Source organism: Mercurialis annua, linkage group LG6 (genome assembly GCF_937616625.2).
Source record: "Mercurialis annua linkage group LG6, ddMerAnnu1.2, whole genome shotgun sequence".
NCBI lineage: Eukaryota > Viridiplantae > Streptophyta > Magnoliopsida > Malpighiales > Euphorbiaceae > Mercurialis > Mercurialis annua.
The window spans coordinates 749,517-875,021 of NC_065575.1; the positions used below are offsets into that span (position 1 = coordinate 749,517).

Consider the following 125,505-nt stretch of genomic DNA (forward strand, 5'->3'; position numbering starts at 1 on the left):
TCATGTAATCTTTAATGGATTTGTTTTGTAGATTAAGTTAATCCTACTTTATTTTAGATTAAGGTGGCGTTTGATAAAACTGAAAATTAAATGCTGAAAATTAAGTGCTGAATTTTAAGTGCTGAATATAATAATTGCTGAATTTTTTAAGTGCTGAATGGATTAAGTCCGTTTGATAACTATGATTGTTAAAAAGTACAAAAAATATTAAATTTATCTATTTAACCTTTTAACATTAATTATCATAAATTTAAATTAAACATATGATATAAATGATTTTAACACATAAAAGTAGAACTAATAATATATGAACAATAATTATCATAAATAAAATTATAAATAAATATTATAAACTTGTCATAATATTATAAAGTACTAATGTTTAAAAAAAAGATACAACAAACTTTTTATTATTATAATAAATATCTAAACTCTCCTATTCATCAACTCATTTGCAATTTATTCTCTTAAATTCGTCATAAACATTTGATTTGCTTGTCGATGTGTGCCTTCTTACATAACATTTTTGTTCGATCCTTGAAAAATCATCTCCTCCGTATCAAAAAATTAATTTACAGAACATTGCACTAAAAAAGATGAGTTCATGATCATTATCAATTTGCTTAATCCAAAAAATAATCTAATAATTTTAATCACTAGTACTCCTTTAAACAGTACCCAAATCTCATATTTTGTCGCGAATCTAATAATTTCAGTTATAGAATGTTCTGCTATAGCTTTCCATTATTGATCTTAAAAACCCGGATGAAAGAAAAAGACAATTTAAAAGAACAAAAATACAGAAAATTTAATTAGATTAAAACATGATTATGAACATCAAGCATACCTTTCTGGGACCAAATAATTCCTACTCTGCTCCTAGATTCACCGATTTGTAATGTCTATGAAATTTAGAAATAAGGTTTAATGCGTGAAAGAGGAAGATGCAATATAGGTGAGTAATAATATGATAACAATAAGGACACAAAAGTCAATTTAATAAAATTCTTCCTACTTAGCGTGTTAAGTAGAAATAATAAGTCAAAAATTAGAACTTATTATTTTAAGCAGTTTTTGACTTAACTGAATAAGTTAAGTTGGCAAATTTTAGGTTATCAAACCAACTTAAAATAATTAAGTGCTGAAAAAATTAATTTAAGTAATAAGTTGGGTTATCAAACACCCTATCTAAAGTTGTCTATAATGATTTTTTTCCTAAATTAAACTTGTTTTGTATATTTTTTTACCATTGGATGAGATATTACCATTTTCATCTAACGGTAAAGTAAGCTAAAAATAAAAAAACCCTAGAAAAACCCTAAATTATTACTATAAATGACAGATCCATCACACTATAATTTTACTGTCAAAAGAAACATTAATTTTCAGCAACCTAATTGCCATGCAGTCCTCCATCAGAACATTTTCTAATTCCCTTTCGTTCACCGGAGAGTCCTCGACTGAGAAGAACAATATTCCTTCCCTTTCATTCGCCGGAGAGTCGCCGACTGAGAAGATGACTCCTCTCGTTTCATTCACCGGAGAGTTGACCACTGAGAAGAAGAAAACTCCGATGGTTATCTCTGTTAATCAAGAGCCTAATTCGTCCGAGCCAAGACCAAGACCTAAGTTCCGAATTCGATTTCGTTGCGGTTCAACCAAACCTGATCAGAACTTAACGAAAGAATTAGATGACTCTGACAAGAAATTTCAAGAAGACGAGAATAATCTGAACTATTTGAAACATAAACGAGTAATATCCAAGAAACTCTTTTATGATGAACTGGAAGAAGCTGATCAACATCTTCATCAACCTGCGGATCATAATAAGAAGAAACGGACGACGACGATGAAGGTGCCAAGTTTTAGCATTGCTCTTACCAAAGAAGAGATTGAACAGGATTTTGCTGCCGCCGGAATCAAAGTGTCGAGAGTTCATAAAAGGAAGAGGCCATTGAAGGTTCAAGAAAAGCTTGATGCGGTTTTTCCTGGTTTGGATTTGTGTAATATTAATTCAAGTACTTATACACTTGGTCGAACCATGACTTGATTAGGGTTTAATTAATTTCTTTAAATTGTTGTTGTTTATTAATTCTTTCAATTTCTTATGAACTTTATTCGTTCAGATTATTGTTTATGTATTTTGCTTAATAATTTCTAGAGTTGTTTTTGTTCCTGAATTGAAGATTGTAGTTGTTTTAGTTTGTTTAATTTGTAGTTTATTTTCAATCACATTATTCAATAGCACTGCATAACAATTTGTATTTTCTGAATTCTTGTTGATGACTTGCTCTTTTCGCTCCCGCTAACAAAATATTATTTCATTCTTATTTCAAAATACTTCAATTATTACGCGCCAAAAATAAAAAATATTTCCACTGCGTTTTTACTCAATCTTTCCAAGAAAACCCATGAACTCATGTCAATCAATGGATTGCTATGATTAATATCGGAATAATACATTTACTTTGAATGTAGATGATGGGTGACCCACACCTCTCCTGTGCAATTTTCTTTATTTTCCATTTGTCGAGTCGAGCTATACATCACTATGATTGGAATAGATATATACCTAGCCGATTTCAGTCAAATTTTCAGCGGTACGAGTCAAAAGAACAGGATTTTTCATTTTTATGATCCTCATATTTTGTGTTTAATTTTATGATTGGCAGTAAGAAAAATGGTGCAAACTCTAATAGGGTCTCAATCTATCTTCATCAGTTGAGCTTTATTTAAAAAACAGTATATATATATGTAGTTTATTTTTCAAAAATCAGAGAATGCACATGTAGCTGTGAATTGGTAGCAAGATGTTTTAACTATACCGAGGTAAGTAAGCAAAAGCATTGTAATGGAAAAATAAAGACTCATAGAGTAGCAAGATGTTTTAAACAGGAAGATCCCCTTCAGACAGTAAAAGACATAGGTAGATATAATAGGTTGGTAACTGAACTGTCTTAGTATGACCCGAACCACTTAGATCAATAAACGCTACTGTCTTGTTTTGTCAATTTACAGATGAATGTTTCAGTTAGATCAGCTTCAGAGGTAAATTTGCCGATAAAAGTTTCAGTAAGGAGATTAACAAGAATGATGTATAAACACGACTTATGTAACAATAGAAAGAGTGTCATTTGTTATTAGCTAGCAGCATACAATATGTGGGATGTTCAATTCATAGTATATATATAATAGGCTTTTGAATTATATCAAAGAACAATTTGATTTAGGACTAGAATGTAGATGGTGTTTCTTGTATGCACATATATAATCTAAACAGTTTTAAGAGAATTAGGCTACATTTGTACTGAAACACAAGCAAAAATGATATCCTAAAAGGCTGATGCTTATCAGGGAATATGCTGTGAAAGGTTTCAGAGCTTAACTAATAAATAAAATGTACCTCCTCGGTGCCCACATAAAAGGAGCGCTCCTCGACGTCATCCAATGGCACCTTCAATTTGCTTAAGGCAGATACTCCTGATACAGGGGACATGGGTGTCACAATAAGATCATCAGTTACTGTAAACATTGTTGGTTCCATCACAAATCCTCCACCAGTTTTAGTTATCATGTGAGATAATTTAGGATCCTTTACACTTAAGGTAATCATAGTACCACTTGTAGGTTTGTATGAAGACAAATTTACACAATCACTTGGCATATAGTAGTATTCTGGATGAACAGCTTCCTCTACCCTCGTCTCAAAACCGAATCTGGGAGAAACCTTGGGACTAAGTAGAATCACACGACTTGAAGTTAGGGGTGTTCAAATTCAGTTTGGGTTGGTTTATTAGCTTTTAATAGCCCAAACTGAATTTTAAATTTAAATTGGTTTACGATCTAAATGGTTTGGGTTATACTACTTTGACCATTCTACATTAATATGGGTTATACGGGTTACCTGGTCTAATTTCTGTGGGTTTTATTATTAGGGGTCTTTAATATTCAAATCAATGTGGGTTAATATCTCTGCAGGCACGTCAGTCCATCTAATATACGCTTTCAGTTTATGAGTTTGATTGTGTCAATTTCATTCACTGGATATAATAGCTTTTGTGAATTCAATGTTAACATGATTTACTATTTTTACTGTTTGCATAATTTTGTATTAAACGAAATTACAAAAAGAATAAATTTTAAACAAAGTAACAAAGACATATTTTGTTAATATGTGAATTTAATTAAAAAAACATAATAATTATGGTGTTATATTTATTATTATAGTTTTATTATTATTAGTATTATTATAATATTTAATTGTATATCATGTGCACTTAAAATTTAAAATAGTTCATTTTTGTATGACTAATAAAAGAGGGCTTATGTGCTGAAAAAATCCTGACTTTTATTTTGGTTTTTCAATTTTATCCTATTTCGCATTTTAAGTTTTCAATTGCACCCTGAGTTAAAAAAATTAATTAATTTTATCATTATAAAGATTAAAATATATAAAACAATTATATTTAAGGATCATTTCATATTTTTTTCTATTTGGAAAAATTTAAATATATCCTTAAACTTAAAAAAGTCTCAAATAAATCCATAATAAAACCTTAATTATAATTAATTATTAATTTTCAATAGATCTAACTCCGCTTTCATCGAACCCGCCATCACCGGACCAATCGACTGAACTCCGCTCATCACCTACCATCAGAAACCACCGATTTTTTATATATATATATATATATATTTGGCCGAAGCTCCTCCTCTTCCGAGGAGAAGCAGATTTTCGCCGTTGAGGAGCTGTCGGAGGAGGAGTAATTGCTCCTCCTCCGGAAAATTAAAAAGATTAATTTTGTTAATTAATTTAAATTTAATTAATTTGTTTTTAATTATATGGAGAAGATGGATTTTTTTGTTAATTTATAACATTAAAGAGTTTTTAGATTTTTTATAAATATAAAAGATCTATTTATAATATATCCAAATAAAAAGAGTTCAATTTAGTGTCTCAGGGTGCAATTGAAAATCAAAAATATAAAATAGAGTAAAATTGAAAAAAATGCAATGTCGGGGTGGAACTAAAAGCCAAAATAAAGGTTAGGGTTTTTTCAGCCTATTAGCCAATAAAAAAATATATCTATTTTTTAGTTAAAATATAAAATCATATTAGCATATATATAACAATATATAGTTATATCAAATTTAGTAATTAAAGTTATAATTGTTGTTTAAGTAAAATTTGAATTTAGTTTCGAATATAGTAATATGCAATTAGTGATTTTTGGATTAAAATCGAAGCATGCAAAAAAAGTTAAACAAACATTTCAAAATATTACTGGTATGTTTAGTTTTGGAAAAGATTATTAGATATACTAATTAATAATTATGTACAGGTGGAAATAACTACAATTCCTTTAGGCTAATGTAAAAACTGTCACGAGGTCATGCCTGTCTGTGCCTAAAGCAAAGAAACTCATCCAATCCAAACAGTGAAAACCATTCAAAACTCATGAATCAATACATGTGCATTTTTAATTTATAACCCGCAATAAACTGAGATATACAATTATTTGGGTTATAAAATTCTGATAACCCATTGGTTTACTTTTAAATTAATGATATCAGTTTGGGTTGGTTTTAATTTTCTGGTTTGGGTGGGTTATGTAAAATTTGTACAGCCCGCCCTACTTGAAGTATTGCTCAACATCGACGTTTAATGCTAAAAAGAAAAAGATGTGTATTTATGGGCACAACTTTTTGCTGTTTTGTTGGTCATTACTAATGTATACTGTTTTTTTATCAACTTAATAACCTACAATGTATGCATTATGTTATGGTTCTAATTTATTATCAACTTTCTTCAGATTGCGGGTTCATGCATCTTTTATGCATTCGGTTAAGATAAGAATTTTTCCTGTTTCATTAGGTTTCTTTTATGCATTTGACTTACAGTTCATTGGTGGTTTTTAAGTAGTTTAAACTAATTGAATCTTAAAAGACTTATGTAATTTTAAAAAAACCCTAGCCGTCTCTCTCTTTGAGAAACCTCTCAAACCCTAGTAAGTTTTCTTCTTTTTGTCATTTGGGAGGTGGTTTTTGGCCATTCTTGGCCTAAAATCACCTCCCTAATCTCTCATATTCAGTCTTTTTAGCTTTTTTCCATAGTTATTGTCTTTAATTTTGAATAAAATTTCTTTCTTGGCCATTTATGGTCTAGATCTAGAAATTATTTTCTATTCTAGTATCTTAATTTCATTAGATCTGATCTAATCAAAATTAAGAGTAGTTTTTTTTCATCGTTAGAGATGAAATTGTTTTTTGCGATGCAAGCGACTTGGATCTCTAAAACAGTTAGAGCCACCATCTTACGACGGATTTCACCAAATATCGGTATGTTTTGCGTCAATATCGATGATGTCTTTAATGTTCAAGAGAAGAGATATGTCACAGAAGATGTGATTAGGTACTTTAACGATGAAGTTATAGCTGCTAGCTGTAGCAGTCGTGCGATTAAAGTTAATATTATCATGGCAAGCGAAGCTAATCTAATTCCCTTTATTTTAAAGGTTGTAATGGATGCCTTCAACAACAACTCTTTGCTTTGTAATATTATCAGTTTGATAGCAAATGACTACTTTAGCTTAATTGAGATGCATAAATGTTGTTTTAATAGAAAATCTCATGTGGTAGCATATGACTATTTTAGTTTATCTAATTGGTTGGGGCATGTTCCTCCGATTATCAAATTCTATGTATTGGCTGATCAATCAGCTTTTGATTAATAGAACTTTTTATCTCAAAAAAAAAACTAATTGAATCTTTTATTTAATGAGTTTAACAGTAAATTGGAATTCAATAGATTCTCAATTCTTTATTACATGTTGCATGGAAACGGATACCGCAAAACGGCTTTTAAAAAAAATGAAAAAGAGACGATTTTTTTTTAAAGCAATAGGAACTTATAGTCAAATGAGGACAATATAAATAGAATTCTGCATAATTTGAGGAATTCATTCGTAACAACTTAAAAAAATAAACTGAAATAACCAACAGAATTCATATATTTATATTTATTCATTTAGTGATAATTTTTTGGTTGGATTTTGATTTTAAATTTCTATTTTGGTAAACAAAATTTACCTTTTTAAGCTTATGTTGATTCGCTCATTTACTTTTCCTTGAGTCACATGTAATCTCTAATAGATTTGTTTTGTGAATCAAGTAAAATCCTAGTTTAATTCGGATTAAATATGTGGACACTATTACTATAAATAACAAACCCATCACCTCATAATTTTACTTTCAGAAGAAATACTAATTTTCACCAACCTAATTGCCATGCAATCCTCCGTTAGAACATTCCCTAATTCCCTTTCATGCACCGGAGAATCGTCGGCTGCCGGAGATTCGCGGACTGAGAAGAAGACTCCGACAGTTAACTCTGTTGAACAAGAGCCTTCATCCAAGCCAAAACCTAAGTTCCGAATTCAATATTGCGGTTCAACCAGATTTGATCAGAAGAAACGGACGACGACGATGAAGGTCCCAAGTTTTACCATTGGGCTTACCAAAGAAGAGATTGAACAGGATTTTGCTGCTGCAGGAATTAAATTGTCGCGAGTTCATAAAAGGAAGAGGCCATTGAAGGTTCAAGAAAAACTTGATGAGGTTTTTCCTGGTTTGGACTTGTGTAATATTAATTCCACTACTTACACACTTGGTCGAACCATGACTTGATTAGGGTTTCAATTCTTTAAATTGTTGTTGTTTATTAATCCTTTCAATTTCTTCTGTAACTTTATTGATTGGGTTTTTCTTTCTTTTTCAATTTCTAGATTTTTTTTTCTTCTGAATTGAAGATTGTAGTTAATTAAATTTTAATCAACATTATTTACTAGCAGTACTGTGCATAGTTGAATATTTTTAGAATTCATAATTGAATTGGAGAAATTCTTATCTAGATTCGGTTCTTATAACAATCAAATGTTTTCTCCGAATAACTTATGCTTATCATAGAGCAAAAAGAAACCGAATAAAGCACCAAGTTCATGAAAAATGCATTAACACGCAATCTGGACAAGTTCAGCATAAATTAATACCATAATGAATATATTGTACTAGGTAAGTTGATAAAAGTAGTATCTATCAGTAACAATTACAAAACAGCAAAAATCTGCGCATAGACGAGCACATCCTTTTTGTTCTAGCACTTAATGACCGATGAAACGCTCACGATTCTTGCTTCGGAACTTTGAGTACTTGGGAGATGAAAGTATCGGTTAAAGCAGATTCTGAGATAAAAGAATTTACCATGAGATGCACAGCCTGCGACACGAAGCACATGGAAGAAGATTAACAAGAATGATGTATAAACCCAACTTATATAACAGTAGAAACAATTGCATTATCAATACTACCTAGCAGCATACAATATGTGGGATGTTCATAGTATATAGGCTTTTGAATTATTTCAAAGAACTACATGTACATATAACTAGAATAGTCATTTTGATCCAGAGTTGTCACTAAATAGAACAGGTTTTAAGGATATACTACAAAGTAACAAACATTCCTTTGTCCAATCAGATTTGAAACCCAGTCAAGTAAGTCTCACTTAGGTGCTACAAACAAATAATAAACATTGCTTTGTCCAATTGACGAGACTCGAATTGTTCAATAAGGTTTTTAACTTCAAGAAAAACATGAAATTGATTCATAGAGTTGCATCATGCTGCAATATTGGTCTTCAAAGTTCTCTAATGTAAAGAAAAGAATAAAATAATAGCTAATGAGAATAAATAGATGGCAATTTAACTGGTCTTCAAAGTTCTCTGATGTAAAGAAAAGAAAAAAATATAGCTAATGGGATGAACATATAATAATTTAATTTAAACATTTCAACTGAGACACAAACAAAACTGATCACCTAAATGGTTGATACTTGAAAAAAATCATGGGATGTGCTGTGAAAGGTTTCATAGATTGCTAATAAATAAAAGATACCTCCCCGCTGCCCACATAAACAGAGCGTTCCTCGACGTTATTCAATGGCACCTTCAATTTTCTTAAAATAGATACTCCTGATATTGGGGATATGGGTGTCACAATCAGATCATCAGTTACTGTAAACATTGCTGGTCCCATCACATATCCTCCACAAGTTTTAGCAATCTTGTTAGATAATTTAGGATCCTTTACACTTAAGGGAATCGCTATACCACTAGTAGGTTTGACTGCAGAAAAATAGTGATAAAAATCATCTGGCACATAATAATATTCCGGGTGAACGGTCTCTACCCTCAGTAGCTGATTCTCATAACCAAAGCTAGGAGCAATCTTGGGACTCATTAGAATCTCTTTGTGGTCATTTGACTCGAAGTATTTCTCGACATCAAGACACTTAATACTATTGTATAGATGATGGATGCATCCTTTTGAAGCAGCACCATTCATTTCTTTCAATATATAACCAAGTGGCACGGTAAGGAAGCTGAAGAATAGGTCAACAAAATCTTCACCAACCTCTGCAAAACAAACCTTTTTGTTCGATTTGCTCAGCATGAGCTTAATAAGGATCTTGTCTTTTCCTTTAGATGTGTATTCCCCTGATTTAGTTTTAAGAGAGAAACTGTGTTGCTTCGAGGTTTCCTTGCTTAATTCAGGTATTTCTTTTGGCTTCAATAAGATATCTGTCAAGGGTGTCTTGGATACCAGTGAGCTTTTCAGCAAATTCAGAACCTGAGGGAAAAAAAAGACACGTGCAGGTTAGGTTATGAACTTGCGAAATACAAATATCCAGTTTTCTACAAAAGGAAAGTTGGTAGCTACCTGATCTACTCCAATGTCAAATGTTCTCTCCTCAGTGGCAGTCACATCGATAACTCCAAGCTTGGAAAGCAAAGAAAAGCTCAATGTAGTTGAAGGCGGCATCACTTGCAATATATCACTTATCATAACTCTAGCGAGTCGCTTAACAAAAACACCACCCTGAGAATCAGAAACTTCATCCTTTTTCCGACTCTCGACAAAAGTCGCAAGATAGTTCATTCCTTCTCCGCAGTCACAAATAGTACCTTCGTATTGACTCAACAATTTGCACTTAGAACCATAATTAGGGAACCCACAACAAAAGAGCCAGGGAGATTCTGTATCATGAATTTGAAGTTTTAGTTCCTTGCACAGAGTTGCGGCTCCATTCCGAGGATGTAGCAACATTGTTCTACATGCCTCGGTCCTCAGATGTCTAACATCAAGTTTTTCTATGCTCGCATACAAATTGTTCATGCAGCCTACTCTAGTTGCTTGTTGGTCAATATTCATGAGCTTAACAATTGCTCCCATAGGCATTGTGAGAAAACTAAAGAGAACATCAACAAAATCCTCATCAGATTCAACAAACAGTACTCTATTCTTTTCCTTGTCGACTACCCCCTTCAATTGCATTCTTCTTTAGATAATTAAATAAACCTACACAATTATGACAGCCAAAGATAACAATACTCCTTGGTAATCAAATCAAAAAGCGCTACAGAAGTTCAAATAGTAAGAATATATAAAAAAAAATGTAAGAAAATCATCAAACTTTACACAGTATAAGAGAAGTCCAAAATTGTAAGAATCCATTTCACCTTATTTCTATATAAACAGATGGCTAAAACACAGAATATAGAAAAATATTCAAAGTATGATCTCCGTACGTACCTGATGAAGATTAAGTTCTTCTTGTAAAACCACCAAAATGAATGGCGAAACAAAGTTGAGTGAATGCAATATATAATCAACTTTTCAAATGACCAGTTAGAAGAAATGTACAGTTTGTCAACATTCTGAATCCATTGTGTTGGCACTTGGTACCGGTCGTTTGGTCTACTCCAATATTTATTATAAAAAATCAATGCTGCATTAAATATTACTAGTAAAATTTAAAATAAATTCACATTTCTATGTCAAAATATTTATGTAAAAGCAGAGCAGATGCTCACCATAATCATCAATTTTCAATTTGAGAGCTATGCAATGAGTTGCAGCAGCATTTGGAGGGTGCAATAGCATGAGAAGCCTAGCATCAAGATTTTTAACACTTTGATACAAGTTGTATAAACAGCCTTGCTCAATTTGGGTTCCGTATTAGAAGCAAGATTGATGATTGTTAAGAAACTGAAGAGAACATCAACAGAATTTTCTTCCTATTCTTCTTCTTGTCAACCAATGCCTTTAACTCAATACATTGCATTTGCATTCTTGTTTAGCTAACAACCAAAAATTGTGATGATTTATGATGTGGGTTTGAGTGGAAGATCACTGAATGTTAAGAAAGACCCTAACTTTATAGTGTCAGCACAGGAGTATTTAGCAAAGGCGAGAGCTTGCACCAGAGTAAGTATGAACCAAATGAAAAAAGAAACAAAAAGTAAACAATAAAATGATCAAGTTTATTTTTTTGATATACTTATTTCCAAACCAAACAACGCGGAAAGAATAAATACTACTCCTGGTAATTTTTTTAATTGTCTTGTCATTTTATTTTAAAACAAATTGCGCAGAGGTTATTTAGATATAATATAATTAACTGTTTCATGTCTCTTGTTTGTTTTTTTTTTATCGCGATGTCTCTTGTTTTAAAATGCTACTTAAAGGTCTATCGGTTTTAATTTCGTTAATTGTTAGACTCTTTCATTAATTTCAACACTTATTTTTAAATGATATGGTACTTTATTTTTAATTTCGTAAACGATTTGATCTCTAATTTTAATTTTATTAAATGATTTGGTTCTTCCTCCATTGTTCTAGTTTGATATTCCAGTTTGATATTAAAATCAAAAATATTAAACTATTAATTATAGCGTACCTCATGAATTTTAGTATAATTTTCTCTTTATTTTACGAATGCATAAATGAATAAATATATTTTCTTCATACCTAAAAGGAAACTTTTTTAATTAAACATTCAAATTATAATATTTTCAAAATTTTGAAATACAATTTTTTTAAAATGTGAACATATTTTAAATTTAGTTTTTTTTTATCATGTTTACATTTTAATTTTTTTTAAACTTTTCTCTTTATTGGAATATGAACTTTTGATATTTTTCCATGAGATTAGATGGTATTACTATTTTTTCCATGTCTTGTAAAAAATCAATTGTTTTCTTAATTTAATACTCCAGTTAACTTAGTCAAAAAACCTAATTATTAAATAAAATACAAATTAAATCATAAACTTATTTTTTTATAAAAATCTATAAATATTTCTCTCTATGTTTTAAAATAATAGTCCATTTTTTTATTTTTTTGTTCCAAATAGTTACCCATATTTCTTATAAATCACAATTTAAAATGTTAACTTTTTATTATTTTCTTATTTAAAACTTATCATTTATTATCATGAGTCTAAAAAGTAAATTAGTCATAATATTTAATAAAGGTGTGATCGGAAAAATTAAAATAAAATTATAAAAAATTAAAAAATTAAATATATTTTTTAAATTATGTGAAGAAAAAAAAGCCGACTATCATTTTAGTACGGCAAGCACCAACACCAACATTTCTTCTTAATATTGGCCTTTGAAATTCTTCAAAAAAAAAAAGTCCTTTGAAATTCTTCACAAAGAAACAAAAATTCCTTTGAAAAGTTGATTATATATTGACTGGCGTTCATTTGGTGAGATTTCAAGAAGAACTCCATGTTCATCGATTCATCAGGTACAAACCTCATACATACTTACTTTTGATCTTTTTTCTACGCAAAGCAAGATTTTAATTAATCATCTGTTTATATTCTTAAACACTTTCAGAGTTTACACAGAAGAAACCGAACCATGCAACTTCATAATTTGTTACTGCTGATCATGCATTTTTCTTTTCTTTCTTTGATTTTCTATTTATATTCTGAAGGTAATGTTAAAAGCTTTTATGTTTTTAGTTTTCAATGGCTTTCCAAAACCTGGGTGAAATGTGCAGAACTTGTATATATTTTAGCTCTTCATCAAATGTTGTGTTAAAGATTGATACTTTTTGAACTTCTGTCTGCTTTTGATTAGATTATCAAGGATAGTTGTGATTTTGGACTGTCTAATTTTGTGGGTTGATTTGATTATCTAAAAGAAGAATGCAAAGCGAGGTTATCACGTTAAAGGGGTTAGTAGACAAGGAAAACAATAGAGTACTATTTGTAGAATCTGATAAGGATTTTATTGATATGCTCTTTAGTTTTCTCACAATGCCTATGGGAGCAATTATTATGCTCACAAATAATGACCAACCGGCAATTAGAGTAGGTTGCATGAACAATTTGTATGCGAGCATAGAAAAACTTGATGTCTGGCGATTAAGGACTGAGGCATGTAGATCAATGTTACTACATCCTCGGAATGGAGCTGAAGATCAGTGCAGGGAACTAAAACTTCAACTTATTGATAGAGAAACTGTCAAGTTCTTTTACTGTGACAATGCATCTAAGTGCAAATTGGTGAGTCAATATGAAGGTACTATTTGTGACTGTGGAATTAGAATGGACTCTTTTGGGTACGTATGGAAGGGTCAGTTAAAGGAAAAAGTTTCTGATTCTCAAGATGGTGTCTTTGTTAAGCAACTGGCTAGAGTTACGATAAGTGATGAACTACAAGTGATGCCTCCTTCAGCTGCATCAAGCTGTTCTTTGCTTTCAAAGATTGGAGTTATCGATGCAAATGCCATTGAGGAGAGAACATTTGACATTGGAGTAGATCAGGTAACTACCAACTTTCTATTTGTGCAAAATTGGATTATGTATTTCACATGTTACACAACCTAACGTGCACGGGCTCTTCTTTTTTTTCCTCAGGCTGTGAATTTGTTGAAAAGCTCATTGGTATCCAAGACACCATTGACAGAAACCTTATTGAAGCCAAAAGAAATACCTGAATTAAGCAAGGAAGCGTCCAATCAACAAACTTTCTCTCTTAAAACTAAATCAGGGGAATACACATCTAAAGGAAAAGACAAGATCCTTGTTAAGCTCATGCTGAGCAAATCGAACAAAAAGGTTTGTTTTGCAGAGGTTGGTGAAGATTTTGTTGACCTACTCTTCAGCTTCCTTACTGTGCCACTTGGTTATATATTGAAAGAAATGAACGGTGCTGCTTCAAATGGATGCATCCATCATCTATACAATAGTATTGAGTGTCTTGATGTTGAGAAATACTTCAAGTCAAATGACCACAAAGAGATTCTACTGAGTCCCAAGATTGCTCCTAACTTGGGTTATGCGAATCAGCTACTGAGGGTTGAGGAAGCTGTGACAAGTGTTTATAATCTACGTGATGAAGCGATTAACTTAAGTGTCAAGGATCCTAAATTATCTCACAAGATAACTAAAACCAGCGGAGGATTTGTGATGATGGGACCAGCATTGTTTACAGTAACTGATAATCTGATTGTGACTCCCATATCCCCCATATCAGGAGTATCTATTTTAAGCAAATTGAATGTGCCATTTAATGAGGTCGAGGAGCGCTCTGTTTATGTGGGCACTGAGGAGGTACACTCTATTTATCAGCAAGCATTCCAAGTATTATTTCAAGTATCAACCTTTTAGGAGACCTTTGTATTTGTTTTAGAGTAAAAATGTAGCCTAATTCTGTTAAAATTGCTTAAATGAATGACTAACTATTCCTATTATCTTTAGTTATTAGACTTGCAGTCATGTGTGCATATAAGAAACACCATTTACATTCTAGTCCAATAACAAATGTTATTTGATATAATGTAGTTTAAAAAGCCTATACTATGAGCATCCCACATACTTGTACTGTCAGTTAGTAGTAATGTTGTAAATCCTTGGTGTTGATAATGCAACTATTTCTACTGTTATAAGCCGTAATTATACTTAATTCATGCTAATCTCCTATTCCGTGCTTGGTGTTGCAGGCTGTGCATCTCATGGTAGCTTCTTTTATGTCGGAATCTGCTTTAACCGATACTTTTATCTCCCAAGTACCCTATGTTCCGAAACAAGAACCGTGAACATTTCATTGGTCTTTTAATGTTACAACAAAAAGATGTGTATTTTCTGTGCAAAAGGTTTTGCTGTTTTGTTAGTCTTTACTAATGTATACTATTCTTGTCAACTTACCTTCAATATATGCATTGTGGTTGTGATAAATTATGAACTTTGTTCTGATTGCGGGTTCATGCATTTTTTATGCACTTGGTTTAGATAAGAATTTTTCCTGCTTGATTAGGCAAGTAGTTTTTCCTGCACTATCCAAAAATCATTTTAGCATCTCTAGAAGACTTTTTGAAATAGTTTAATTTTTTATTTAACGAGTTTAACTGTAAATTGGAATTCAATAGATTTTTAAGTCTTTATTATACCAATAATCTATGTTGCATGGAAACGGATGTCACAAAACAGCCTTTAGAAAAGAAAAGAGAGTACGGAAAAAAAGTGAAAACAATAGGAACTTAGGGGTCGTTTGGTTCAAGGCTGGGAATCGGAATCGGAATGAGAAGGAATGGGAATGGGAATGATTGTTTTCATTTTTTGTTTGGTTCAAAATTAGTGTGGGAATGGAAATGGGTAAAGTTTAATAAAAAAATTATTTATTATTTATTAAAAATACTTTTTTTTATTTTTTTAAATATTGTTTATATAAAAAAACCTTTTTAAAAAATTTTAAAATTTTAAAAATTATTTTAAAAAAATAAAAAAAATTATTTTGGAAAAAATTAAAAAATTATTTTGGAAAAAATAAAAAAATTATTTTGGAAAAAATAAAAAAAAATATTTTAAAAAAATTAAAAAATTATTTTAAAAAAATAATAAAAAAGTTTTTTTATTATTTTAAGTATATTTTTTAAAATAAATATTTAAAAATAATTTTTTTAATAATTATATATTTATTATTTATTATTAAAATATTTGTTAAATTTTGATTCTCATTCCCAAAAGTCCATTCCCATGGGGTAGGGAGAATGAGTGATTCCCATTGAAAGGGTAATCACATTCCCATTCCCTTTTATAATTTGACAAAACAAACACAAACAATGGGAATCATTTCGATTCCCATTCCGATTTCCCCCTTTTTGTGGCGAACCAAACGGCCCCTAAGTTTATATCGGTTCAGTCACTTTATTTTTCTTGCGTCTCATGTAATTTCTCCTAATAGATATGTTTTGTGGATTAAAAGTAAATAATCCTAGTTTAATTTAGATTAAACATGCCATCACTTTATTACTATAAATAACAAACCCATCACTTTATAATTATACTTTCGGAAGAAATATTAGTTTTCCCTGACCTTGCCATGCAATCCTCCGTCAGAAGAACGTTCCCTAATTCCCTTTCATGCACCGGAGAATCGTCGACTGCCGGAGAGTCGTTGACTGAGAAGAAGACTCCAACAGTTAACTCTGTTGAACAGGAGCCTTCGTCCAAGCCAAAACCTAAGTTCCGAATTCGATATTGCAGCTCAACCAAATCTGATCAGAACTTAACGAAAGAATCAGATGACTGTGACAAGAAATCTCAACCCGACGAGAATAATCTGAACTATTTGAAGCATAAGAGAGTAGTTTCGAAGAAACTATTTTTTTATGAACTTGAAGAAGGTGATCATCATTATCTTATTCATCAACCTGCGGATCATCAGGTGGTGATTAAGAAGAAACGGACGACTGCGATGAAGGTGCCGAGTTTTACTATTGCCCTTACAAAAGAAGAGATTGAAAAGGATTTCGCAGCTGCCGGAATCAAATTGTCAAGAGTTCATAAAAGGAGGAGGCCACTGAAGGTTCAAGAGAAGCTTGATGAGGTTTTTCCTGGTCTGAACTTGTGTAATATTAATTCGAGTACTTATACTGTTGGTCGATCCATGACTTGATCAGGGTTTGAATTCTTTAACCGCTAATCGGATAGTTGTTGTTTATTAATCCTTTCAGTTTCTAGAGTTTTTTTGAATTGAAGATTGTAGTTAATTAATTTTTAATGGGGTAATGTCATAAAAATTCACGAACTTTACACGTTTTCTCATTTTAATCATACACTTTAAATTTTCTCATTTTCATACATGAACTACCACTTTTTCTCAAATTCATGCACGGTGCTGAGATGTCACGGCTCCATTGGTGTAATTCGCTGAGGTGGAGGTCATTTTGCACCAATGAATGAGTGTCACCTCAGCACCGTGTATGAATTTGGTAAAAAGTGGTAGTTCGTGTATGAAAATGAGAAAATTTAAACTTCGTGATTAAAATGAGAAAACGTGTAAAGTTTGTGAATTGTTTTGACATTAACCCATTTTTAATCTACATTATTTAGTAGCACTATGAATAATTTCGGAATTCATTATCGTATTGGAGAAAGGCTTACCTATTATCGTATTGGAGAAAGGCTTACCTATATCTGGTTCATATAAAATTCATGGATCTAACCAATCAGATATTCTCTTGAGATAAGAAAATATTCATTTTTTGGCTTATTTCAAAATACATTACTCCACGCAAAAATAAAAATTAAATATCAATTCCGCTATTTTGGCTTAATTTCAGTGAAATTTTCAGCGATACGAGTCAAAAGAATAGACAATCGGCCAATTATTTTCATATAGAGGACGCATGGAGCATATAAACTTTTTTTTAATGTCTATCATGGAATTGTATGTTTTCAACAGAAAAATCCCCTTCAAACAATACTAATTGTCTTAATATATAACCCGAACTAGATCACTTTGCTTCAGTATGCTTTACTGTTTCGCCAATCCGAATCTACTTATGAAACTCCGGAACTCTTGCATATAACATAATCATGAAAAAAAATATTGTTTCGCCATTTTCTGTTTTTTGGCAGTTTTCGCTTTAGAGTTAACGCTTCCATTTCCGTACCCGATATCACTGTTCATTTATGCTAAATGCTAAACCAATATAAACAAATCAAAGCTTGGTCAACAAAATGAAATAAAACAATAGGTTAAAAATACTAATAAAATGATTATTTGATAGAGAAGAAAAAACTACTTGAGAAACTCATTTCCTATTAACTTATGCTTATCAGTTATCATAGAGCAAATGAAACCTAATAAAGCACCGAGTTAATGAAAAATGTATTACCACGCAATCTGGACAAGTTCAACATAAATTTATACCATAATGCATATATTGTGCTAGGTTAGCTGATAAAAGTAGTATCCACCAGTAACAGCAAAAATCTGTGCACAGATAAGCACGTCCTTTTATTTCTAGCACTAAATGACCGTTGAAATGCTCAAGATTCTTGCTTCGGCACTTTGAGTACTTGGGAGATGAAAGTATCAGTTAAAGCAGATTCCGAGATAAACGAATTTACCATGAGATGCACAGCCTGCAACATGAACGGCGTGTAAGAAGATTAACAAGAATGATATATAAACCCAACTTATATGACAGTAGAAACAGTTGCATTATCAATACTAGCAAGCAGCATACAATATGTGGGATGTTCATTGTACATGTAACAACAATAGTCATTTTGATCCAGAGTTGTTACTAAATAGAACAGGTTCTAATAAGGATATACTACTAACTAACAAACATTCCTTTGTCCTATCAGATTTGAAACCTAGTCGAGTATGTCTCACTCCAGTTCTTAGGTGCTACAAACAAATAACAAACATTGCTTTGTCCAATTGACGAGACTCGAGTTGTTCAAAAAGGTTTTTAACTTCAAGAAAAACACGAAATTGATTTATAGAGGTGCATCATGCTGCAATACAGGTCTTCAAAGTTCCCTGATGTAAAGAAAAGAAAAGAATAGCTAATGGAAATGAATATGTAGTAATTTAATTTAAACAGTTTCAAAAGAATCAGGCTACATTTCTACTGAAAAACAAACAAAAAAGATCTCCAAAATGGTTGATACTTGAAAAACAATCGTGGGATGTGCTTTGAAAAGGTTTCCGAGCTTAGCTAATGTATAAAACATACCTCCTTGGTGCCCACATAAACAGAGCGCTCCTCGACGTCATTCAATGGCACCTTCAATTTGCTTAAAGCAGATACTCCTGATACAGCGGATATGGGTGTCACAGTCAGATCATCAGTTACTGTAAACATTCCTGGTCCCATCACAAATCCTCCACTAGTTTTAGTTAACTTGTGAGATGATATAGGATCCTTCACACTTATGGCAGTCACTGTACCACTAGTAGGTTTGTCTGCAGAAATATTTCGAGCATAAGGTCCATATAGCACAGAGTAGTATTCCGGGTGAACAGCTTCCTCTACCCTCAGTAGCTGATTCGCATAACCCAAGTTAGGAGCAATCTTGGGACTCAGTAGAATCTCTTTGTGGTCATTTGACTTGAAGTATTTCTCAACATCAAGACTCGCAATACTATCATATAGATGATTGATGCATCCTTTTGAAGCAGCACCATCCATTTCTTTCAATATATAACCAAGTGGCACAGTAAGGAAGCTGAAGAGTAAATTAACAAAATCTTCTCTGACTTCTGCATAACAAACCATTTTTTTTGATTTGCTGAGCATGAGCTTAATACGGATCTTGTCATTTCCTTTGGATGTGCAATCCCCTGATTTTGTTTTAAGTGAGAAACCGTGTCTCTTCGATATTTTCTTGACTATATCAGGTATTTCTTTTGGCTTCAATAAGATTTCTGTCAAGGCTGTCTCGGATACCAATGAGCTTTTCAGCAAATCCACAACCTGAGGAAGAAAAAAGACACGTGCCGGATAGGTTATGAACTTGCAAAATACAAATATGTACTTAGTTTTCTACAAAAGGAAAATCGGAAGTTACCGTATCTACTCCAATGTCAAATGTTCTCTCCTCAACGGAATTCACATCTATAACTCCAAGCATGGAAAGCAAAGAAAAGCTTGATTCACTTGAAGGAGGCATCACTTGTAAATTATCACTTATCATTACTCTAGTCAGTCGCTTAACGAAGACACCATCTTGAGAATCAGAAACTTTATCCTTCGACCGACTCTTGACCAAGCTCACATAACAATGCATTCCTTCTCCACAATCACAAATAGTACCGTCATATTGACTCACCAATTTGCACTTAGAATAATTGTCACAAGAAAAGAACATGAAAGTTCCTCTATGAATTTGAAGTTTTAGTTCCCTGCACTGATCTTCAGCTCCATTCCGAGGTTGTAGCAACATTGTTCTACATGTTTTAGTCCTGAGACGCCTAACATCAAGTTTCTCAACGCTCACATACAAATTGTTCATGCATCCAACTTTAGTTGTTGGTTGGTTATTATGGATGAGCTTAACAATTGCTCCCATAGGCATTGTGAGAAAACTAAAGAGAGTCCTCATCAGATTCTACAAAGAGTACTCTATTCTTTTCCTTGTCGACTACCCCTTTCAATTGCATTCTTCTTTAGATAATCAAATCAAACCACAAAATTAATTATGGCAGCCCAAGATCCGTCAGGTAATCTAATAGTAAGAATATACTATAAACAAAATGTAAGAAAATCATCAAACTTTACACAGCATAAGCTAAGTCTAAAACTGTAAGAATCTATATAAACAGATGGCTAACATACAGATCAATATAGAAAAATGAGACAGTATGAGCTTTGTACCTGATGAAGATGGATTTGTTCTTAAAAATCCCACCAAAATGAATGCAAACACAAAGTTTAGTCTATATAATATATTCAAGCAAACCAAAGCACTTTATATACTTTTTTTAAAGTTGATTACTTTACTTTTTTAAAAGTAATAATTACTTGTAGTTGTAAGCAACTCAAGAATATAATATACATAATGCAGTGCTAAAAAAATTTAATGTATAAATTACATATATTTTAAAGTGAATTATTACTACTTTACTTTAGTTAAAGTGAATTACTTTACTTTTTAAAGTGGAAAATTACTGTTATTCAGAACAATAATGCTACCAAAATTAATGTTTTAATTATATATTTAAACTTTTTGCCCCTTTATGATTGATGAAAAGAAGACAGGAATAACAAATTAAATGATTGACAAACACTTTGCATAGGACAGATTTATTGCTAGGTTTCTTTTTTCAGACGTTGAATATTGATGTCAAAGAAAGGTTTAAAGAACAGTCTAATGACCTTATCAAAATTTAATTTTTGCCACTTTTATCAAGGCCTAATTACTTAAAAAAAACCACGAAATATAAGGAACTTTAAAAAAAATTGCTATAAAACTATAGAAAAAATTCAAAAATATTGAGAGAATTTTATAATTAGTTTTAAAAGTGAAATGCTGGAAATTACGACAAATTAAAAATATATATCCAAACATCTCAATTTATTTTATTTTTGTCAACAATTTAATCTTTTCGTCCATTTTTGGTATTAGTCAATTGATTCAAAAAATCAAATTAAAAAAAAAACATTTTAGTTCATAAACTTATATTTTTGATATATATATATATATATATATATATATATATATATATATATATATATATATATATATATATATATATATATATATATATATAATAAGAATTGTATTATTATTGGATTTGGTGAGTTAACGGCTTCAATTTAATTTTAATATTTAATTTTTTTTGAAAAAAAATGTTTTCTTTATTTTTAGAATTTCTTATTTTTAAAAACTAAATGAAGCAAAAAATTCAAAAAAATAAAATTCAAAAATAAGAGAAATAAAAAATCAATAATTAAAATGTATTAAGCCGTTGAATTTCCTAAAATAATAATTTTCATTTATATTTGTATCAAAAAATAAGTTGAAGGACTAAATTAAAATTTAAGTTCTTTAGTTAAGTATTATGATTCAGTTGAGTAATATTAAAAAAATGACGAAAGGACTAAACTGTTAACAGTAATAAAAGTGAGGGGTTATATCGTTTGAATTTTAAATAAGAAAGATCAAAGTGTGAATCATGATATTTATAGAGGGCTTTATAAAAAATTTCTTTTAAAAGTTAATTATAATTTTTTTTAAAGTTTCTGTTTTTTTTACTATCTTATAGACTTTTGAAAAATTAAGAAAATAAAGCAATTGGAGTCTTTCCTTAAAAAAGTGATTGAATTTTTCAAGTGACAAGGAAACAAAATTATAGTAAGGGGGCCAAATGTCGTAAAAAGATCAAATCTTTCATAAAAGTTTCACAAAAATTCTGACCTTTTAATTTTGTCGATTTTGACCAAAAACTGATTATTTGGTATCACAAAAGTCCTGACCTTTCAATTTTGTCGATTTTGGCCAAAAATGGATTATTTGGTTTCACAAAAGTCATGACCTTTCAATATATGTGCATGCCACGTAGGCGCCACATAGGCAAATTGAAATCAAATTGAGAGTTGGCTACAATTGAAACCAAATAATCTGTTTTTGGCCAAAATTGATAAAATTAAAAGGCCGGACTTTTGTGAAACTTTTATAAAAGGTTTGACATTTTTACGATATTTGGCCTAGTAAGAGTTAAGATCATTGACTTTTTATATATAGCAGCAGACCAAAGCTGATTAGTGCTCTACTCAACAACTTTACCTTCTCAAGTCTCAACTTCTTCATTGCAGAGCAACTGTTAATTAATCTTTCAGGTAAAAAAGTTAAAATCTTTGCTTTTTGTTTTTCATTTGGTTCTTCCTTAGTTGCATTTACTTGTTATATATTTGCTTCCTGGCCTATATAAAGTTAGTTTTTTTTTTACATTAAGTGATCATAAATCAACTGAAATTTTGATATTTGTTGTTATTTGTGATGGGTTATTAGTTAGACAATCTAAGCAAGAATTGAAATGGAATCTATTGAGTTGAAGGCCTTGGTTGATAGGAAGAACAATAGGGTAATTCTTGTTGAATCTGAAGAAGATTTTGTTGATGTTCTCTTCAGTTTCTTGACTATGCCTCTGGGTAAAATTATCTACCTTGCTTGTCATACTGACCCCGCGGTCGAGCAAGGCTGTCTAAACAATTTGTATAAAAGTGTTATAAGTCTTGATCGTAGGCTTCTTAGAAAAGGAGTAAGTAAGTCCGTGTTGATTGGCCCTCCAAATGGTGCTGCAACTCATTGGATAGACCTTAAATTGAAAATTGATGGTCTTGGTGATCGTTTGTTTTGCTTTGGCTGCGGCGACCGAAATTGCTTAGCAACTGAAAATATGCCATTTAGTCATTACATAGGAACAATTTGCGCTTGTGGGAATCCCATGAATCACGCGATGATTGTGATTCATGACGAACTGAAGAATGCGGGTTCTGATCCTCAAGAGGGAGGGGTTTTTGTTAGAGGAATGTCTCGATTTGTAACAAGTGATGAATTAAGAGTTTGCCCCCCTTCAACTACAGCTAGCTTTCCCTTCTTCTCCAAGTTTGGAGTTGAAGATGCAAGCTCTGTCGAGGAGATGACGTTTAAAGTTGGCTTACCTGAGGTAACTATCAAAATTGTCAAGTTGTTGTAGACTGCTAGATGCTCTACTTTTATAGATGTTATTAGGCTGTTATTCTCGAATTCACACCCAAGTTTGATCTTTTAAAGAGCTTGAGTGAGTGGTTTACGGACACGGATAAGAGAAAATGGACAGACATGGTAAAACGGTGTTACTTTAAGTTCCCTATGTTAAAAATGAAGTGTCGTATCCAAAACGTCAAGTTCCCGACACACTGCAAAACATTGTTGATTGAATGAAGTGTCTTTTCTACTTTGGTTCTGTGTTATTAAGGTTTTGAGTTTTGACTTATGCCTTCTCTTAAAATATAAATTTGAGGCTAGATATGGGGAATTTGTGTGTTAATCCATGCTTCAAGGCTTTGGCATTAGATAATTGTGTTAAGAGCTCATAGATGTTAAACTTGTTTTTGAGCTTTTAACTCTAAAACTGAGCTTATTGATTTACTGATGCTTTCAAAGCTACTTATAAATATTTGTGGCCCAATTTCTTGTTCCAGGTTTTGAATCTGCTGAAGAACTCGCTAATATCAAAAACACCTTTGACGGACACTTTGTTGGAGAAGCCAAAAGAAATACCTGAATTAAGCGATGAATCATTGGATCAAGAGAGCTCCTTGGACAAACTTCTATGTATGACAGATTCATTGCTAGGTTTCTTTTTCCAGACTTTGAATTTGATGAAGAGCTCATTGATACCAAAGAAAGCTTTAAAGGAAGTACCAGAAAAGAAAATGCCAGAATCAGGTCTAAACGTTTTTGGTGAAGAGATCTCCCTTAAGCGTGACATTGGAGAACTTGCTTCAAAGATAACGGGAAAGATCCCTATCAGGCTCATGCTCTGCAAATCCAAGAGGATAGTGTGTTATGCAGAAGCCGGTAAAGATTTTGTTGATTTACTCTTTAGCTTTCTCGCACTTCCACTCGGATATATAGCAAAAGAAGCCCGTGGTACTCCGTCAAAAGGATGCATAAATCATTTATATGAGAGTGTTGAGGATCTCGACGTTGAGAAATACTTTAAGTCGCATTACCATAAGGAGATTCTACTAACTCCCAAGATAGCACCCGGTTTTGTTTACGAGAACCAACTCCTAGAGGTGGAGGAAGCTCGAGCTGTTGACCATTACTACTATCTTGGAGGCTATAAGATACATGCTGGTATACATTCTGGCAGTGTAGACAATGCTGTAACTGTAGAGTCACGTTCAAGTAGTGGAGGATTTGTAATTAAACCTGCATTATTCACAATAACTGATGATCTGGTTGTAACTCCCATATCCACTATCTCATGTGTGTCTGCTATGAACAAATTGGAGATACCTTTCAGTGACATTGAAGAGAGAATTGTGTACATGGGCAAGGATGAGGTAATTGATATTAAAATCTTCAATTCTTGTTAATTTAGGCACTTGATCTCCTAATATTGCTGCCTGCTTGAATTTTCTGAAGTTGTTGATTTACAAGTATCCAGTTCAATGTGACTACATTTTTTACATGAGTTTGAAACTTTCTGATTCAATTAACATGCTATATCACATTAGCATTTAGCATAAATGAACAGTCTGGTAATCGATATTGATTTTAAAAAAGAGAATGGTATGCATAATGTCTGATATAATAGCGTTTGTGTTACTATGTAGTAGGGAAATGGAAGCGGAAACTCTCAAATGAAAAATGCCAAAATGGAAAATGGCGAAATAATTTCTTTTACCCGAATAAGCTGTATATATAATATAAGAGTTTCTGAAATTCATAAGTATTTCCGGGAACAAGAGGACATGCAGAAGTTGTAGGAGCCGAAAAGTTTTCGTGCAACATATGTGTTATCGATACTTGTGATGTAAATTTCTTCATTTTTTTTATGTGGCAGGCTTCACGACTCATGGTAGCTTCTTTTACCTCTGAAGCTGCTCTTACTGAAACTTTCATCCGCAAATGCACCTCTGAAGCTGCTCCTACTGAAAATTCCATCGTAAATTGACAAAACAAGACAGTGTGCATACTGAAGCAAAGTGATCGGTTTCAGGTCATACTAAGACGGTCAGTCCAGTTACCAACCCTTTATATCTAGCTATGTATTCCTGAGTGAATTGTCTTGTACTGTTTGAAGAGGATCTTTCTGTTCAAAACATCTTACTACTCTTTAAGTCATTTTCTTTCCATTACAATATTTTTGCTTGCTTACTTCAGTAGATCTAACAAAAATTTGGTTCAGTTTGATATTATAACAAAAATTCAGTTTTTCGGTTCGGTTGTGGAGATTAAAAAAAAGTTAAATTTTAACATAAACCGATCGAAAATAACCGAACCAAAATCAACTGAATTGGCCTGTTTGGTTGAGTTTGAAATTGTTGATGGACACTATGCTTAAACCAAAATTGGAATCTTGTATTTAAATTAATATTTTTTTCATTCTTAGAAACTTCAAAATTTAAATGAGAATATTATTCACATGAATTAAAATAAAATAGACTTCTTCAGATTTTTAAAGCATGAAGAATCAAGTTATTTAATAAATTATAATTTTAAAATATAGTCAATGTATATTTAACCAGTAATACAAGTAGTTTTAATTAATAATCAAGACAAATAAATAAGTTAGTTTTGATTATGTACATAAAATAATAGACTTTATCTTATATATTTAAACCTAATTATATATGTTAAAAAATAATAATGTAATTTGAAATTGAAGTGATTGACTTACATATTGAGAGCTCATTTACTTTTAATGTATTTGGATTGATTTGCTGAAAACTAAATTGTATATACAAGTTGAAGCTGATCTACTCATACAAAAATAAAAAATACAATAAAACTAAATTGTATAACAAGTGTTTATTTTATGTTCACGAGCCCTCAAGATCGATTAGAGTTTTGATACCTTGTTAGAAAAATGAAGAGAATATTACAGTAGATGAATAAAAGAGATAAAAAGAAACTTTGACATATAATATTTCAGCTAGAGAAATATACTTTTATAGGCTTATAATAAAATTAAAACAACATGACATGCAATCTCAACTACTGCTAAGTATTTAATCATTTAAAAACCCCATTATTGTTCCACTAAAAATAAAGAAATAAAAATTAATAAAATACTCAATGACTTGGTCTTGAATTATTCTCATTACTCTATTGTTCCAAGGAAAGGGTTGCTTGCTTGATTCAGGTATTCCTTTTGGCTTCTTCAACAAACTCTGTCAATTATATAATTTGTTATTCTTTCTTTACAGAGCAAAAAAAAAGGTTTAAATATGTAATTAATACATTCGTTCTTTTAAATATGTATATTATTTTCTTGAGTTGCTTAAAAGTAATTATTATTTTAAAAAAAGTAAAGTAATTTACTTTTAAAAAAGTAAAGTAATTTGCTTTACTTGAATATATATATACTATATATATAGACTAAACTTTATTTTGGCATTCATTTTGGTGGGATTTCTGAGAACTAGTCCATCTTCATCAGGTACAAAGCTTATACTTTGATCATTTTTCTGTGATGGGTTTTAGTCATCCATTTATGTTCTTAGAGTAATCTTTACCCAGAAGAGACCAAATCATGCATCTGCATGCATGATCTGTTTTTGTTCTTTGTTTAGTTTTTTATTTATATACTACAGCCACAGGTACAGTTGACAATCAAAGTTTTTAGTTTTCATTGACTTCCCAAAATCAATGTTTAATCGCCAGAACTTGTATATATGCATAATAAATGGAGTAATAGATAATTCATGCATGTATCTTTTTAATGTATGTATCTCTATCTTTTTATTGGATTGAAAACATGAAAAAAAATGGTATGAAGTATGAACTATTGTTGGGGTTTGCATGATTTCATTTATTGTAAAATGCCTTTGGGTTCCGGCAACTATAACCTCTCCAAACGAGAAATGACTCTACAGATTGATACTTATCTTAAAATTTTAGTCTTGTCAAATTCTTCGTAAAGATTGATACTTTTCTTACGTTTTTATATATATTCTTACTATTTAAACTTGTGTGTTGCAAATGTTTTGTCAGATTATCCGGATTGTTGTAATTTTTGACTGTCTAATTTGTGGGCTGATTTGATTATCAAAAGAAGAATGCAATTGAAAGGGTTAGTCGACAAGGAAACGAATAGGGTACTATTTGTTGAATCTGATGAGGATTTTGTTGATGTTCTCTTTAGTTTTCTCACAATGCCTATGGGAGCAATCGTTAAGCTCACGCTTAGTGACCAACCAACAATTAGATTAGGTTGCATGAACAATTTGTATTCAAGCATTGAAAAACTTGATGTTAGGCATCTAAGGACTGAGGCATGTAAAAAAATGTTACTACATCCTCGAAATGGAGCTGAAACTCAGTGCAGGGAACTGAAACTCAGTGCAAATCGACTGTTTTCTAGTAGTGAACAATGCTTATGGTACTTGCAAAGTAGTGAGTCAATATAAAGATATTATTTGCGACTGTGGAAGAAGAATGGAGTCTTATGCCAAGCGTCACAAGAGTCAGTCAAAGGATAAAGTTTATGATTCTCAAGATGGTGTCTTTGTTAAGCGACTAACTAGAGTTATGATAAGTGATGAATTACAAGTGATGCCTCTATCAACTGCATCGAGCTTTTCGTTGCTTTCCAAGCTTGGAGTTATTGATGGGAATGCCATTGAGGAGAGAATATTTGACATTGGAGTAGATAAGGTAACTATCAATTTCCTTTTTTGGAAAATTTGATATTTGTATTTGGCAAGTTTACATGAGAATGTGAATGCCATTGAGGAGAAAACGTTTGACATGTGAATGCTCTTTATTATCCCTCAGGTTGTGAATTTGCTGAAAAGCTCATTGGTATCCAATACATCCTTGACAGAAACCTTATTGAAGCCAAAAGAAATACCTGAATTAAGCAAGGAAACCTTGAATCAGCATAGTTTCTCTTTTAAAACTAATTTAGGTGATTACACATCCAAAGAAAATGACAAGATCCTTATTAAGTTGATACTCAACAAATCAAACCAAAAGGTTTGTTATGCGGAAGTTGGTGAAGATTTTGTTAATCTACTCTTCAGCTTCCTTACAGTGCCACTTGGTTATATATTGAAAGAAATGAATGGTGCTGCTTCAAAAGGATGCATTCATCATCTATACAATAGTGTTGAGTGTCTTGACGTTGAAAAATACTTCAACTCATATGACCACAGAGAGATTCTACTAAGTCCCAAGATTGCTCCTAGCTTCGGTTATGAGAATCAGCCTCTAAGGGTAGAGGAAGCTGTTCACCCGAAATACTACCGTTTGTCAACCAGTGTTGTAATGTTTTCTGTAGACAAACCTGCTGATTGTACAGAAATTGTGTTAAGTGTAAAGGATCCTAAATTATCTCACAGGTTAGCTAAAACTGGCGGAGGATTTGTGATGGGACCAGCAATGTTTACAGTAACTGATGATCTGAGTGTGACACCCATATCCCCTATATCAGGAATGTCTATTTTGAGCAAATTGAAGGTGCCATTCAATGAGGTCGAGGAGCGCTCTGTTTATGTGGGAACTGAGGAGGTACATTTTTTTTGTCAGCTAACATTCCATGAGTTTTTTTCAAGTATCAGTCTTTTAGGAGACTTTTTGTTTGTGTATAGTAAAAATGTAGCCCGATTCAGTTAAAAAAGTAAATGTTCATTCTCTTTAGTTATTAGACTTGAGGAGTGATGCATCTCTATAAATCAATTTCATGATTTTCTTAGAGTTAAAACCCATCTTGAGCAAATTTAGTTTCGTCAAGGGGACAAAGCAATATTTGTTATTTTGTTGTAGCACCTAAGAACTAGAGTAAGATTTACTTGACTAGGTTTCACGATAAGTTTTTCTCGGATTTTTAATTTCCTCACAACCCAAATGTGTTTCGAAAGAAAAGAAAAACAATTCGTCGAAACTTTCTGTTTTTGGACTAGAATACTAACTGGCAATATTAACTTTTTGTTCATAGTATGTAGTTTAAAAAGCCTATACTATGAACATCCCACATACATATACTGCTAGTTAGTATTGCTGTAAATCCTTGGTGTTGATAATGCAACTATTTCTACTGTTAAAAGGCGTGTGTATAGACATCATTCTTCTTAATCTCCGCAAACGTGTTTGGTGTTGCAGGCTGTGCATCTCATGGTGGCTTCTTTTATGTCGGAATCTGCGTTAACTGATACTTTTGTCTCCCAAGTATCCAAAGTTCCGAAACAAGAATCCTGAACATTTCATCGGTCTTTTTGTGATAGAATAAAAAAGATGTGTTTGTCTTGAAAAAATTTTGAAAAATAAAAATATTGTGATGTGATAATCAAAAAAAGTGTCAAAAGGAAAATAAGACAGAAACGTTATCATCCAGCCCTTTGTTCATTAAGTAGGATAAAAAGAAAGATAACAAGAAACGTTGAGAAAGGAAAGGTGCGCAACTTTTTGCTGTTTTGTAATTCATTATTGATGAATGCTACTTTTATTATCAGCTTACCTACTATATATGCATTGTGGTTCTAATTTATGATGAACTTGTTCAGATTGCTGTGTCCATGCATCTTTCATGAACTCGGCCTAGATAAGAATTTCCATACTTCATTAATTCTTTTGGTTCATGACAAGCATAAATTAACAAGAAATGAGTTTCTCTAGTATTTTGTTTTTATTTTCTATTTCCAATTGTCATTTATTATCATCTTTGATTAACTCTTCAAAAAAAGTCAAATTCTTTTATTTAAAAAGTTTAGTAATAAATCAAGAATCCTCAATGGACTATTGATTTTATTAATTTAGGACTTTATTTTGCTAATGTAGTGTAGAAATGGGTTTAACTATCTACAAGTAGATAATAAAATCTAATTCTCTATCTACTATTTTTTTTTTAAATCAAGATGTTTTTTTTGTTTGAAAATACAATTTTTTTGTAATATTAAAAATAAACTAAAAAAGAAGAGGAGAAAAAAATAAAGGAATATTTTATAATATTTATAGAAAGTTAAAGAGCTAATTATGCTGAAATTCCTAAAATATATCATAATTAACAGTTTGATATCCCTTATTTTAAAAGTCTGTTTAATTGTCTCTCAGTTTTAATTATGTTAACTGAGAGATCAATCTGTTAATTTGGTAGACCAAATCGTTTAACGGAATTGAAATTGAGTTACCAAATCGTTTAAAAGTGAGGTAGCAAACCGTTTAACAAAATTAAAAGCGATGGACCAAATCGTTCACGAAATTAAATGTGGGGTACCAAATCGTTTGAAAGTAAGTGTCGAAATTAACGGAGGGGCCTAATAGTTAATAGAATTAAAACTGAGGGACCATTAAGTAGACTTTTGAAATAAGGAGTTCCAAACTGATAATTATAATATATATCAGGAATCTCAGCATAAAATACTCAAAGTTAAACTAAAGAGTTGTAAATCAAAGTCTTCGTTAGATTCAAACTAATTTATTTTATTCTTTATACATAAGATGTTTTTTGAGATTATTTTAAAACTAGTTTACTTTTGAAAAATAATTACACCAATTACACCAATTTCACCCATTTTTCCTTGATTTTCCGAGTTATCCTGTTTTGAAAAATAATTTCAAAAATACCATTTTTCTTAGATAAAAAAACAAAAATATTTCAAAATAGACCAAATATTACTCAAATAGCCCAAACCCAAAATCTTTACATTTATAACCAAATAAGTTAAAAGTTTACATTTACTAGCCAACCACTAAATAATAGACACATGTCACACTTAAAGTGAAAAAAAAAGTCAAAAAAAACGTGTTGCAGCTGTAAAAACGTGTGACAACGTGACAGTAACGCGTCTGACACGCGTGTCAGAAAAGCGTGCCAGTCATCCATCAACGCGTGTCAGCGTGTCAGAATTATTTAAACAGGTATCATTATGTATCATTGATGTATCAAAGCATATTTGCAACTCAATTTCAGTTTTTATGATTTTATTTGGTCAATTAATCAACCAATTTCACTAATTAGGCAATTGTACTAAATTTTTATTATTGGATGAATCTGTTTCAAGTATTCAAGAACCCAGAAACTTAGATTAGTTAAGGATGTAATTTTTTCATAATGAGTTCTTTAAATAGGGATATTCGAATTACTTTTGTTCATTGAAAATAATGTATCGACGATGTATCTACAATGTACCAGTCTCTCAAAAATTTATTCGTTAAAAATAATTATAATGAGTTGTAGACTGTCTAGAAGTTATAATAAATGATATATCTATAATGTATTAGCGATGTATCAATGTTGTATATATAATGTATCGTTGATGTATCTAATATATATATATAATAACATATACTTAAAACCTGAACCTACTTAAATTTTTGTTAGTGATAGCTAAAAGTTTATGGCAGATCAAGCAATATGTTGTTAATAAGAGCATATAATTTTAAATTTTATAATCTATGGTGTATCTATAAAATTTATTTCGTTAAAATAATCCAAAAAATGAAAAAATGGATCTACGATGTATCAGTTGTGTATCTATAAAGTATCGGCAATTTATCTACAATGTATCATTTATGTATCATTAATGTATCATAACATATATGTAACTCAATTTCAGTTCTTATAGTTTTATTTGGTTAATTAATCAACCAATTTGGCAATTGTACTAAATTTTTTACTATTGGATGAATTTGTTTCAGGTTTCTAAGAATCCAGAAATTTGAATTAGTTAAGGATGTGGTTTTGTCATAATGGGTTCTTTAAATAGGGTTTATAAAAAATAATGCATCGGCGATGTATCTACAATGTCTCATTTTCTCCAAAATTTATTCGTTGAAAATAATTATTATAAATTTGAGACTGATTCTAGAAGATATAATAAATGATGTATCTATGATGTATCAACGATGTACCAATGTTGTATGTATAATGTATCGTTTCTGTATCTAATATGTATAAATAACTGCAAATTATACAAGTAAAATTAAATTATTGTTCAACAAAGTAACACTAGTCTAGAAGTTTAAGAATTCACACCATCAAATGTAACTTTTACAAATCCTATCTTGAAATAGGCAGACTTTAATCTAAATTCGAACCAACAATACAAATCGGTACTAATTATATTCAATTGTAAAGTACATCTCATAAATAGCACAGATATGTCTCAGAACTAGCTCAACTACATTCTTCAAAATAAAAGAAGTAGACTAAACTTCTAGCAAAACATATTGATGAAACCATTAAACTGCAAAACTAGAGAAAAACAGTAAGTAAAAACAGGTTAATAAATATCACTTAATACATATAAAAATTTAAAAATAATATTGTCACGACCCAAAATTATTGAGCCGCAACCGGCGCTAGGGAACGGGAGTGGTAGCTCCGGAACCCGTAGCAAGCCTAAACTCACAATTTATTTTTCGCAAATATAATATAAACAAATAACAACAAACAACGGAAGCAATTACACATATATATAATATATAACCAAATATATACACTAACTGTTTCAAAACCTCGCGGGCTCTAGTTACCGTACCCTGTACGAACTGGCCTCGCGGTACTATATACATCAGTTAGTGTTTCAAACATCTCACTGGCATCCGGGGCCGTGGATCAAATACAACGTACGTAGCCTATCAAAAAGCATATAGACAAATACAGCAGTTGATATATACAATCAAAATAAACTGCTGACTAGGCTACTATATTATTGACACAGGACCACTACTGCAGCACTCACAGAAGTCAGAAACTAACATATACAGCTGACTTCTGGACTTCAAAATTGGTCTCTAGCTAAGTCCGCAAGCTAAGCACCTGAAAGACATCAAAGGCGAGGGGTCAGTATTTGGGGAAATACTGAGTGAGTTTGCATTTACTAACGGTATTATTATAGATATATAGCATCGCATTTTAAATCAACATTAATACAAAAATACATATGAACAAGTACTCGATCCTTTCGAAACTAAAATCCTGAAACATAACGTAACTCACTATTATTCAAATCATACTGATTCCAATAGTCTGACCCGGGAGCGTTCACGTTCAACCACGTCAGTCAGAACATATCGCTTAATCCCAAAGAGGTGGGTCCAACCCACTGGTAGGTCCAACCTACTAGATACGGGGCTCAGGTTACACTGTAACCGAGTTCACTCTCGTATCGCATCCATATCATAGCTTTCATAATCAAACCATGCATGCATCTCAAATCATATCTTATAGTCAGACACGCTAGACTGACTCAATTACTGGTGATCACACAGCCTATTGACACCCAATAGGTAGCTAGTTTCGTTGGATCGTATACCAGATTCTCGTACATAAAACTTAATCAAAACATGTAGCATATCAACAATTCATATATATATATAGTGCGATGCATATAAACAATATATATATATATATATATATAATCTGATATCAAAATAATATTAAGCGATAATACACGAAAGTAAAGTGCAACTCACAGTGACCGCAATCCAAGAAATGATAAGATCAATCTGATAGTACGCTCTCGCTAGTCCGCCTCTACTGACTCCACTACTCGCTGACAAGTCTGATAAATCGTTAATAGTTAGACGTGATTCTCGTATTCTTGTACGTATAATACTTTTAAGTTTTATGATTTAGTTTCGTTTTATACTTATTTACGTATTCAATATCTCTAGTCGTATAAACGACTTAGCGAATACTATTTCTCATAATTGAGAATCGCTTAACGTCCTTGACGTTTTCCATTATTATTATTTATCTAAAACGTCGAGCTAATCTCGAGATTAATGATTCTCAAAGTCCGAAACCCGTCCTTTAGAGTCAAATTACTCAAAACGTCAAATACCTAGGTCAATTACAGTTTGTATACGCGTGGGGGCGAGTTGGGGTGCACGGGTGTGCGTTTTGGTGGGTGCACGATCGTGCAACTGAGTACACGTTCGTGCACCTCAGGGGTACACGTTCGTGTACTCATTGTACACGTTCGTGTACCATGAGAAGTACACGTTCGTGTACTTCAGTACACGATCGTGTACCTCGCTAGGTGCACGTTCGTGTACATCAGTACACGTTCGTGCACCCGTGGTACACGGTCGTGTACCACGTGCACAGCCCCGGAAATCAGATTTTCCGGGGTTTCGCCACAATCCCGATGTGCCAAACATACCCACGCTCAATACCCATATCTCGGTTTCTTCAAAAACGTCATAGTAAACCCGAAAACATCAATTTCAATCCAAAATCATAATCTCATGAAAACAGCCCACAAAATCATCTTTTTCATGCCAAAACCCGACCTCTTACCTTAATTCGATGGCCGGAGGTGATAGAGCTTTCCGTTCTGAAGAAATCACCGCTTGAATCGCTCGAATCGGACGTCGAACGAAGAAACGGCGGCGAAACGACGGAATCGGATGGATTTCTCTCGCTCTCTCTGGATACTTCTTCTCCTTTCTGATTCAAATTCTAAAACCTTATATGTTAAGGTTAACAGCTCACTTTGATCCTTTCTTTCTTTCCTTGTTACCATTTATTTTTCAAACTTTTCTTTCATACGATTTAGTCCATAGCTAAATCGTTAAATTCTTTTATTACGACTTATACGTATTATTTATATCCGATAAATAATACCAAGCTCGATATTAGTACTTTCCGTCAAATTCCAATATTTCTATTTTCGACACAAAGTGGCTAAATTACCACTTTGGTCCCTGTACTTCATTTTAGACTTTTCTTGACATTTTTCCTATTAATTTCAATTCTAACTTTAGAATTGAAATATAACCTTAATTTTCTCATAGCTAATTTCTCAAAACCGACCTACTTGAAACTTATTTATCGGAAAACTTTCCAATTTCACCACTTCCGCGACTCAAAACTGGACACGTGGTCCAATTAGCTAATTAATTATTTTGGGGTATTACATTCTTCCCCCCTTATAAAAATTCGTCCTCGAATTTTCATAAAACTTGTTGGGACCTTACAATTATTCTTATACCTTTCTTGATATTCATTACTATACGTCAGTCATGTCCTTTCTCTTACTTAGCTCTTAGCTCTCCACGTATAGCTGTGACTTCGTACTCATCATTAATCGATTATCTACCTTGCTCATAGTAATCTCCTGTTGTAGCATAGCTGAGAATCTTCTTACTGTTACCATTGTTCTATTCATCATCTTTCTAAAATAGTGTGGCTCAAGGCGTATCACCGATATTATAGTCCTGACGTCTTGTATTACTGGTTGCGATCTCTCTTTTGTCCTTATTAACGTCGATTAATCCCCGCTCGGTATCCTTCAAGTCTATTGTTTCATTCTTAATCATCATCGAGTCGCTATTTGTCTCTTTTATACGTGAATAATCATGACGTATCGGCTACCTCTTTAATGACGTACTTACTTCATTCATACTTCTATGAGTATTTTCTCTTATAAGCACAATCTATGGCTTTTAATCCTTACTACTTCTCAACGTAGTTGAGATTGATACTTCCTTTGCTTCTTTCAACTTTTCTTTGCTTTGCTTAAGTTATTGTGAATTTTATGTTGTTCTATTGGTCGTGATTTTTCGTACATTCTCCATTGCTAAATGTACTTTTCTTTGTGTTGACTTTAACCGTATAGCTTATACGATCGTCTTCGTTGATCGATACTATCCATATTTTTATCTTCTTGACTTTCTCTGATTAGTCCTTAAAGATCCCTTCGAGTCATTAATTGACTTGTCAGTCAAAAATGTCTCTCCTTTATAACACGATTCTCTATTTGTAATAACCTCATAAGAATCTCGCATGTTTCTTTTAAGTCTGACTATTTCGAGAATCCTTCTCGTTAGCTAACCCTCATTTAACTTCTTTCTTATTCTATCTCTTGTCTTCTTTTGAAGGGTTTTACGATTGATTCTAGTATTTGTACTCCATTTACTTTACAATTCCCAAAGTCAAGGAATAATTCCAACTCACCGTCGTCTTATACATTTTATGCTTCCTTAGCACTTATACCTTGATTTTAATTGTCTTCAAATATCTTGGTCTCTTTGTACTAGTATCAACTCTTGTCTTGTCTTTTACTTGTTATATTTGTTACGTCTTTCCTTCGTTTATAGCAGTTCTATTGCTGCTGCTCTATTCTGACAATCCTTTCGACGTATTTCTAGAACTTTCACTTCTCTAATCACCTTACTAAATTTTGAGGTATTTGCATTTTACCTTTACATTTTTCTTCATATCATCCACCATTCTTATAATTACTGACACGTACGTCTATACGTGTGTCTTTCTCCTTTCTGTTAACGCAACTTATAATTCTTGATACTGATATTAGTTACTTTACTTAATATCAGTCATATAGTACTACTATCTCTCTTGATCTATCTAATTTAAACTTTCATATCTTGTAAAATCGTATGTTTCGTCATTTCGTATCCTTTCTCTTTCTATTTCTGTATCCTTAAACACTGATATTGATAACGTTATATCTCCTTTAAATATCACTTGATATTCATCATTCGTATTACCATCTCTTTTGCCCTTCATACTTTTAATTTCTCCTTTTCAATTACAACTTACAATCGCTACTTCGTTTATCTCAATCATAAGAGTAATTATACATCATCCTTATGTATATATTACGTTTCTTTCGCTTTGCACGACTCCCTGTCATTTTATCCTTTGTTCAATCATAAGGATAAATATTGTATCCTTAAGTATTGCCAGTGCAGTGCAGCTTATCTGCGCATTTCCGGCGGTAATTTCTTATTCACATTCTTCTTTAGTTCTATTAGCCTTAGGGCAATGGTTATTAACATGGCTCTATTCTTTTATTGGAGTTTCTTTCACAATTTTTATTCTTATCTGTTAAGAATCTTTGATTATTTGTCGCAGGGCTTTACATCCGAGTTTACTTACTAAACAATACGATTTTAAAACTTCTTTTGGCTGCGCAGCTCTTTCTAAACCACTTTTCATAAATCATTTTAAATCGCTAGTACAATTGTTGCTCAGAGTGATGACATCTCTCATCACCAAGGAGTTGTTCAAAATTGCAGTTTGTTTTTCCATTACAAAGATATGATGCATGATCTAAAATTTTGAAAATCATTCTTTTATGCGTTTCTATCATGGTTATGCAATGTCACATGCGATGCCTGAGCACAATTGTACCTTGAAAATCATAAAAACTTTCAAAATCTTCATCAAATCGTAAGTCTTACTCTGGATTATACGCTCTGCGACTATTAACGGCTTTCTTTATACTTATTGAGTATAATTCAAATTTTTGTACTGCTGACAAATTTTCGTATTGCTGTTATTTTCTGTCATTTACAGACTGTTCGTCTGGCACATCACTTCTTTCTCCATATCTCCAATAACTCAATTAAATTCAAAATTTTCTATTGCTGTAATCATCATATCCATTTCTGCAACATTCTATTCTACGTCATATACAGACGCAGATACCGATGTTTCACATCGACTCCCGGTACACAATCTATTTCTTTCTTCAAATACTAAAACGTAATATAGGAATTACGTTTGCGATAATTATGTTGTGATGTTTATTGTATTATTGTTTTTGTGTGGTATGTTTATATGTTCTCTTATTAAGCGCGTGTTTAACTACAACGCTCCCTATAGGTTCTCGCTTTCCGGGGTATTATCCTAAAGGCAAAACCTATTACTGACATTCTACTATGCAATGCAGCAAATATATAAACACAATAATGCAAACACATAAACACAATTACTCAAAGCATATAAATTACTAATACCTGGAGGTGCCTGACGCGGAACGTTAGGTTCCCTAATAACTATGCCTGTATGTCGGCCCCTAACTGTTCTACCTGAGTTTCGTCCACCTCTTTGCACGAAATAGGGGTTGGTTGTAGTTCTGGAGGACGTACTGACATAATCTGGGTGGTACTCACGTCTAAAGTAATAAGGTCGTATCGGATCACCCGACCATTCATGCTCTGTTTCAATCCTACGGGCCATTGTAGTAAGCGTGCTGAAATGTTCGTCCACGTGCTCATACAGCTCATCAAACTGAGGTCCTAAACCCCTGACATATCTACGATTAATGGTCCTATTGTCTTCGTTCAGATTAGGGACTCCCTCTGCCATCCGCAGAAAATCAGTAGAGTACGCTCCTACAGTTAACATCCCTCTAGAAAAAGAACGCATTTGCCTCCTAACCTGATTTAGGGCTATCTGCGCCTGACCATTAGCTATGTCCGCATCTTCCCTCAAATTGCGGTATCTCCGCACACTTGACCAGAAATAGTCACCTCTGTATTCCTCAATGTCTAACTCATCTAACTCTTCTTCTTCATACTCTTCATCCTGAGGATTTTCCTCTTCTGCTTCTTCTTCTAATTCTTCTTCTGGATCCTCTTCAGGATCCTCCTCAGGGTCTTCCTCAGGATCTTCTTCCGGATCTTCCTCCGGTTCCTCTTCCTCTTCTTCACTGTACTCTATCTCCGGTGAATGCACTCTAACTCGGTTTCTAGAAGAACTACCTATCTCCGATACAGACATGTAGCCATTTTGATATATTTCTGGCGATGCTCCATGATTTGCGTGGAATCCATTCTGATGGACCCCAGATGGTTCGCCCACTTCATTATGAAACCCGTTTTGAAATATAGGAGGCGCTTCCTCCCGTTCTTCATCAGCATGCGACTGAGCTCCGTTTTGCCCAGACATGCTGAAAAGAAACAATTTCGAACGTAAGCGACCATCTGAGCCCATTTCACACGCAATTCCAAAATCAGCTTATATAATGCTGTAAACATTTAGCATTTAATCCAACTGCACGTAATTCGCAAGCAGATAATCACTTAACAATCTCAGTGCGAATAACAAATACTTAACCCTCTCAATCAATCATAATTTGCAACATGTAACCACCTTCTATATCTTAGCACGAGCAACACATACTTAATTGCCTTAGTCGTCTGTATAAACAGATACTATTCACTTACTAACTTAATAGTCCTGATCCGCGCGCGTAGTGCCACGTACTACTAATGCACACATAACACAATTACAGACAACCACGGTATGACTCTTGATGCAGTAGTTCCTAGGTATACTTACTGACAAATACTCTCAGTCAAACAAACAATCTGACAACTCTAGCAGTGGTAACTGGACCAAACTGCTCTCAAACAAACATTGAAACAAACTTGCAGTGGTAACTGGACCAAACTGCTCTGATACCAACATTGTCACGACCCAAAATTATTGAGCCGCAACCGGCGCTAGGGAACGGGAGTGGTAGCTCCGGAACCCGTAGCAAGCCTAAACTCACAATTTATTTTTCGCAAATATAATATAAACAAATAACAACAAACAACGGAAGCAATTACACATATATATAATATATAACCAAATATATACACTAACTGTTTCAAAACCTCGCGGGCTCTAGTTACCGTACCCTGTACGAACTGGCCTCGCGGTACTATATACATCAGTTAGTGTTTCAAACATCTCACTGGCATCCGGGGCCGTGGATCAAATACAACGTACGTAGCCTATCAAAAAGCATATAGACAAATACAGCAGTTGATATATACAATCAAAATAAACTGCTGACTAGGCTACTATATTATTGACACAGGACCACTACTGCAGCACTCACAGAAGTCAGAAACTAACATATACAGCTGACTTCTGGACTTCAAAATTGGTCTCTAGCTAAGTCCGCAAGCTAAGCACCTGAAAGACATCAAAGGCGAGGGGTCAGTATTTGGGGAAATACTGAGTGAGTTTGCATTTACTAACGGTATTATTATAGATATATAGCATCGCATTTTAAATCAACATTAATACAAAAATACATATGAACAAGTACTCGATCCTTTCGAAACTAAAATCCTGAAACATAACGTAACTCACTATTATTCAAATCATACTGATTCCAATAGTCTGACCCGGGAGCGTTCACGTTCAACCACGTCAGTCAGAACATATCGCTTAATCCCAAAGAGGTGGGTCCAACCCACTGGTAGGTCCAACCTACTAGATACGGGGCTCAGGTTACACTGTAACCGAGTTCACTCTCGTATCGCATCCATATCATAGCTTTCATAATCAAACCATGCATGCATCTCAAATCATATCTTATAGTCAGACACGCTAGACTGACTCAATTACTGGTGATCACACAGCCTATTGACACCCAATAGGTAGCTAGTTTCGTTGGATCGTATACCAGATTCTCGTACATAAAACTTAATCAAAACATGTAGCATATCAACAATTCATATATATATATAGTGCGATGCATATAAACAATATATATATATATATATATATATATATATATATAATCTGATATCAAAATAATATTAAGCGATAATACACGAAAGTAAAGTGCAACTCACAGTGACCGCAATCCAAGAAATGATAAGATCAATCTGATAGTACGCTCTCGCTAGTCCGCCTCTACTGACTCCACTACTCGCTGACAAGTCTGATAAATCGTTAATAGTTAGACGTGATTCTCGTATTCTTGTACGTATAATACTTTTAAGTTTTATGATTTAGTTTCGTTTTATACTTATTTACGTATTCAATATCTCTAGTCGTATAAACGACTTAGCGAATACTATTTCTCATAATTGAGAATCGCTTAACGTCCTTGACGTTTTCCATTATTATTATTTATCTAAAACGTCGAGCTAATCTCGAGATTAATGATTCTCAAAGTCCGAAACCCGTCCTTTAGAGTCAAATTACTCAAAACGTCAAATACCTAGGTCAATTACAGTTTGTATACGCGTGGGGGCGAGTTGGGGTGCACGGGTGTGCGTTTTGGTGGGTGCACGATCGTGCAACTGAGTACACGTTCGTGCACCTCAGGGGTACACGTTCGTGTACTCATTGTACACGTTCGTGTACCATGAGAAGTACACGTTCGTGTACTTCAGTACACGATCGTGTACCTCGCTAGGTGCACGTTCGTGTACATCAGTACACGTTCGTGCACCCGTGGTACACGGTCGTGTACCACGTGCACAGCCCCGGAAATCAGATTTTCCGGGGTTTCGCCACAATCCCGATGTGCCAAACATACCCACGCTCAATACCCATATCTCGGTTTCTTCAAAAACGTCATAGTAAACCCGAAAACATCAATTTCAATCCAAAATCATAATCTCATGAAAACAGCCCACAAAATCATCTTTTTCATGCCAAAACCCGACCTCTTACCTTAATTCGATGGCCGGAGGTGATAGAGCTTTCCGTTCTGAAGAAATCACCGCTTGAATCGCTCGAATCGGACGTCGAACGAAGAAACGGCGGCGAAACGACGGAATCGGATGGATTTCTCTCGCTCTCTCTGGATACTTCTTCTCCTTTCTGATTCAAATTCTAAAACCTTATATGTTAAGGTTAACAGCTCACTTTGATCCTTTCTTTCTTTCCTTGTTACCATTTATTTTTCAAACTTTTCTTTCATACGATTTAGTCCATAGCTAAATCGTTAAATTCTTTTATTACGACTTATACGTATTATTTATATCCGATAAATAATACCAAGCTCGATATTAGTACTTTCCGTCAAATTCCAATATTTCTATTTTCGACACAAAGTGGCTAAATTACCACTTTGGTCCCTGTACTTCATTTTAGACTTTTCTTGACATTTTTCCTATTAATTCCAATTCTAACTTTAGAATTGAAATATAACCTTAATTTTCTCATAGCTAATTTCTCAAAACCGACCTACTTGAAACTTATTTATCGGAAAACTTTCCAATTTCACCACTTCCGCGACTCAAAACTGGACACGTGGTCCAATTAGCTAATTAATTATTTTGGGGTATTACAAATATATTTCATATACATCTAATAAACAACTAAAATACATCTAAAAGCAGTATAGATGTCTCACACAACCATCTCAAAAATCTACATTAACAACAAATTCAAACATCTTCCTATTAATAAAGTATTACAGTACTAGCTTTGACACTATTATTAGCTTCTGCATATTCTAAGTGCATTCTATCGAATATGATGTAGTCCATAAGCTAATCATCAACAGAACTAAAAAGATGAAATCTTTAAACCAAACAAGTCCAAAAAATAAGTTAAATTGTAGTTAGATCAGACTTACCAACGACCTTAACAGGGAATAACTAATACGTGGAAATGGTGGAAGTAAGTGGAGTCTTCCTACCATGCAAAGTAACAACTTTAAAGCCAACTCTTTCATTTTCTTTTCTAATCTCACCTCTAACACCAAACACCTTCCATTATCAAAAATTTATAACACCGCATAATAAAAAATGCCAATGTACATATAAATTATAATCCAAAACAAATTATTGAAATAGAGCATACTTTATTGGTGTAGAAGCCTAAACCATATGACATGTATGGAAATAATAATAATAAAAGAATACAGATATGAATTTAATTATATTCAAATCTGAAAATTTAGAGGTAATGATCAACAAATTCATGAATGGTGAATAGAAAAGAACCAAAAATATCCAAAAAATCAAAGTAAATTCAAAAAGGCATATATTCAACATTCCATCAATTAAAGACAAATGCAGTAAATAAATCTATAAACAAACTAAATTCCAAAACAAAAAACAAAAATTAAGAGAACCCATTTATATAAGAACCCTCATCTACCTTTAGGTATTAGGAGAAAAGAAGTTAAAAGTTTTGGATTTAATAGCTTCTGAATATACAACTGAATAACAAAATGGAATTGGAATTGAGGGTTTAATCCCTAATTCTTGATGACGAAGGTTCAGTAGCCATACGATTATAATGGTGAAGTCCGGAGTTAAGCGGTGACGGCGATAGTGACGAAGTTAAGGATTTGAACGAGAGGGTGAAAGTAAGTGAAAGCTAATGTAGGTGCAGGTGGAGGAGTAAAGAGAATTAATGAAAATGATGTTTTGTGCATGTTGGAAAAAAGAGAATAGTTTGTAAAATAAAAAAACCAAATTGGTCATTAATTGTAAAACATAAAGTGACAGAAAATGTAAAGATTTGAGTAAATGGCCATTTGAGAAATAAAGTTCTGTGTTTTTAATATTTCTGTAATTTTCTCTTTTTCTTACTCACAGAACACAATACAACCGTCAATCTCTCATTTCTCTCACTTCTCTCAAATCTCTCTCTTCCTCTCTTTCTCTCAAATCTCTCGTTTTTAATCTCTAGCGTCCATCATATTAGAGAACGCTCATCGTCGTTTCTCTTCCAATCTACAAGCACAATAAAATGGCGTTCTTCTCATTGTCATTTTTTTCCGGTGGTTTTTTCGACGTCGTCTTTCTTCCGGTGGTTTCCTCGACGTCGTCTTTCTTCCAGTGGTATCTATGCCGTCGTTTTCCTTTTGCTGGTTTTCTTGACGTCGTCTTTTAAATTAGTTGTGATGATTTTTAGGTTTTTTTGTGATTTTTTGAGATTTTTTGTATATTGTTCTAGATCTATTATTCTCTTGTTCATATAATTGTTCTCTTATTTTGATGTTACTGATTTCGTACACTTCAAATTGATATATATATATATATATATATGGCCTAATGCCTTAAAAACCCCGACCTTTTGACCCCTTTTCGATCCTGCCCTGACGTTGAAAAATCACTAATTTTACCATATTTCTCATTTTTGTGTTTCAATTGTAACCTGGAAAATTAAATTGACGTCTTTTTCATTTGGAAAGAATTCAAAAATGTTTTTCATGTCTAGCATATATTGAATGTATGTGTTTAAAATTTATTTAAATTTAGTTAAATTTATTAAAAATTTAAATTAGTTTTAATTTGAATATAGTTTTTAGTTATATTTTAAAAATAAAGGACTTATTTGTATTTTTTTGATTGAAAATGAATTTAATTTTATCTTTAAACTTAGTTAATTGAATGATTTCATCATTTAATTAAAAAATTGACCAAAATTGAAAAATTGGGGCACAATTGAAACGATAAAATGCAAAATAGATTAAAATTGACCAGTTTTCAACATCAGGATAGGATTAAAAAAGGATTAAAAGGTCGTGATTTTTTAATTTTTCAGTATCTAATGATACATTAAATGTCATATGCGAGTAATTATTCCATATAAATATTGTGTTATATAATTTTACAATATTTAGCCCTTTTTCAATCTCACCTTAATGTTGAAAACTGGTCAATTTTATCCTATTTTGCACTTTATCGTTTCAATTATACCCCAATTTTTCAATTATGGTCAATTTTTTTAATTAAATGATGAAATAATTCAATTAACTAAGTTTAAAGATAAAATTAAATTCTTTTCCAATCAAAAAAGTACAAATAAGTACTTTATTTTTAAAAACTAACTAAAAACTATAGTCAAATTAAAACTAATTTAAATTCTAATAAATTTAAATAAATTTTAAACACATACAATTAATATATGCTAGACATGGAGAACGTTTTTGAATTTTTTTCAAATAAAAAAGACGTCAATTTAATTTTTCAGTGTACAATTGGAACACAAAAATGTGAAATAGGGTAAAATTGGTGATTTTTCAATGTTAGTGTAGGATCGAAAAGGAATTAAAATGTCGGAATTTTATAAAGCATTAGACCTAAAGAGTATAAGGGTTAAAAAGTATATGAACTATTATTGACACTTTATTAATAAATTTTAGTTATAAATTTATAATTATAATAATATCTATTTAAAAGTATCATAAAAAATAAATATAGCGGTAGGCAGCAATCTGCTAAATCGTGGGTTCAATTTCTTCCACAAGCACTTCACTTCTTTGATTATCAAAAAGAAAAATATTAGTAAAATAGTTAAAGATGTTTTTTTATGAACTATTAATGTTTTATTAATAATTTAAAATTCTAAAGAAAATTTAATTAATAAATGAAAAATTAATATTTCATATAAAATTTAGATAGATAATTTTAATTCAATTGAATAAATTAGACTACATTTAATATGTATCATCAGATACCGAAAATTTTAAATTATGTGATAATTTTTTTTTTTTTGCCAAAGATAACAATATATAAATATATAATAAGAAAGGCCATCTCATGAAGATGATGAAACCCTCTTGAAATAAAAGAACTAAAAGTGGACTTCGCGGCTACTATTTGAGCCATCCAATTACACATTCATTTAACAAATTAAATACCAATATATGGATAATTTGTTAAACGAACGGTAGCAATAATGAATAATAAACATAAAATAATAAAAAATAAAGAAATTACTTACAGTTGGTAGCGGCTAATGTGTTATAAATATTACCTTCATTTTGTAGGAAAGTAAAAATTGAAATATCGAGATCATCCAGAGCAACAATCACCATAGTAGAATACCTGATTATTTAAATTAAGAACAATAATAAAAGTAATTTGATCTTACCTGACTGTAGCGGTGTCCAATGAGGTAGTCGAGGAAGGAAGTGAGCTAGAGGGGCCATTTGAGAAGCCCCTCTTGCATAAGTAAACGTGATAAAGAAAACTCGTCATATGTGATATAAACACCCATAAAGGGACAATAACACCCAATTGGGGATGAATTTTTTCTTAAAAATGACTAAAAAAAATTCATAAAGTATCACCATAATAATTGAAATTGTTAAAAAATGTACATAAAATAAATGAATAGAAACCTAATCCTAATGATAAGTGTTAGAAATCAAACCTGAAAAGGAAGAAAATAAGGCAGTAATCGTTATCACCATCGCCATCGCTGGAATTTAAAATCACACACTTCTCTTCTCCGATTTTTCCTTTCCATTTTAACTGGCCAACAATCACGGAAAAAGAGTTCCAAAGGTAGGGAACGCTTTTTTACCACCAAATTACAATTCTCCATTTCATTCACTTACTGTTTTTTATCAAAATAATTTTTTTAATTTTAGGCTTGAAAATAAATAAAATTGAGAGATTTTTATATCAATGTAAATAAAATATGAACTTTGTAAATTTGAGAATATAAACTTTATAAACAACAGACCAACAGATTGATTTGGGTTTTTCAAGGCATGAATACAGACGGACATCGCCATGGATTTGTTGCAGACATCACAAACTTTAAATTTCATATTGTTTGGTGTTTTCTGCAACTTTATGATGATAACATAATTGGGCTCTTTTTTTTTTTAATTATGTGATAAATTGATTTATCAAAAAGACAACCAGAGTCAAAAAGATTCTGATTATAGGACTTCATTGGGCTTGGACCAATGATAAGAGTCTCAAATCCAAACCTAACCCGGCCGAAACCCAACCTTTCTCCTACCCTTCTGCCTCCAAATTAACCGGTTAACGCCGTCAATTTCTACCGTCCATTACAGCTTACAGAAGAAAAAAAAATATACACAAGGTGCGATTCTCTGTCCAATATTTTGTTTCATTTTTCAAAATTCGCATTCTGTAATTTTTGATTTCAATTTACTCGCCAATTTAAGGGTTAGCTGTTCATCTTTGTTTTTATGATTAATCGTTCTTTTTTAATTTTGAGTACTTCAAGTTTCTGATTTTCTCTATTTACCGTGGTTTTTTATGATTGTTATTATGTGATTATTTATACATTTTGTTATACTGATTAAGTTTTTCTAGGTTTAATATTTTATTTTCTTGTTAGTCTTGCTCCTTTGTACTGTTAGGTTGATACGATTGATTCTATTATGTATATGTGTTTGCTTGCTGTTCTTGTTTTAGGGATTATAATTTACTATTTCTTGTACAGCTGAGCAATGGTTGCTAATAGTTTTGAACTTTATTTATGATTAGGTTTAACTGCTTTAAAAATTACAAACTTTAGCTTGTTTTGCAATTTTAACACGAACTTTCATTTTGACAATGTCGGGCGTCAACTTTTGATTTTTTTCAATTCGGAACGCCGAGCAATTTTCCGTAACAATGCTGATGTGGACATCAGAACGGTGTTTATATTAGTGTCCCCATCTCGGTGTTTGGATTGCAAAATTATAAGTCAAGAATTAAATTGTAAAAATTGAAAGTACGTGTTAAAATTGTAAAATTGCAAAACACATTTAAGCTTATGATTTTTCAAGCAATTAAACCTAATGATTATGTTTTTTATTTGTCGGTGAAAGAAATGTTGGAACTATTACAAATTCTTAATGTTTGTTTTAGTTGACTATGCATCTTGCTTTACAATGTGATTGAGTTGCACTTAATTAATTTTAGATTAATTGTATTTGATTAACTTTTTTTTACGATGGTTAAAATCGTACATTTTCTAATGAATCTTGTTATTTACTTTTTGTTAGGCTGTTACAGTTGATGTTTAATTTGGCTTGAGGCAAGACTCATACTGCACCATGGGTTTTGATAATGATTGCATTTTGAACATACAATCTCTTGCTGGAGAGTATTTTTGCCCAGTTTGTCGATTTTTAGTCTACCCAAATGAAGCATTGCAGTCACAGTGTACTCATCTATATTGTAAGCCATGTTTAACTTACGTTGTCAGCACTACCCGCGCCTGCCCTTATGATGGCTACTTGGTGACGGAAACAGATTCCAAGGTTCATGTCTTCCTTACTATACACGAGTGTTCATTAACTAATATGGTTCTTGGGGCGCATGCTGATGTTTTTGTTATCATTGCTAATTGCAGCCCCTTATTGAATCAAACAAACCACTTGCTGAAACTATTGGCAAGATAACGGTGCATTGTCTATACCATCGGAGTGGATGCTCATGGCAAGGTCCTTTATCTGAGTGTACTACTCATTGTTCTGAATGCGCCTTTGGCAATTCTCCTGTTGTATGCAATAGATGCGGAGTCCAAACTATGCATCGTCAAGTTCAGGAGCATGCACAAAATTGTCCTGTGAGTTTGAGGATTTTTTAATTTTTACTCGTTTGATGCTCGAACGGAAGCTTTTCATAATTGCATTGTCTCAATTATTTGTATATTTAATGGCAGGGTGTGCAACCTCTAGCTCATGCTGAAGGCGCTCAAGATGCTTCGGTCGCTACGGCAACTTCTGCTGGTAATCATAGCCAGCCTGCCACTCAGGCAGAAGCTACCACTATTCAGGCTCAAGCTTCTGAAACTACTAAACTCTCAGTGCCTGGGCAGGACTGCAATCAGCAAGCCAATGCAACTACACAGTCACAGGCTGCACCGCAGGCTGCAGTTCCAACAGCAGAACAATGGTATCAACAGCAACAACAATATCAACAGTATTATCAGCAATATCCTGGATACGACCCATATCAACAGCAATATCAACAACATTATCCTTATCAACAGAATGCAGTTCCCCAGTATGCACAAGCTCAGGCTAATCTGCAGTCACAACAGCAAGTTCAACCTCATCCTCAGCTGCAAACACAAGCTCAATCACATCCACAAATGCAGCTGCCTGCTGCTGCTCAACCTCAGAGCCAGCCCCAAACTCAAACAACGGCTCAGCCTCAGTTGCACACAAATTTAGCACCCCATGGCCATCCACCTCCTCAAGCTCAGCTGCACCAGCAAACCCGTCCTGTCCAGCATCATACACAACATGGACAGTATCAGCAGCTGCATTCCCAGGTTCAGGCACAGGTTGATGCTCACTCTCAGCATAATACTTTGCAATCCCAACTTCCTGCTCAAGGTCTTCCACAAACACATGCGCAAAATCCTACGCAACCTACTCAGCAACCCCTTCCCTCACAGCCAAGCCAGCCTTTGAATCCTCAGCTCCAACCTCAGCCACATCATTCATTTGACCATGCAGTGACAGGACATCACTTTTATCCACAACCACAGCCTCAAAATCAAATGTCAATGGGAGGGCTACACAATGCCATGCATTATCCTCAGGGTGGGCCTCAGCCACAGCTCCCTCAACAATCTCCTTTAGTGCGTGCACCACAATCTCATGTTCCAATTCAAAACCCTCAACAATCCTCTTTTCTGCCTTCATCTAGTCAGGTCCCTAATGTTTCGCCGGCACAGCCACAGCCAGTGCATGCTCAACAACCTGTCATGGAGTCAGTTCAACAACCAATTCATCCGCAGTATGTGCAGCAGCAGCAGCAGCCTTTTCCTGGACAATCACAGGGCCCAGTTCAGAATCAAGTGTCACAGCAAGGCGCTTATGTACCACAGCTGCATGGGCAGACTCATTTACATCCCCAGGGACCTCATTCGTACCCGCAGCCGATGCAGAATGTTGCATTGCAGCATGGCATACAACCCCATCAAACACAAAATCTTGGGGGAAGGCCTATGCTTCCTCCTTATGGTGGCCCGGCACATACCCATCCACACTCATCTGTCGGTATGCAGATAAGGCCTATGCATGTTGATGCAGACCAACATTCGGGAAATGCCCTTAGGACAAATAATCAACCGCAGTTTCCTTCTCAGCAACACTCTGGGCCTGCTTCAAGACAAATATGTGAGAGACAAGATGATCACATGACTGAGAAAGGTTCAGGAGCTGTCTTACGCTCCCAGGAAAATGTACGAAGGGATCCAAATAAATGGGATGTTGTATCTGGTCATGGGGTTGATGCAGGTGAGATGAGAACTGGAAAATATGAAAGCAATTTGAAGTTAGAGGATGAGGGCAAAAAATCCATAAATGATGCTAAGGATGTATCAAAATCACTCAGTGGAGAAAATATGCTTACGAATGTGAAGGAAGAGCCTAAAGAGGGCACTGATGACCAGAAGGGCGCGTCTAATACTGAATATGACCATAATGGAAAAGACAAAAGAATGAAGGATGGGACACTAATTAAATCGCGTGTACCTCCAGAAGGCGAACACCTTGAAGGCCAGGATATGGAATCTCAGGGCAGAAACGCGACTCAATATTCTGGAGGCTTTCCTATGCATGGTCAGGTGCAAGGTGAGGGCCTGGTACAGCCATCTCATGGGCCTTCTGCTCTTCAACAAAGGTCTGTTGGTTCCTTATTGTCCCCAGCACCTCCTCTTGGATCCTTGCATCAGATGCAGTTGCCCGGACATCCTTCTTCTGCACTTAGACCTTTGGGTCCGGGACATATGATTCATGGCCCTGAAGTATTACCAGCTGGCATTGCAAGCTTGGGTTCTACTCCAGCAAGTGGGAGAGGAGAGAGTCATTATGGTCCACATGGTACATATATTCAAAGTCACAGTCTACCTTCTCAAGGTGAAATGTTCCCCAACCAGAGGCCCAGTTTATCACATGGAAGAAGACTAGATTCAATCAAACAACAACCTGGCATGCACTCAAATGCAGTGAGAATGAATGGGGCCCCTGGGATGAATTCCTCATTAGCACATGGAATGCGTGATGACAGGCGCAGAACTCTCTTGGACGAGCATATGAATTCCTTTCCACTGGATCCAACCCGGCGGATTGTTGATCGGAGAGAGTTCGAAGATCACAAGCATCTTTCTAGGCCCTCTGATTTGGACGCTCAGTTTACTAATAAATTTGAGAGTAACTTCCCCTCAAGGCTCCTTGATAGGGGACCTCTTGACAAGGGACTGTATGGTTCAAAATATGATTCTGGGATGAAATCAGAAGCCCTAGGTGGTCCAGCCCCTTCTAGATTCTTTCCTCCTTATCATCATGATACTATGATGCATCCCAATGATATTGCAGAAAGACCAATTGTTTTTCATGACAATGCTGTGGGCAGGCAGCCAGATGCTGTGCGACCGCATCCAGAGTTTTTTGGACCAATTAGTGGATATGACCGCCGACATAGGGACAATATGGGTTCTAGAAGCCCTGGTAGAGATTACTATGGAATATCATCACATGGATTTGGTGTCGCTTCTAGGCCGGATGATTTTAATGGCAGGGAGTCGCGCCGATTGGGTGATTCGTTTCTTGATAACAGGTTTCCAGATTTGCCCAGCCATTTGCGCGTTGATGAGTTTGGTCAAGATGGATTTTCTAATGATTTCAGAAGGGAACATTTGGGTCATCATAATCTGCGTAATCGTTTGGGAGAGTCGATTCGTTTTGGTGGTTTTCCTGGAGCCTCAGGGATGGGGGAATTATTTAGGGCAGGGGATTTCTTTCATCCTCGACTTGGTGAGCCAGGATTCAGAAGTCGCTTTTCCAGTAAGGGATTCCATGGAGATGGTGGGAATTATACAGTTAAATGCTCTCACTGTAGTTTGCTTCGCTCCTTTCGTTAGGATTTGCCGAAGTGAATGTTTTTTGTTATTAGTTTGTGTTATTTTCTTTCCAATTTAAATCACAGCTCTTCATTCTGAACTCTCCTATTTTCGTTTTGTGTATTATCAGGGGGAATTGGAATCTTTTAATTATTCGAGGAGGAGGAAATCATCTAGCATGGGATGGTGTCGAATTTGTAAAGTAGATTGTGAAACAGTTGAGGGCTTGGACCTACATTCACAGACAAGGGCACATCAAAAGATGACAATGGATCTAGTTTTGACAATCAAGCAGAATGCTAAAAAACAGAAATTGTAAGTTGCCATGAGATTTCATCATAGATGCAGCACAACAAGTCATTTCTCAACAATATTTTAAGGAATATTCTATTAGTTTATTTGTTTGCTTTGTTTTGTAGAGCCACTAGCGATAACTCTTCACTTGATGATACAAACAAGTCAAAGAATGCTAGTATTGAGGGCAGTGGGAATAAGAATTAAATAGTGGCTGTGTTTTGCGTTGGTACCAGGCCCTTTGCAAACTCAGAGTTGGGTTTCTTGGTTTGGTCTTTTCCCACACTTGGATACATGGGGATCGTTTTCTGCCTTTTCTTATTGGGTGGTTTGCTAGGCTTTTCGTTTCTGGTTGCTGGGCTGTGGTGGAGATTGTTTTCAGACCTGAAGTTCAATGGCAGTTAAGTTTGTTGGTTTTTGATTTTGAAACTTTACTTATAGAGCATGAATTTTTTTATATCAATGTTGGCTAGCCATTTCAACTTCTCAGTTCGTTGTGCATGTGATGGTTACCTTACTTTCTCAGATTGCATTATGAATCTATGGTGTGATGTTTTAAGTACTGTCTTTTCCTTTTGAATATGAAATATTTCTATGGCAACCCTGGTGCTATACTGTTATGGAAAAACTTAAATATAGTAGTATCATCAAGCTATCAGTGTAGGGAGGTATTAGTGTAGGTTTCAGAGCTAGCTTCAAACATTATGGAGCATGCATCCCGGATTCTGTTGTTGTGTATTATTAAGCACATGCAAGCCATTTGCTATCTTTATATTTTAAGATGTGAATTAGTATATATTACTGCCATTTTAGGATTTTAGATTTTTGTCTGTGAGAATTACATTCAGTTGAGCTCCAACATTGTGGAACTGGTAGCTGTTGACATTAGGATATATAATACTGCACTTTTTTTTTCTTTGTGATGCAACACTTTTTTTATTAGTCTTTGAGACAGTTTTTGCAGTTACGATGGTTTGTAAATAATCGAACTTCAGTTTGAGTAGATGCTAAAGCATTTTATGTCAGTCAGAAGATTCTTTGTGCTGTTTGTATTTCTCAAGTTGCGGTACTGAATGGTGAATGCTCCAACATTGGTGTTTAAAACTTAATTTTGATGATTTTGTAAAATCAGACAGATGAATATCCATTAGTTTATTGTCTAGGGAGATCATTCATAAATGACAAATCGGAGCTGCATGATGTGATCCATAATAGCCTCCACTCAATTTATGCTCAGATTTGTCTCCTTCAGTTGCAATTGTATTGCTGTTTATTTTTAAGAAAAAAAACTTGAATCTATTGATGGCATTCTGAGGAGATTGCTGGTCTCTAATTCTTTGCCAATTGTTGGTACTGATGTTGGAATAACTATTTTAATTTTTTAAAGTTGAGGGGGTTAATGGTGGATTTTTCACTTTTGAAATTTCAGATATTTTAGTTAGTTTTTTAAGTTTATAGGCAATCGGTGAAGGATTGCTTTTAAATTTTAGTTGAGAAGACACGTGTTGAATCTTTATAAACTGACGAGGAATAAAATTAGAATTAGTTGACTGGCTTATGAGGTATATATGGATAGGTTTATATGTGTCGAAGGTTGTCAAATACTGGCTTGCTAGCACTGCCTTCTTCAAATAATATATCATCAGCCAACTTTTGAGCATCGGATATAGCCCACAGCTTTAATATAAATTAGTCGTCTCTCCATGCAATCAGAGGTTCCCATTTTCTTCTTGTTTCTAGCTATTGGCTTTTATTATCTGCTTTCATGTTAGATTCTGTGAAAGTGCTGCTTTTCAGTTGCATCATTAATAAACCTATTCTTCTGCCAATAATATTTTAATACGAGGCATTTCAATTAATTAAATCATTAGTGTTGATATCTTTTCTTTCTTTTCATCTTTGGTGAATTTTGTTATCATAGATTTTTTCAATTCGACCTGTCTTTTATGGCCGAAGCAGACTACAAAAAGAATGAAAAGTCAGCGGAGAGGTCACTTCAATCATCTTTTTTAGATGTGGTAAGATTGCGTACAATTTCCAGATGTAAGTAATGAATTTTTGCTCATTAGCACTGATATTCAAGAGTTTTTATTTTCCAACAATGTAATATTTTGATTAGGCCACTGTTTTGATGTTGACTTATGTTTAATACTTCAACTACATGAGGATGGTAGTTTGATTTTGGGAAATTTAAAAGGCTAAGAAGTCTTAGGCTTTACTTGGAAGCTTATGATAAGAGATCAATCTTTTGACTGTTTTACATTGCTTTGTCATGTTAGGGAGGAAATTATTGCTTTATATATTAGGAAAGTAATTATTATTGACTAAATATATACAATTGACTTTTGTATGCCTGGTCTAATAATCTTCAGTTGGATTTTTAATCACAAATTGAAATGCTTATTTCCTATTTGTAAGTGTTGGATTAGGTTTCTAGGAGTAGGTTGGATCAATGTTGTTTAAGGCGCAAGGCGCTCTCAAGGCGAGATAGCCATATATCGCCCGAGGCGAGAAGCGCTAAAAAAGCGCTCGCCTTATCGAAGTAAGGCGCCAATACCTAAAAATATTAAATATATATATTTATATATATATTTAATAAAAAATCATAAATCATAAATATAAAACTCTTAAATTTCTAAATTTAAACCATAATCATAAAGCTAATAGATCTATAATAGTAGTCCTAACCCTAAATACTTATCATCCAATACCAAAATCAAAATGAGTTTCAACTTTCAACAAAAGACGATCTTACAACTAATCAGAATAAGGAATTAAAGTCAATCACTAAAATATCCATCAACATTTTCATCAAATTCAGCTCCACCACCACTCTCATATCCTTCAATTTCATCCACATCTAAATCAATTTCATTGTTGATCATATGGATTTCCATCCTGGATCATATGGATTTCCATCATTTGCAAGTAGTTGTATTTCCATCCTGGATCCTTCTTCTTTTCAGTGGGTGTTGAACCATCAGTGCATGGTTGAGGTTGGCTATCCATGGCGTGAGAAAAAAGAATAAAAGGCTCTGCTCTTTTTTTTCTACTGAACGTATATTTTAATTTGAAGTTATTGTGTTTTACTTAAACCTAAACACTTAAATAGAGACTTGAATAGACTTTTAGACTTCCTAAAAGACTTTTAAATTTCCTAAGTTAAATCCATTTAAAGCATTAATTAAGGCATTAATTAAGGCTATCAAATAGGAATGTCTAGATTAGAGTAAAAGTCACCTAAAAAACGTAAAAAAACAAAAATTCAATAAAGCGTGCTTTTTCCATCTTCCAAGGCGAGCCAAGGCGAGCGCTTAAGCAAATAAAGCGCTCGCCTTACTGAAGGCGCCTCGACTGGAAGGTCTGGAGGCGCCATCAGTCTGTGGCGCCTCGCCTGAGCGCTTTAGGCGCTCAGGCGAGCGCTTTTAATAACACTGGGTTGGATTCTGTCATATCATTATTCTTAGATTTTGAGGTTGATTATTGGACAAATAAGTGAATTATTATGAATTTGGTCAAACTGATGTACGCAAAAGAAAAAAAGAGTAGGGACTATTTTGATCGAAATAAGATAGTGTAGTGATCCGGCGAGCTGTGCAGTTGTCGTTTCTTGAGAGTTGAGACTAACAAGAAAACCTTTATTGGGAGTGCTTTTGATCTCTCTCTTGTGTTATCATATATGTATCCATTCCTGTTCTGATAGCAAATTATATGAGGGAATTATTTAGATGACTTCCTTGTAGTTTTAGGCTCAAAATACAATAATATATCTCAGATAATCAACGCCATATTTAGTCTTTCAGAAACTGTATAATAATTTAATTTTTAGTTGGTTTATGTTGATGCTGCATAATCGTGAATTTTGCAATATTTAAACCTTAATAAGAGCTAAAAGATTCTGAAGCGACAATTGATTAACATGTTATCATATAGATGTATGCTTTTGGTCAGACATTTAAAATGCGCAAGAGTGTAAAATTTAAGATGTTAGCTAATGTAAAATATTTGCTAGATGGGAAAGTTACATCAAAACACTTCTGTCAAAATTCCTGTATGTGTAATGAAACACTGCTAGCTTTTCTATATGTAATTATGTGCTACTAATAAGATTGTGTCATTTATAACTCAACTTTGGTTTCAAATTTGAAAAGCTGGTTAGTGATTTGTAATCTTATTTCTAAGTGACCGGTTGATCTTTTATTCGGATGATGCATCCTTGACAGTTATGGAAATACCTTTTACATGGTAGACTTTAAGTGTTATAGAAATCAAATAATAAACTCTAGTAATAAAGACTTCTAAGTGTATCGAGATATATAATATTTATGTCATGAGGTATCTTTGAAGTATGACCTCTGGGATGTGATAAAAGATTGAATTGTTACTGAAACTCTTAATGAGCTTTTAAGGAGGTGTTCTCGTATATATACCATTTTGATGATTATTATACATAACATAGGATAATAATGATCTAAAAATTTCTCTAGGTTTAAATAGATATGATTACTGATGGTCAAGATAGCCGATGGTATTCTTTATTATTTTTCCTAAGTAGTACGAAGAGTTGCTAAATTCTTTAACATAGAGGAGAATAATGTTTCTTTCATAGTGGTGATAGCATGATTCTGGAAAACTACACAACATGCCGAAAATATTTATAAAACATTCTCTGTTAAAGTTATTAGGTTATTACTTAAGTAGAATATGGTAGATTTTGATATTTCTATCTAATTGAACTTTTCCATTGTCATTGTTTTGAGAATTTCTTATGCTTCATAAGTTTCTTTTATCACCTCTTTATACTGGAAAAACGGGGGTTTTACTTGAAGTTACGGGCAGCGTTTTTCAGTGTTGGATGCAAATTCTGGATTGGGAACATGGTTGCTGGTTCTGTATTTTCCAGGTTTGTTGTTTCTGTTTTTAACATATTTCTAAGTTGGGTTTGTTTATTTAGTCAACTACTCATATCTGGCTACTTTTCTTCATTTCTAGTTTCAAGGTCCCATTGTTTAAAATGTATCAATTATCATATATAATACCCCATCATAATATCTCTTCGTAGTCTTACAATTGAACTTGGTCATAAAACTTCTTACTTGGAACATTAAAATCGCCGACTAAAAGTTATATTAAGAATTGAAGAAAGAAAGATTCTTATATTAAGAATTGAAGAAAGAAAGTTATATTAAGAATTGAAATTTAGTAGCGTCGAAATTTAGTGACAACTTCAGTGATTGTTGGTGGACGTTAACTGCAAATTGGAGCTGAATGGTTTAGAACTAAGCATGACTTGTAGATTGAGGATTTAGGGGGCATGTGATGACAATGTAGGACCGGAAAAAATAATTGTATTGTTGTCTGCATGAATTGAGGTATCCAAAATGCTTTCCTCATGCGGTACAAGTGAAAGGTGACACCATTAGTAGGAAGCAGCAAAATATAAAATATATTTTCGAATTACGTTGCTCGGAATTTTTGGTAGTTAGGGTATGTTTTGCATCTCTTCTAAAAGTAGACCATATATAGAGTTTTTATGTGCGTAATTAATAGTAATATTATATGTTCTGAATATAAATGCGTTTTTTCCTTATTGTTGCATCTTTACCTAGTTAGAATGTTTTGATTTTTCATTGATTTCATTAATATGAATAAATGACTTGAAGATAATTGCTTGGACAATTTGGCATGAATTTCTATTTTCTTCATTTCTTTTTGGGTAACTTTCTCAATAGCAAAGAATCATTAATCTCAGGCTAGCAACATAGTAGGTATTATAAGAAGAAGAATTTTAAGCTAATGTTGTGTGCATTTGAGGTTAGAATCGGTTTATCTTGGTATAATTATGGCGATTTAGCTAGCTACGCAATATTTTAATTTAGTAAATCTTAAGTTTCTTTATTGGTCTAATGCTCTTTTTAATTATAACAATTTTTTTAAAATTATATACTCTATTTATATTGCGAGCTTAAAAGTAGAAATGTGAAAAATTTAGTCTTTTATTTGCCAGTTTTGTACGTTTTGAATACTCTTTAAAATGAAAAGTTACCAACTCTCTTGGGCTTTTGAAAGCTAATTTGCTAATTTTGCTACCCAAGTAAATTAGTGTTATAATCTTTTTTCAAGTAATGCTCTTAAGGCATGAATTAATAAAATTTCCAGTTATTTTGAACTAGCTTAAATGATTATGTATATTCTTAAATCAACGGCTGAGATCAATATGTTGTAGGCTTGCTAAAGGACTAAACCTTTTATTACTTGTCTATTCTGAAATAATTAGCATGATTAAGTTGCTCATATAAACTATGTAAAGCTTCAATGAAAATAATAAAAATCAATATTTTGATGAAAGGAATATAATTTTTCTAAAAAACCCACTTAAAAATAGATTTAGGATAAATAAATGGAAATGGAAAGAAACATTTTGTTAGCTATTTCTTGTATTACTTTTCACATTCATGAATTTATTTGTTGGAACATTTTCATAGTATGACATTGATATTGAGCTAACAATGCTTCAAGTTTTTGCATGTTTCTTCTTGCAAGGAGCTTTCGTTGCAGGGTTGAATCCGGTCGGGTTTGAGGTTTTACAACTGCGAAATTGGTCGTGGGAGTTGCTATCTAGCTGTGCAAAGACATCTTTTCCACCGGCATTGCACACTGGATTCAAATATGATAATCCAATGTTTTTATAGAAGATTATGAGAATATAGATACAGATTTACTCATAAGGTGTCAGTAAGCAATTTATTGATTCACAAACCTATTTTTAATTTATAAAGCAGATATCATATTATGACATCTATACATCAATTTCCTACAACTAAAAACTAAAATCACAATGAATACGTAAAATTATTAAAAATATATATACTCAAAGTAATTAGATATACTGGATAATAGATGGTAAATTTTAAAACGTCACATATTTCAGAGAACACTTTGTTCTACACATATAATTTTTAACAAAGAAAAAAATGGTTAGTTACGCTTTATATTTATTATTTTTACACTCTTTTTTATTTAATCGTGTTTTAGTTGTAATATTGTATCACTATTTTTTTTTTAAAAAAAATCAAATTTATTACAGATTAAAAATCTGGTGAATTTAAATTGATTGAATAAACAGAATGTGATATGGTAGACTACATTTTAAGAGCTAATTACATATTAAATCACCTTTTATGCATTTTGTTTCAACTTTATCACGTGTTCTCAAATTTCGTATCTATTGCTGGCTCTCTAACTCAACTCTCATATGTACAATTTGAGATGTTTTGTCAAATCATTTATCGTTTGATCAGTCAGTTCAAATTTTCCGGAATTTAAACCGGTGATCAATTATGAATTTTTGAAGGTCATATTGTATGATTTTTTTTGAAGAATACAATTAAATTGAAAAAGGGTATAAAGATGATGATTTAATATGTAAATAATTTTAACAGAAATGCATAATTTTATTTTGTTCCACTTACAATCTCAAACCTAATGTAAAAAGTACATGCAACGCTTATTCTATTATTTACCATCTTTAATTTATCAATGTGAGATTAAATTTACAGATTTCAAGTATTTATCAAGTTAAATTATACAATTAAAAGCCAATTTATATTACTCGTTTGAATTTCTAATTTGGATTTCATACATATCAACATTATTTTTTTGATCGTATAATCAACATAAATATAATTCATAAACAATATCAAACTTAAGTCGCCAATTTATTCGTTGAGAAAGTTAGAAATAATTAAAACTTCACTTGACACTATTAACTACTAAAGTAATTTGATTTTACCTTTTTATTATGATTTTAATTTATATAACTGTATTTCAAGAATCCAACTGTCTATTTTTCTCCTCCGTTATGTTATCTTCCTTAACTAACAAAATTACTAACCCAAAATTGCAAAAATAAAAATCCACCAAATCTTACGTGTCATTATTACTAACCTGGTTTTTGTTGAGACTAAAACGGCGCCGTTCTTATTCCTCGAACAAATCAACCAAGCTGGAAACCTAAGTTGGATCCAGCTGTACCGCCTAAATTTGAATTTCAAAAATATAAAACCAACTATTTTATTTTAATTTTTAATAATCATTTAACCGTTATTATATATCCATCTCCTGACCGTTAGATTCTCTTAAACCACTCAATCTCAACCTTTCATTCAAAAAATAACATAGCCGTTAAACCCCACCACCAATATAAAAACCCTACATTTCCTTTATCTTTACTCCTCATTTTCTCTCTGTCTCAGTAACCAAATTCAAAATTTTTAAAAAACCCTAATTTCTTTTCTTCAGATCTACAATACCCACCAACCCTAATTTCAAAAATGCGTGAGATTCTTCACATTCAAGGCGGCCAATGCGGGAACCAAATTGGAGCCAAGTTTTGGGAAGTGGTGTGTGCAGAGCATGGGATAGATTCAACAGGGCGGTACGATGGGGACACGGATCTTCAGCTTGAGAGAATTAATGTTTATTACAATGAGGCGAGCTGCGGTCGGTTTGTTCCGCGTGCGGTTCTCATGGATTTGGAACCGGGGACTATGGACAGTGTTAGATCTGGACCGTATGGGCAGATATTTAGACCGGATAACTTTGTGTTTGGGCAGTCTGGCGCTGGTAATAACTGGGCTAAGGGTCATTATACTGAAGGTGCTGAGCTTATTGATTCTGTTCTTGATGTTGTCCGAAAAGAGGCTGAGAATTGTGACTGCTTGCAAGGTATATTTTTTCTTATTTTTTGTTTTATTTATTTATGAATATATGTTTTGAGATGGATTTGTGGCATGTTTACTTAATTTAATCGACTTGTTCTGTTTGAGAAATGTTTTTGGTCACTTTAATTTTTAAAAATAAAATAAAAAGGTGTAGTAATTATATAATAATTAGTGTTTAATGTTTTTTAAAAAGTAACATTCGGTGCATGAAATTTCATTTTTTACATAGAAAACCTTAAAATCACTATTTCGCCGTGTCTGTGTCCAAATGTCCAATTTTCCTTTGTTCGTGGCTTTGCTAGCTTTTATCAATTTTAGCTGTCTAAATTAGTTCCGGTCAATAATTTTGATTTTTTATGCATAATTTGAGTTGGGATATTGATGGGTTCTGTATATTTTGATTTGGAAGATTTGGGTTTAATGAGCAGCCAATTTGCTATATTTTGAGCAGGATTTCAGGTTTGCCATTCTCTTGGAGGTGGAACCGGGTCTGGAATGGGAACACTATTGATCTCAAAGATCAGAGAAGAATACCCAGATAGAATGATGTTGACTTTCTCAGTCTTCCCTTCTCCTAAGGTGTCTGATACAGTTGTGGAGCCTTATAATGCAACTTTGTCTGTTCATCAGCTTGTCGAAAATGCAGATGAGTGTATGGTTCTTGATAATGAGGCATTGTATGACATTTGCTTCCGTACCCTTAAGCTCACCACTCCCAGCTGTAAGTTCTAAATTTCCAAATACTTGGATTTTCTTTCTATGTTCATGAAATTTCCGGTTTTTTGAACTGATTGAGCTGTTGTTGTTTGTGATGACAGTTGGTGATTTGAACCACTTGATATCTGCAACTATGTCTGGAGTTACATGCTGTTTGAGATTCCCTGGTCAGTTGAATTCCGATCTTCGAAAGCTGGCAGTGAATCTCATTCCGTTCCCTCGTCTTCACTTCTTCATGGTGGGATTCGCCCCTCTTACCTCCCGCGGCTCGCAGCAGTATCGCGCATTAAGCGTACCTGAACTAACTCAACAAATGTGGGACTCGAAAAACATGATGTGCGCAGCTGATCCACGCCACGGACGTTATCTAACAGCGTCAGCCATGTTCCGAGGAAAAATGAGCACGAAAGAGGTTGACGAGCAGATGATGAATGTGCAAAACAAGAACTCGTCTTACTTCGTGGAGTGGATACCAAACAATGTGAAGTCTACTGTTTGTGATATTCCACCAACCGGTCTTAAAATGGCGTCGACTTTCATTGGTAATTCGACTTCAATTCAGGAGATGTTTAGGCGTGTGAGTGAGCAGTTTACTGCTATGTTTAGGAGGAAGGCTTTCTTGCATTGGTATACAGGAGAAGGTATGGATGAGATGGAGTTTACCGAGGCGGAGAGTAATATGAACGATTTGGTTTCGGAGTATCAGCAGTACCAAGATGCAACTGCTGATGAAGATGGGTATGAAGATGAAGAGGGAGAGTATCAGCAAGAGGAAGGAGATTATTAGTAGAATTTTCTTCCTCATCTTGTCAACTCAACTTCCAGTTGGTTGATTCTGTTTTATTAAGCTTTTTCTAGGCTTTCTATGAATGATGCAGGGAAGAAATTATAAGAACATGTTATTAAGTAATGTAATTTTCTTATTTCAGTAGTGAAATCCTGTTCCTTTTTTAGCCTGCATTACAGCTTTTTCCCATTTTTTTGGTTTTTCAGTTTAAAATGATATTAGTCGAAGATAGTTACAAATCAATAAAGTTCAAAATTGGTAACATTTTGGTAAAACAATCTGATAACTTTTTTATCTTTTCTACCAAGTTGGAGGGGATTAAAGTTCAAAATTTGTCCTTGGTAAATTGATCAAATTGTTGATTTTGTTAAGTACTACCCAATTTATGCAATCTTTTCTATCTAGTTGGTTAGGAAATGAACAAAGTATATAAATACCCTTAAGGTTGTGTTACATTTCTCTTAGTGTATAAACCCTACATTTTACATGTTCAAAATAATTAAATGTGAAGTTGGAAATTGCAAAAGAAACTCTTATCTCGTATTGAAAAAAGATATAGATATAACACTTTTTTTTACGTAACTATAATTTAATTCGTGATATGAGATAAGATCTGAAGTAATTCAAAAACCAAATGTGATTCGAACTTGTATTATTCAAGATACAATGTTGCATTCACTCGAATGTGTAGTAGCGAACCGGCTTTAGCCAGGATTTGTAAACAAAAAAAGAGCATAGATTCAATGAGTAGTTAAGAACTTCATTTCAAAATTTTAGTGTCAAATTTGCACAGAAGGAATTTGTAATTCAATTAGTAACTTGATCCATGCCACTCAAGAAATATCCGATAGTTTCATTTTATAACAATTTGTAGTCATTTGCTTCGTTTTTGGGGGGTTATGCAATAAAAAGAACAAGAGAAGTCATACGACGTCGTTTTAAGCTAAAGTATGTAAGAAGATCCAGCAAAAAAAAAAGAACGAAGAAATTCAAAAACCTAACACCTTCTCCCTTAAACCCCAATTGGAAAAAAAAGATTAATCATTTTTTCGTTTAAATGGCGACGACTCTTGCAAACAGAGCATCACTAACTACTAATCAAACCCTAAGAACCTTATTAATCAGATGTTCATCATTCAATTTTTCAAAAACATTTAGCACAGGCACTGCCACTACATCTCCAACTGATGCTAATGCAACAGCAATTAATTCCAGCAAAAAGAAAAAAAAGAAGAAAAACTTTTTTGAAATAGCCCAGTTTTTACCCAATTGGGGACTTGGTTATCATTTGGCTAAATCGCATTGGAAAGATGTCTCTTATGAGCTCACCAAAATTAAACTCAACAAGGTTGGTTAAAGATTCAATCTTTTTTCTCCTTTTGGTTTCTGGTTAATTTAATTTGATTTGGGTTTGTGCCTAATGAAATGATTCATTAGTTATTGTTAATTAGGGTTTATGGGCTGTAACTAATTTTATTTTCTGGTGCAAATAGGGTTTATGTGGGTTGGTTAAAGATTCAATCTTTTTTCTCCTTTTGTTTCTGGTTAATGAAATTTGATTTGGGTTGGTGCAGAATGTATTGATTTATTTGTTATTGTGCATTAGGGTTTATGGGCTTTCACCAATTTTATTTTCTGGTGCAAATAATATGTGGGTTTGTACTTAAATACAGTGATTCAATTGCTATGGTTTAATATTGTTAAGGGTCTGATCTGGGTTTTTGTTTTGTTTTAGGATGGTAAGCATGGAAAAGCTTGGGGGATTGCTCACAAAAATGGTCAGTCTTTTTCTTTTTGGCCTTTCCTTTGGTTTATTTATTTGGTGTTTGTGATGATTTGATATACTTGAAATGAGGTAATGTTTGATTGTATATTCATATATTATGCTTCTCGCTGTAATTGACTTCTTTCGATGGTTGCAATATTATTGGAGTTGATTGTGCTGGTGAAGTAAGGGGTTTTTGTTGAAACATGCCATAATTAACAAATTCATAAGGGAAGTTGGTGAGTTGGAATTGAATTATACTTGAGAATCAATCTTGTTTTACATATTATACTTGATTTCTTAGGTTTGATCTTTACCAAATTATTCTCATATACTGGATTTAGATGAAGTCTGATATAATTGGCTAAACAAGTTATTGTATCATGATATGTTGCTTTGATTTAGAGGCCAGAAATAATCTGCAACAGATATTTGAAGAATTTTGGTCTTAAGTCCAGAGAAATTCGTCTTTGATATGTTTGTTCTCTCGTACTAATAACTGCTCTTATGTTAATATTTGGTTGCTCTTCTAGTGAGTAAAAGGAGTAACTTGGATGAGTATGAAAGTACTGGAGTAGTACATTGACTATGCTGAGATGTAGGAGTCGATGCAATTGTTAAGTAAATTGATATACGTTCTGATGTTTTTTTGTGGTTACAAATTGTCTCAAACTTAGTAATTCATAGTGGTAACTTTATACAATTCTGTTGAACTTTCACATTTTATTTTTTCTCCGTATATGTTTGCTTGGTCTTTTTTATTCTTTGACATGATGTAGTAGTGTCTTGGATGCCCTAGCATGATGAGAAAGATGGCGAAGTCTCAGTTTTTTGTTTATTTCTTTATCAAATTTACGGCGATTATGATAGAAGTAGTGGTAGTCCGTTAGTATTTTGTTCTATGTAAAAAACTTAATTGTTCAGAAATGAGGGTAGTTGATTTGCCTAGTATTTAGTACAGGATTACCAGCTGCTGTTGCTGCTCCTAAGAGGATAAGTGGGGTTCATAAGCGCGGCTGGAAATACATCCGAGGCTTATCAAAATCATCAGAAAGCAAGCCAACATCCACATTATCAACAGAAACTGCTCCAAAGGTTGAAGTTGAAGCAGCTTAATATCCCTTTAAGTTGAAGATTAGCAATTTGTTGAATAGGTTGTGGTTGGATGTTCTGGAATCCTGGATCGGATTGTTTTGGTGGACTTGTGATACTTTTTTCTCCTTTTCTGTAGCATCCTTGTTAGATGAACTCAAAGCAATAGAAACAGAAATCTGCAGTTAGCAAAATGTTGAGCTTTATATTCTTAGCTCGGCAAGGTCTTATTGGATTTTGATCTCTCTTATCTCTAATTATTAATAATTACTGGATCCTCCCCTTGTTTGTGGACATGTGTGCTTGTGTTTGTACACCCTTTTTGGAGGTGCCATATGGGGGGACTCGGGATCACGCTGGGGACACGGAGAAGAAAGTGTTCCGGCAGTGTTTACTGTTGAAAGGATGGGATATGCAGGGACACTTCAGAGGACATGCCGGGACACTCCTGGAGACACTTTAGGAGTGATTTAGTTTTTAAAACTTGTCGTTGGAGTTAATTTTAATGAATTAAACTTCTTTTTAACTTATATTGACTGAATCGTTAATATTATTACTTATATGTACAATTTATTTGCTGCGGCGTGTTTTTTCTAAATACCGTTTTCCGAGTCAATATGTGTTCTCGTACCTGTGTCGTTGTTTCATAGGTTTGTACCAATGTTTGCAGGCATTGCTGTTTTCTATTGTCTTAGGAGAAGAGGGTAAAGTGGATCTCGAACTCCATACTTAGCATGAGTGCTGAAGTGCTCTCTTGTTTCATTAAGTTACCTATATGTTTGAATGATTAGATTTAGTGGCTGTGTTTTTGGTTCAAATAGAATTAAAGCTGAATCGAACTAGTCGGTTCGGTTTTTGGTTTGTATTAAAAATGAAGTGTAAATTTCTATTCTCAAAACCAAACCTAAATTGTTTTTATAATTTCAAATTGAATAGAAGTGATTCGGTTTGGTTTTATTTTATACACCTCTAGTTATACTATAGTCTTCTATAAGACTATAACTATACGTATTTCTCTTTGCATTCTCACATCATGTGCACTTCTGTTCCGGCATCAGTCGGTTTGACTTTTTGGTCTGACCGATATACAATAATAACTTTTCTTTTTAAAAATCTAAAGAAAATTAAGTAAAAATTAAGAGATTTTAATTTTTTGACTCAAATCTAAACTTGCATTCTGACCCTCCAAGCATATGAAAAAAAATTAATGTTACGTGTAATTTTGTTTTTTCAACTTTAGGTTTTTCAAAATTACAAATTAAACCAAGTCAATTTTCTCTAAAATTTTATAATAAATAAACCAAACCGATTATTTGTAATTTGGTTTGATATGTTTTTCCAATCGGTTCAGTGCCGACTCCTAATGCTAATGACATCCATTTTTGTTTGATGTTAAGAAGGATTACGAATGAGAAAATTGAAGATGACAGTGAACAAAATTGTAGAATACAATGCTATATTTGGTATTAGTTGTCAAATGAAAGGATCAACCGGCCTTAATGACTTAACTAATATGGATAATACAAAGAAATTACAATAATTCATCCCATTTCTTATATTTTTACATAAATATTAATTATTTGTATGCATGATTCATTCATTATTACCAATCATAAGAAGCCAGAGAAGCATTATACTAATCAGAAATAAATAAATTTAGATTCATGCAAAATACAAAAATACCATGCAGCATATGAATTTCCGAATGAGAAACAAATCAACCCCCATACCTATCAAACTTTGCATTTGGACAAAATAAAACCACATTTAATAATGGTAACACCAAATAATATTTTTTTTTTAAAAGGAAAAATATTAGAAAAAATCTTAGTGGAGACAGCATAGCATAAAAATGTACAAATCAAGGTTTAAATTTCGTTACCACCAAAATATGAAACATGCAATATGTCTCAAATCTTGTTTTATGTAGATAATGTATGTACTAATTCTTTTTTAATTAGGAAAAAGTTGATTAAGGAAAAACAATAATTAATTAAGATTCATTGATTTGCAATGCAATGTATCATCATTATTTCATAATCCTCTTTACTCACTATATAAACACAACCCATTAAACCTAATAAATGTCACATATAACATTATTTATTCTCTCTTAATTTGTTTAATCTAAGTACTAATCAAAAATGGCATTGATCGTCCTCCTTGCTTTCTCATTTCTCCTTCATGGATCTCTAGGTAAATTAATAATTAAACCCTTTTCAACATTGCTCCAATTTATTTCTTTGGTCTAATCTATTAATTTACTAAACATTAGTTTCCTAATTGCATTGTTTGATGTATATTACAATGTTTATCAGGCGAGTTTGTCTGTGAAAATTTGCCTACCGAGCTTTGTTCGTATTCAATTGCATCCTCCGGTAAGAGATGTTTGTTAGAAAACTACGCGACCGACGACGGAAATGTAATTTACCAATGCAAGACAACAGAAGTTGTGGTTGATACAATGAAAGAATGGATTGAAAGTGAAGAATGTGTGAAGGCATGTGGACTTGATAGGAATAATATTGGCATCTCTTCGGATACTTTATTTCAGCCTAATTTCTTGACTAAACTTTGCTCAAATGATTGTTTTCAATCATGCCCTAATATTATTGAACTCTACTTCAATTTGGCACTTGGAGAAGGTACTTAACTAATTCTCTTTATTCATTAAATTCTTACCAAGTAGACTTATTTGACTAATTAGAGAATGATCTAATTGGTTCTCACTTTTTGAGAATTTGTAGGGGTATCATCTCCATATTTAGGGGTGTGCATTTGACCGACCGAAATGAATAAAAAATAATCGATTTTTCTATTTATTATAGATTTAAAAAAAATAGTCCGGTTTGGGTTTTACTTTCAAAAAACTTAAAAATTGTACATATAAATAATGCATTAAAGAAACATACTGTTTTTTCTAAAACAAACTATTATTTTTTATGGGCACACATGGTTAAAATGTACATGTCTTACAATTTAATTTAGATTTAATTTCTAAATATCTCTCTTAAATTATTTTGTATTTTTTTTTATTAAGAGACATCATTATTTTATTTGGATTAAACCAAAAAATCAAAAGGAAATAAAGTTACCTTTTAATTGTGTTTGGATTTTATTTTCTTCAAAAATCAAACTGAGTTCTTTAAGATATAAAAAGACCCAAGTCTATCTATTTTTCCTCCAACATATCCGAAAAAAATAGTCTAAATTATGCATCAGCATCAACATATTGATTGACATAACTACAGTACTTAATGTATGTTTATATATAGGAGCTTTTTTGCCTGATATTTGTGCAAAACCTCGCCGCGCCCTGTGGGCGGCTCAAAGTTCCGGTGATGACACCGCCAGTCCGACCGTTGCCAGAGTTGCTCAAGCATCTGCTCCCATCTCAAGTAGTGATGTTGGCCTTGATTGTGCTCCAACTTCCATGTGATATCTTGTTGTAATAGGGTAATTTTTAGAGTGAAAATTGAGTGTTGAGGATGATATTACTTTGTATTACTATATGTTTCAATTAATAACGTTGGCATTTATATTTCTAAAGTTATTTATCAAGATTTTTTCATCCTTCTTTAAATTTGTGTAACTTTTATGATTATATTAGAAACATAGATTGGCATAATCTACTTTTAATTTCTTCATATATTATCAATTAAATAAAGCAAATGTGTACTTTTTCCCGTGAATATACGAATCTACACAAAAACGATAAAAAAATTACTAATAAATAATATTAGTGATTTTTAATAAAACTATAAGCCTTATTTATAATGCAAACTATATTTTTTTGGGAATTATAATGGGAGAAATTGAATCATAAATTCTCATATGAGGTAGCTTACTCAAGGACTCATTTAATATCATAAGAAATTGAAATCCAATTACAAAATGAATTTTAATCTAAAAGAGTTTATTTCAATTTTTTTTTCGACAATTAAATAAAAATTCAGTCACTGTCTTAAAAAAATTACTATAAATATTTTACTAAAATTATAATATGTCAATTTATTGACATGGCAATTTCATTTTTTTTTTATAACAAACATGCTGAAAAGAGAATTGCAATAAATTTCTTAGAATGGAAGGACAGTAGGTTAGATTTTGCAATTTCTGAAGTACAAAAATAAAATCTTATTGCATTATACTCCTTCCGGTCCATAATATTTATCGCATTTGAGAATTTTTTTTGGTCCATAATATTTGTCATGTTATAATATCAAGAGAGCATTAATTGCTATTTTTCCATGTTTGCCCTCCATTAATTTATTGAAATAATACAATAAATAAATGAAAATAGTAGTTATAAAATAAAAAAGTTTCAATATAGGATTAATTTAGTAAAAGTGTTTATAAATTGAGACATATTAATTGTTTTCTTAATTCTTGTGTCAAAATCAAATGCGACAAATATTATGCACCGGAGGGAGTAATTAATTCTCAAATTAAATAGGCATGGAAATGTGAAATTGGACCACTCCTAAAACTAGGCTAGAGATAAGGTCAAATGAAGATTGAAAGGGGTTCAAACTACTTTATGTCTCTCTCTACACAAAAATGTTAATTAATTTATCTTTTTGTTAAAAAAAATGTTAATTTATCACTTGGGCATAAATTGCCAAAGAAAATCTAATCCCCATCTGAAGATGCAAATGAAATAAATTAACTTTCCATTGCAATCTATAGGTGGTTCTATAAAAACAGAGTAACATTTTATATTTTGACAAGAAGGAAAAAATAGATAAATTAAATAAAAATAGACATTTAGTACAGGATAAAAAGAATCATACTCTGAAAATATCACCAGCTATTACGATAAAACCAACAAAATTTATTAAATTAACTCATAGAAAAAAGAAGAGTAGAAAACCTTGTGGAAACAATGTTTGTTTGTTTTAATCCCTAAATTTGAAAATAACATAAGAATCTTCCTTCAACAGACTGAAGCTTTGTTTCCAAAAACAAACATAACTAAAATAGAAAAATTCAAGATTAAGAAAAACAAAAGATATTTGTATTCTGAAAAATGAATAAAAAATCAATCCGATTCTCAAATTTGTATCTCGTGATCAAATAAATAATTCTCAACTTTTTTTAATCAATTAAATCTTTAAATTTATATATTAGAATCAAATAGATCACTTTGGCCCTTTAAATAAATTAAACATATCTAATCAATTAAAAATAATTTATTTAATTTCGAAACAAACATCCTTTACAGGATGAAAATTTATGTAAAAATATAAATTTAAAAGTGGAAAGAGTAGCGCAATTATTCTGCTCTGCACCAAGACACTCAAACACAACAGCAGCGGTTTCATTTTCAGTCGCCAACACTGTCTTCAAAACTGACACAAAGATATTCAGATTTCAGACACACAAATACGAAAAAAAAAACATTAAAATTAATATTACTATTTGATTTCAGTTTTTTATAAAATTTCTCATAATTCCCTTCTAGTTGAACCCAATGCTTCTTTAAACTTCTAAAAAACTCTAAAAAGTTTTGATCTTTAGCATATCATTTCTTTATTTTTCTGTTCTTGTTTTAACCAAAGTTTTGATCTTTGGTTCAGTTTCATCAATTTTCTCATCTGGGTGTCTAAAAGATGTCAAATTTAAACCCAACTTCCCAAACCACCTCAGACCACCGCCACCATTTGAGCCAGAGTAGTAACAGCAGTGACAATGACATGTCACTTTCCGGTGAGATTGGGGCCCACAGAGACTCTTCAGTGTCGGATTGCTTGTCGGAGATTGACTTAGAGAGTGGCAATTTGGAAAATAGAGTGCATTTGGGTGGTAGTAAAACTGAAAGAGACTGTAGAATTTGCCATTTGGGTTTAAGAAGTTATGGTCAAGAGAACGGTTTGGCTACTGAGTTGGGTTGTTCTTGTAAAGGTGACTTGGGTGCTGCTCATAAAAAATGTGCAGAGACTTGGTTCAAGATTAAGGGTAACACGTGAGTTAACTCATTTTACCTCTTATTTTTCTGATGATTATAAACTTTTATGTTTAATGGTTTTATTATCCAATTTGTTAGTAAGTTAATAATTTTAGATGATACTCATTGATTGGTGTCTTGACCTGTATAATCTAATTACGTTAGCAGTTAGTGGTAATAGTTAGTTATAGATTTTTAAAATCGGCCTTAAACCACTGACTCGGTCTCGAAACCGAGACTTCAAGAGTGCACTTGGAGAGCCTTACCATTTAGTTGGATTCAGTAATTAGGTGAGTTGAAATGTTTGAGACTTGAAGTGGAATAATAGGATTCTACTTCATTATTTTTGTCTGATTCTTCATTCTGTTAAGATTTAAGAATACTCCTTTTTTTTTATTTTTCCATTTGTGTGATTTCTGTACTTTTGCCAAATTTAAGTTAATTCTTGGTATAATGAGATGAGCTTAGCTTTCTTTTTATACAAATTACTCTATTTGGATAATTACTTTTGTTTAGATTCTGAATTTATGTTCATTTGGTTCTTGTAATAAATCGGGTTCCAAGCTAAAAGTAGTGTTTTCTTAAGTTGGCAAATACATCTTCACTTTGCCTAATCATGTGGAATGAATTAATGGTACATAATAAGTATGGAATTTCCTAATGTATCTAAACTAAGTTTATGAATCTCTTGGTTGTCATTGACATTTTTGTATACCTTGAGGCTACTATTAGCTCTTGTTCCTGGCATTTACCGCGCATGGACCGCATGGTTGTTTTTTCTACAGTGGAACAGAACTGTCTTCTTGAGAAAGCTTAGTAGTTAGTAATGAACCAATGATAAATAGAAATGGCAATTCTGGTGGTGACCACATATGTTGCATGGAAACTTCTCGACTTTCACATTTCAGCATTTCATTTTCCCTTCCGAAACTCTACAAAATAACCTATTATTATAAAAAAAATTCATTTCTCTGTTTTAGCGTTTCTGTTTCCGTGTTATAGACTGATTTTCTCTTTTTATTTGTTATGGTTTGATTTTATGATTCTTGAATAAGTCATGGGATGTAGGGTCTATGCCTGACTTACAAAGTTGTCTCTATGTACTTGCATGGACTTTGGAAAGTGGACATGTGCTTGTCTGCACACATGCAAATTTAATCAATCTATTGTTGAATTTCTGCAATTATAAATGTCCAGAAGTGTATGTCATCTTCAGTTTTACATACATTGATCCAAAAACATTTGCTTGTCTGTTATGTTATCACCTGTCATCACTTGTCCTTGCTTCATAAATTCATTACTCTGATGATCTTGTTGTTTGGGCCTAACAAAGTTTAAGTTTTTGATGAAAATAGATACCCTTATACCCCTCAAAGCAATACTTGATTTGAATTCCTGAGACTATTTACTGATGATCGTAGGATCAGGACAATCTTCTATCTCCTCATACTTCGACAACTGATTTCGGAGTAGTGAGCTACAAATAGGAAACTGGCTTTTGAGCGCAGAATAGTGAAAGATTTCCTGAAAACCTGAGCGTTTATACGATGTAAAATCATATTTTCTATATGTGAATAGCGGTATTGCGGATCCATTTTTTTTCCTTGGTAGTTTGAGCCCTGCCACTGCAGTTACAACTTATACACGGTGCAGGTGGTGTTTATTTGTGACGTGCTGTTCGTGAAGTTATAAATGATAATAAGTTGACGTGTATATTTGTATCGTTCCTTGATTATCTTATGGGAAATGCCTCCAGGCTTATCCATTTGTCACTAATTCAAGCACTTTACCTCGTTATCAGTATATATGATTTTCACAAATTGAATCATTATATGGTTAGCTATGTCATACGAAAAGTTCTCGAGTCCTACGTTTCGGCGTTTTATTTCATTTCTGAAAATGCTTATGAACTCTCAAACTTTATATTTATAACCTATTTTTATATAAAACACCATTTTTGCCGTTTCTTTTTTGGATGTTTCCTGTTTTGATATTTCTGTTTCCGTGCTACATAATGGTTAATGTCTCTTGCATAAAACCACGAACAGGAATTGACGAATCTTTTTTCATGAAGTAAGTTTGATGTGGATGAGTAAATTGCAATGGAACATAAATGTCTGTTGATTTTCATGGTCATGCCAATTTGTACTAATAATATGTTGCGGAATTTAGAATTGCTGCTGTTCTTTATGGCTCAAGCTTACGCTGTTGTTTTCATTATTTTATCTCTTTTCGGGTAATTCTCCGTGCTTAAAATTTATTTTTTCTATATTTCAGATGTATTGACTCTTAATTGTTGGCACTTTTGCAGGATATGTGAGATCTGTGGTGCCACTGCACTCAACATCTCTAATAAACAAGCAAACGAAGCACAGGGTGGGGCCGTAGTTGTTACAACAGCACCAGTAGCGGTAGCGGCGCCTGTAATTCTGGTGGAAACACGAACATTTTGGCATAGCCGCCGCGTTATGAATTTCTTGCTGGCCTGCATGGTGTTTGCATTTATCATTTCTTGGCTTTTCCACTTTAAAGTCCTTTCATGAAAGATTAAGTGGGACTTTCTGTCAAGTGGGTGTTTTATTCCTACTTATCTACACTTATCAACCAAGAAAAAGTAGCTTGAGAAGATCTGATTCTAATTTTGAAAAGTTGTCTTGATGCTTTATTCTTACATATCCTTAATTAGCTTGTTTCATTTGTACTTGTACCATAATGTATAGATTCTGGTTATCTCTACTGTAAAACTGTCAAGTTCGGTTTGATTCACAAGATTCAGGTATTTGATTTCTGCTAGCATCGGATGTTTCACTCACCAAACATGAATGATTCATAACCGGGGATGCGCATTTAGATCAAACCGAATCCAATTAATTGTTTTAGATTTGAATTGAACCATTCAATTTGATTGTTTTTTTTATTTTAGTTCGGTTTGTACCAAAAGTAAACTGAACTTTTTTTGCTATCAAATTTGAACCAAACTGAAAACCAATTTATATTTTTTACTTTTTCTTGCCGAACCAGATTTAATTTATTGATTTGATTATTGGATTTGGTTTGATTTATACATCCCTACAATCATAATAATTTGGAAGCTCGCACCACTTATGAACCGAGATAACTTGAGCATCTACCTCCAATGACGGAAGGGGCATGAGAGGGCCGTGGCCTCCCAACTTCCAAAATTGCCTAAATAGTACGAAGTTAATACATACAGCGCTTTGACCCCTAATATAATAATCCAGGTTCCGCCACTGCTGTCTCATGATTGTCAAAATAAATATATTTGATTCTACAAAAGAGTAACGTAAAAATAGAATAAGATCATAGATGAAGCACCAATCATGATAAATCATGATGGAACAGAGACATTTACATTGCATTTCTTCAATACTATAAAAAATGAAGGTTATATTCCCAATTAACAACAACGATACCAGTTTCACTCGCTGCTGCTGCTGCTTGTTTCCATTTCATTGGAGTTATTTGTTTTATGATCCATATCTATCGGAATGTTTGCCTTATGATTGTCAACAGCTTTGTCAAAAGTGCTCCTAACTTGCTGGCACATGAACATCAAATTCTGGCATGCATCTTTCAATACTTCCCTTGCTGATTCACCTGAAAAAATCAATCCATGTAACTCGAACTCGCAACAGAAAGCAGTAGTGAAATTTCAGAAGATGCATAATCAGTTAAAAGATTGAAGTCTTAATAAGGGTGCAATGCAGCCCGAAAATCTCACACGTAACACATAAGGTGATTTGAAGATTTCAAAGATGAATGTGTGGTAGCAGAAATACACTCATTTGTATGATCTTTTAGTCATGGTCATAGGTGGAGAACTATTTAAATATATTATGTCCACCACCAACAATATTGTAACACATTATTAAATGATTGAAAATTCTAATTAATTATTTCACGTAATTAACATTATTTAATGACGTGTTATATATTTATCGACTCCATCCACAAATGCTGTGACTATATACAAACCAAGCATCAATACTTACCAAAAAAAGGACCTAACCCAACCTGACCATATTCCTTACTATCTTGGCTAAGTCTACAGATACAATTACTGCAAATTATGCAAAATAAGAAATAGTTACCTTTAGCAAGCTGATAACAAAATTACATTTGAATTCTTGTAAGCAAAAGAGAAACTAGAATATACAGAAACATGTCATATATCTTCTAACACTTAACAACGCCGCATTTGTTTATAAGTTGAAAACCTGCTAATCTACAACCGATAGTATCTTTATAACGATTTTGACATGTGCTTAAGGCTAATGGAGATAATGTGTTACATAAAACCTGCTAATCTACTAAAAAATTACCTGTTGTTTGAACTCTAATATTAACTCGAGCATCTGAGGGATGAGGAATACTGTATCCACAGAATGATACCCTCGGACTGCAAATCAACATAGTAATGTGCTCAGAACATCGAAAAACGGCTACTTTCACAGGCAAAACCAATACCAATGAGTTACAAATAATAAGAATACAGAAAGCAAACGCCACTTAAGTAGCACAGACAATTCTTTCAATCAACGTTCACAAATGTGTCGGAAACTTGACCTTTCACATACAAAACTTTATATTTAACAATAGAAATCCCAATTTTCTGCTTTTTTTTAGATTTAATTCTTTTAGCCAATTTGAAGACTTCACAAATTCCCCAAAAAAAGTCATACTCCAATCATGTAATTCAAAAACCAGGTTCTAATACAGCTCAAAAATCTAAAAAATTTACAACAAGAACACCAAAATCAATAATTTTGAGCAGAAAAAAATTCGATTTTCTTACTCTTGATTCAATGTGAATCTAACAGAGTTGGCAAGAGTGTGATCTTCATCAACAAAAGAAAAAGTTGCCTGACTTGGATCCCCTTTAAAACCCTGTTCCATTGCTTCCACACTTGCTCTGCAACTTAACTCAAATTTTTTTTCTTCAGTTCTAAACCCTTAAAACCCCCAAACCCTAATTTACACTGAGTATTTTAATTTGATTTTATTTAAGTTAACTGTCATTTTAGCCCATTTAAAAATAATTTGTTTTGCTTACATGGCCTCTTCTGATTTGTCCTTCTTACGGTTTAAGTAACAACCTTGTCATTTTACTCGAGGCAGCACTTCTTCTTCCTCTTTTTTCTTTATGTTACATTCAGTAAACTTAAATAAAAAAACCTCTCCTAAAACCCTAATTCGTGACTCCTTATTGAACTCAATTAGGGTTCAAAGATCCTTTCTGTAATCAAATTAGTAGCTCGATTTGATTCATAAACCAGGTAAGAATCAATTTTTTAAAATTCTGGCTTATCTGATAGTAAAATTGCTTCCTTTTGATAGATTTTATTAACTGGGTTTTGTAATTTTTTGAAGGTTTAATGGCTGCTAATAATGGAATACCGGCAGGTTTGGACAAAGAGCAGGTGAATATTCCCTTTTAACTAATTTTGAGTGTTTTGTTATTTTTATTTTTCATGGTAATTTGTAGATTGAACTAGTTTAGCATGTAATTTCAGTGCTTGGTTTAGTTTAATTTGATTATTCTTAAGATTTAATTGATTTATTTTTCTTAAAGATTTGAAATTGATGGTTTTGTAGGTTATGGGCATGCTAGGAATGGAGATGGAGTATAAGGTAGAGCTTTTTAACAGGTAGGCTCCATGTCATTATAAATGCACCACGAACTGTTTCGCGTTTTCTTTAATTGAATTGGTAATACTTGATGAACTGTGCACTGATTTTATATTTATGAGCAGATTCAATGCTTTTAGAGGAAACTGTAAATAGTAATACGTAATTCGGTTATCTTCTGCTTCTGGTGTGTTTGGGTGCAGTTGCAGTTGGTCACTGCTGTTTTGTTGTTGTTTTTTTGGTTCGTGTTCGTGTAGATGGAATTTGATGACTGATCTATTGTTAGTTTTTACTCAAAAATGGATTAACTTCCTCTTTATACCTAAACAGCAGCTTGGACCTGCTATCTTGCTAAATTTATTCATTCAAACAAAAGAGATAGGCCATATGTGTTATCTGTAAGCTCTTTTTTTAAGTGATTTCTTGAGGCTTTGAATTGATATTATAAATAATTGAATAAGGAGAATGTCTTTTGATATCGGAAGACTATAATTCCTCTATAGTTGGGCATCACACAAATGTTTTAACAAGTGGGTGATTTCTTGATTCTTGAGGCTTTGAGTTGTATTATAAATAATTGAATAGGGAGATCGTCTATTGATATCGGAAGACTATATTCCTCTATAAATCGGGCATTCTGATTGGGCCTGCAATAGTTGAAGTTATGGATTATGACCTCATAATTTCATAATCTTGGTTGTTTTTATTCACATTATTTCATGTTGAATCTGTAGTTCTCCACTTGCGATTTAATTTTTTCTGCTCTAACTTTTGTTTTTCTATCAGGCTTGCTATGACATGTTTTAACAAGTGCGTGGACAAGAAGTGAGTTAACTTGTGTTTTTAGTTTCTTTCCGTTTCTAGAGTCTAATATAATGTGGTGCGGCAGTTTATATTTTTAAACTCTTTCTTCACACGACAAATTATACTTCCTGTTTTCAGGTATCGGGAGCCTGAGCTTAATATGGGAGAAAATAGCTGCATCGACCGCTGTGTTTCAAAGTATCATCTGGTAAGCTTAATTTATTTCCCTTTTTCATTATTGACTTTAAGTTACAATTCGGTTCTTGTCGAGCTAAGTGGAATTGATACATTGCAGCACTTCAACAAAGTTGTTTAATAAAATCAACGTTCAGTAACTGCATCCAGTCGAGTTCTATTTTCATAGTCAAGCACAACCTAATCATGTTTAGTGCTTTTGAATGGAGTCTTTTTGTTGGTCGTGGATACAAAATTGTATAATCTTTGGTACAGAGTTAGTTCAAAGATATACGTTTTAAACTCGACGGCAAGCATATTCATTTGTTATCTAACTATAAAACAAACAAACAAAACGGAAAGAAAACTATTCTTGATTAGCATCAAAAGCCTCTCGATAATGTTCTTATATGCTTTAAATTTGCGAGCTTGATGTTTGAACTATTCATGTTTGATGTAAATTCAATTTATATTGTTCGTAAGCTTCTAAGTAATATGACATGTTCAACTCCTAATTTATCCCGATTCTTGAAGCATATATTTCGATTCTTGAGTGAATCTTCATTACAAGTAGCTGAATTCTAAATCTTTTAGTTAAAAAATTGAATTGTGTCTGAATATTGATTTGGCCAACTCTTGTAATCCACTTCTGTTTCTTTTCTTTTCAAGTCTTGCGAGCAAAATTATGTTTTCAAAATTGAGGTTTCCGTGTAGAGAGCTGTCCAGTCTTTTTATTTGATTAAGATTGCCATTAGAGCATATAAAGTTAGGTTTACAATCTTACCTACTGTTGTTTTAATTAATGGCATGATGCATGCCGTTTCTTTGAGGTTTCACGTCGTGCTTGGTTCAAATGAAGTCTACAATTTTTGTGAAATTCATTTCCAAGCGAATAATTAGTTATACTTATGACAAATGAATTATAAAATAAATTCATTTGCAAACGAAATGAATTTTACAGTAGAATTGAACCAAACAAAGAGTCGGTTCTTTTTATGATGGATGATTGACAAAAGCTCTCTAATGTGTTACAGGTGAACAGTATAATTGGCCAGATGCTCAGTAACGGTCAGCGTCCGACGTAAAAAAATCAGGAGTTGCTGTAATTTCAATTTTGTTATGAACTAAAACATGTTAAGCAGGATTTAGTAAACTGAAGTGTTTGGTTAGATAACTTTTATATCTCTAATAAAATTTCTTACCCATGTTATGTAACATTTTTTATATATATTTTTTACAATGATGTTATTATTTGTGCTAATAAATTTTTTCACCAAAGTCTTCTTTCACTTCCTTAGAGAGCTCACCATGTTATATATTTGTTTGAGATTGTTGTTTTAAGTGAAAAAAATGATTTTAAATTAATTATTCGACATTAAAAATGTTTTTTGGAAAGACATGAATGCAAAACTAACAACTAAATCTATCTTAAATGATGGGTTAATGTCATAAAAATTCACCAACTTTACACGTTTTCTCATTTTAATCACGTAGTTTAAATTTTCTCAATTTCATGCACGAACTATCACTTTTTCTCAAATTCATAAACGGTGCTGAGGTGTCACGACTCCATTGGTGTAATTCGCTGAAGTGGAGGTCATTTTACACCAATGAATGAGTGCCACCTCAGCACCATGCATAAATTTGGGAAAAAGTGGTAGTTCGTGTATGAAAATGAGAATTTAAACTGCGTGATTAAAATGAAAAAACGTGTAAAGTTCGTGATATTTTTTGACATTAACCCTTAAATGATCAACAACAAAACTTATATAAAAACAAGTTATAAATAGAATTTCAGAAGTTCTAAAGCATATACAGAAATAAAATGAAATGCCAAAACATAGCACTCGATAAATTTCCGTGCACCCCATTTAATACCGACATGTCGGATCAAATCGCTATTGATTACAAACAGAAACCAAACGTATAATTATAACTTTGTGGGGCTGCAAAAACTCAAAATGCCAGATAAATAAGCAAAGATGGATACAATAAGTATTTAAACAAATAAATAATTCTTTTTTTCTTTTCTTTTTTTCATTTTAAAGAACTATACACTTGCAGACTTCAATTCTTATGTTTTTGAGCTTCCAAGGTGGTGCCATCTTTTAGAGTTTCTTGTGCATCACTGTCCATCCCAAGGCTGAAGAGTGCAGCCGCTTGCAGATAAAACGCAGTGGGCCAGTCAGGAGATACTGCTTGAGCTTGCATTGCATCTCCAAGTGCTTGCTGTGGCATCTCACTTATCAAGTAGCACAAGCACCGTCTTGCAAATACGGTTGGTGATATCATAGTCCCGCCATCGATAAACTATATAAACAACAGAACAATTATATGATATTAAAGCTTCACAGATAGATCAAATAACGAAAAAACTGTCAATTTGGGACAGAATTGTGAATAACTTGTGAAAGATGTTTGAAAATTTGTGACGGAATTAATGACCGAAAGTGCTGTCATAAAATTTTACGACTGCAGTTTCTATCACAAAGCTTTGTGATGGAAATTCCGTCACAAATTGGCAGTCATTAATTGGTAGTTCTTTTGTAGTAGATAACCAAATCGAAGAGATAAATTTTGTTTGGATCAGTTTGACGTTAAAAAATATTTACTTTTTCAGTTTGATTCGGGAAGTAAAGCAATTTCAGTGTACTTTTGGTTTCAATGAATTGAGAACACCAACTGTTTATCTATTCCACATTTAGAATAATAGGAACATACAAGAATGAAGTACTGTCACAAATGGGCACGTAGCTTTTAATGGAGAACAGAATGAAGAATAACCGTCATAAAAACGACTTACTTGTGTATAATTATCAATGGCTGTAGCAAAGTCTTTAGTTCGAAATGCAGCATCTCCGCGTTTCTTACAGTTAAGTGTTTCCTGTATTTGATCTGTCCACATTTGGAAGGATAGCTGCAAACCAGACAAAATTCAATAATGTCCCGCATAAAACGGATGAATAATATTGAATAAAGTTAAACTTTGCTCAGAAGTAAGAGCAATCAGTTGATAATTGATGCAAGTCATATCAGCACCATTTTTTACTACCAGTTTGTATAACATGGGAGACAGAGACAAAAAAATATGCTTTTTGACAGGGAAGGGTCCCGATAAAGTAGGTCCACGAGATGGTTTGCTTGTTTCAGAGGAAAATGAAATAGTATAAGAATATCAAACATGTACAATACTAACCTCATTTGCAATTCCTTCGTCATCTTTATATCCGACCTTGTCGAGAATCTCATGTATTGCAGTAAGATCCAATCTCGAACAAGCTTCACCTAGAGGCGTCAATGATATTGTCGGCTTTGTGGATGGAGCTCCATGTGGAATACCCATCAAAACATGCGATGGGACCTAATAATCATAACTAAATAGATAAAATTTATATGTTCATAGATGTAATTCAGCTGCATCAAAGAATACCATCTCTCTAAAACACATAGATAATCAACTCTCATGATTAGCAATAATAATGGTAAGATGGACGGCATTAACTAGAATACTTATAAAGACTCCACCGTGGCATACCTCCGTTTCCTTTTGAAGGGGAGTAAGAGAAATGACAAGAGTCTTTGCATTTGGCCTCTCACGAGGTTCGTATTGTAAACAGCGTGAAGCTAATCGCACTAATTCAGTTCCATCATCATTTGAAAAATGACCCTCCAAACATGAGTCCATCAGCATCAAAAAATTCTTTCCGCGTATGAGATCAAGTGCCTGCAAAATAAGCGATATGAGGCAGTTATCTCCGAGTAAGTTACAGCAAATATTAAGATGAATGCTTTTCTACAGAATGATGCCTACAACTCAAATACATCCAAAATTGAGATTTTTCTTTTCCTGGTAAAAAGATCATCAATGCAAATATAAATATTTCCCAAACTCAGTTCAAGGATAAAATAGATTACATGGCTTGGGGGTATGTGTTTGCCACTCAGAAGATCAAGCAATAGTGTGCCAAAGCTGTAAACCACGCTCTCTGGTATGACTCTTCCTGCCATATGAACAGATAAATACGAGCTCGTTAAGAAAAAAGCAGAGGTCATGCTTTTCCTAATTCTCAGCATTTAATTTCCATTCTCCAAAACACTTTTGAAACTCCGAAACTTTATGAGAAAAAATGATTTCTGTCTGTTCCTGTTTCGACGTTTCTCTTTACGTGCTACACTGGATGCCGAAATTACCAGTTCTCAAGTACTCAGGTGGGGTGAAAGCCAAGTTTGTGCTATAACTCTTGCCGTCCCGGCTATTCTTCATTAGGCCGTAGCAGGAAAGCCTTGGATTACCATCCTACAAGTACTACCTCAAATTAATCAGTAGCTCATGAAAGCTCACAAACAAAAAACAAAAGCTTAGAAGATGAAAAATGAAGAAATTACCTGGTCAAACAAAATTCTATATGCATTAAGGTCATGATACAATGCCCTTCCTTTGCTGCTACAATATTCCAAGGCTTGAGCCAGATAGATAGCCACTCTCAGTCTCATTGCCCATTTCATAGGCTGGTTTTCCCCTAAACCAAATCAAACTCAAATTACTTCAACATCCCAAGTACAAACACTAAAACGCCAAAAATATCTATACATTGAGAGACGATAACAATAATTTTTGGACAAATGATTTTACATATCCATAACATAACTTTGATCTTTTCGACATACAATTTGCACAGTCTGATCCGTCAATATGGCGAGTTGGGACAATTATATCCACAAGTCAGATCAATCAAAATTATGGACTTTTAACTTTCCTAACTAGACGAATCAAGTGAATTCACGTAAGCAATCTACGTTGGACCAAACACATTATGCATATAATTGTCCCAATTCATAAAATTAACGGACAAGTCAGTCAAAATGGTCAAAGTTATGGATATATAAAACCATTTAGTCTAATTTGCACTTAAAACAATCACTTTTAAACAGCCAACTTGCAAATTTTGAAGAAATCAAGCGAGTTACTTAAAACTTACAATGAAAAAGATGCTTAGAGAGAGTCTCATTAGGCATAAACTCAGACACCAACAATCTCTCATCACCTTCACAGCAACACCCAATCAAATTAGCCAATCTCTCATTTCTCAACTGCCCTACAGCTCTAGCTTCATCCTACCATACAAACACACACAAACCAAAAACCAAATCACTTTCAACCACTAAAAACATGAACACAAAACACAAAAACACAAGCAAACAAAAAAGAGAAAACAAACAAGAAACTGGCGAGAATCAGGCCAAGCAGACTTATTAAATCTTTTGATAGCAATCCAACGATCATCATCTTGAAATCTGCCTTTATAAACCACATTTGGAGCCTTCTCACCATGTTCAGACACTATATTATCACTGTTAAAGCCACAAGTAGCAGCTCTAAGTTGCTCTAAACTGAACTCCTTAAACCCAGGAAGCAGCTCACCATTGTCTGCAAATTTTTCATTAGTAAATCAAATCAAATAACATTAAACTAACTAACAAGATTCAATCTTTTCATGAATAATGTAGCTAAGTTAGTACAAACCAAGGTCAGAAATATCGTTGAGATTTGATTTGAGATTAGATGGCCACCAACAGAGTGATAATCTGGAGCACTTAGCTCCCATTCTTTGCTGAGAAAAGATCAAATCTTTTTGTTTTTTTGTGAATCTAACGAACGAAAAATGAACTGCCCACTAAAAAGAAGATCGAAAGTGATTTGAAAGTGAGTTTGTTTTAGTGTGTTTGTATGTATATGTGTATCAGTTTTCTTGGGGAGTGAAGAGAAGAGGGTTTTAAGGAAAAGAAAGAGGTGAGAAAATGTTGTTTGGGTAGCAAGAAAATGTATAATTAATAATTCAAAAAGGTTCATTTTACCCCTACAACTTAAAACAAAAGATCAAATATGATCAAATTCGTGACTTTCTTATTTAAAAAAATGGATTAATCCATTTTAAAATCTCTTTACTTTATTTTTTTATTTATCTAGTCGTTAAATTTTCATTTAGTCTTATATGATCCTTTAATTTTATATTTTTTGTTTATTTAGTCTCTGAACTTCTATTTGATTTTATCTGGTTCTTAAATTTTGATTTTTGGTATTATATTGTCCTTGAATTTTGAATTTCACGATTCCTCAGACGGGCGTCCATTTGAGAATCTGGAAAAAAAGAAAAATCAAAGTTCGGAAGTCAGAGGAGACCAAATGGAAGTTCAAGAACTAGATAAATAAAAAAAACATAAAATTAAGGGATCAGATAAGATCAAATGGAAGTTCATAGACCAGATAAATAAAAAAACATAAAATTAAGAGACTTTAAAATGGATTAATCTTAAAAAAAAAACATTAAAATGGGCATTTTGGATAAAATGTATTTTTAAACGAGGTGTTGTCTCATTTTATCAGTTTAGTTCCAAATAGTACAATAATTTATTATCATTTCAGTTCAGTTGCTCCAAGCACTTTTCAGTTAAGGGGTAAAATGAATCACATTGATCAATCTTGGGTGTTTTTGTCCAACTAATAACTTGTTATCGTGTAAAATTGAGGGAGGAAAATGAATATTTGTTTATTAATAATAATCTACTAAAGATGAGAAAAAGAAAGTGAACTTTTTTTAGATCCAAAAAAAGGAATTACTCAGTCACTTACTTCACTCACTCTCTCTACATTTTCACTTATTCATCATTCTCTCGTTTCTGCTTTCCAAATTATTTATCTTTTTTCTTATTCTTTTTGTAAAAAGTTTTCAGTTTTTTTAGTTTCTCTTTGGTTTTCTAAATTTTATTAAAACCCACTCTTAGGTCTAGCGCGTGACATAAAACTTAAATTAATTACAGATTGTAAATTTTCCTAAAAAAATAGGTTGAATTAATAAGGCAAGAAGTTGTGGTAGGTCCCTGAGCTTGTATCAAATGCGCACATAAGATATTTAAAGCCTCGGGCGCAATAATTGAATCTTAATTGATCAAACTAGACGTATATTTTACTTCAATTCATTCGATTGGTTTAGTTTTATTGTGATTAAATTTATTGGAATATTAGATTAATTTGGTTTAATTCAGCTTTTAATTTAAAATTTCCAAGCAAACGACATTAACCAAAATTTAATTTATATATATTATATATAATACTATTTTCATAGTTTTTAAAAAAAAATTGAAAGTACTCTTATAATTTCTTTTACAGTAATATTATTTTTGTTTTTTTTATATTTTATAGTAATGTAGTTCTCTCATTTAATATTCTGTTTTTTTTTATCTTTGATCTCTATTCTCCGTCTGTACTTTAAATCTCTCCTTAAAAAAAAAAAGATAGTTTGTAAGTATTTTTTTTATCATGAAAAATGAATCTTTATTGTTTGAAGGAATTTTTCTTATAAAAACAATTGGTCACGTGATCTTAACAAAAATCTACCAAAACATATTTATCATTTAAATTATTATTCACTTTAATTTTTAATAATAAACTCACGAGGTAATAGTGATTAATTCTTAATTTTATGTATTAGGTCAAAACATTAAAATGAGTTAGAGTTCAAGCAAATAAAATAGGTTGAGAGGCACGCGCAGGTGTAAAAGCGTGAAACAGAAATGAAACTGTGAATTGACTGAAGTTGATTAAAAGATCGGCAGTGAGAAGTGGCAATTAATCGGGAAATCATGTGGGTGAGTCAAAGTCAAAAAAGGTATATTTTTCGATTTGGAGGGCAAATGTTTTTAATAGCTACTAATCATATTATCTTAAGACTTTATTTTATGTAAAGTTTAATTTATGTGATAAGTTTTATTAATTACAATGTTGGCATTGTCACTATCATCATATCCAATGTCCGTGAATAAACATTAAAATTAAACCTATATATTGCCAATTTTAATATTTAAGTGACTTTTATTAGATGACTATATCGGTCTGTCAGTTCAGACATCAAATTAGCGAAGTATCTTTAACTTTCTACAATCAAACTGAAATTATAATATATATAAATTGAATTATACATGAACTAAAATAATTATTTAATTCGATCAGTTAATATTGATTATTAAAAAGTAGTAACTATTTTAGTGTTAATTAGCTTATTATATATGAATTTTGAAATTAAATTGATATTTAACTTCTATAAAAATTATAAGAATATCCTAAATTTTTGAAAAAGTAATATATGTGTATGTGCGAGATTAATTTGTTTGGTTTAGTTAACTCATAAATTTGAGATTAACAAAAAATTAAACTAAACTAAAATTTTAATTTTATTCGATTGAAATTGATTATACCCAAATAACGCACACTTCTAACTTCTCTTCTTTTTAACAATGGAGTTTCACAGGCAATATTTGATTACTCATGTTTGATTTTGCATCCTTCTTAAGCTTGATTCCTAATAAATGTAGCTAAATGTAAAATGGTTAAGCTTTCACCATCTACATTGAAATAATTGCTAAAAGTTAGTAAGTAACAAGAGTTAATTAATGTTTAATTTTTTTTAAAACATCTAAGTGTTGATTTAGTTTGCATAATTAGATTCCGTTCAAAAAAAATTATAAACCCTGTACTAAAAATATATATTTAATTTTATAATATAAACCCTTATTTATGTATAAAAGCTTTAAGTTTGAATCTCTCATTCTATTCATTAATCTAAACAAATATTTAGTTCATTATAGTGAAAAAAAATATTTATTTTTCGGGTGTTTAATTTATCTATTTGGTGGTCAAACATTAGTTTTTAAACTCTCAACGGCTAATTGAGTGTTTGATAAGTTGATATAATAGACAATTACTAGTTTTATGAACATTATATTATACAATTGCTGATGTGAAAAGTGTAAATCAAACAATAAAATACTGATCTCCATTTGAAAATGATTATTTCTTCATTTAGAAAGGGAAAAGATACCCCTCATTTCCACTTATCGAATTAACTTTAATTATTTGCATAGAAACACATATAGAAGTGAAATACAAAAAAATGTATTTTTGGAAGGACAGGTAGTACTGTGTACCCTTACCCTTATAAGCAAAAATTTAATTTTGGTACCCCAACATATTAAAGAGCTAAAGTTTGAAGTTCTAATTCGGACCAGATAATTAATTTTTGTTTATTAATGCATATATCCTTATAAATAATAATTCAAATTTATGCACTTCATTTACATCCTATTTAAATAAAATTTATGATTAGTAAATGCTAATTTGTCTTACTTTTAGGTCTAAATGTCAATTTTACCCTCATGGGTCTTTCAATAAAGCAATGAGTGCTATTGCTGATTTATTTTGATTTTAAACAAAACCAAATTGGAGTATAGAATTACTTATTTACCCTTAGAATACAACTAAGATTTAGTGTGAAATTGGCATTGATTTCCCTACTTGTGCCCATACCAGACAGCAAGTGAGCTTAAAACTTGCTAATCTTGTTTTGCTTAAATAATTATTATTAAGATGCTAAGGACCAAACCAGACTGTTTTCTGCTAAGCAACCCTACCTGTGCCCCAATCTTGTAAGCAATTTTCTACAAATGGTGCAACTTTTGCTAATTATATATGTGTTTTCAAGACCAAATCCATATGTTTAATAATGGGGCAACCAATTTTTTATTATAGTTTGATTCACTAAATTTGAAGGGAATAGAAATGTAAATTTAATACCTTCATTGTATACAAATAGAACTGCAAACTAATATCTAAATTACGACATAAATTGTTTTGAGTAGATATTTTTTTTAGATCAATCTCGAGTTGAGTTCGTGAGATAAAGGTGGAATCAAAAATTAATAAATAATTTAGGTTTATAAGTAAGGGTTGAATATAATGATAGAGAAGAGTAACCACCAATGATCTCTAACTCAAATAGTAAGGAGTGAGGTCGAAAACTCTTGAGATCTTGAATTTAAGACATATACTATATTTTAGAAGATTGAAACGGAAGTTTATAGAAGTGAATGCTATGAACGTCGGCTGCAACATCGTTTTGTCACATGACGTGAATCATTAAGCGATGCAAATATAGAGACGACGAGATAATTACAAATAATAGTTATTTTATTTTTAGATATTTATCTTGTACTCTTATCTTTGATTAAAAAAAAGAGAGATAAAAAAACTATTAGTTTAGCGACTTTAAAATCTCTACGAGAGAGTTTTATTATCTTAACGTCTCCCAACCGACTTTAGTTTAAATTATACGGAATAATGACTCCGAATATCAGACGGCACTAAAACGTTGACTCAATTATTTCCTTATAGCCATTGACACAGAGACATTGTGGTCTCCACAGCACAAAGGTACAAGCAGTGATAAAGCCACATGGATAAAGAAACATTTAACATTACAATGGTCTAATAATCTTACATGAAATTCATACTTTTGTTTAACATATTACTTGTGCTAACATTTGAGCACAGACAGACAATAAGGATGCTCCTCTGTTGCAACTTTAAGACACATTACACCAAAAGGGTTTCTTGAATTTTGGAAGCATGGAAGCTGATTTTAATTTCATTATTTTTGGACCACTTTCACATGCCTCATCATAAAGCCTCGCAGCGGGGTGTGCATTCCGTTCAAACTGAATAACACCGAACCGAAATTTTTAATATTCCAAATCGAATCAAATCAATTTTATTATGATATTGTTTACTTTGATCGGTTAATTTTAGCATTGTATTATTTATCACTAAAGTTAAATCCAAGCTGAATTTTTTTATATATTTCAAACCAAAATAAAGTTATCAGTTCAGTTAAGTTTATAAATTCCAAAATGAATTAAATTTATCAATTCGATTTAGTTATTCGGTTGAGTTATGCATACTCCTATCTTGCAGTATCCTAGGGCACAACAATAAACTAAAATAGCTTCTTGAGCTGTGGTTAATCATTTCATTTTTGTTGGACATGCACTTTTATAAGCAGGATCCAATAAAATACAATTCTGAGTATTGCAGATTGACATTAAATAACTTGTATTACAGTATACTGCATCCTGGTGTGTGCAAAAGCTAACATTGGCTTTCTGCTGTGATTGTTCTGCTTGCCTTGCATCTGAAGTTTCAGCCTTCTCCTTCTGATTCATCCAGGTCATCAATCCATGTGATTGTGTGCTTGTTGGTGTGTTAATCCAGCTCAGCAACTCAACAATCACGTGTGCTTTTACAGCTAATCAACAGCTCAGCAAACACAAGTTTCTTGTGTGCAGCAGTTAGAGTAGCAGTTATTTTTCCTGTTTTAGTATAAATAGGAAGCTGAGCCAAATGAGCTCATTATCTTTTGTAAAACTTTTGATTGATTAATAAAGCTGTTTTTCTCTCTTTTGATTCTATTGATTTGTAATATGGTATCAAAGCCTAGTGCTCTTGTTGGTTCGTTGATTTGTTGAAAGATAGTGATCATCTTCTTCGTTTGGAGTTTGAAGCTGCTACAATGGCAGGAAATTTTATCAGACCTGAAGATACTATGTCGAGTCCATTTTTTGTTCATCCTGGTGAGAATCCATCACTTGTCTTAGTCTCAAATTTGTTAAATGGAAGAAATTATCATGCTTGGTATAGATCTATGCGTATGGCTTTGATTTCTAAGAATAAGTATAAGTTTGTTGATGGTTCCATACCTGTTCACAGTCCTGATGATGAGAATTTTCATGTTTGGGAGAGGTGTAATACTTTGGTGATGTCGTGGTTATATAGAGCCCTTAGTCAGACTATAGCAGATAGTATATCTAATCTTGATAGTGCTTTAGAAATCTGGATTGATTTGAAAGACAGATTTTCACAAGGTGATTCCTATAGAATTGGAGATTTACAGGAAGAAATTCACAGTTTTAAACAACATACTTTGTCTGTTACAGAGTATTTCACACATCTCAAAACTCTTTGGGATGAACTGATCAGTTTAAGGTCATTGCCTAGTTGTTTCTGTGAACCAAGGTGTCCTTGTGGAATTACAAATGCATTAAGGGTAATTCAGTCAAATGATCAAGTGATAAGATTCCTTAAAGGATTGAATGAGAATTTTGCAAATGTGAGAACTCAAATCATCATGACTGAACCTTTACCTCCAATTAACAAAGTTTTTTCTATGGTTATTCAATATGAGAGACAACTGTCTGGCTCAGGTAGTAAGCCTACTACAGATTCAAATGTTTTCATGGCAAAAGGAACACAGGATTATGATTATGATCCAGAATATGAATCTAACATTTGCTATGCCAGAGGAAGAGGCACAGGCAATTTCAGAGGAAACAATATGTTTAAAAGAGGAGGTTTTAACTCATATTTTGCTGGTAAACAGAAGTTATGTTCTCACTGTGGAAACTCAGGGCATATTGTGGACTATTGTTACAGAAAGCATGGATTCCCACCTGGTTTTCAACCAAAGCCTAGACCAGAAAATGCATATGCAAACCAGGTTCAGTATTCAGATTATGAGTATCAGGATTTTGATGAGGAGAGATCAGTTGGAAACAAGAGCAGCTTCAAACAAGAAATATCCAGGAACAACACTCCTATTGATACTAACATGAATTACAATGCTAATGCAGGACAAATTTTTCCTTTCACACCTGATCAGATTCAAAAGATCATGAGTTTGATTCAAGCAGGAAACAATGAAGCAAGTACTTCTCAGGGACACTCTCAAGTGAATTCTCTTACTGCAACTTTCAAGCCAGAAGGTATTGTTCATTCATGCTTTTTCTCTGCAAAGGCTTATAAAAACATGTGGATCTTAGATACTGGAGCTACAGATCACATAGTTTGCAAGCTTGAGTATTTCAAAACTAGCAAAGCTGTTCATAATGTCAGTGTGAGACTGCCCAATGGAGCATTAATTGCAGTTACTCATATAGGATCAATACAATTGAGTCCTGACCTCATACTGCATAATGTTCTATATGTTCCAGCTTTTAATTTTAATCTTATTTCTGTCAGCAAGTTGACTGATGATGCTAAGATCTGCTTGATCATCTATCGTGATACCTGTTTCATTCAGGATATGAACAATTGGAAGAAGATTGGTTCAGCTGAAAAGAAAGAAGGACTTTACCAGTTTACACCTAATACAGAATCTCTGTCCAGTTGTAATTCAATAATTTGTAGTTCAAAACAACAAACTGATATGGATGTTTGGCATTATAGACTAGGACATCTGTCCAATAATAGAATCAAGCTTATGCAGAAGTTAGATTCATCAATAAAACTGTCTTCAAATTCAGTTTGTGATATATGTCAATATGCTAAACAGAAGAAGTTATCTTTTCCTATCAGTACCTCTGCTAGCAAGAGCATTTTTGAGCTAATTCATGTTGATATTTGGGGCCCTTTAGCTGTCACTTCTATGCATGGTTATAGGTACTTCTTGACAATTGTTGATGGTTACTCAAGGTTTACCTGGGTTTTTCTTATGAAGCATAAATCTGAGGCAAGATTTCACCTGCAAGACTTCATTACATATGTTCAAAACCAATTTTCTAAAACTGTCAAAGTTGTTAGAACAGATAATGGTGCAGAATTTGATCAACCAGATTTTTACAAAAACCATGGGATCATACATCAGACAAGCTGTGTGTACACCCCAGAACAGAATAGCATAGTGGAACGCAAGCATCAACACATTCTTAATGTGGCTAGAGCTATCAGGTTTCAATCCTCACTTCCTTTATATTTTTGGAATTATTGCATACTGCATGCTGTGTACTTGATTAATAGGATACCTTCTCCTGTTATTCAAGATCAGTCCCCTTATCAGAAGCTCTACAATGAATCTCCATCATTGGCAAACCTCAAGGTTTTTGGTTGTTTGAGTTTTTCTAGTACTCTACCTGTTCATAGAACAAAATTTGACAGTAGAGCTATCAAATGTGTTTTTCTAGGGTTCCCTCCTAATACAAAAGGCTTCATTCTATACTCTTTAGATTCCAAAAAAATTCATATTTCCAGAAATGTAGTTTTCTTTGAACATATGTTTCCTTTCTCAAAAACTCCTTCTGTCACATCCTCTCCAATGCAAAATTCAGACATATCATATCCCTTTTCTCTCCCAGAAACCCCAACTCTTACTTCTTTTCAACCACCATCACCACCTCCCTCACAAACTAACATCCCTTGGACTTCACCACCACAAACCTCACCACCAGTTACTTCCCTATTTCAGGACAATGATTTTCCTGTTCTTAGAAAATCTTCCAGAATCTCACATCCACCTTCTTTTCTAAAAGACTATCAAGTTACTCTCCCTTCTTCTGTTTCTCATCAAACTACTACACCTCATCACATCTCTTCTGTACTATCTTATTCCAATCTTTCTCCTTCTCACAGACATTTTGTCTTAAACATTGATAGTACTTCTGAACCTAAAAGCTATAATGAAGCAATCAAACATGTTCATTGGTAACATGCCATGCAAGCTGAACTACAAGCTTTATCTGATAACCAAACATGGACTCTCACTCCTTTACCATCACACAAACAACCAATTGGTTGCAAGTGGGTCTATAAAGTCAAGTGCAATTCAAAAGGAGAGGTGGACAGATACAAGGCTAGATTAGTTGCAAAGGGGTATACACAGCAAGAGGGACTTGATTATTTGGATACTTTCTCCCCAGTAGCCAAAATGACAACAATCAGAACATTGTTAGCCTTGTCAGCAGTCAATCACTGGCATCTTCATCAGCTTGATATAAACAATGCCTTTCTTCATGGAGACCTTTCTGAAGAAGTTTATATGAAGCTACCCCCTGGTTTTGAAGCAACATATTCTTCTTTGGTCTGCAAGTTACAGAAATCACTTTATGGCCTCAAACAGGCTAGCAGGCAATGGCATTCTAAGTTAACAGGCTCTCTTATTTCTCAAGGTTTCAAACCTGCATCTTCTGATCCCTCTCTCATGATTAAATACACATCAACTTCATTTGTCATTCTGCTCATTTATGTTGATGATGTGATATTGGCCAGTAACTCTCTGTCTGATATAGCATCTATCAAGACCTTTCTGCACAAAGAATTCAGTATAAAAGATTTGGGAACTCTTAAATACTTTCTTGGTCTTGAGGTAGCTTATTCTTCAGCAGGAATCAATCTCTCTCAGAGGAAATATGCCATGGATCTTCTTCAAGAAACTGGTTTTATAGATGCAAAACCTGTTCCTACTCCTATGGTTACTTCAAAAAGATTGATTAAGGATGAGAGTGATTTATTATCAAATAATACTTCCTATAGGAAGTTAATTGGCAAACTTTTGTATCTATGCACAACAAGACCTGATTTGTCTTTTGCAGTGCAACAACTTTCCCAATTCTTGGATTGTCCCACTAATTCTCATCTCAATGCTGCCAATAGAGTCCTTCGTTACATCAAAGGATCTCCTGGCAAAGGATTGTTCTTTTCAGCTACTTCCACTCTTCTTCTCAAAGCTTTTGCTGATGCAGACTGGGCTACATGTCCAGATTCCAGAAGGTCTATCTCAGGATCTTGCATTTTTCTAGGAGACTCTTTGATTTCTTGGAGATCAAAGAAGCAATCCACAGTTTCAAGATCTAGTGCAGAGGCTGAATATAGATCTCTTGCTTCTCTCACTTGTGAGTTACAATGGCTTTCTTACTTATTGTCTGATCTCCAACAGTCATGTCCTCTTCCAGCACAGGTTTATAGTGACAGCAGTTCAGCTATTCAATTAGCTCACAATCCAGTATTCCATGAGAGGTTGTCACGACCCAAAATCGAGGGCCGCGACCGGCGCTAGGGAATGGGAATTTTGGTTCCGAAACCCGTAGCAAGCCTAAATTTACCTAAAAATTTTTCGCTTTTCCAAAATCGTTATAATACTTAATAAAACCATTTTCAAAAAAATCGGCAATATAACGCTTGTAAACTTAAATAACCACACCTGTGAAAATACACAAACCACTCTGTATAAAATACCAATTAACCATATATTAAATCCCTGGATAATTCATTTTTCCAAAATACATCATTTTAGCAAGTCATAATATAAATATAAATTGTCAGCTACTAGCTAGGTCTACTATCATGACTACTGCAGCTCTAAGAAGAATAAGACCTCCCATAACTGAGACTTCCGGAACAACGAATGGAAGCTCGACCACATCGTCATATGTTAATCCTGAAAGAAAACACTGTTGGGGGGTCAGACAACGCTGAGTGAGTTCACAATTTACTAACGGTATTATACTTAAAGATAAGGTCGCATTAACGATAAAAATATACTTTACTTTATGATCAATAAATAGTTTATAATTAAACATACCTCGATAATAAACAATTAATTAAACATACTTCGATAGTAAACGATTTGATAAACATAAATAAACATAAAATATAATTTAATAGTTTCCAATATCGGATCCGTTCGAAACCCTAAACCCAAATGCTATGAACCTATAGAACATAATCAACGATAATTGTTTTTCGAATCATATCGTCCGAGTGGCCGGGTCCCGAGATAATTCGACCGAGTTACCCGCTACCACGTGGCATAGTCCCGAGATAATTCGACCGAGTTACATCATGCCACTACTTAATCCCAAGTTGTGGGTCCCGAGATAATTCGACCGAGTTACCCACTAGACACAGGTCCCGAGATAGTTCGACCGAGTTACCTTGTGTCTATCACATTTCTTTTTATCCTCCTTATTCCATTAATCGATCGATAATCATAATTTATCATTTCAAATCATTGACCATAGACGCCTAGACTCGACTCGTATCAGTACTGGTGATCACACAGCCTATTGACGCCCAATAGGTAGCTCGTTTCCCACGGATCACTTATTGGGTTTAAATAATAATTCCACAGGACAAACAATGTATAAGCTCGTATAATAAACATACATATAGCGAAGCTATCAAAATAACAAGTATTATAATAAAATTCTCAAATTCTTTATACTAATATACATGCTTAAAGGTCTAAAAAGAATAAAGAGCATTAACTAAATAATACATGCTCTTTTCAAATAAACGATGCTATTTCAAAGGCGATCTCACGATCTAGCCATCATCAACTATAAATCGCATTATTCATTATAAAAATCAAAGTCTAGTATCAAACATTTTTCAATATATTTCAAACTCAATTTATGCGACCTTTAATAAAGTGTAATATATTTTATTCGTTTATAGCATAAAATAAACTATTAATAAAAGTCATAAACTTATTATTTAAAATATTTTAATAAAACTCTATTAATATCAATATGAGTTCTATAAACAAATATATAAGTTTAAACTAACACATTCAATCAAATACATGTATCTATTTATAAATAAAAATAATAATACTCGAAAGTAAATCGCGAACTCACCTCGATCGCTTAATCCAAATTTCATAAAGCACAATAAAATAGCCCGTTGTTTAACCCTCCAAATTCTCTATTTCTCCAATCCAAATACCCGTACGATCTTATTTTATTGTTGCTAGGGGTAGATAATAAACAATAGAAGCTTGAATTCCCAAACCTCAAGCTTTAATGGATGGTGTAGGAAAATATTTCTTCTTGGTGAAGAAGAAGAGATGAGGCTTCTTTCTTTTTTTTTTTTCCTTCTCTGGAAACTTCTTTGGTTTGTGGCTAAGGAATTATATTGCTCATTTGTTTTTAATATCACTAAAAGGGAATGGATTGGGCTTGGCTTTTATTTTATTTCATTATTAATTTTGGGCTTATAAATTGTAGTATTAATTAGGCCTATCATAATTTGGCTCTACACCATTTATTTTGGTTATTTAGAATTCCTATTAATTTATTTATTCATTAATTTATTAATTAAGCACGTCGATAAATTTCTCGGGCTAAATCCAAACTCTCATCGATTATAAATTATACGGACTACTTTTCTTAATCCAAAATATTAATTATCGCCTTTTTCCTTAAATTTATTATTTAGCCGTATAATTTATTTATCGCGCTTAAATCCCTATCTAAAAATAATATTCCAAATATTTATGGATTCTCTTAAAATAATCCAAATAATAAAATTTGCGGATATTAAATATCCACTTTAAAAAAAAATCATTTATTTTGTTTAATGGGAATTTCTCCAATTTTTCCATTAAATAACAATATGCTTATCTCGATATCCAAATACGAGATAAAATTTTAATTCCAATTAATTTCATCTAATATATAGTCCAACTTTATTAAAATTAATCCTTTGTCAAAACGCCATTTTCCGCCTTGTTTACGAAAATTTCCTTATTTTAGCTCCCTTTGGCTAAAATGATATGTCTAATCCAATTAAACATTTCTCCAAAAATGCGGGGCATTACATTCTTCCCCCCTTAAAAAAAAAATTCGTCCTCGAATTTTCTTATAATGCTTACCATCCAATTATTTTTATATTGGTAGTGCTCACTACTTCCGCCATCCCCTTAAGGCATAATCTCATAGGATATTTTATTCTACGATTTTCTAACTTATACTTATTTTGTATTACGTTATCCATGTATTACGTAGTTAGTTTTCCAAACTAACTAAAATTCACTTCTTTTTAATTTTGTAACTTTAGGTTTTTAGCCCGCTTCAGGCCACAAAACCAACATCTAAAATTTATCCAAATTTTAATTTATCACTTGAAACTCATTCTATATAACACCGTCTACAATTTTCATTTTGGTCCTAAGTCCGAAATAACACTTCTTGGGATCGGAAATTGATCCAGAATTAGCTTTCCTATGTAGGTTTTAAACTTAGGTTTCCTTTAACTTATAGGCTTACTTAAGGGTATATGTTTGCCTGCTTGCCTAAGGCAGGTCTTGTTTTCTAAAATCGATATGGGTTTGTCGTTATCCTTTCCGATATACCCCCTTGGCGTGTCATTAATAGGTTTTACGAAAAATCTCAGCGAGCACGCCCAAAATTGCTTCCAAAGAAGCTGTTTTAGTCTCTTATTTCAATTTTCCTTTTTCTTTTCTTAAATTTAATAACTCCCCTTTTTTTTTAATTGATTCTCACTATAAAGTTGTGTTCCAATTTAAACGAGCTACGATCCTTTCTACAAATAAACTCAGGATATTCTAATCATCGAAATCCTGGTATTACGGATTTTTATCAAAATCAATACGTTTCCAAAATTTGGGGTATTTAATGGTAACTTTAAACCATTAAATAAATCACTTAAAATCGTCCAATAGTTTATTACTTTCTTTAAATGCACTCTCTGCAACTCTCTCTGCAATTTCCATTTAGATTCAAATTGACCTTGACAAGCGTTAGAGGTCGGAAAGTTTGTCCAAACTACCTACCCCGAACTTTTCTTAATTTGACATGTAGTTTCTTTAGTTGAATTCTTTGAACTTATCCGAAATTAATTACTAGTCCAAACGTAGTTATAACTTTTGGATTATCCCACTTGATATAAAACCAAAGTCCATATGAAATTTTCGTAGTTACGTTCGCCTTCACCTCACATTGCCATTAAATAATCCATCGAAATCTCTTTATCAAATGTCTGCATCCATTCTGCGGACGCCGGAACCCTATACTATAAATTCATTAATAATTTAAAGCCAACAGCTAACATGCTTACTCGTTCCTCCATGCCTCTTCTATTACGACCTTGTACATCCATTTTAATGGTTTGTCCCTTCCTTAAAGTTTCACAACTCATATACCATCTTTCCGTCCTGTTTCATTGGTCAAGAACACATATGTGAAGTTTCCTTACTTCAATCTTTTCCCAAAATTTCATAAGTAGTTCATATTATTCCCTCATGAGTCATTTCTCATATCCTGTTTCAACAATTATATTTTGACGTATAAGTTCATCGGGGTCGGATGTCACTTTTCTGGACGTCTTCCGCCTTCTTTACATTTAATCATGTACATGTTTGTACACGATATCCTTATCGATGTCCTATAGTAGATGGGTATATTCCTTGTTTTATACTAATTACCCATTTCATGGCCTCTCATATCGAGTGTTATGAAGTTGGTTCCATATTAGGTATCACTTAAAATCTATCGTACCCTTTCCTCATTTTACTCTATAATGCCAACGATAGAGTAATTAATTCTAAAAAAATTTGCCTTCTTCAATACCTTATTCATAACTATTATCATGGCTTACGTTCTTATTATTGTTGTTTCTATTTATACTTTCATGTTCTTTATTGTTCCCATCATCGTCTATTGATTTGAGAATCATCTCCCCTTTATCTTTAACATATATTTAACCTTAGGTATCTCACTCCCTCCATTAATACTATTATAAATCATTCTTTCATAACTGTCGCTCATCCTGTACATGGTTAATTCTCATGTCAACTGCATACAACCTTGTTTACTTGTATAAAGTTGTTCTTTTTCTTATCCTCATCACAAAGTTCTTATCCAATTACCTTTGTCTTTAATATGTTATATACTTAAACATTAATGTACTTTGATTCCTTCGTTGGTCCTAATATACAAGTTCTCAAATAATATATATCTAGTACCATCTACGATATGAAACATGTGGTGACCTTTCACATGGAGCGTTCACGTTCCCCTTTAAGAGTCATCAACAATATTTTATAGCTATCGTACTATAACTTGCATTCTTTGCTGTTCGGACTCAAGTCTCATAATCTTACACTTCATATTCCTTTTTCATACATTTCCATACATGCCTTCCGTAGTTTCTTTATCCGATATTCTAACTTCTTAACTTACTTTGTATAATGCACATGCCCCGTATCTTAACCTCCTTAACCAAATACTTCACAATATTCGTATTTTACGGAGTTTCCATAAATAATCTCAATATATCTTATATTCCCACAGCTGGCTCACTAGCATGGTCCTTTCTATTAATAGAGATCTCCCGTCAATACTTTCATAAACACCGTCGTCTGGCTCTCCGTTTAACGATCACCGCAGTTCATTCCTAAATAATCTTCTTAGGAATGTCATACTCCAACGTCAAACCGATCCAACGGTGTCATCAAAAGATGCCTTAGTTTCACTAATCTTGACGATTTTCCAATATCGCTTAAAATTTGCTTCTTTAATTAGTAGAGACTGCCCCCATATCTTTATCACCTTAGTCTTACAATTCGCTCACTAGGTTCTGCCATTATTTTTTTTTTTTTTTTTTTTTTATACATCTACTATCTTACAGCATGATGTCCTAAACACCTCATTTACATATAAGAAAATCCTAACTCATCGCTTAATCGTATATATATATCACTATACAGATACACCTTTCTATTCTGCTCGCACCAAAGTTCTTTGAACTACTACCGACGTTGTATATTCAAAACGTAAATCTTCATTTCATGTTCTAATACACATTCGCCGTAACTTTGAGAGTTGCTTGCAGCTTGATCTCGAGTACTTTACCTTCGTTACAGAGTTCTGGTCTAGGTATACTTACGTTTTAAAACAAATCTCTTTAAAAATAATTCAATTATCTTTGCAATTCAAAGAAAATGGCCCTTTTTAAAAATCATATTTAAATCCTTTAAAGATCAGCATAATTGTGCTCTAGGGTGATGACGTCTCTCATCCCCAAAGAGTTGCCATAACTTACCTCCTGTCTAGGCCAAATGAGCATGATGCATGTCCTACTAATGTATGAATTCATTTATTATTCTTTCCATTTAATGTGTATGTAGTGATGCAGTTCTATTCATGTCGTGGCAATAATGCATTTCTATCTCGGGTCTAGGCACAATTATGCTTTTAAAATCGTTTAAACAATTAACTTTAATTCATAAACTTTTAACTTTGTAAGTTCTCCAGACTTTAACTCTGTAACTTGGTAAGTTCTTCCGCCTCTTTAAATCTACGCCTTTCTATCAGTCATCCTTAAACGCTTATATCGTATGCTTATCACAACATCCTCACACTATACATTACTTCCTACCTAAGCCTAGTCACCAAGTCGCATAAATACTAATTATTTAAGTCGCACGCAGTATCACACAATAATCGCGGCTTATATCCTAAATAGGAAGGTTGAAACTATAGAAAACAGAAGACAACATGCAAAAGACATGACTCGAATCCTATGTGCTGCAGTAGTTTCCTAGGTAGACTCACACAAAGCAGTGGTATCCTGGACCAACTGCTCTGATACCACATTTGTCACGACCCAAAATCGAGGGCCGCGACCGGCGCTAGGGAATGGGAATTTTGGTTCCGAAACCCGTAGCAAGCCTAAATTTACCTAAAAATTTTTCGCTTTTCCAAAATCGTTATAATACTTAATAAAACCATTTTCAAAAAAATCGGCAATATAACGCTTGTAAACTTAAATAACCACACCTGTGAAAATACACAAACCACTCTGTATAAAATACCAATTAACCATATATTAAATCCCTGGATAATTCATTTTTCCAAAATACATCATTTTAGCAAGTCATAATATAAATATAAATTGTCAGCTACTAGCTAGGTCTACTATCATGACTACTGCAGCTCTAAGAAGAATAAGACCTCCCATAACTGAGACTTCCGGAACAACGAATGGAAGCTCGACCACATCGTCATATGTTAATCCTGAAAGAAAACACTGTTGGGGGGTCAGACAACGCTGAGTGAGTTCACAATTTACTAACGGTATTATACTTAAAGATAAGGTCGCATTAACGATAAAAATATACTTTACTTTATGATCAATAAATAGTTTATAATTAAACATACCTCGATAATAAACAATTAATTAAACATACTTCGATAGTAAACGATTTGATAAACATAAATAAACATAAAATATAATTTAATAGTTTCCAATATCGGATCCGTTCGAAACCCTAAACCCAAATGCTATGAACCTATAGAACATAATCAACGATAATTGTTTTTCGAATCATATCGTCCGAGTGGCCGGGTCCCGAGATAATTCGACCGAGTTATCCGCTACCACGTGGCATAGTCCCGAGATAATTCGACCGAGTTACATCATGCCACTACTTAATCCCAAGTTGTGGGTCCCGAGATAATTCGACCGAGTTACCCACTAGACACAGGTCCCGAGATAGTTCGACCGAGTTACCTTGTGTCTATCACATTTCTTTTTATCCTCCTTATTCCATTAATCGATCGATAATCATAATTTATCATTTCAAATCATTGACCATAGACGCCTAGACTCGACTCGTATCAGTACTGGTGATCACACAGCCTATTGACGCCCAATAGGTAGCTCGTTTCCCACGGATCACTTATTGGGTTTAAATAATAATTCCACAGGACAAACAATGTATAAGCTCGTATAATAAACATACATATAGCGAAGCTATCAAAATAACAAGTATTATAATAAAATTCTCAAATTCTTTATACTAATATACATGCTTAAAGGTCTAAAAAGAATAAAGAGCATTAACTAAATAATACATGCTCTTTTCAAATAAACGATGCTATTTCAAAGGCGATCTCACGATCTAGCCATCATCAACTATAAATCGCATTATTCATTATAAAAATCAAAGTCTAGTATCAAACATTTTTCAATATATTTCAAACTCAATTTATGCGACCTTTAATAAAGTGTAATATATTTTATTCGTTTATAGCATAAAATAAACTATTAATAAAAGTCATAAACTTATTATTTAAAATATTTTAATAAAACTCTATTAATATCAATATGAGTTCTATAAACAAATATATAAGTTTAAACTAACACATTCAATCAAATACATGTATCTATTTATAAATAAAAATAATAATACTCGAAAGTAAATCGCGAACTCACCTCGATCGCTTAATCCAAATTTCATAAAGCACAATAAAATAGCCCGTTGTTTAACCCTCCAAATTCTCTATTTCTCCAATCCAAATACCCGTACGATCTTATTTTATTGTTGCTAGGGGTAGATAATAAACAATAGAAGCTTGAATTCCCAAACCTCAAGCTTTAATGGATGGTGTAGGAAAATATTTCTTCTTGGTGAAGAAGAAGAGATGAGGCTTCTTTTTTTTTTTTTTTCCTTCTCTGGAAACTTCTTTGGTTTGTGGCTAAGGAATTATATTGCTCATTTGTTTTTAATATCACTAAAAGGGAATGGATTGGGCTTGGCTTTTATTTTATTTCATTATTAATTTTGGGCTTATAAATTGTAGTATTAATTAGGCCTATCATAATTTGGCTCTACACCATTTATTTTGGTTATTTAGAATTCCTATTAATTTATTTATTCATTAATTTATTAATTAAGCACGTCGATAAATTTCTCGGGCTAAATCCAAACTCTCATCGATTATAAATTATACGGACTACTTTTCTTAATCCAAAATATTAATTATCGCCTTTTTCCTTAAATTTATTATTTAGCCGTATAATTTATTTATCGCGCTTAAATCCCTATCTAAAAATAATATTCCAAATATTTATGGATTCTCTTAAAATAATCCAAATAATAAAATTTGCGGATATTAAATATCCACTTTAAAAAAAAATCATTTATTTTGTTTAATGGGAATTTCTCCAATTTTTCCATTAAATAACAATATGCTTATCTCGATATCCAAATACGAGATAAAATTTTAATTCCAATTAATTTCATCTAATATATAGTCCAACTTTATTAAAATTAATCCTTTGTCAAAACGCCATTTTCCGCCTTGTTTACGAAAATTTCCTTATTTTAGCTCCCTTTGGCTAAAATGATATGTCTAATCCAATTAAACATTTCTCCAAAAATGCGGGGCATTACAGAGGTCTAAGCATATTGAAATAGATTGTCACATCATTCGTGAGAAAATACATTCTGGCCTCATTCATCTGCTGCAAGTTACTTCTGCTAATCAATTAGCAGATTGCTTCACCAAAGCTTTGCCTCCTGGTGTGTTTCAAGCTAACATTGGCAAGCTGGGAGTCCTGGATATATACTCTCCAGCTTGAGGGGGGGGGGGGGTATTACAGTATACTGCATCCTGGTGTGTGCAAAAGCTAACATTGGCTTTCTGCTGTGATTGTTCTGCTTGCCTTGCATCTGAAGTTTCAGACTTCTCCTTCTGATTCATCCAGGTCATCAATCCATGTGATTGTGTGCTTGTTGGTGTGTTAATCCAGCTCAGCAACTCAACAATCACGTGTGCTTTTACAGCTAATCAACAGCTCAGCAAACACAAGTTTCTTGTGTGCAGTAGTTAGAGTAGCAGTTATTTTTCCTGTTTTAGTATAAATAGGAAGCTGAGCCAAATGAGCTCATTATCTTTTATAAAACTTTTGATTGATTAATAAAGCTGTTTTTCTCTCTTTTGATTCTATTGATTTGTAATAACTTGTAAGGTTAATTAACTGTATTACCGGTCTTAAGCCCTACCTAGCTAATAGTAATACACCATTCATCAAACTCTAATACTAATAGCTTCAATTTCAGGGCTATGCACGGTTCAGTAGAGCCGGAGAGTGACGAAACTCTAAAACCGAAACAAAAATCAGAAATCTCTGATAAATTTAATAATTAATTTGAAATTAAAATTCTACAATTAGAAAAACTAATGTTGTGTCTTTCTCATAACTGTATGAAATTTTATTAATAATCAATGATATCAAATTAAAAAATGGAATGATATATATGTCTAATATTGTTCGGGATGGTTCGGTTTCTCAACTATAAATAGTACGGATACTTCATTCGATCAACTTTTTTATTTTGGAAACATTGTCTTTTGAAAACGTGTTGAAAATTTGGTGTTTTGGATACGAATTTCATTTTTAACATAAGAAACCTTAAAATAACTCCGTTTACCCGTGTCCAAGTATTCCATTTCTCCATATCCGAGTCCATGTTAAAAAGGTTTTCGATATAAATATCTATCCAAGATCCAAAACTGTTAAAACAATTTTTTCACACAATTTGGTTTGAAGAAAATCTAACATTCAAAGGATATTTTTTTAATTTTAATTACTTTCGATTTGATTTTCGGCTCGAATAAGAAGATCTACAGGAACCATGCAAATCTCCAGCTTCAATGCTAGGTGGTGAGGGAGGTACAATTGATCTTTAAAAGTAAACAAACAAAATTGGTTAGATTGGAAATTGAAGTAAAAGACAGTAAAAGAAGTTATGGTTCAATTTATTATTTGAAACCTCTCTTTTCTCTCAAAGCAAACCCTAGCCGTCTAGAGTTTTTTTGTTGTTTTTTCTCCGGCGGCCGTCAATGGTTTGATTTTGCTGTTGACGGTAGCCATCATTTTATATATGTTAATTTAATTTCATAAATATAATAAATAGCCAATTCTTTTCCATTTTTTTTGATGAATTAAGATTTATCAACGAAGCGCAATTCAATTAACAAGAAGCGAATATAAATTGAAGATCATCAACAACAAAATGAAATCGTTTATGAGCTATATTAGATTTATTTATTTTTCATTGTTTGTTTTTTTCTGAATGTTTTATTTTGTCCTTTCTTTGTGAAAAGTTTGTTGTCCTTCCTCTGTGGAAGGTTTGTTGTCTCTTTTTTATGAAGGAGTTATCAAGTGGTGGTTGAATCGGATGATGTTAGTTTGCGGACAATGAGTGATGGATGAAGTGTGATTGAAGACTGCACTTAATTAGCGAAACAGTTAATAATTTTTTTTTTCGTAAGTAAGATCTGCGAATCAGACAGCATGTTGTCTGTTCCATGTCAGGTCATCGGGTTTCGTTTTCGAATTATCCCGAATTTCTTACAAATGTAACTGTTTCATATTCGATTTAATGAAATTTGATGAATTCAAAAAAAAAAAAAAGTAAAAGACAGTAACTCAGTGAGTTCATTTAATATTTCAGCAATATTGACGCTGGTAAAGCACTGAAGATGTGGAATCATGTTTTTACTGAAGTAAAATAGGTAAAAAAAAGGGTAGGGTGTACACTGTACAATACAGTAACTTTTATAAGAAGGGAAACAAAAGCATGCATGTGATGTAAGAATTGCTGTCTCTATGCTACCTTACATTCAGCTTCCTATCAATATAGAACATAGGAAAAAGAATAGCTTTAAATGAACTATTTAGGGGTGAGAGGTGAGCAAAAATTTGGTTAAATCGAATTAATGGATCTATTTCGGTTAATTTGATTGACTTTTTTTGGTTAATTTCGTTGTGATTATGAGTTTTAAAATTCAGTTGCTCGAACTGACCAATTATATTTTTTTTTTTGGTTTAACCGAATCAACAGACTCACTCGGTTGACTTCAGTTATGTACTTTTAAGATTTCGGTTAATTTGGTATGATTTATTGAAGTGATGAAGTAATTCAGTTGATTCAGTTTTGATTAAATTGGTTTTTAATCGAACCGACTATTTAATTGTGTGGATCGTGCATGTTAGTGGACCGGGTCTAGACAGGTTTGACGTAGACCTAACCAGACTTGAAAGTTTCCAAGACAAGTTCAAGCCTCCAATTGCCCAAACCCCATCCAATAACAGAGTTTTTATATGGATTCAGACCAGCCTTATCCGGCTTTATCCTTAATGTTTTAGAAGCTAAAAATCCGAATCCGTCCATAGAAAATTTGAATCTAGGACGGAATCGGACCGAGCTTGAACCTTAGTCGAGTGGGTATTCAGGCTCATAAACAGGTCTAAAACTCAGAGATAGTAAGCATTATGAAAATGCATCATTGGCTCATACCAGCCCAACTTGCCTAAAGAAACATCCAATCTGAAAACAATTTAAGCACATGCTGATGCTATTCTCAATATAAAACTGTAAACCTTACTATGTTTGGTTCATTCATACAAACCCATCATGCAAAATTAGTAGAATTCAATGACAAGCTGCCGAAGGCCAATTCATATACGAGGCGTGCCAGATCAAAGATCATTCGAATAGGTGATCGAACTAAGAAAAACTGACATTTTTGTGTCTGCTTGAGCTTACCTCGAGCAAACCTCAAGTCCTACCTCGACCAAAGATGCTCCTCGAGCCAAAAACTCACGGTTGGAGTGCTTGCTAGACGAGCTAAGCCTGTTTTCAGCATTAGCTCCAGCACTATCGGGACCAGCTCATAGACAAATCTACAAAGATAATAAGGAAGCATTAGTAGGGACAAATCGGATATTATCCGACACAGACCTCATGTATAGAAGTTAGATGATCATATTATCATCCATTCACTTGCATTGATGCTAGTGATAATAATAATTTTCTAGATACAATTAATACTGCTTCTAATTGTTAAAAAATAGTTAAAAATTAACACAACATACAAATGCTTTCAGCCTTCTTGGAGATTCTGCACTTATTTTCCATTTATGTCAAACTGACTATTTATCTATCTGTACTACATCTAAATACAAGACCATCCCTCCCGAAACTAGACCCTTCCGACCGGAGAATGGGGTGGATTCGAAACGTATCTTGCAGGCAACTCGCCGTTAATTCCATTTGGTGTTGCCTTTATTCCGTTGTTTTGTGCTGTTATGGTTTCAAGGGAAGTAGCAAAGGTCTTGCAAAGTTTTTTACTGTCGAGAACTGCTATGCACAAAGAGAATGCTTGTAAAACTGAAAGTGATGAGATGAACTGGACCGAATAGATCCCGTCCTTGTACGGAGTTAAACTAAAGACACGCTGAATCTCTTCTTCTCCTCCCTATATAATCAGATATAGAATGTAAGAAATGTCATTTCAGTTGGAAGTATACTACAAAAAAAACTGTCAATTTGTGACAGAATTTGTCACAAAGTTACGAATTTATGACGAAAACTGCCATCATAAAATTTTGTGACAGCACTTTGCATCACAATTTCTTCATAAATTCTCAGAAATCCGTGGAAAATCCTAAAAGATGTCACAAATCCTTCAAAATTCCGTTCCAAATTTGTGAGGGAACATCATAAATTGACAGTTTTTTGTTTGTATAGGTTTGAAAAGAATTAATAGCTAGTTGGAATTGGAAAAGCAACAGAATGTCACCTGAGAGATTAGCTCAAATTTATCTGATATCGAGCATGCTTTGGATGAACTTGATATCTTAATGTGTTGACTGTCATTGCCAAATATCCTAAGTTTGCAGCCCAAGTCCCAACCGCCACAGTCACATGAACCACCTGATCTCCACCGTTGGATCAACGATGAAGGCCCTCCCTTATTTGGTAGGCTATGAATGGCACTTGGAAGAATGAGCGTCGTACTGATAAGACTCTGGCTGATCATGCAATGTTCCCCAGACTCTGGAAAATCATTGCGCTTACTAGTCCGATCCCCATCTCCGCATGCGCCTTTGTTAGTGGCTTTCGGGATCTTGACAACAATGGCAGCAAGCTCATTGTTTGGCTGGAGGTCTAATGTTTGCTGCGCTGCTTGACTTAGATCCACAGAAAACAAAACGAATTCTCTAGCAAAAGATTCGGATAACTGAGTGCCGGAAACCTTCAACTGAGCTATTACATCAGGAATATATTCATGACTTTTATCTTTTCCACCTTGGTTTATCCACCTACCGTTCTTTTTCCTGACCTCTTTTACAGAAAAGAACGTGTATATGCAGCTGTAATCACCCTCTCTCGAGCTACCCAAATTCTTCATCGTGGCTGCAAGAATTTTCCGTTCATTGCCCACTGCAAATGTGAAAAGAGGTTGGCCATTCTTAGAGGCAATTTGTAGAAAAGCTTGAACTGCCGATGGATCACGCTTCTTTTCCTGAAATGAGTCATCAACTTTGACTTCCTTACAACTCCTTATATCCAATTTTATAATCCCAGGCTGTCTTGCTCCATTTGTAGAATCTACTAGCCCTCTTGATGACTTACAGGCTTTATCTGTTGATACTGAATCTCTTGGCAATTGTTCCCCATATTGATAGCAGTTTGGTTCCTTAGCTTTTAATAACGGGTCCAGTAACCTCCTCAGAGGGCTTGACCTGGCTCTGCTTGTAGCATTTTGCACATCACTTGAGGCAGATTTTGCGAAATTTTGGGCTGTGTTCAATTGTGGAAGATTTAAATCCTCTTTGGAATTGAAACTTTTGATTATCTTGCCTAAGCCAATGCTACGTCGGAGAAAAGGTGAAGTACTTCTCGGTTTTTCAGCAGCCGTTTTGCTTGGTTTTAGCTCCAAATCTGTGGAAAGTGTTTTTGAAGTTGAAGTTATTGGTGCTACACTTGATTTTTTAATTTCTGATATACTGCCACGGGACGGACTAATTCCTCTCTTCACTGGACGGGCTATTGACTGAGATGAATTAGGCAAAAAGCTGATACTTTCTGCCTCAGAGAAGCGCCGTTTTATCTCTGCGCATACATTATTCTTGCAAATTAATGGGCAAGAGTGTGGGACACCGGAACTGAGCACTCCAGTGCTACTCTCTTGCATCTCTGCAGAACTCCGTCGACTTGCTTCTGCTTCCTTACAGCCTAACATTGTTGCCTTAGAGATCTGGGAACAATCGCCTTGGGAGTGATCTTGCGGATGCAGATGTACACTGTTAATTTTTTCGGCGATATCTTTCTCAGTAGTATATGCCTTCTGTCCTAGAAGTTTATTAACCGTCTTAATACATTCACCATCTCCGGTAGTCGTCTTTATCCTCTGTATTGCTTCCAACTTTGATCCTTCAAAAGTTTTACTTTCTATGTTGTTTTTTGAATCCAAATCCTTTCCACTGCACTTTTTCAGTTTCATTTCAGAATTGTTTTGCAAAAACAGTTTATCTGTCCCAACGATCTTTTCTTGCTCATTCATGATCTTGGTCTGGGAACTTTTGACATGTTGATACTTTTGAATACCGTCTTGAAATGATTTGACATTTTGTGGTCGGACTTCTGAGGGAGATGACATCAAATGGAATTGCAGTGATGGGCGACGCGACCTTTGATCAGAAGAAGAGTAACTCTGACTGCTACTAGAGTTGACTGACGAACATTCTGTTGACAGGGAAGAGAACGTGTTGCCACTCGAAAGTGAATGCCTGCTACTTCTCCGACATATCTGTTCCTGGCTACACTGCCACTTCTCTAACCGTCCCCAGTCGAGGACCCCGACATTTAAAACTTTCTCCTGCCGATGTTCTCCTCTCTCTAGATAACTCGGCAAATTAGACATATACTTAACAAGCTCCTCATCTCGAGCTGCCTTTCTATGTTGCTTCAGGAAATTCCTACGTTTAGGTGAGATATCTCTTGTACTTTTTGTGTTTTGATGATGAAGATCATTAAATGAAAATGTTGACTTTTCAGGCTTGAACCTGTCATCCAAATTCAAGCTTTGCCTTCCTCGAGTTGATGCAGAATTAGTACTTTCTGATGATTTCTGGTCTAGAGAATTTAGTTTCGGTCTCGAATGGTCTTCCATAGACCAACAGTTCTTTTAGGAAATAAGCAGTATTCAAAATACTTGTATTTTCCCACTTCCCTTTCGTCCGCAATGAAAAGGCTCTAATGTAACCTTTTCAGCTCAATACAGACGCTAGCCACTCCGGAGATTGAAAGAAAAACTGAAAATCAAAAAATGTAGCATGGTAAGTTCATATCCATGGCATGATAAGCACAATCTAAAAGAAGTTAAAGTACTTAGACAGCTTTAATACCATACCAAGTAGAGTCACCATACCTATCAACAATTTCACATAGTGACAATTTGATCTTATAGAATTCAAGAAGAATCATCTATCATGAACAAATAAAAGGATAAATGACGGTTTTTATAGGGTTACGGGCAATATAGCTCGGACACAGTTACATGGAAATGGGACTCTTGGACACGGAGACGGACACGGAAACACGATGTGATTTTAAGGTTTCCGACACGTTGCCGAAGGGTAAACGTTGATTGAATAAAGTGTCCTGCTACGTAGCCCGAGAGTTCTTAAGCTCATAAACAGGCGAACAAGAACTTGTTGTCTAATGCAAATATAACTTCATTGGAGAGTGTACCCAAGGATTAGTGAGAAGAATCCTGACCAGTAATGACAATACAATCAACTGGTGGAAGATAACTGAAAATTCAGTTAACCACTCAAATGGAATGCAACAAGACAATAAACAATAAACATACATAAATAATCATAGAGGTCATAGATAAGCATTGAAATGTTGAAATGGGTGGTCCATGATTGAGAACCCTTTTCTCTAGGAAAGGCTTGAGATAAGGCAATTCAAACCTGTCATCATCTTAGCAAAATTTGCCTTGTTCTGTTGGTTAAGTTAATGCAAAGGACAAAAATCCCCAGCTATCCAATTTCAAAAAAAAAAACACAACCCACACCACTAGACTAGTTTTGAAAAACTAGTGAACAGTACTATCTCATCATTAGATTCTCCAAATTATTGAAAAAGATTGACAAAAAAGTGAAGTACTAATTTACCCTGTTCGATCTATTATTTCCCTCAACTTTAGCAAAGAATCAACAAGTTATCTAATTGCTATAAATCAATCAGAAACTAGGCAGCACGGATATATATACACCGAAACGGGACGCTTTGACACGGACACGTACACGGTAAAATGGTGTTATTTTAAGGGTTTTTTATGTAAAAATGATGAAGTTTCGTGTCCGAAATATAAAGTGCCCGACACGTTTTCGAAACAAGACATGGCGGAAACGGTGTTATTTTAAGATTTTCTATGTAAACAAATGAAGTCCCGTGTCCGAAATATAAAGTGTCCCACACGTTTCCGAAACAGGACACGGCGAAATGGCCTTATTTTAAGTTTTTTTTATATAAAAAATGAAGTTTCGTATCCGAAACGTCAACTATCCAACATGTTTTCAAAACAGAACACATTGATCAAATAAAGTGTCCGCAATACATAGATCAAAAGTACTAATTTATCCTAATTCATTTTCATTGCTTGATTTCAATTGAAAAAAGATGCGAACTTTATCAGTAAAACACAATATAAACATTCAAACAGAAAGCATCACAACAAGAAAATTAGAAACCATTGAACTAATTACATACAATTAAAGCTTCAAACACAAAATGGGCACCCAGCAAACAAAAAAAATCCAAAACCATGTTAAATTTTCTAGCTCAATTATCAAAAATAGAAGATACCCAGTTCAAGTTCCACAATGCAGAGCCAGGAGAAGCCATTAACAGAGCCAAAAACTTGTGTCGGTGACACTGAACAAAACTGATGCTGCTAAAAACAATCAATGCATTCAATTTCTTGACACATAATTCAAATTCCAAGGCAAAAACAGGCAGAGCCCAGAAATTAGATTCGGATAATTTTGTAAGAGAGAGGATCTGAGGGTGTTTCTGGATTGAATTGATTTAGTTTTAATTTTTTGGTAATTTAACAGTCAAAGAAGTGAGTGAGTGGAGTGTTATTGTATAGAGAGAGAGGCGATCGTTTTCATCGGACGGCTGAAAAGTAAAGTGTGATATAATCAATCAGATGAAGTCACTGTCAATGATGGCGCGTAATGGGTAACGTTTATTAGGGACCCAATTTGTGCGAAAATACTATTGTTTCTTTGTTTTGTCATTTGTATTTTATTCTTAAATCTATTGTTTTAATTGACATGTTATACCAATTAATTGACTACAAATTTTGTTTTGATCTACCAAATTTGGGGGTTTTTTTTTTTATTATTATTATTATACACCTTCCATTCCAAAAATAGTTGTATACTTTATTGTTTTTTATACAATTTAAAAATATAATTAATATTCTAAATTTATTTGTATTTTTTGTGTTACACTCTTATTAAATATTGTGAATAATTCACTTTTGTAAAATAATAATTAATTTTTAAAAAATTAATTTCAAAATGAACACCATATTGAAAAAATGGACAATTATTTGAAATAAAAAAAGAAATGTTTGAAATAATAATTTTATAATTGCTAACACATTTCATATGCTGGTGTTTATTCATTTTGAATAGTAAATAAATTACATATGTTGAGTTTTATTATTTTACCAATAAATTTTAATTCAAATGATATATGTTGAACGAAATTTTTTACAACACATACTTCTAAGTGCACTTAGTTATACCCGAATTGCATAGAAAATCAGAAGAAATTGTTAGTTTTTAAGGACTTGTGCTTTTTTATAGGAGGTCAAAAAAAAAATTGTGAACTGCACATCTTTATTATACCCCTAACTGCATATAATTTTTCTTTTTCCAAAAAAAATAGAAAAAACGTGTCTTCAAATCCTACTATGAATCTTACTTAAAAATTCCATTATTTATGGTATTTTTTTAACAAGTAACTCGGTATATTTGGAACGTGATTCATATGCTCTTAGCGGAAGGATTTGAAGGCACATTATTATAAGTTTGGGGACCAAAAAAATAAAATTTAATTCAAAGATCATTTATTAAAAGACGTATAATTTAAGGATCTAATAATATATTTATCCGGCTAATAATCACCCACGGCCCCTGACTTTAGGGGTACCTTACGAAAAAACCCCTGATAAAAAAAACGATCAGTAAACCCCCTGATTTTTGTGGCGGCGCCACCTAAACCCCAAACGAAAATACCTCTGGCGCAGTCTTTTTCAGTCAACTGTCATTCTTCAAAAAAAAAAATCTGACGGAGCCACGTCAGCTGCCACATAAGCAAAATACCAAAAAAAAATTAAAAACCCAAAATACCCATAATTTAATTTAGAAAAAGACAAAAAATAAAAAACAAATCAACCCACTAACCATTTGATTAACCAAAATAACTAACCCACCATCCAACCACCGCCGCCACCCCAACCACTACCGGAAAATTTTCCGGTGATCTTCTCCGAGATGACCGGAAAATTTTTCGGTCAATCTCAATGCAGATCTGTTCCAAAAACAGATCGCCAAATCCGAAACCCGGATATGTTCTTGGAACATATCCGAAACCCGGATATGTTCTTGGAACATATCCGAAACCCGGATATGTTCTTGGAACAGATCCGCGATGGATCTGTTCTTGGAACAGATCCGACTGTTGAATGTGATCGGAAAATTTTCCGGTCATCTCGGAGAAGATGACCGGAAAATTTTCCGGTGGTGGTCAGGTGGCGGGTTGGGTCGTTCGTGGTTGGGTTGATTGAATGGTTTGGGTTAGATAGAGTTGGGTTGAGTTATTTTATTTATTTTTTAATTAAATTTGGGGGTATTTTAGGTGTTTTAATTTTTTATGAATTCTTGATGACGTGGCGCCGTCAAATTTTTTTATTTTTGTTTGAAAGTCAGTTGACCAAAAAAGACGGCGTCAGGGGCATTTTCGTCCAAAAGGGGTTTAGCGAGCGCCGCCACAAAAATCAGGGGATTTACTGATCGTTTTAGAGTAGGGGATTTGTCGTAAGGTACCCCTAAAGTCAGGGACCATGGGTGATTATTAGCCTATATATCCAATTTTCTTTTTAATATAATCATACACATAAAAAGGATTCATGACGTGGCGGGACCTTTCAAATAAGAAGATTCATGAAAGTTAGGCCATTAGATTGGACTCATCATCATCAGTGTAGATTTCTTTCATTTGCATCGTTGGATTTTTGGCCATTCATCATGATCTGATACAATGATTCTTTGACATCTGGCACATTACTGACGTGGCTTTTAAATGATGGTAAACTGGACGTTTTAATACTTAAATATTTTGGTTAATCTCTTGATTAAGGGACCATAGCTATGTACATCTTTTATATAACTTTATTCCATATGTATTTTTGACAAAGAAACTGTGAAAGAGTGTACATATGATGTCTTCGTACATTTTTATGATTTCTTATTTACTTTTCATAATTGTTTTATTTACTAATATTTCTTTTTTTGAAAATCATTTTATAATGAATTTAGATGAATGAACCACATAACAAAAATGTGCAGATTTGATCTAATGATAACAATATATTCATTAATTATTAAAATTATACTTTCTCCGTCCACTTTTTTTTAAGGGAAGATTAGGATAATAATCTATTTTTTAAAATAATTTGATTTTCTACCTCAATAAGAAAAAGTTAGAGAAAATACCTCATCATTTTAATACTTTTATTTTCTTACTCTAAATCATGTTTAATTATAATTATACCTACTTTTCTTTCATTTTTTACTCTAATTATATTTTATTACTCTTATCATGTTACAGCTGTCATATTTTTATGTCTTTTTCTCTCCTCTTTCTTCTTCTTCTTTTCTGTTTTTTTTTCTTTGTCAATTTTGTTCTTCTTTTTCTTCTTTATTTCTTCTTTTCCATTTTTTTTTCGTTCCTTTATCGCTCCGCCGCCGTTTATCCATCGCTCCACCATCGCTGTATTGTTCTTTCATATTTTATTTTAGCAAACTTTTCTTTAATTCATGGTGATTTTTGCGATTTTTATAACATGTAGACCTAAATAAATTACTCTTGATTTTTTGTTCAATTTTAATCTAAAAATCTGCATGAAAAACGATGTTATAATGAAAAAAAAAACGATTTTCTGCACAAAAAACGATTTTCTGCAAAAAAACAGCATCTGATTATCATAACACTGCAGAAAAAATGATTTTTTATAAAAAAAAAAAACATTCTCTGATTATCATATGAGTATCATCGTACTATCATGTTGTTATCATAACACTATATAAAGAAATATTTTCTACAAAAAAAATTAATTATCATGTTGTTATCACTGTATTATCATCTCGTTATCATAATATAATCATATGATACCGAGATGATAATGTATTATTGTACCTAAATGATAATATTATGACAACGACATCATAATAAAATTATGATAACAGTATGATAATATGATACCTATATGAAAAATATTACATAAAAATTATAATAACGAGATGATAATGTGAAGAAAATAGTATGATAATGAAGTATAATAAGGTCATATTATCATACTATTATCTTCACCTTATCATCTTATTATCATAATTTTTTTGTAATTGTTTTTTTCATACATGTATCATATTATCATACTATTATCTTCACATTATCATCTCGTTATCATAATTTTTTTATAATTATTTTTTTAATACATATATCATATTATCTTACATTATCATCTCATTATCATAATTTTTCTGTAATATTTTTACATATAGGTATCATATTATCATAATTTTATTGTTTTATTATCATCTAATTATCATACTGGTGTCATGAATCTTTTTGTAATTCTAATTTCATGTAAGTTATCATCCAGTTATCATAACCTTATCATAATTCATTATCATCTAATTATCATACTCCAGTGTTATGATAACGACATGATAATCAGACACTATTTTATCATACATTATCATAGATATTATCATATATGTACCATAAATATTATCATCTCGTTATCATATGATAAAACATTATCATATGACACTATTTCTGTAAAAAATATTCCATGTAAGTATCATATTATCAATACCGTTATAAGCTTATCATTATATTATCATAAAAACATCATCATACTATTATCACTATCGTACATTTGCATTATCATAACCTTATCATAATCATATAATTAATGTTATGATAACGACATGATAATAACATGATAATCAGACGCTGTTTTTTAATAAAAAATTGACTTATTCTACAGTGTTATGATATTTGCATGATAATGCCGTGATGATACTCATATGATAATCAGAAGCAGTTTTTTTTTTCAGAAAATCATTTTTTTGTGTATAAAAACGTTTTTAAAGCAGATTTTTAGATCTAAAATTGAGAAAATTCAAGAGTAATTTATTTAGATCTGAAAGTTCAACAAATCGTATTAATCACCACGAGTCGAGGAAAAAAACGCTATAATTGAATATGAAAAACGGCTGAGCAGCGGCGGAATGATGGCGGAGCGACGATGGAATGATGAATTAATGATGAAGAAGAATAGAACAAAAATGAAGAAGGAATAAAGAAGAAGAAAGTGAAGAAAAAGAATGGCGAAAAAAAAAAGAACAGAGAAGGAAAGAAAAGGAATGGAGAAGAAAAAGAAGATGAGAGAGAAAAAAAGAAAATAAGTGACAGTTGTTAAGAGTAGAAAAAATGTGGTTAGAGTAAAATAATAACAAAAGGTAGGTATAATTATAATATAAATAGATGTTAGAGTAAAAAAATAAAAACATTAAAATGGTGAGGTATTTTCTCTATCTTTTTCTTATTGAGGTAGGAAATCATATTATTTTCAAAAAGAGAGTATTTTTTCTAATTTTCTCTTTTTTTAATAATTATCTATTTTTGAGTAATAATTTTACAATCCATTAATGAGTTAATATTCATTGATATCTATTTAAATATATTTCCTTCGTTTTATTTAAGAATAACAAATGTATTTTTACACGTACATTATAAATACTATAAATATTATTGTTTTTATTTTATTTTATGCCAATTAATAGTGTTTTATAATTTATGTACATAATAACAGTCACTAATTTTAGAAAGAGAAAATGAGATAGATAACAGAGAAAAGTCCGTATAAAACAGCACAAAAATCATGACATAGACTTTTAAATGGGACATAAAAAATATAGATATCTCCCTTTATAAACGGAACAAAAGAAGCATAAGAAATCAGAACTAGTGAATAGTATATTAAATAAGATATATATAGTAGAAAATAATGATTTTTTTAAAAAAAAATATTAATTATATTGTCACTCTTTTTTTCTCGTTTGATAGATGGCAGACACCACTTTTGCTAGCATCTCCATCAATTCGACATTAACAATGCTTTTCTTCACAGAGACTTGTAAGAAGATGTGCATATGGTTACCTCCGGATTTTAATTCTGTTGATTCTAGTTCTAAAGTATGCAAGTTTTAGAAATCTGTTTATGCTTTAAAGCAAGCAAACAGACAATGAAATGGTAAGCTTACAAGTGCATTGCTTGATCAAGGATCTAACTGTTAGATTCCATCTTAAAACCAATTGGTATCAAGTGGACACTACTAGAAAACAGCGTTTTAGCGACGGATTTTAGTGACGGATCTAAAATCCGTCGCAAATTTTTGATTAGCGACGGATTTAGCGACGGATCTAAAATCCGTCGCTAAACACCACATTAAATTGGCGGGAATGATCCCGCCAACTTTAGCGACGGATTTTCCGTCGCTAATGTTGGCGGGAGTAGTCCCGCCAATTGTTTTGATAAAATTTAGCGACGGATTTTAAAATCCGTCGCTAATTACTGGCGGGAATAATCCCGCCTTTTATTTTCCGCAATTAGCGACGGATTTTAAAATCCGTCGCTAAATTATGCCTTTTGCGACGAAATTTAGTGACGGATTTCAAATCCGTCGCTAATTTTCAATGTCAAAAAAAATTAAAAGGTATCTAATATTATTTAAGATAGTATTTAATAAAAAATAATTATTAATTTTTTTTAATTAAATTTATATTATTTTAATATAACGTTTTTATTTATAAAATAATAATTAAATATTATTTATGAAATAATAATTATATATTATTTATTTATTTAAAGAATATAAATATTTTAATAAAATTATTAATTATAAAAAAATTATTTTAGAATGCGGGTTTAAATTATGAAAACAAATATTTTTTGTTTTTAGTTACATTTAAGTATTATATACATAAATATATAACATGAATATGAGCTGGTTAAGGTGGAGTTGTGCGCGGGAGAACTACAAGATTAAAGAGTCTTGAGTGGGAGCAATGGAAGGATGGGTGACCTACTGGGAAGTTAGCGAAAATTGACAGGTGGATGCGAGTGGGTGATTTAACTCGGGTGGGTGAGTGACGGAGGGCGCTGATGAGGGATTGATTAAATAAAAAATTTATTTTACGATGTAATTTTTAAATTTTTAAATTTTTTTAAAATTAGTGACGGATTTAAATCCGTCACTAAATCCGTCGCTAATTAGCGACGGATTTAAAATTCCGTCGCTAAAACAGAGACCAAAATCCGTCGCAAAATTTTTTTCCCGTCGTTATCAAACGTTGCGACCAAAAATGTTGCGACAGGCTGTTTCCGTCGCAAATCCGTCGCTAAACGTGTTTAGCGACGGATTTTGTTCATTTAGCGACGGAAAAATCCGTCGCTAAATTACTGTTTTTTAGTAGTGGGAGGTGCCCAACTAATATTTAAACACATGTCCATTCACACACACAACCAATGCGGGATTTCCCACTTCAACACTCCCCCTCACGCGTAGCGTGTCGGGGCCGAGCAACCAATCCCCCCCTCACGCATCTTACATGGGCCGGGTCAAATTCAAATTGTGTGAATGAACAAGACTCTGATACCATGTTAGATTCCATCTTAAAACCAATTGGTATCAAGTGGCGGTGCCCAACTAATATTTAAACACATGTCCATTCACACACACAACTAATGTGGGATTTCCCACTTCAACACTCCCCCTCACGCGTAGCGTGTCCGGGCCGAGCAACTAATCCCCCCTCACGCATCTTACATGGGCCGGGTCAAATTCAAATTGTGTGAATGAACAAGTCTCTGATACCATGTTAGATTCCATCTTAAAATCAATTGGTATCAAGTGGAGATGCCCAACTAATATTTAAACACATGTCCATTTATACACAACCATGTGAGATTTCCCACTTCAACACTAACATTGTCACGAAATTCCATCCTTACTTACCAAGCATTATGCAAATCATTTTATGACCTTGTTAATCTATGTTTATGATGTTATTTTGGTTAGTACATCTCTTTCTACTACTTATGATATCAAGAATTTTCTACACTTGCCATTTAACATAAAGAACTTGATAATTTTAAATACTTTTTAAGGCTTGAAGCTGTGAGATCTGCATTGAAAATTAATTTGAATTAGAGGAATATGCATAGAAATTAATGATTAATACTTATATGATTGATTGCTAACCATAATCTACCCCAATGCTCATTTCTCATAAACTCAGTGAAACCTCAGATGGTATTCTTCCAAATAACAATCTCTACAGGAAAGCTGGTAGGCAAGTTGCCGTGTTTGTGCACATCCAGACCAAAATTGGCATTTGCTGTTTAACAACTTTCCTAGTTTTTGGATTGTCCCACTAAAAATCATATGCAAGTAGTTCATAAAGTGCTTAAGTACGTTGAAGGTGCACTTGGAAAAGAAATGTTTTATCTGTTTTTTCAGCATCGATTATTCATGTTTTCTTAGACACAAATTGAGAATCATGTATATTGATAAAAGAAAGTCAATTTCTACATACAACATTTTTATAGGAATTTTTTTGATCTCTTGGAAATCAAAGAAACAAGCAATTTTGTATCAAGCTTAAAGGTAGAATACAAGACTTTGGCATCTCTTAGATGTGAAATTATGTGTCTCATACATTTGTTAGCAGATTTTCATTAACTCTTCACTAGTCCAACACTGTTTACTGTGATAGTGCTTCTGCAATTCAGCTGGCTCACAATCCTGTGTTCCATGAAAGGTCCAAACATATTAAGATGGCTAATAATCACCGACGGTCCTCGACCTTTGCTCTAAGCTTCCGTAAACCCCCCAACCTTTCAAAAGCTTCCCTAAACCCCCCAACCTTTATGGCGGCGCTCATTCACGGTCCTTATGGACGAAAATACCCCTAAGCGCCGTCTTTTTTTGGCGGCTACAATTCTAAAAAAAAAAAAAAAAAGACGGCGCCACGTGTCATCTGACATGTGGCAAAATATCTAAAAAAAAATTGAAAAACCCAAAACACCCTTACAACTATTAAAATTTAATTAAAACAAAAATAAAAAATCAAAGCAAATCAACCCATTCAAACCACTGAATTATTGAAACCGAACCGCCACAACCGAACCCGCCTCCGGTCATCTTCTCAGGTGAGAAAACGACCAAGCTCGTCGTCTTCTCACCTGAGAAGACGACCGTCTTCTCAGATCTGAGAAGATTTTCTCGTCTTCTCAGGGGAAGACGAGCTGCTGCTCGTCTTCCCAACCTGGGAAGACGAGCAGCAGCTCGTCTTCTCCGTTTTTGAGAAGACGAGCAGCAGCTCGTCTTCTCCGTTTTTGAGAAGACGAGCAGCAGCTCGTCTTCTCCGTTTTTCAGAAGACGAGCAGCAGCTCGTCTTCTCTGAGAAGACGAGCTGCTGCTCGTCTTCTGCACATCTGTTCTTGGAGAACAGATGTGCATCTGTTCTCCAAGAACAGATTTCAGATCTGTTCTTGGAGAACAGATCTGAATCTGTTCTCTGTTCTCCAAGAACAGATCTGAAATCTGTTCTTGGAGAACAGATCTGAATCTGTTCTTGGAGAACAGATTCAGATCTGCTCTCCAAGAGCAGATTCCGATGGGTCAGCGGCGGGCGGCGGGTGGTGGTCGGCGGCGGGTGCGGTGAGTGGTTCGGGTTGGCGGGCGGATTGACCGTGGGTTGGGTTTGATTAAGTAAATTTGATTTGGTTTAATTTTTTAGGGGGTATTTTGGGTGTTTCAATTTTGTTTTGACATTAAATGACGTGTCAATTAACATGTGGCGCCACTATTTATTTTTTTCCAAAAAAAAGGACAGCCGCCAAAACCAAAAGGGTAGTTTCGTCTATAAGGGCCGTGAATGGCGCCGCCACAAAGGTTGGGGGGTTTAGGGAAGCTTTTGAAAGGTTGGGGGGTTTACGGAAGGTTAGGGTAAAAGTCGAGGACCGTCGGTGATTATTAGCCTATTAAGATAGAATTCCATGTTGTGCGTGAAGATTGGTTTCCGGTTTGATCCGTTTGCTTCCAGTTTTCTCTGATAATCAACTTGCAGATTGTCTCACTAAACTTCTTCCACTCACTCTCTTCAGTTTTGCCATTGACAAACTGCATCTCGAAGATATATATGATCCAAGTTGAGAGGAAATATTGCAAATTATTGCCAATTTGACATTATACTATTTTTTTTTCTATTTTTATTTGCTTTGCTGTGTTGCTAAAACACATTCGTTGTGTATGCTGAGTTGGCAGTTAGTAGCATCAGGTTTAACTATATATAAGCTACCCTTTTTCTTCTTCTTTCCTTGTAATATTCATACAAAAAATCAATAAATTTTATTTTTTTCATATTCTCTAATGCGCTCATGCTCACTCATGTTATAAAAATCAAACGATATATTATTTAACATAAAATAAATTAAAAAGATGTTATTGAATGATTTGTTTGCCAAGTAAAATTTCGCTTTAGTTTTATTCTTTTTTAAATTTTTCCACTCAAAAAACAATCATAGTAATATATATCAACATGACATAAAGGCAAGAAAAGTGCATGTCATAATTGATAAATGCATATAATAAAAGAATTATGGGATAACCCATAATAATGTAATATGAGAAATATAAATAATATCATGAATTGATTTGATAAGATAATCACCGACCAGGTCCATATGTCTCGAATATAGAAACAACTTAATTTCATCCCACAAAGATGTCACTATTGTTTGTTTCTTAATAGGCAGAGGAATCGGGACACATTATATACATTGTACGACGTTAAAGTTAATAGTGGAGATCCAAATAAATTATGTATTTGATAATTAAAAAGAAATTTGAACTTTTTAAGAGTAAAGACAGGTATGATTTAGTAAAAAAAAAATAGATTTTATAAAATATATATAATTTATAAGTTTAATAATAATAATTATTCTTAGAGTTCATATTTTATATAATATCAGAGTGCATTTCAAATTTAGATATAAAATTGGATTAGCATAGAAAATTAGGTTGTTTAATAATTTTTCACCTAAAAAAAAAATTAATTTAAAGAGTGTTTTATGCATAAAAAATAAAATTTAGACTGGGTACGATTAATTCATTAATTTACCAACATTTTTAATCTATTTCATAATAATATATATATTTTTCAATTTCTATGTATATATATTTTTCAATTTCTTTCTCAAATTTTTTCATATTTAAAAAATAAAAAGAATATATTCTCAATAAATAAATTAACAATTCGTAGTGAGAAATAAATATCATAAAAGAATTACGGAGTATAAAGATGTTTGGCTCTTCAGGAATATAAACTCAATTTACGCTAAATTTGTATAATAAATGCTTCATTAAACTCGTAGTTTATTGCTATTTTTCTAAATTAAAATGTTTGACTAATTTAAAAAGTTTATTATAAATACTCTTATCATATCTTTAACCGAGCATTGAAATCGACATATATATTCCAGCACAACTTTTATTGTTACAAAAACTAAATTTAGAATGATAACGTACGTAATCATGCTAAATTTAGTACTATCTTTTAAAAAAAAAGTTTATAATAGATTTGTATTTTCTTTAAACCTATAAACCTTTGAAAATATCAAACTAATACCTATTATATTCCATTTAATAATAGTTTTGGTATTTTCATTAAACCTTTGAAAAGGATGAAACAGTTTTTCTCAAAATAAAGAGAGGAAAAACTCAAAAAAGAAAAGGAAATAAATAGCTAGGCACATGTAAAACCAAAACTGCATAGCGTCTGCATCAAGTTAGGGTAAATAGAGAGGACAACATAAATGTTGACAGGAGAACACATTTTCATATTTCTCTTCTCTGACATTTTTTCTGCCATCTTACATGTGATGACTTCCGAAATTAAATTCACAGTTTTTTGAAATTTAATCAACAAAAGTTAATTTTCACCCTTTCAAGTTGAAAAAGTTATCAAAAATGTCTATTCGTGTTTAATGACAAAAAACACACAAAAAACCCACAAAAATTGCCAAAAAAAAAACTCAATTTATGTTATAATATAAAAGTTTTAGTCTTTCAAAAAAAAAATCAATTTATATTATAATATGGTGTTTGTCTTGATAATTTTAAATCAAGAGTCACTATAAAAACTACTAGAATTATCAGTAAATATTTTTGCTTCTAATAGTACTAAAATTATTATTACTAATATAGAAATAAAAAAATTGTGCCATATTACTATTAATAAAATGTTGTTTTAAGTAATTGACAATAAAATTTACGTAAAATGCTGGTTATAACTAACTAAAGGCAGTAACTTTTAAAATTATTACTGCAAAATATTTTTTAACAGCAAAAAAAAAAATTAGCTGCGAAATTATAGTTATCAAATACAATATTTCTTGTAGTGAGTGTAAATTGACCTAATATAAATTATGAGCTTTTTTAATAGGCTTAATGCCTTTATAACCCCCGACTTTTCATCCCCTTTTTAATCCTATCCCGACGTTGAAAATCAGTCAATTCTACCCTATTTTGCATTTTTTTTCATTTCAATTGTACTCTAAAATATAAAATTGACCTTTATTTATTTATTTGACAAATTTTTTAAAAACTTCTTCAAAAATGATAAATTTAATATAAAAAATCAATTATATGGAGAATTTTTTTGAACTTCTGCCAAACAAAAAAAATTCAATTTTATAATTCAGGGTACAATTAAAATAAAAAAAATACAAAATAGAGTATAATTGACTGATTTTCAACATCTGGATAGGAATGAAAATGGAATAAAAGATTGGGATTTTTTTAAGTCATTAGGCCTTTTTAATATTATAACATACAACTTCTAATATTTTAATATTTGATGCCAAATTAAATAAATTATATTTAATTTCATTAAATAGCTAATCCTACTCTTTGGTATCTGGGAGTCAAATTAATAAATTAATCTCCATCAAATAATTTAAAAATCACGTCTCAACACACGCGTCAAAGTTTATATTTTTTTCTTTCTCTTTAGTTTCCTACTCTAAATCTCATCTCAACGTATTTTTTTTATAAAATAGTTTCAACTGTTCCTAAAAATATAGTTTGCAACCATTTCTAAAAATACTTTTAAAAGAGTTACAAATGATTTTAAATACACGGTTTGCAACTGTTTTAGAAAAATTTCTTAAAAAGTTTTAAACGCTTTCTAAAATACAATTTGCAACCGTTTTTTAAGTAATTTTTAAAAGGATTTCTTGCAGTTTCAAAAAAAAAAAACCAAAAACAGTAGTTCTATATAAAGAAATAAACTAGAGGAGAGTATACGGAACAAAAATATTAAATTAAGAGAATGAAAAATAAAGTCTTCCAAAAAAAAGAGTAATTTACAAATAAGATTAGAAAAGAGTTAATTAGACAAAATACTGGCTTAACCCAAAATAATTAGATAATTACGGCACTAACTTTGGAAATTGATATTTGTCATTCTATCTCATATTATTCGATTTTTAACCTTTGTAATTTCAATTTTTACACTTTCAAAATGAGAAAAATACGATCCTAATCGCTGAGTCTTTCTTCTCCAACTTCGATCGTCTGCTTCCGCCGGGTCGTTTTTCTCCGCCGCGAGTCATCTTCATATTTTTCTAGCCGCCGCTCGTCAAAACCATCTATCATCATCCATTGGATAAATCGGTTTCTTGTTAGGGTTGTGGTTGGAATCTTAAGGATTGAAACTGAAAGGGGTTCGAATGAGAGAATTAGAGCAATAGATGGAATTGGTGCTGAACTGACAAATGACACCAATTAAAGTTTGCTCAAGGTGGAATTGGCTTCCTCTGCTTTCTTCTTTCTCAGATAAATTTACTAAACCCATTTCACATTTGAATTTTATTTTCTGATATGTTTTATTTGATGTTTTTTTGAGTTCAAGTATAGTTAATCGTGAATTTTGCTTCAAAATCAGTTTGTTTTAAATTGTTAAAGCTTTAATTTTGGATAGATGGAGTTGGTAGAGTTTTAATTTTGGATAGATGATGTGCCGCTATACATCGCTCACAGCAGAAATCATCGTAAGCTCGCCTCCGACGCAAGCCCTCCGCCATCACTAAAGCAGTCAAGCACCAACCACTGAAGCATCCACCTTGAATGTAGATAATTATTTTTTAGGCAGGTGCTCTGTGTATTACCAGTAAAATCATTACTGAAGCAAGATGAAGAAATGCTTATGAGAATAGAACGTTAATGTGTGTAATATTTTAGGTGTTGGTTAACCAGTGGTTAATATTGGGTAAACTATTGGTTAACTTGTAATAAATTTTTCTGGTGTTGCAGTCATTTTTTTTTGTGAACGACGGTGGTGGTTCGATTTTTTGGTGTTGCACAGCCTGTATTTTTGGTGTTTGAAGACATGCTTATGAGAATATCTATTAATGTCTGTAATATATTGGATATTGGTTAACCATTGGTTAATATTAGATAAACTGTTGGTTAACTTGTAATAAATTTTATTTTGTATATATCATTAATAAAATCGTTAGTAAACTGTTGCTGAATTTTTTTTTGTTGCTAGTTAACCATTATACCATAAATTGCAATATATTGTGTGACTTCAGATTGCAACATATTTTGATTTTGTTAGCTATATGTTTTTAGCATAGAATGAGAACTTCAATTAGTTAAATTTTGTTAATTAATTCACAATATTTTTAGCACACAATTGGTTATTGTTTAGTATAATGAGGCGGTGATGAATTTTATTGGTCAGCTTTTGGTTAACTTTTAAAACCAAATGAACTGGTCTAATTCAGTATATAGTTGGTCATCGTTTGGTTGACCATTGGATAACTAATTAATAGACTATAAGTTTTCAGCGTTTTACTCACAATTCACTAATAGAATACTAAAAGTAAAATTAATAATTCTTTTTACACAATTATAGTTTACCAACAACTTATTTACAATTTATCAACGATACATTTAAAATAAAATTTATTACAAGTTAAGCAACTGTTTACCAAAGATTAACCATTAGTTAACCAACACCCGAAACAATACATCTCTCATGAGCATTTATTCAAACACTTAGAGTGCAACATCAAAATCAGACCACCCCGACAACCACCATCATCCACAACCAGCAAATTAGACAACTTCTTCAAATTACAAAGAAATTAAATAAGAAAACAAGAGGAATATTAAAGCAGAACAATCGCTGCCTCCAGTGATGGTGCCATTGCTAATGGTGGGAAGAACGGCGACGTTTTCACTTCCGAGGAACGACGGCGAGCTGATAAAATAACATCGCTGCTGGCGTTGATGATACAAAGACGAGATGGAGAAGAGGACATTGTTGAAAAGAATGACGGTCTTCATCACGGAACTCAAACTCGCCACCACGGCCTCCACCATCGCGACCTCCACGTCCGCGCTGAATCTTCTGATCAATTCGATTTTTTCTTTGTTTTCTGATACAATTCCATTTATTCTTTCTGATTTTGATTTTGAATTTTAAAAATTGAGAGCAATTTTAAAAATGTGTGGATCATGAGCTGATTCTTTTCCTTATTTTCATGATTAACATATTCTTACAATTTAGAAAGTATATTTTTGCAATAAATAAAAAGAGAATCGTAATTATCAATTTGAAAACTTAGCC

General features: G+C 32.8%; 14 protein-coding genes and 2 long non-coding RNA genes across 32 annotated transcripts; 9 read left to right on the plus strand and 7 right to left on the minus strand.

Moving 5' to 3' along the window:
• Positions 1-7,974: 7,974 nt before the first annotated feature.
• LOC126687252 (uncharacterized) lies at positions 7,975-11,273 on the minus strand. Its single transcript, XM_056106129.1, has 4 exons — positions 10,932-11,273; positions 9,778-10,846; positions 8,953-9,687; positions 7,975-8,274 (listed from the first exon to the last, which is right to left on the minus strand). The coding sequence occupies exons 2-4, from the start codon at positions 10,390-10,392 to the stop codon at positions 8,179-8,181; spliced, it is 1,446 nt and encodes a 481-aa protein (XP_055962104.1). The 5' UTR covers positions 10,393-10,846; positions 10,932-11,273; the 3' UTR covers positions 7,975-8,178.
• A 1,222-nt stretch (positions 11,274-12,495) lies between these two features.
• Positions 12,496-15,091, plus strand: LOC126687253 (uncharacterized). Of its 3 annotated transcripts, none has more exons than XM_050381746.2 (4): positions 12,496-12,843; positions 12,990-13,678; positions 13,772-14,467; positions 14,857-15,091. In XM_050381746.2, the coding sequence occupies exons 2-4, from the start codon at positions 13,058-13,060 to the stop codon at positions 14,950-14,952; spliced, it is 1,413 nt and encodes a 470-aa protein (XP_050237703.1). In that variant the 5' UTR covers positions 12,496-12,843; positions 12,990-13,057; the 3' UTR covers positions 14,953-15,091. The 3 variants fall into 3 exon arrangements, with proteins under 3 accessions (XP_050237703.1, XP_050237701.1, XP_050237702.1); XM_050381744.2 differs by having other exon boundaries at positions 12,496-12,651; positions 12,744-13,678; XM_050381745.2 differs by having other exon boundaries at positions 12,496-12,651.
• Positions 15,092-17,943: 2,852 nt separating this feature from the next.
• On the minus strand, positions 17,944-20,615 carry LOC130014522 (uncharacterized). Of its 3 annotated transcripts, none has more exons than XM_050381742.2 (4): positions 20,530-20,615; positions 19,724-20,319; positions 18,889-19,629; positions 17,944-18,286 (listed from the first exon to the last, which is right to left on the minus strand). In XM_050381742.2, the coding sequence occupies exons 2-4, from the start codon at positions 20,255-20,257 to the stop codon at positions 18,191-18,193; spliced, it is 1,371 nt and encodes a 456-aa protein (XP_050237699.1). In that variant the 5' UTR covers positions 20,258-20,319; positions 20,530-20,615; the 3' UTR covers positions 17,944-18,190. The 3 variants fall into 3 exon arrangements, with proteins under 3 accessions (XP_050237699.1, XP_050237700.1, XP_050237697.1); XM_050381743.2 differs by having other exon boundaries at positions 19,724-20,126; positions 20,530-20,603; XM_050381740.2 differs by having other exon boundaries at positions 19,724-20,397; positions 20,530-20,592.
• A 1,777-nt stretch (positions 20,616-22,392) lies between these two features.
• On the plus strand, positions 22,393-25,495 carry LOC126687332 (uncharacterized). Of its 2 annotated transcripts, none has more exons than XM_050381869.2 (4): positions 22,393-22,494; positions 22,667-23,324; positions 23,842-24,711; positions 25,215-25,495. In XM_050381869.2, exons 2-4 carry the CDS (start codon positions 22,692-22,694, stop codon positions 25,323-25,325), a joined length of 1,614 nt encoding a protein of 537 aa, XP_050237826.1. In that variant the 5' UTR covers positions 22,393-22,494; positions 22,667-22,691; the 3' UTR covers positions 25,326-25,495. The 2 variants fall into 2 exon arrangements, with proteins under 2 accessions (XP_050237826.1, XP_050237827.1); XM_050381870.2 differs by having other exon boundaries at positions 22,394-22,494; positions 23,066-23,324.
• Positions 25,496-25,985: 490 nt separating this feature from the next.
• LOC126687333 (uncharacterized) lies at positions 25,986-29,861 on the plus strand. The gene is made up of 3 exons (XM_050381871.2): positions 25,986-28,030; positions 28,151-28,885; positions 29,477-29,861. The coding sequence occupies exons 1-3, from the start codon at positions 27,812-27,814 to the stop codon at positions 29,570-29,572; spliced, it is 1,050 nt and encodes a 349-aa protein (XP_050237828.1). The 5' UTR covers positions 25,986-27,811; the 3' UTR covers positions 29,573-29,861.
• Positions 29,862-46,562: 16,701 nt separating this feature from the next.
• On the plus strand, positions 46,563-58,523 carry LOC126688386 (glutenin, high molecular weight subunit PW212-like). Of its 10 annotated transcripts, none has more exons than XR_007632213.2 (8): positions 46,565-46,664; positions 47,578-47,835; positions 47,928-48,143; positions 48,240-51,410; positions 51,562-51,746; positions 51,851-52,125; positions 53,647-53,768; positions 56,565-58,523. XR_007632213.2 is itself a non-coding variant. In XM_050347296.2 (6 exons), exons 2-6 carry the CDS (start codon positions 47,629-47,631, stop codon positions 51,930-51,932), a joined length of 3,861 nt encoding a protein of 1,286 aa, XP_050203253.1. In that variant the 5' UTR covers positions 46,565-46,664; positions 47,578-47,628; the 3' UTR covers positions 51,933-52,214. The 10 variants fall into 10 exon arrangements, 2 of the variants coding, with proteins under 2 accessions (XP_050203254.1, XP_050203253.1); XR_007632215.2 differs by having other exon boundaries at positions 56,575-58,523; XR_007632214.2 differs by having other exon boundaries at positions 53,647-53,743.
• Positions 58,524-59,949: 1,426 nt separating this feature from the next.
• On the plus strand, positions 59,950-62,125 carry LOC126686960 (tubulin beta-1 chain). The gene is made up of 3 exons (XM_050381278.2): positions 59,950-60,452; positions 60,900-61,169; positions 61,267-62,125. Exons 1-3 carry the CDS (start codon positions 60,059-60,061, stop codon positions 61,950-61,952), a joined length of 1,350 nt encoding a protein of 449 aa, XP_050237235.1. The 5' UTR covers positions 59,950-60,058; the 3' UTR covers positions 61,953-62,125.
• Positions 62,126-62,919: 794 nt separating this feature from the next.
• Positions 62,920-65,382, plus strand: LOC126686014 (uncharacterized). The gene is made up of 3 exons (XM_050380021.2): positions 62,920-63,300; positions 63,688-63,730; positions 64,679-65,382. The coding sequence occupies exons 1-3, from the start codon at positions 63,010-63,012 to the stop codon at positions 64,831-64,833; spliced, it is 489 nt and encodes a 162-aa protein (XP_050235978.1). The 5' UTR covers positions 62,920-63,009; the 3' UTR covers positions 64,834-65,382.
• Positions 65,383-66,953: 1,571 nt separating this feature from the next.
• On the plus strand, positions 66,954-68,381 carry LOC126686628 (uncharacterized). The gene is made up of 3 exons (XM_050380766.2): positions 66,954-67,005; positions 67,128-67,454; positions 68,085-68,381. The coding sequence occupies exons 1-3, from the start codon at positions 66,954-66,956 to the stop codon at positions 68,246-68,248; spliced, it is 543 nt and encodes a 180-aa protein (XP_050236723.1). The 3' UTR covers positions 68,249-68,381.
• A 1,689-nt stretch (positions 68,382-70,070) lies between these two features.
• On the plus strand, positions 70,071-73,549 carry LOC126687387 (uncharacterized). Its single transcript, XM_050381940.2, has 2 exons — positions 70,071-70,774; positions 73,068-73,549. The coding sequence occupies exons 1-2, from the start codon at positions 70,422-70,424 to the stop codon at positions 73,297-73,299; spliced, it is 585 nt and encodes a 194-aa protein (XP_050237897.1). The 5' UTR covers positions 70,071-70,421; the 3' UTR covers positions 73,300-73,549.
• Positions 73,550-73,987: 438 nt separating this feature from the next.
• Positions 73,988-75,764, minus strand: LOC126687388 (DNA-directed RNA polymerases I and III subunit RPAC2-like). The gene is made up of 3 exons (XM_050381941.2): positions 75,573-75,764; positions 75,100-75,176; positions 73,988-74,374 (listed from the first exon to the last, which is right to left on the minus strand). Exons 1-3 carry the CDS (start codon positions 75,671-75,673, stop codon positions 74,196-74,198), a joined length of 357 nt encoding a protein of 118 aa, XP_050237898.1. The 5' UTR covers positions 75,674-75,764; the 3' UTR covers positions 73,988-74,195.
• Positions 75,765-75,906: 142 nt separating this feature from the next.
• LOC126687389 (mitochondrial import inner membrane translocase subunit TIM10) lies at positions 75,907-78,600 on the plus strand. The gene is made up of 6 exons (XM_050381942.2): positions 75,907-76,053; positions 76,148-76,197; positions 76,373-76,425; positions 77,192-77,230; positions 77,348-77,417; positions 78,418-78,600. The coding sequence occupies exons 2-6, from the start codon at positions 76,153-76,155 to the stop codon at positions 78,466-78,468; spliced, it is 258 nt and encodes an 85-aa protein (XP_050237899.1). The 5' UTR covers positions 75,907-76,053; positions 76,148-76,152; the 3' UTR covers positions 78,469-78,600.
• A 730-nt stretch (positions 78,601-79,330) lies between these two features.
• LOC126688204 (serine/threonine-protein kinase BSK5) lies at positions 79,331-83,189 on the minus strand. Its single transcript, XM_050382828.2, has 10 exons — positions 82,908-83,189; positions 82,603-82,811; positions 82,363-82,498; positions 81,770-81,903; positions 81,575-81,680; positions 81,299-81,384; positions 80,919-81,107; positions 80,580-80,744; positions 80,187-80,300; positions 79,331-79,693 (listed from the first exon to the last, which is right to left on the minus strand). The coding sequence occupies exons 1-10, from the start codon at positions 82,987-82,989 to the stop codon at positions 79,451-79,453; spliced, it is 1,464 nt and encodes a 487-aa protein (XP_050238785.1). The 5' UTR covers positions 82,990-83,189; the 3' UTR covers positions 79,331-79,450.
• Positions 83,190-93,241: 10,052 nt separating this feature from the next.
• LOC126688208 (uncharacterized) lies at positions 93,242-95,341 on the minus strand. Its single transcript, XR_007644200.2, has 2 exons — positions 94,679-95,341; positions 93,242-93,490 (listed from the first exon to the last, which is right to left on the minus strand). It is a non-coding gene; the product is annotated as an uncharacterized LOC126688208 (long non-coding RNA).
• Positions 95,342-99,623: 4,282 nt separating this feature from the next.
• On the minus strand, positions 99,624-101,722 carry LOC126688209 (uncharacterized). The gene is made up of 2 exons (XR_007644201.2): positions 101,061-101,722; positions 99,624-99,872 (listed from the first exon to the last, which is right to left on the minus strand). It is a non-coding gene; the product is annotated as an uncharacterized LOC126688209 (long non-coding RNA).
• Positions 101,723-104,965: 3,243 nt separating this feature from the next.
• LOC126688203 (uncharacterized) lies at positions 104,966-110,589 on the minus strand. Of its 3 annotated transcripts, XR_007644195.2 has the most exons (4): positions 110,302-110,589; positions 106,220-108,737; positions 105,513-105,895; positions 104,966-105,320 (listed from the first exon to the last, which is right to left on the minus strand). XR_007644195.2 is itself a non-coding variant. In XM_050382826.2 (3 exons), exons 2-3 carry the CDS (start codon positions 108,593-108,595, stop codon positions 105,620-105,622), a joined length of 2,652 nt encoding a protein of 883 aa, XP_050238783.1. In that variant the 5' UTR covers positions 108,596-108,737; positions 110,302-110,589; the 3' UTR covers positions 105,385-105,619. The 3 variants fall into 3 exon arrangements, 2 of the variants coding, with proteins under 2 accessions (XP_050238783.1, XP_050238784.1); XM_050382826.2 differs by lacking the exon at positions 104,966-105,320 and having other exon boundaries at positions 105,385-105,895; XM_050382827.2 differs by lacking the exons at positions 104,966-105,320; positions 110,302-110,589 and adding an exon at positions 108,854-109,276 and having other exon boundaries at positions 105,385-105,895.
• Between the last annotated feature and the right edge of the window lie 14,916 nt (positions 110,590-125,505).

What these genes read in the sequence shown, in the direction of transcription:
- LOC130014522 (XM_050381742.2), bottom strand. Translation starts at nt 20,257, where the DNA reads ATGAGGACTCTCTTTAGTTTTCTCACAATGCCTATGGGAGCAATTGTT. An exon ending in TTGACATTGGAGTAGATACG is followed by an intron (nt 19,630 to 19,723) that starts GTAACTTCCGAT and finishes TTTCTTCCTCAG; the next exon opens with GTTGTGGATTTGCTGAAAAG. An exon ending in TTTATGTGGGCACCAAGGAG is followed by an intron (nt 18,287 to 18,888) that starts GTATGTTTTATA and finishes TTCATGTTGCAG; the next exon opens with GCTGTGCATCTCATGGTAAA.
- LOC126687388 (XM_050381941.2), bottom strand. Translation starts at nt 75,673, where the DNA reads ATGGAACAGGGTTTTAAAGGGGATCCAAGTCAGGCAACTTTTTCTTTT. An exon ending in AGATTCACATTGAATCAAGA is followed by an intron (nt 75,177 to 75,572) that starts GTAAGAAAATCG and finishes GTTGATTTGCAG; the next exon opens with TCCGAGGGTATCATTCTGTG. An exon ending in TATTAGAGTTCAAACAACAG is followed by an intron (nt 74,375 to 75,099) that starts GTAATTTTTTAG and finishes TGATTTTTTCAG; the next exon opens with GTGAATCAGCAAGGGAAGTA.
- LOC126687387 (XM_050381940.2), top strand. Translation starts at nt 70,422, where the DNA reads ATGTCAAATTTAAACCCAACTTCCCAAACCACCTCAGACCACCGCCAC. An exon ending in TTCAAGATTAAGGGTAACAC is followed by an intron (nt 70,775 to 73,067) that starts GTGAGTTAACTC and finishes GCACTTTTGCAG; the next exon opens with GATATGTGAGATCTGTGGTG.
- LOC126686960 (XM_050381278.2), top strand. Translation starts at nt 60,059, where the DNA reads ATGCGTGAGATTCTTCACATTCAAGGCGGCCAATGCGGGAACCAAATT. An exon ending in GAATTGTGACTGCTTGCAAG is followed by an intron (nt 60,453 to 60,899) that starts GTATATTTTTTC and finishes TATTTTGAGCAG; the next exon opens with GATTTCAGGTTTGCCATTCT. An exon ending in TAAGCTCACCACTCCCAGCT is followed by an intron (nt 61,170 to 61,266) that starts GTAAGTTCTAAA and finishes TTGTGATGACAG; the next exon opens with TTGGTGATTTGAACCACTTG.
- LOC126688203 (XM_050382826.2), bottom strand. Translation starts at nt 108,595, where the DNA reads ATGGAAGACCATTCGAGACCGAAACTAAATTCTCTAGACCAGAAATCA. An exon ending in AATTTGAGCTAATCTCTCAG is followed by an intron (nt 105,896 to 106,219) that starts GTGACATTCTGT and finishes CTGATTATATAG; the next exon opens with GGAGGAGAAGAAGAGATTCA.
- LOC126686628 (XM_050380766.2), top strand. Translation starts at nt 66,954, where the DNA reads ATGGCATTGATCGTCCTCCTTGCTTTCTCATTTCTCCTTCATGGATCT. An exon ending in TCTCCTTCATGGATCTCTAG is followed by an intron (nt 67,006 to 67,127) that starts GTAAATTAATAA and finishes AATGTTTATCAG; the next exon opens with GCGAGTTTGTCTGTGAAAAT. An exon ending in CAATTTGGCACTTGGAGAAG is followed by an intron (nt 67,455 to 68,084) that starts GTACTTAACTAA and finishes GTTTATATATAG; the next exon opens with GAGCTTTTTTGCCTGATATT.
- LOC126687389 (XM_050381942.2), top strand. Translation starts at nt 76,153, where the DNA reads ATGGCTGCTAATAATGGAATACCGGCAGGTTTGGACAAAGAGCAG. An exon ending in CAGGTTTGGACAAAGAGCAG is followed by an intron (nt 76,198 to 76,372) that starts GTGAATATTCCC and finishes ATGGTTTTGTAG; the next exon opens with GTTATGGGCATGCTAGGAAT. An exon ending in AAGGTAGAGCTTTTTAACAG is followed by an intron (nt 76,426 to 77,191) that starts GTAGGCTCCATG and finishes TTTTTCTATCAG; the next exon opens with GCTTGCTATGACATGTTTTA.
- LOC126687332 (XM_050381869.2), top strand. Translation starts at nt 22,692, where the DNA reads ATGGAATCTATTGAGTTGAAGGCCTTGGTTGATAGGAAGAACAATAGG. An exon ending in TTAAAGTTGGCTTACCTGAG is followed by an intron (nt 23,325 to 23,841) that starts GTAACTATCAAA and finishes TTCTTGTTCCAG; the next exon opens with GTTTTGAATCTGCTGAAGAA. An exon ending in TGTACATGGGCAAGGATGAG is followed by an intron (nt 24,712 to 25,214) that starts GTAATTGATATT and finishes TTTATGTGGCAG; the next exon opens with GCTTCACGACTCATGGTAGC.
- LOC126687333 (XM_050381871.2), top strand. Translation starts at nt 27,812, where the DNA reads ATGGAGTCTTATGCCAAGCGTCACAAGAGTCAGTCAAAGGATAAAGTT. An exon ending in TTGACATTGGAGTAGATAAG is followed by an intron (nt 28,031 to 28,150) that starts GTAACTATCAAT and finishes ATTATCCCTCAG; the next exon opens with GTTGTGAATTTGCTGAAAAG. An exon ending in TTTATGTGGGAACTGAGGAG is followed by an intron (nt 28,886 to 29,476) that starts GTACATTTTTTT and finishes TTGGTGTTGCAG; the next exon opens with GCTGTGCATCTCATGGTGGC.
- LOC126686014 (XM_050380021.2), top strand. Translation starts at nt 63,010, where the DNA reads ATGGCGACGACTCTTGCAAACAGAGCATCACTAACTACTAATCAAACC. An exon ending in CCAAAATTAAACTCAACAAG is followed by an intron (nt 63,301 to 63,687) that starts GTTGGTTAAAGA and finishes GTTTTGTTTTAG; the next exon opens with GATGGTAAGCATGGAAAAGC. An exon ending in GGGGATTGCTCACAAAAATG is followed by an intron (nt 63,731 to 64,678) that starts GTCAGTCTTTTT and finishes TATTTAGTACAG; the next exon opens with GATTACCAGCTGCTGTTGCT.
- LOC126687252 (XM_056106129.1), bottom strand. Translation starts at nt 10,392, where the DNA reads ATGCAATTGAAGGGGGTAGTCGACAAGGAAAAGAATAGAGTACTGTTT. An exon ending in TTGACATTGGAGTAGATCAG is followed by an intron (nt 9,688 to 9,777) that starts GTAGCTACCAAC and finishes TTTTTCCCTCAG; the next exon opens with GTTCTGAATTTGCTGAAAAG. An exon ending in TTTATGTGGGCAGCGGGGAG is followed by an intron (nt 8,275 to 8,952) that starts GTATCTTTTATT and finishes TTCGTGTCGCAG; the next exon opens with GCTGTGCATCTCATGGTAAA.
- LOC126687253 (XM_050381746.2), top strand. Translation starts at nt 13,058, where the DNA reads ATGCAAAGCGAGGTTATCACGTTAAAGGGGTTAGTAGACAAGGAAAAC. An exon ending in TTGACATTGGAGTAGATCAG is followed by an intron (nt 13,679 to 13,771) that starts GTAACTACCAAC and finishes TTTTTTCCTCAG; the next exon opens with GCTGTGAATTTGTTGAAAAG. An exon ending in TTTATGTGGGCACTGAGGAG is followed by an intron (nt 14,468 to 14,856) that starts GTACACTCTATT and finishes TTGGTGTTGCAG; the next exon opens with GCTGTGCATCTCATGGTAGC.
- LOC126688204 (XM_050382828.2), bottom strand. Translation starts at nt 82,989, where the DNA reads ATGGGAGCTAAGTGCTCCAGATTATCACTCTGTTGGTGGCCATCTAAT. An exon ending in CTGATTCTCGCCAGTTTCTT is followed by an intron (nt 82,499 to 82,602) that starts GTTTGTTTTCTC and finishes TTTGTATGGTAG; the next exon opens with GATGAAGCTAGAGCTGTAGG. An exon ending in CCATTGATAATTATACACAA is followed by an intron (nt 79,694 to 80,186) that starts GTAAGTCGTTTT and finishes TTGTTTATATAG; the next exon opens with TTTATCGATGGCGGGACTAT.
- LOC126688386 (XM_050347296.2), top strand. Translation starts at nt 47,629, where the DNA reads ATGGGTTTTGATAATGATTGCATTTTGAACATACAATCTCTTGCTGGA. An exon ending in AGCATGCACAAAATTGTCCT is followed by an intron (nt 48,144 to 48,239) that starts GTGAGTTTGAGG and finishes ATTTAATGGCAG; the next exon opens with GGTGTGCAACCTCTAGCTCA. An exon ending in AATGCTAAAAAACAGAAATT is followed by an intron (nt 51,747 to 51,850) that starts GTAAGTTGCCAT and finishes TTTGTTTTGTAG; the next exon opens with AGCCACTAGCGATAACTCTT.